At 41.2% G+C, this 121896-nt stretch overlaps 4 protein-coding genes across 14 annotated transcripts; 2 read left to right on the plus strand and 2 right to left on the minus strand.

The window, feature by feature from the left end:
- Positions 1-4881: 4881 nt before the first annotated feature.
- Positions 4882-39081, plus strand: LOC139554035 (serine/threonine-protein phosphatase 2B catalytic subunit gamma isoform-like). Of its 3 annotated transcripts, XM_071366977.1 has the most exons (14): positions 4882-5321; positions 5417-5487; positions 13965-14162; positions 14237-14361; positions 14653-14764; positions 15012-15157; positions 15340-15557; positions 15824-15918; positions 16034-16159; positions 16271-16348; positions 16829-16913; positions 17111-17208; positions 36687-36713; positions 37919-39081. In XM_071366977.1, exons 2-14 carry the CDS (start codon positions 5427-5429, stop codon positions 38083-38085), a joined length of 1536 nt encoding a protein of 511 aa, XP_071223078.1. In that variant the 5' UTR covers positions 4882-5321; positions 5417-5426; the 3' UTR covers positions 38086-39081. The 3 variants fall into 3 exon arrangements, with proteins under 3 accessions (XP_071223078.1, XP_071223088.1, XP_071223104.1); XM_071366987.1 differs by having other exon boundaries at positions 4882-5487; positions 37928-39081; XM_071367003.1 differs by lacking the exon at positions 36687-36713 and having other exon boundaries at positions 4882-5487.
- Positions 39082-40731: 1650 nt separating this feature from the next.
- LOC139554311 (dematin-like) lies at positions 40732-90194 on the minus strand. Of its 4 annotated transcripts, none has more exons than XR_011670825.1 (17): positions 90057-90162; positions 88220-88434; positions 62964-63009; positions 60834-60908; positions 60512-60583; positions 60263-60343; positions 60125-60169; positions 59848-59944; positions 59679-59723; positions 59411-59545; positions 55555-55658; positions 55260-55374; positions 55138-55178; positions 55006-55051; positions 45386-45451; positions 45217-45297; positions 43488-43619 (listed from the first exon to the last, which is right to left on the minus strand). XR_011670825.1 is itself a non-coding variant. In XM_071367191.1 (16 exons), the coding sequence occupies exons 2-16, from the start codon at positions 62970-62972 to the stop codon at positions 43506-43508; spliced, it is 1137 nt and encodes a 378-aa protein (XP_071223292.1). In that variant the 5' UTR covers positions 62973-63009; positions 90057-90194; the 3' UTR covers positions 40732-43505. The 4 variants fall into 4 exon arrangements, 1 of the variants encoding a protein (XP_071223292.1); XR_011670839.1 differs by lacking the exon at positions 88220-88434 and adding an exon at positions 84098-84250 and having other exon boundaries at positions 90057-90151; XM_071367191.1 differs by lacking the exon at positions 88220-88434 and having other exon boundaries at positions 40732-43619; positions 54995-55051; positions 90057-90194.
- An 87-nt stretch (positions 90195-90281) lies between these two features.
- Positions 90282-94915, plus strand: LOC139554458 (protein PBDC1-like). The gene is made up of 6 exons (XM_071367303.1): positions 90282-90451; positions 91975-92040; positions 92156-92215; positions 92333-92473; positions 92585-92696; positions 92838-94915. Exons 1-6 carry the CDS (start codon positions 90422-90424, stop codon positions 92927-92929), a joined length of 501 nt encoding a protein of 166 aa, XP_071223404.1. The 5' UTR covers positions 90282-90421; the 3' UTR covers positions 92930-94915.
- Positions 94916-95025: 110 nt separating this feature from the next.
- On the minus strand, positions 95026-120889 carry LOC139553756 (exportin-7-like). Of its 6 annotated transcripts, none has more exons than XM_071366439.1 (30): positions 120716-120889; positions 118045-118191; positions 117582-117675; positions 117402-117483; positions 117199-117283; positions 116992-117060; positions 116751-116855; positions 116482-116647; positions 115480-115553; positions 115269-115388; positions 114974-115120; positions 114591-114763; positions 114325-114518; positions 114094-114199; positions 109184-109319; positions 107320-107393; positions 107158-107238; positions 106985-107048; positions 106753-106861; positions 106175-106370; positions 105840-105947; positions 103521-103586; positions 103068-103150; positions 102728-102942; positions 102449-102587; positions 97720-97784; positions 97536-97628; positions 97296-97400; positions 96989-97116; positions 95026-96896 (listed from the first exon to the last, which is right to left on the minus strand). In XM_071366439.1, exons 1-30 carry the CDS (start codon positions 120764-120766, stop codon positions 96803-96805), a joined length of 3369 nt encoding a protein of 1122 aa, XP_071222540.1. In that variant the 5' UTR covers positions 120767-120889; the 3' UTR covers positions 95026-96802. The 6 variants fall into 6 exon arrangements, with proteins under 6 accessions (XP_071222540.1, XP_071222625.1, XP_071222709.1 ...); XM_071366524.1 differs by having other exon boundaries at positions 116992-117057; positions 120716-120888; XM_071366608.1 differs by having other exon boundaries at positions 97302-97400; positions 120716-120885.
- Positions 120890-121896: the final 1007 nt, after the last annotated feature.

Here is a 121896-nt window from a genome sequence, read left to right on the forward strand (position 1 = left end):
GGGACTGCCCCAGCAGAGCTCCTGATTGACACGTGTACTATGGTGCATTGAGTTGGTTGGAAGCTCTCCAGTGCGCTGACAATAAACAATGATTCATTTAAGATTGACTTTGAGTGTCCCTGTGTAAAAATTTCCACGACATCATTTACATTTAAGTCATTTAGCAGACGCTCTTATCCAGAGCGACTTACAAATTGGAAAGTTCATACATATTCATCCTGGTCCCCCCGTGGGGAATGAACCCACAACCCTGGCGTTGCAAGCGCCATGCTCTACCAACTGAGCCACACTTGTCCATTCACCATATGAATGGCACACATACACAATACATGTCTCAATTGTCTCAAGGCTTAAGAATCCTTCATTAACCTGTCTCCTCCCCTTCATCTACACTGATTGAAGTGGATTTAACAAGTAACATTAATATATAAAGGATCATAGCTTTCACCTGGATTCAGCTAGTCACATGCGCCAAAAACAACATGTGTACACCTTACAGTGAAATGCTTACTTACGAGCCCCTAACCAACAATGCAGTTTAAAACATTTATTAAAAAATACATATAATAAATAAAAGTAACAAGTAATTAAAGAGCAGCAGTAAAATAACAATAGCAAGACTATATACAGGGGATACCGGTACAGAGTCAATGTGCAGGGGCACCGGTTAGTTGAGGTAATATGTACATTTGGGTAGAGTTATTAAAGTGACTATGCATAGATGATAACAACTGAGAGTAGCAGCGGTGTAAAAGAGGGGGAGCCATTTGGTTAGGTGTTCAGGAGTCTTATGGCTTGTGGGTAAAAGCTGTTTAGATGCCTCTTGGACCTAGACTTGGCGCTCCGGTACCACTTGCCGTGCGGTAGCAGAGAGAACAGTCTATGACTAGGGTGGCTGGAGTCTTTGACAATTTTTAGGGCATTCCTCTGACCTAGAGGTCCTGGATGGCAGGGAACTTGGCCCCAGTGATGTACTGGGCTGGTTCTGAGGACCCATGCCAAATCTTTTCAGTCTCCTGAAAGGGAATAGGTTTTGTTGTTCCCTCTTCATGACTGTCTTGGTGTGTTTGAACCATGTTAGTTTGTTGATGATGTGGACACCACGGAACTCACCGAGGAAGCTCTCAACCTGCTACACTGCAGCCACGTCAATGAGAATGGGAGCGTTCACGGTCCTCTTTTTCCTGTAGTCCACAATCATCTCCTTTGTCTTGAACATGTTGAGGGAGAGGTTGTTGTCCTGCCACCACACGGCCAGGTCTCTGACCTCCTCCCTGTAGGCAGTCAAGTCGTTGTCAATGATCAGGCCTACCACTGCTGTGTCATTGTTGGAGTCATGCCTGGCCATGCAGTCAATCAGGAAGATAGAATAATGGTCAGATTTGCCAAATGGAGGGCGAGGGAGAGCTTTGTATGCGCCTCTGTGTGTGGAGTACAGGTGGTCCAGAGTTTTTTTCCCTCTGGTTGCACATAGAAATTTGGTCAAACGGATTTAAGTTTCCCTGCATTAAAGTCCCAGGCTACTAGGAGCGCCACCTCTGGGTGAGCGTTTTCTTGTTTGCTTATGGTGGAATACAGCTCATTCAATGCTGTCTTAGTGCCAGCCTCTGACTGTGGTGGTATGTAAACAGCTGAAAACTTTCTAGGTAGATAATGAGGTCTACAGCTTATCATGACATACTCTACCTCAGGCGAGCGATAGCTCGAGACTTCCTTATATTATCGTGCACCAGCTGTTATTTACATAGCCCGCCGCCCCTTGTCTTACCAGACATGGCTTTTCTATCCTGCCGGTACAGCATATAACCAGCCAGCTGTATGTTGATAGTGTCGTCTTTCAGCCACATCTCTGTTAAGCATAAGATGTTACAGTTTTGAATGTCCCGTTGGTAGTGCAATCTTGCGCGTAGGTCATCTATTTTATTCTCCAAAGATTGCACGTTTGCTAGCAGAATGGAAGGCAGTGGGGGTTTATTCGATCGCCTACGAATTCTCAGAAGGCAGCCCACCCTTTGGCCCCTTTTTCTCCACCTCCTCTTCACGCAAATCACAGGGATCTGGGCCTGTTCCCGAGAAAGCAGTATATCTTTCGCGTTGGGCTCGTCAGACTCCTTAAAGGAAAAAACGATTCTGCCAGTCGGTGGTGAGTAATCGCAGTCCTGATGTCCAGAAGTTATTTTCGTCATAAGAGACTGCAGCGGCAACATTATGTACAAAATAAGTAAAGAAATAAGTTACAAAAAACGCAAATAAACGAACAAAAACACAGTTGGTTGGGGACACGTAAAACGTCTGCCTTCTTCTCTGGCACCATTATCAGACCTTCATGGTCAAATTGCTGCAAAGAAACCACTACCCAAGGACACCAATAATAATAATAAGAGACTTGCTTGGGCCAAGAAACACGAGCGATGGACATTAGACCGGTGAAATATATCCTTTGGTCTGATGAGTCCAAATGTGCAATTTTTGGATCCAACCGCCGTTTCTTTGTGAGATGCAGATTAGATGAACGGATGTTCTCCTTCAAGACTGTTGGAAAAGCATTCATCATAAATCTGGTTGAGAGAATGCCAAGAATGTGCAAAGCTGTCATCAAGGCGAAGGGTGTCTACTTTGAAGAATCTAAAATCTAAAATATTTTTTGATTTGTTTAACACTTTTTTTGGTTACTCTATTATTCCATATGTATTATTTCATAGTTTTGATGTCTTCACTATTATTCTACAATGTAGAAAATAGTAAAAATAAAGAAAAACCCTTGAATGAGTAGGTGTGTCCAAACTTTTGACTGGTACTGTATATATATTTGTTAAACTGACACCGAAGAGCAGTTTTTGCATGGGTCAGGTACACTACATGGTCAAAAGTATTTGGACACCTGCTCGTCAAACATCTCATTCCAAAATCATGGGCAATAATATGGAGTTGGTCCCCCCTTTGCTGCTGTAACAGTCTCCACTCTTATGTGAAGGCTTTCCACTAGATGTTGGAACATTGCTGAGGGGATTTGCTTCCATTCAGCTACAAGAGCATTATTGAGGTTGGGCACTGATGTTGGGCGATTAGGCCTGGCACGTAGTTGGTGTTCCAATTTATACTAAAGTTGTTCGATGGGGTTGAGGTCAGGGCTCTGTGCAGGCCAGTCACGTTCTTCCACACCAATCTCGACAAACCATTTTTATATGGAACTCGCTTTGTGCACAGGGGCATTGTCATGCTGGAACAGGAAAGGGCCTTCCCCAAACTGTTTCCATAAAGTTGGAAGCACGGAATTGACTAGAATGTTATTGTATGTTGTAGTGTTAAGATTTCCCTTCACTTGATCTAAGGGGCTTAGCCCGAACCATGAAAATCAGCCCCAGACCATTATTCCTCCTCCACCAAACTTTAAAGTTGGCACTATGCATTCGGGCAGGTAGCGTTCTGCTGGCATCCGCCAAACCCAGATTAGTCCATCGGACTGCCAGATCACTCCAGAGAATGCGTTTCCACTTCTCCAGAGTCCAATGGTGGCGAGCTTTACACCCCTCCAGTCAACTCTTGGCATTGCACATGGTGATCTTAGGCTTGTGTGCAGTTGCTTGGCCATGGAAACCCATTTAATGAATCTCCCGATGAACAGCTATTATGTTGATGTTGCTTCCAGATGCAGTTTCGATCTTGGTAGTGAGTGTTGCAACCGAGGACAGACTATTTTTACGCGTTACGTGGCAGCCCCGTTCTGTGAGCTTGTGTGGCCTACTACTTTGCGGTTGAGTCGTTGTTGCTCCTAGACCTTTCCACTTCACAATTATAGCACTTACAGCTGACCAGGGCAGCTCTAGCAGGGCAGACATTTGACAAACTGACTTGCTGGAAAGGTGGCAGCAAATGTCACCCGATCCCTCCCACATCCCACAGATACAGGACAGACACCACCGATTCGTTGAAAGTCACAGAGCTCTTCAGTTCGGGCCATTCTACTGTCAGTGTTTGTCTATGGAGATTGCATGGCTGTGTGCTCGGTTTTATACACCTGTCAGCAATAGGTGTGGCTGAAATAGCCGAAACCACTCATTTGAAGTGGTGTCCACATACTTTTGGCAATGTACATTTCACTGTTACTGTATATTTCATTAGTGGCTATTGACATCTAGTGTTCGAAAAGTATATTGACTAAAAGACAAACTGTTCTGGGAGGAAGTGTCTGTGAATGAGAACATAAGAAAACAGGCGGGGAAGGTTGCACAGCAGGTTAGATATGTAGGTACGGTATATCCAAATACACATGTAGTCCTGAAGATCGCATTTACCCCTATACATAAAAACTAGTGCATACATACCTTGTTGAGACCTTCTTGCACTTTGTGCTGTTGTCTGTGCCCAATAATGTTGGTACCATGTTTTGTGCTGCTTCCGTGTTGTGCTGCTGCCATGTTATGTTGATACCATGTTGTTGTCATGTTGTGTTGCTACCATGCTGTGTTGTCATGTGTTGCTGCCATGTTATGTTGTTGTCTTAGGTCTCTCTTTATGTAGTGTTGTGGTGTCTTTCTTGTTGTGATGTGTGTTTTGTCCTATATTTTTATTTTTAATCCCAGCCCCCGTCCCCGCAGGAGGCCTTTTGCCTTTTAGTAGGTCGTCATTGTAAATAAGAATGTGTTCTTAACTGACATGCCTAGTTAAATAAAGGTTCAATAAAACAATTCAAAAATACCATCAGATCAAAATGTTCAAACAGGCACCAAGGATCTTGACCTCAAGGAAACAGTATATTTGTTGCTATTGAAATAAAATGTGTGTGTGTTTCTGTGGACAGGTGTGTCCCACAGGTGTGTCGGGGCATGACAATAATACTACACTACCCACAACACCATGCGTTTCACAGACACAGCCATGTTGTAGGAAATCCGTTTGTGGTGGATTGCTACAGTAATCCTACAGCAGTCTGGACGATATATTTGATCACGACTAAAACCCAAACCTAGAGGCCTGGATCAGATTAGGTACAGCCAAGAAGAAACAGATGAAATTAAGACATGAATTGAGCTGCGGTGTGTAAACCTGAGAAAACAGTGAGATCGGTTTGAAACGTTTTCCTGGACCGGAGCAGTCTGTTCATCTGACAGATAATTTGACAGCAGTTGGTTTACTAGCTACCTCAGGCTCGACAAGGCAGGAAGAAAGCTTTCATTTAGTGGTTAAAGTGATCCCCCTCACCCCCTCCCTCCCCAAATCTAGCTAGCTAAATTACGTTCCTGCCCAGTTGATCTGCACTTCCCTAGTCTGCTAACCCCCTGCCGGAGAGGACGGCTGCGGATCCAGAGGTGCTGTTGGAGGTAGCTAGCTAGCACGGCTAGTTCATTTCACTAGCTAGCCTGCTAGCTACGCCTTGGAATTCACACTATTAGCTAACTGTTTCCTCCTGGGGCAGATACGCCGAGATGTCGGTGATGAAAGACCAAACACCAACCAAACTGTCCACCACCGATCGGCCCATTAAAGGTAGCTATGCAATCATATCTCTATTAATTCAGCAAGTGGTTGCAGGAAGTTAGCTAGCAGCTAATTCGCGATGAAAACAGCTAGCTAGCGATCAAGCTAACTAGCTTGGTTGGCTGTAGATGCACCAATACGGACAAGATGCTTCGTGCCAACTAACGTTAGCTAGCTACTTAGATCGTTCAGGTGCTCATCGTATTTGGCTTGCTTGGAACAAGTGGAATGGTTTGTTAATTTACAAGCTAGCTTCCCTAGTTAGGTTGCTAGTCTGCAGCACTCGGGTGACACGTCGTGAGAGAATAAAGTATAATAGCAAGCTAATAAATACTTTACCTCAAATAACTTAGATTTTGCCATCAATCTTGTTGTAACAAACTAGCTAGATAGTCAGATGTTTTTGAGACTCCTACCTAGATTATATTTTTAGTTTTATCTGACTGTCACACTGACTGAACTGAAATAAGCATGTGTGTGTTCTCAAGTGTCTTGTCTGTCTGTTTGATGTGTGTCTGGCTCAGTAGACCAGTGAGGTGGGAAAGAGAGTGTGTGTGTGTCAGTGGAGGCTGCTGAGGGGAGGACGGCTCATAATAATGTCTGGAAGGGAACAAATGTAATGGCATCAAACACATGGAAACCATATGTTTAATGTATTTGATACCATTCTACCAATTCCGCTCCAGCCATTACCACGAGCCTGTCCTCCCCATGATGCCATCAACCTCTTTTGATGTGTGTGTGTGTGCAATGGTGGGTTATACGACAGCATACACACACACCCAGGGCTCCTGCGGCATATGCTGGAATGACTGTCAGTGGATTGAGTGGCATGGAGCAGGTCTTTTGATTTACAACCTGGGTGGCCTATTGGGTTGTGGGGGGTATTGCTACCAACTTGCAACATTTGCTTTCTAAATATCAGATTCTATTTGAAATTTGTAAGGACTTGTACAGTGTGTAAATGGCAAGCCTAACAGTGCATAGCTACTGCTCTGTCTACACTGTAGCAGGTATTTATGAATGGTAGCAGGTAGGCTTACTGTATGTTGCCTGATCTAACTGTAACCCTGATCTATCTTATGAAAACAACAACAGGACTGAGGGTAAGGCCTTACGCTCCACAGGGAGTGAAGAGGACCAAGTAGGATTGAGGAGCTCCAAGAACTGTGATGACCTTGTTCTTTATGACAATGTCCTTTGTTGTGGACCCAACGTGTGTGTGAGTGTGTGACAGGCTCAGTGGCGTAGTGAGGGTTAGGAGCATTAAGCTGCTGAGGTCATCAAACCTGCCTCTCTGATGCCGCCAGGTTAACCATCCTACAGACAGCACTGGGCTAAACACACACACACACTCACTCATACATAGGCCTACAGCTTGACTCTATGACCACTGACCTCCCTGGCTGCGACTGTGACCAAGATAGTCCCCTCGCTGTGGCTGCGACTGTGACCAAGATACTCCCCTCGCTGTGGCTGCGACTGTGACCAAGATACTCCCCTCGCTGTGGCTGCGACTGTGACCAAGATACTCCCCTCGCTGTGGCTGCGACTGTGACCAAGATACTCCCCTCGCTGTGGCTGCGACTGTGACCAAGATACTCCCCTCGCTGTGGCTGCGACTGTGACCAAGATACTCCCCTCGCTGTGGCTGCGACTGTGACCAAGATACTCCCCTCTCTGTGGCTGCGACTGTGACCAAGATACTCCCCTCGCTGTGGCTGCGACTGACCAAGATACTCCCCTCTCTGTGGCTGCGACTGACCAAGATACTCCCCTCGCTGTGGCTGTCACTGACCAAGATACTCCCCTCGCTGTGGCTGCGACTGTGACCAAGATACTCCCCTCGCTGTGGCTGTCACTGACCAAGATACTCCCCTCGCTGTGGCTGTCACTGACCAAGATACTCCCCTCGCTGTGGCTGTCACTGACCAAGATACTCCCCTCGCTGTGGCTGCGACTGTGACCAAGATACTCCCCTCGCTGTGGCTGTCACTGACCAAGATACTCCCCTCGCTGTGGCTGTCACTGACCAAGATACTCCCCTCGCTGTGGCTGCGACTGTGACCAAGATACTCCCCTCGCTGTGGCTGTCACTGACCAAGATACTCCCCTCGCTGTGGCTGTCACTGACCAAGATACTCCCCTCGCTGTGGCTGTCACTGACCAAGATACTCCCCTTTCCCTCCCTCCTCCGCTCAGATCGGTCACCCTCCATTCTTGTCTCAACTCCCTGACATTTAGATTTAGTTGCATCTTATTCATTTAAATCTGTTTATTGTATGTGTTACTGTAATTCAGCTTTTAGCTGCCATAGTAAACATGAAATGGGGAAAAAAACATTTAATGACACACACGTCAATTGTGTAACAAGTCAAATTAGGTTCATCTGCTGACATTACCGGTAGACATCACCGGCATTTAGTATTTTATTGGGATCCCCATCAGATGCTGTCAAAGCAGCCGCTACTCTTCCTGGGGTCCGAATAAAACAATGGTCTACATCAGACAAGACATTGTGCACTGTACAAATTTACACTGCTCCACCATTACACATTTACAATATAATATGTAAAACATTACAACAATACAATATTAGTGTGTGTGTCCACAGTCGGGGTTGTCTTTGTGTGTGTGTGTGGAATTTTACTGCTAACTTGAGTTACTTGATGTGGAATAGAGTTGTATGTAGTACTGTGCGTTTCCCTGCCTCTGTTCTGGACTTGGGGATTATGAAGAGAACCCTGGTGACATGTCTTGTGGGGTATGTAGGGTGTCTGAGCTGTGTGTTAGCTTTGTGTTAGCTGTTTGAACAGACAGTTCGGTGCTTTTAACACGTCAATACCTGTCACAAAGACAAGTAGTAATGCAGTCGATCTCTCTACTTTGAGTCAGGAGAGTTTGACTGCATGTTCTTGATATTAGCCCTCCGTGTACATTTAAGGGCCAGCTGTGCTGCTCTGTTCTGGGCCAACTGTACATTCAATAGATCTAGCGTGCCTGTGCTTGTTTAATTTTGTATAGGCCTGTTGCACCAAATGTTGTTCTGCCAACTCTTGAAGAGAAATGAGTCCGTGTGGAAGCCTGCCTAGGCAGATTTAAACCACTAGAAGATTCACACATATTCCCACCAATTGTTTTGTTTGTAATTAACGCTAACCAGTTAGTTAGGCCTACTGGTCACAAAAACAACTTATTTCTATCCCATTCCCTACATCAAATTAGAATAGGCCAAAATGTAATCTTATTACTTTCAACCATTTAACAAACTGCTTTTTAGGCCAATCAGGTTTATTAAAAGAGACTCCTTCTCTGTATACCCAAACAGTGGCAGCATGGAGGTGATGATAACTTGGTATTACAATAGAATCCATTAATTTTGGCAGAACACATCTCTCATGGTAATATTGTTGATTAGTTACACGCCGTTGTTTGTCAAAAGAAAGCAACCTATGCCTTTAGAGATGGGATCCGCAGTATGGGGGAACAGTGCCACTGGCCGCCCCCACCACCATTGTTATTGTTGCCAGCTGAGGAGTGTCGCAACATTTCTTCCCCCAGTAAATATTGTGTGCTTCAATCGCACATGCAATGATGTCCGAGGAGGAAACACAGTGTTGGTTGTTTGCAATAACTTCTTTGTTGTAATGTGGCAGATTCACCATTAAGGATTAAAGAGTTACAGTTCATAAAAGGAAATCAGTCATTTGAAATCAATTCATTAGGCCCTAATCTATGGGTTTCACATGAACGGGAATTCAGATATGCATCGGTTGGTCACAGATACCTTCCAAAAATGTGTGCACAACATTTGAGATGGAACATTTTTGGGATCTTTTATTTCAGCTCATGAAACATGGGACCAACACTTTACATGTTGCGTTTATATTTTTGTTAAGTGTAATTTGCTGCGATCAATAATCAGTTTTTGTCAGAGGCGTGTGTGTTGTCAGTGCTCTGTGAGGGTTGACGTTTTGACCTTTTGGCTTAGTTACCGATGGTAACCTGATCAGGCCAGCCAGCTGCATCGCTCTGCCTGTGTAATGATACTGTCTTCATACATGTATGGATATGGGCCCTTTTTTTGCCCTGGGCCCGATCGTATACTGGAGCTCTGCTCTGGGCCCGATCGTATACAGGAGCTCTTCCCTGGGCCCTAGCGTATACAGGAGCTCTGCCCTAGGCCCGATCGTATACAGGAGCTCTGACCTGGGCCCTAGTGTATACAGGAGCTCTGCCCTAGGCCCGATCGTATACAGGAGCTCTGACCTGGGCCCTAGTGTATACAGGAGCTCTGCCCTAGGCCCGATCGTATACAGGAGCTCTTCCCTGGGCCCTAGCGTATACAGGAGCTCTGCCCTAGGCCCGATCGTATACAGGAGCTCTGACCTGGGCCCTAGTGTATACAGGAGCTCTTCCCTGGGCCCTAGCGTATACAGGAGCTCTGCCCTAGGCCTGATCGTATACAGGAGCTCTGCCCTGGGCCCTAGCGTATACAGGAGCTCTGCCCTGGGCCCTAGCGTATACAGGAGCTCTTCCCTGGGCCCGATCGTATACAGGAGCTCTGCCCTGGGCCCGATCGTATACAGGAGCTCTTCCCTGGGCCCTAGCGTATACAGGAGCTCTGCCCTGGGCCCTAGCGTATACAGGAGCTCTGCCCTGGGCCCTAGCGTATACAGGAGCTCTGCCCTGGGCCCTAGCGTATACAGGAGCTCTGACCTGGGCCCTAGCGTATACAGGAGCTCTGACCTGGGCCCTAGCGTATACAGGAGCTCTGCCCTGGGCCCTAGCGTATACAGGAGCTCTGCCCTGGGCCCTAGCGTATACAGGAGCTCTGCCCTGGGCCCTAGCGTATACAGGAGCTCTGCCCGGGATTAGTGTGTGTAGTATGTATGTGGCGTATGGGTTAGATAAGATGAACCTTTAGTGTGACATGATTGGCTCAGTCTGTCTGTGTGACCTGCTTGTGTGTTGAAATGTTACACTAACTGGGCAGAGGGTTGGATAGAGGTAGAGAGATGGAGGGAAGAAATACACTATATATACAAAAGTATGTGGACACCCCTTCAAATTAGTGGATTTGGCTAATTCAGCCACACCCGTTGCTGACAGGTGTATAAAATCAAGCACACCGCCATGCAATCTCCATAGACAAACATTGGCAGTAGAATGGCCTTACTGAAGAGCTCTGTGACATTCAATGTGGCACCCTCATAGGATGCCACCTTTCCAACAAGTCAGTTAGTAAAATTTCTGCCCTGCTAGAGCTGCCCCGGGTCAACTGTAAATGCTGTTATTGAGAAGTGGACACATCTAGGAGCAACAACGGCTCAGCCACGAAGTGCTAGGCCACAGAATGGGACCGCCGAGTGCTGAAGCGCATAAAAATCGTCTCCTTGGTTGCAATACTCAATACCGGGTTCCAAACTGCCTCTGGAAGCAACATCAGCACATGAACTGTTCGTTGGGAGCTTCATGAAATGGGTTTCCATGGCCAAGCAGCCACACGCAAGCCTAAGATCACCATGCACAATGCCAAGTGTCGGCTGGAGTGATGTAAAGCTCGCCGCCATTGGACTCTGGAGCAGTGGAAACGCATTCTCTGGAGTGATGAATCACGCTTCACCATCTGGCAGTCCAACAGACTAATCTGGGTTTGGCAGATGCCAGTAGAACACTACCTGCCCGAATGCATAGTGCCAGCTGTAAAGTTTGGTGGTGGAGGAGGAATAATGGTCTGGGGCTGTTTTTCATGGTTCGGGCTAGGCCCTTTAGTTCCAGTGAAGGGAAATTTTAACACTACAGCATACAATGATATTCTAGACAATTCTGTGCTTCCAACTTTATGGCAACAGTTTGGGGAAGGCCCTTTCCTGTTCCAGCATGACAATGCCCCCGTGCACTAAGCAAGGTCCATACAAAAATGGTTTGTCAAGATCGGTGTGGAAGAATTTGACTGGTCTGTACAGATCCCTGGCCTCAACCCCATTGAACACCTTTGGGATGAATCAGGTCAACACTCACAAGGCAGCGTGCCCCGACGGTATTCCAGGGCTCGTTCTCAGAGCATGCGCAGAACAGCTTGCAGGCATATTCACGATCATTTTCAACCTCTCCTTGTCCCAGTCTGTAATCCCCACGTTTTATGGTGACCACAACCTTCCCTGTCCCCAAGAACTCTAAGGCTTCAGGCCACAATGACTACCGCCCTGTAGAGCTCACTTCTGTAATCATGAAGTACTTTGAGAGGCTGGTTATGGCACACATTAACTCCACCACTCCAATTTGCATAGCTCCCCAACAGATCCATAGACAACGCAATCTCAATTGCTCTCCATGTAGTTTTAAGAGGAATACCCAATGTGAGAATGCTGTTCAGTGACTACAGCTCAGCATTCAACACCATTGTCCCCTCCAAGCTCGTCACCAAGCATAGGACTCTGAGTCTGAACACCTCCCTTTGCAACTGGATCCTGGACTTCCTGACCCTTAACACAGTGGCCCCACAGGGTTGTGTGCTTAGTCCCCTCCTGTACTCCCTGTTCACCCACAACTGTGTGGCCACGCATGACTCCAACACAATTATCAAGTTCGCTGACAACACAACGGTGGTGATCACCAGTGACGATGAGTCATCCAACGGGGAGGAGGTCAGTGGCCTGGCAGTGTGCTGCCGGAGCAACAACCTCTCCCTCAACGTCAGCAAGACCAAGGAGCTGATCGTGGACTACAGGAAACGGGGGGGTGAGCACGCCCCCATCCACATCGACGGGGCGGCAGTGGAGCAGGTAGACAGCTTCAAGTTCCTCAATGTCCAAATCACTAAAGACTTCAAATGATCCAAACACACACGCACAGTTGTGAAAAAGGCGCCGCATTGCCCCTTCCCCCTCAGGAGGTTGAAAAAATGTGGCATGGGCCCTCAAATCTTCAAAAGGTTCTACAGCTGTACCATTCAGAGCATCTTGACTGGCTGTATCACTGCTTGCTATGGCAATAGCACCGCCCTCGATCGCATGGAGCTACAGAGGGTTGTGCGGACATCCCAGTACATCACTGCCATCCAGGACCTCTATATCAGGCGGTGTGAAAAGAAGCCCCGAAAAATCGTCAGACTCCAACCACCCAAGCCATAGACTATTTTCTCTTCTGCCGCATGGCAAGAGGTACCGGTGCATCAAGTCTTACACCAACAGGCTCTTGAACAGCTTCTATCCCCAAACAATACGACTGATAAATAGCTAACAAAATAGCTACATGGACTATCTGAGTTTACCTTGTAACTTTATTGACCTTTTATTTCAACCTTTGCACTCTCTCTATGCACACTCACAGGGCCCTATACACACATACTGTTACTCCAACACACACACACTCATATGCAAGCTACTGCTACTCTGTTTATCTTAGATCCTGTTGCCTAGCTCCCTTACCCCTATACATGTCTACCTCCATCACTCCTGCACATGGAAATATGGTATTGGATCTGACATTTAAAAAATATATATTTCCTGTGTATAGTATGCTTACATACTTTGTGTATTTCATATTTCTTATTCTTATTTCACGTGTATTTTCTAGTAATACATTGTTATTGATTATTGCATTGTTAGGTTTTAAGTTTGCAAGAAAATAATTTCACTTTACTTGTGCATGTGACATTAAAACTGGAAACTTGAATTGGAACGCTGACTGCGAGCCAGCCCTAATCCCCCAACATCAGTGCCCGACCTCATTAATGCTCTTGTGGCTGAATGGAAGCAAGTCCCTGCAGCAATGTTCCAACATCTAGTGGAAAGCCTTCCCAGAAAGTGGATGCTTTTATAGCAGCAAAAGGGGGAACAACTCCATATTAATGCCCATGATTTTGAAATTAGATGTTCGACGAGCAGGTGTCCGCATACTTTTGGAAATATAGTGTATTTTAGCTATTTTCAGAGGCAATTATGGATGCAATACCTGGCACCACCCCGACGCTAACATAAAATAGTGGGTTCTGATGAATGAATGAATGGTAGACTATTCATGTGACTAGGACTTAATATAGCCCAGAGGGAGGGAGACCGATACAAATAAAAAATTGCCAGTCAAATCTGATCTTCCTGATTCCTGCCAGTCCTCTTGCAAATATGACGCTGTATTTTTACCCAGTCACTCAGCCATGCAACACACACACACTGTCTATCTCTAGACTAGAGCCACCACATTTTAATGTGGAAGGATTGGCACCCTGAGACCTCCAGAGGGTGTGTCCAGGGGTTCAATAGATACATTAGAGGGTGTGTCCTGGGTTTTAATGAACCAGTAGAGCTGCTAGAGGGTGTGTCCTGGGTTTTAATGAACCAATAGAGCTGCTAGAGGGTGTGTCCTGGGTTTTAATGAACCAATAGAGATGCTAGAGGGTGTGTCCTGGTGTTTGATAGATTCATTAGTTAATTAGTGTTGGTAGTGTATATTCTTTATAATAATGTTGTATTGCGTTGTAGCGGTGCCCTACCCCCCTGGCTCCAAGCTGACGGTAAAGGACCTGTATGTAGACGGGAAGCCCAGTGTTGAGGTGCTCAAGACCCATCTTGTTAAGGAGGGCCGTCTGGAGGAGGAAGCAGCTCTTCGCATCATCACTGATGGAGCCAACATCCTGCGACAAGAGAAATGCATGCTGGAGGTGGAAGCACCTATAACAGGTAACCTCTGACCTGTTACTAACCCCAAACATTCTCCGCCAGACGGACCTCTAACTCGTGTGTGTGTGTTGCAGTGTGTGGGGATGTCCATGGCCAGTTCTTTGACCTGATGAAGCTGTTTGAGGTGGGCGGCTCGCCCAGCAGCACCCGCTACCTATTCCTGGGGGACTATGTTGATCGAGGATACTTCAGCATCGAGGTCAGTGTGTTTCTACATCTGCTGTTTCATCTAACATTTAGAGCCGTGGCCTGTAACCCAGTCTTGAGTTGCAGGGCTTAGGAGCACATCTTTAAATAGTCAGCTGCACAGTACCCAGTTGTCGTCGAACCCCACCCCACACACAATTGTGTTTTGTGTCCCTCTTAGATTCTGATTAAGCCAGTGTATTCTAATGATATCATTACATATCTATTGGCCTTCATCCTAGCTGTCGTGATCGTAGCTAGTGTTAGCAACATGAGATGGAACTCCCTCTCTCTTTCTCTTCAGTGTGTGTTGTTCCTGTGGACTCTGAAGATCAACCACCCCACCACTCTGTTCCTACTCAGAGGAAACCATGAGTGCCGGCATCTCACAGAGTACTTCACCTTTAAACAGGAGTGTGAGTGGTCCTGTGTATTTAGTGTGTGTGCCTGTGTGTGGGTGGGTGCAGGTTTCTGTGCCTGTGTGTGTTTGGGTGCAGGTTTCTGTGCCTGTGTGTGGGTGGGTGCAGGTTTCTGTGCCTGTGTGTGTTTGGGTGCAGGTTTCTGTGCCTGTGTGTGGGTGGGTGCGTGTCTGTGGGTTTCTGTGCCTGTCTGTGTGTGTGTGTGTCTTATAGTAATAATAATGTCCTCTCTGTTGTGTTCTAGGTAAGATAAAGTACTCTGAGCGTGTGTATGATGCGTGTATGGAGGCGTTTGACTGCCTTCCCCTGGCTGCGCTCCTCAACCAGCAGTTCCTGTGTGTCCACGGAGGCCTGAGCCCCGAAATCACCTGCCTGGACGACATACGCAAGGTATGACACCTGACCTCTAACCCCTGACCTGCTTTGGATTAACTCTCTAACTCTATTTTAATCGTTTTAACTGGTTAAGCTGACAATGTTATTAACAATGTTTTGACTGGTATAAGGAGCATCCGGCGTTATTTAACTGTTTAACCCTGTAGATTAACTGTGTTTAACTCTGTGTTGACCAGCTGGACCGGTTTAAGGAGCCCCCTGCGTTCGGACCCATGTGTGACCTGCTGTGGTCGGACCCTGGAGAAGACTATGGCTCTGAGAAGACCCAGGAACACTTTGCTCATAACTCTGTTCGAGGCTGCTCCTACTTCTACAGTTACCCAGCAGTATGTGACTTTCTGATGAACAATAATCTGCTGTCAGTAATACGAGCACATGAAGCCCAGGACGCTGGGTGAGTATTATATTAAGTCATTAATAATAATAATAATAGAAGTAGTAGTATGATACTGTTTTAAGAGCACATGAAGCCCAGGACGCTGGGTGAGTATTATATTAAGTCATTAATAATAATAATAATAGAAGTAGTAGTATGATACTGTTTTAAGAGCACATGAAGCCCAGGACGCTGGGTGAGTATTATATTAAGTCATTAATAATAATAATAATAATAGAAGTAGTAGTATGATACTGTTTTGTGATATAAACTGTGTATTTCAGGTATAGAATGTACAGGAAAAGCCAGACGACGGGTTTTCCTTCTCTGATCACGATATTCTCTGCTCCGAATTACCTGGACGTGTACAACAACAAAGGTAAACAAACACAAAGGTTACCCAAATTTAAAACCATGACAATAGGTTAGAAACCATGACAACAAGGTAGAAACCATGGCAACACAGGGTAGATCATGTGTGTGTGTTCTTGTAGCGGCGGTGCTGAAGTATGAGAACAACGTGATGAACATCAGGCAGTTCAACTGCTCCCCCCACCCCTACTGGCTGCCCAACTTCATGGACGTCTTCACCTGGTCTCTGCCCTTCGTAGGAGAGAAGGGTGAGTGTATATGTGTGTGTTATAACGGTGTGTATAGTAACTTTGGGCTTCTTGTTACCTTTGCAAAACCGACCTCTGTGTGAGATAATGTGTGTGTGTATGTTGCTACAGTGACAGAGATGCTGGTTAACGTGCTCAACATCTGCTCTGACGACGAGCTTATGTCTGAAGGAGACGACACCTGCGAGGGTAAGACACAGACTTAACTCTTTCATATTGACTTTCCATGTATGAAAATGATGATATAGTAGCAACGTGTTTCTTCAAAGAGGAAATGAAACCTTTAAGGAAGTGAAGTTGTTTTTGACTGAAGTGCAGTGTAGCAAAAATAGACGTGAAGAGAGGTGATAGAGTTCACACCCCTAACGGATCCAACAACAGATATTTATCAACGCCTCTATTGTTGCCACATGGCAGCTGAGTATCAGCTGAGCTGTGTGTGGGCGCGTTCAACATTGCAGCAGATTTTAAAGTCGACTGACTGATCTAAAAATCAATTTACCCATGATACGTCACGGTTTTGGTTGCTCTCGAACACGGACGGTGTGTGTAATGTTTCACAAGTCCCTTACCTCCCCCTTCTTCCTCCCTCTCTCCTACCTTCTTTCTCTCTATCCTCCTTCCCTCTCTCCCTCTACCGTTCTCTCTTGCTCGTTCTCTCCCTCTCAGCTGGAACTTCTGCTGTGAGGAAGGAGGTAATCAGGAATAAGATCCGAGCAATCGGGAAGATGGCCCGTGTCTTTTCTGTGCTCAGGTACAGTACATGCGTGTTTGACTCTCTGTTTTCATTGATTAGATGTAATCAACCTCTGTAAAGGTATTGATGAGAGAATCTGTATGCAGGTCTTATCTGGACTTGGTTATGTTCAGCTTCCAGTCCAATCTTTGTATGGTGCCCCGCTTGAAACAACCATGCTGTTGACTCTGGAAACTGAATGTGTGTGTTGACAGAGAGGAGAATGAGAGTGTGTTACAGCTGAAGGGGCTGACCCCCACTGGGGCCTTGCCTGTGGGAGTTCTGTCTGGAGGACGGCAGACCCTGGAGAGCGGTACGTATGCACACCTGCACACACACACTCTCACCTGAACTACTATGGCATCATGAGAGAATTGTTTTATCCTTTGCCTGCACTCAAACCCACCAACAGACTTAACCCTCCTTACACCTCCCTCTCTCGGGCTCCCTGACTCTCACACTCCCTGACTCTCTCTGCCTCACTCACGCACTCACTCACTCACACACACTAAATCTCTATCTCACTCACCTATCCCTAATCCACATTCTCTAAACTGCAGAATTCTCTTTAAACCTTGATCAATCTCTTAAACCCAGAACATTCCCCTTTCTACACTAATCACAGTCATGTGTAACTCCTGTGTCACGTTTGAGAGGGAAGTGGGCTGGGGAGGTTGGGGGTGGGGGGTGGGGTTGAATGATCTTATGACTGACTGAATTGATGACAACTCACTGACTATAGATGTTTAACAGTCTGAATAAATTGATATCTCACTGACTATAGATGTTTAACATTCTGAATAAATTGATATCTCACTGACTATAGATGTTTAACATTCTGAATAAATTGATATCTCACTGACTATAGATGTTTAACATTCTGAATAAATTGATAACAACTCACTGACTATAGATGTTTAACACTGAATAAATTGATGACAACTCACTGACTATAGATGTTTAACATTCTGAATAAATTGATGACAACTCACTGACTATAGATGTTTAACATTCTGAATAAATTGATGACAACTCACTGACTATAGATGTTTAACATTCTGAATAAATTGATGACAACTCACTGACTATAGATGTTTAACATTCTGAATAAATTGATATCTCACTGACTATAGATGTTTAACATTCTGAATAAATTGATGACAACTCACTGACTATAGATGTTTAACATTCTGAATAAATTGATATCTCACTGACTATAGATGTTTAACATTCTGAATAAATTGATATCTCACTGACTATAGATGTTTAACATTCTGAATGAATTGATGACAACTCACTGACTATAGATGTTTAACATTCTGAATAAATTGATGACAACTCACTGACTATAGATGTTTAACATTCTGAATAAATTGATATCTCACTGACTATAGATGTTTAACATTCTGAATAAATTGATATCTCACTGACTATAGATGTTTAACATTCTGAATGAATTGATGACAACTCACTGACTATAGATGTTTAACATTCTGAATAAATTGATATCTCACTGACTATAGATGTTTAACATTCTGAATAAATTGATATCTCACTGACTATAGATGTTTAACATTCTGAATAAATTGATAACAACTCACTGACTATAGATGTTTAACATTCTGAATAAATTGATATCTCACTGACTATAGATGTTTAACATTCTGAATAAATTGATATCTCACTGACTATAGATGTTTAACACTGAATAAATTGATATCTCACTGACTATAGATGTTTAACATTCTGAATAAATTGATGACAACTCACTGACTATAGATGTTTAACATTCTGAATAAATTTATATCTCACTGACTATAGATGTTTAACATTCTGAATAAATTGATGACAACTCACTGACTATAGATGTTTAACATTCTGAATAAATTGATGACAACTCACTGACTATAGATGTTTAACACTGAATAAATTGATAACAACTCACTGACTATAGATGTTTAACAGTCTGAATAAATTGATATCTCACTGACTATAGATGTTTAACATTCTGAATAAATTGATATCTCACTGACTATAGATGTTTAACATTCTGAATAAATTGATAACAACTCACTGACTATAGATGTTTAACATTCTGAATAAATTGATAACTCACTGACTATAGATGTTTAACATTCTGAATAAATTGATAACTCACTGACTATAGATGTTTAACATTCTGAATAAATTGATGACAACTCACTGACTATAGATGTTTAACATTCTGAATAAATTGATGACAACTCACTGACTATAGATGTTTAACATTCTGAATAAATTGATGACAACTCACTGACTATAGATGTTTAACATTCTGAATAAATTGATAACAACTCACTGACTATAGATGTTTAACATTCTGAATAAATTGATAACTCACTGACTATAGATGTTTAACATTCTGAATAAATTGATAACTCACTGACTATAGATGTTTAACATTCTGAATAAATTGATAACAACTCACTGACTATAGATGTTTAACATTCTGAATAAATTGATGACAACTCACTGACTATAGATGTTTAACATTCTGAATAAATTGATAACTCACTGACTATAGATGTTTAACATTCTGAATAAATTGATAACAACTCACTGACTATAGATGTTTAACATTCTGAAGAAATTGATGACAACTCACTGACTATAGATGTTTAACATTCTGAATAAATTGATGACAACTCACTGACTATAGATGTTTAACATTCTGAATAAATTGATGACAACTCACTGACTATAGATGTTTAACATTCTGAATAAATTGATGACAACTCACTGACTATAGATGTTTAACATTCTGAATAAATTGATAACAACTCACTGACTATAGATGTTTAACATTCTGAATAAATTGATAACAACTCACTGACTATAGATGTTTAACATTCTGAATAAATTGATAACAACTCACTGACTATAGATGTTTAACATTCTGAATAAATTGATGACAACTCACTGACTATAGATGTTTAACATTCTGAATAAATTGATAACTCACTGACTATAGATGTTTAACATTCTGAATAAATTGATAACAACTCACTGACTATAGATGTTTAACATTCTGAATAAATTGATGACAACTCACTGACTATAGATGTTTAACATTCTGAATAAATTGATGACAACTCACTGACTATAGATGTTTAACATTCTGAATAAATTGATAACTCACTGACTATAGATGTTTAACATTCTGAATAAATTGATAACAACTCACTGACTATAGATGTTTAACATTCTGAATAAATTGATGACAACTCACTGACTATAGATGTTTAACATTCTGAATAAATTGATGACAACTCACTGACTATAGATGTTTAACATTCTGAATAAATTGATAACAACTCACTGACTATAGATGTTTAACATTCTGAATAAATTGATAACAACTCACTGACTATAGATGTTTAACATTCTGAATAAATTGATAACAACTCACTGACTATAGATGTTTAACATTCTGAATAAATTGATGACAACTCACTGACTATAGATGTTTAACATTCTGAATAAATTGATAACAACTCACTGACTATAGATGTTTAACATTCTGAATAAATTAATGACAACTCACTGACTATAGATGTTTAACATTCTGAATAAATTGATGACAACTCACTGACTATAGATGTTTAACACTGAATAAATTGATGACAACTCACTGACTATAGATGTTTAACATTCTGAATAAATTGATATCTCACTGACTATAGATGTTTAACATTCTGAATAAATTGATAACAACTCACTGACTATAGATGTTTAACATTCTGAATAAATTGATGACAACTCACTGACTATAGATGTTTAACATTCTGAATAAATTGATAACAACTCACTGACTATAGATGTTTAACATTCTGAATAAATTAATGACAACTCACTGACTATAGATGTTTAACATTCTGAATAAATTGATATCTCACTGACTATAGATGTTTAACATTCTGAATGAATTGATGACAACTCACTGACTATAGATGTTTAACATTCTGAATAAATTGATATCTCACTGACTATAGATGTTTAACATTCTGAATAAATTGATATCTCACTGACTATAGATGTTTAACACTGAATAAATTGATGACAACTCACTGACTATAGATGTTTAACATTCTGAATAAATTGATGACAACTCACTGACTATAGATGTTTAACATTCTGAATAAATTGATAACAACTCACTGACTATAGATGTTTAACACTGAATAAATTGATGACAACTCACTGACTATAGATGTTTAACATTCTGAATAAATTGATGACAACTCACTGACTATAGATGTTTAACATTCTGAATAAATTGATGACAACTCACTGACTATAGATGTTTAACATTCTGAATAAATTGATGACAACTCACTGACTATAGATGTTTAACATTCTGAATAAATTGATAACTCACTGACTATAGATGTTTAACATTCTGAATAAATTGATAACAACTCACTGACTATAGATGTTTAACATTCTGAATAAATTGATGACAACTCACTGACTATAGATGTTTAACATTCTGAATAAATTGATGACAACTCACTGACTATAGATGTTTAACATTCTGAATAAATTGATGACAACTCACTGACTATAGATGTTTAACATTCTGAATAAATTGATAACTCACTGACTATAGATGTTTAACATTCTGAATAAATTGATAACAACTCACTGACTATAGATGTTTAACATTCTGAATAAATTGATGACAACTCACTGACTATAGATGTTTAACATTCTGAATAAATTGATAACTCACTGACTATAGATGTTTAACATTCTGAATAAATTGATAACAACTCACTGACTATAGATGTTTAACATTCTGAATAAATTGATGACAACTCACTGACTATAGATGTTTAACATTCTGAATAAATTGATGACAACTCACTGACTATAGATGTTTAACATTCTGAATAAATTGATAACTCACTGACTATAGATGTTTAACATTCTGAATAAATTGATAACAACTCACTGACTATAGATGTTTAACATTCTGAATAAATTGATGACAACTCACTGACTATAGATGTTTAACATTCTGAATAAATTGATGACAACTCACTGACTATAGATGTTTAACATTCTGAATAAATTGATAACAACTCACTGACTATAGATGTTTAACATTCTGAATAAATTGATAACAACTCACTGACTATAGATGTTTAACATTCTGAATAAATTGATGACAACTCACTGACTATAGATGTTTAACACTGAATAAATTGATGACAACTCACTGACTATAGATGTTTAACATTCTGAATAAATTGATGACAACTCACTGACTATAGATGTTTAACATTCTGAATAAATTGATGACAACTCACTGACTATAGATGTTTAACATTCTGAATAAATTGATGACAACTCACTGACTATAGATGTTTAACATTCTGAATAAATTGATATCTCACTGACTATAGATGTTTAACATTCTGAATAAATTGATAACAACTCACTGACTATAGATGTTTAACATTCTGAATAAATTGATGACAACTCACTGACTATAGATGTTTAACATTCTGAATAAATTGATAACAACTCACTGACTATAGATGTTTAACATTCTGAATAAATTGATAACAACTCACTGACTATAGATGTTTAACATTCTGAATAAATTGATGACAACTCACTGACTATAGATGTTTAACACTGAATAAATTGATGACAACTCACTGACTATAGATGTTTAACATTCTGAATAAATTGATGACAACTCACTGACTATAGATGTTTAACATTCTGAATAAATTGATGACAACTCACTGACTATAGATGTTTAACATTCTGAATAAATTGATGACAACTCACTGACTATAGATGTTTAACATTCTGAATAAATTGATGACAACTCACTGACTATAGATGTTTAACATTCTGAATAAATTGATATCTCACTGACTATAGATGTTTAACATTCTGAATAAATTTATATCTCACTGACTATAGATGTTTAACATTCTGAATAAATTTATATCTCACTGACTATAGATGTTTAACATTCTGAATAAATTTATATCTCACTGACTATAGATGTTTAACATTCTGAATAAATTTATATCTCACTGACTATAGATGTTTAACATTCTGAATAAATTTATATCTCACTGACTATAGATGTTTAACATTCTGAATAAATTGATGACAACTCACTGACTATAGATGTTTAACATTCTGAATAAATTGATAACAACTCACTGACTATAGATGTTTAACATTCTGAATAAATTGATATCTCACTGACTATAGATGTTTAACATTCTGAATAAATTGATATCTCACTGACTATAGATGTTTAACATTCTGAATAAATTGATGACAACTCACTGACTATAGATGTTTAACACTGAATAAATTGATAACAACTCACTGACTATAGATGTTTAACATTCTGAATAAATTGATGACAACTCACTGACTATAGATGTTTAACATTCTGAATAAATTGATATCTCACTGACTATAGATGTTTAACATTCTGAATAAATTGATGACAACTCACTGACTATAGATGTTTAACATTCTGAATAAATTGATAACAACTCACTGACTATAGATGTTTAACATTCTGAATAAATTGATATCTCACTGACTATAGATGTTTAACATTCTGAATAAATTGATGACAACTCACTGACTATAGATGTTTAACACTGAATAAATTTATATCTCACTGACTATAGATGTTTAACATTCTGAATAAATTGATGACAACTCACTGATTAAAGATGTTTAACATTCTGAATAAATTGATAACTCACTGACTATAGATGTTTAACATTCTGAATAAATTGATGACAACTCACTGACTATAGATGTTTAACACTGAATAAATTTATATCTCACTGACTATAGATGTTTAACATTCTGAATAAATTGATGACAACTCACTGACTATAGATGTTTAACATTCTGAATAAATTGATAACAACTCACTGACTATAGATGTTTAACATTCTGAATAAATTGATGACAACTCACTGACTATAGATGTTTAACACTGAATAAATTTATATCTCACTGACTATAGATGTTTAACATTCTGAATAAATTGATGACAACTCACTGACTATAGATGTTTAACACTGAATAAATTTATATCTCACTGACTATAGATGTTTAACATTCTGAATAAATTGATGACAACTCACTGACTAGATGTTTAACACTGAATAAATTTATATCTCACTGACTATAGATGTTTAACATTCTGAATAAATTGATAACAACTCACTGACTATAGATGTTTAACATTCTGAATAAATTGATGACAACTCACTGACTATAGATGTTTAACATTCTGAATAAATTGATATCTCACTGACTATAGATGTTTAACATTCTGAATAAATTGATGACAACTCACTGACTATAGATGTTTAACATTCTGAATAAATTGATAACAACTCACTGACTATAGATGTTTAACACTGAATAAATTGATAACAACTCACTGACTATAGATGTTTAACATTCTGAATAAATTGATGACAACTCACTGACTATAGATGTTTAACACTGAATAAATTGATAACAACTCACTGACTATAGATGTTTAACATTCTGAATAAATTGATGACAACTCACTGACTATAGATGTTTAACACTGAATAAATTGATAACAACTCACTGACTATAGATGTTTAACATTCTGAATAAATTGATGACAACTCACTGACTATAGATGTTTAACACTGAATAAATTGATAACAACTCACTGACTATAGATGTTTAACACTGAATAAATTGATAACAACTCACTGACTATAGATGTTTAACATTCTGAATAAATTGATGACAACTCACTGACTATAGATGTTTAACATTCTGAATAAATTGATATCTCACTGACTATAGATGTTTAACATTCTGAATAAATTGATGACAACTCACTGACTATAGATGTTTAACATTCTGAATAAATTGATAACAACTCACTGACTATAGATGTTTAACATTCTGAATAAATTGATATCTCACTGACTATAGATGTTTAACATTCTGAATAAATTGATATCTCACTGACTATAGATGTTTAACATTCTGAATAAATTGATGACAACTCACTGACTATAGATGTTTAACATTCTGAATAAATTGATGACAACTCACTGACTATAGATGTTTAACACTGAATAAATTGATAACAACTCACTGACTATAGATGTTTAACATTCTGAATAAATTGATGACAACTCACTGACTATAGATGTTTAACATTCTGAATAAATTGATATCTCACTGACTATAGATGTTTAACATTCTGAATAAATTGATGACAACTCACTGACTATAGATGTTTAACATTCTGAATAAATTGATGACAACTCACTGACTATAGATGTTTAACACTGAATAAATTTATATCTCACTGACTATAGATGTTTAACATTCTGAATAAATTGATGACAACTCACTGATTAAAGATGTTTAACATTCTGAATAAATTGATATCTCACTGACTATAGATGTTTAACATTCTGAATAAATTGATGACAACTCACTGACTATAGATGTTTAACACTGAATAAATTTATATCTCACTGACTATAGATGTTTAACATTCTGAATAAATTGATGACAACTCACTGACTATAGATGTTTAACATTCTGAATAAATTGATAACAACTCACTGACTATAGATGTTTAACATTCTGAATAAATTGATGACAACTCACTGACTATAGATGTTTAACACTGAATAAATTTATATCTCACTGACTATAGATGTTTAACATTCTGAATAAATTGATGACAACTCACTGACTATAGATGTTTAACACTGAATAAATTTATATCTCACTGACTATAGATGTTTAACATTCTGAATAAATTGATGACAACTCACTGACTAGATGTTTAACACTGAATAAATTTATATCTCACTGACTATAGATGTTTAACATTCTGAATAAATTGATAACAACTCACTGACTATAGATGTTTAACATTCTGAATAAATTGATGACAACTCACTGACTATAGATGTTTAACATTCTGAATAAATTGATATCTCACTGACTATAGATGTTTAACATTCTGAATAAATTGATGACAACTCACTGACTATAGATGTTTAACATTCTGAATAAATTGATAACAACTCACTGACTATAGATGTTTAACACTGAATAAATTGATAACAACTCACTGACTATAGATGTTTAACATTCTGAATAAATTGATGACAACTCACTGACTATAGATGTTTAACACTGAATAAATTGATAACAACTCACTGACTATAGATGTTTAACATTCTGAATAAATTGATGACAACTCACTGACTATAGATGTTTAACACTGAATAAATTGATAACAACTCACTGACTATAGATGTTTAACATTCTGAATAAATTGATGACAACTCACTGACTATAGATGTTTAACACTGAATAAATTGATAACAACTCACTGACTATAGATGTTTAACACTGAATAAATTGATAACAACTCACTGACTATAGATGTTTAACATTCTGAATAAATTGATGACAACTCACTGACTATAGATGTTTAACATTCTGAATAAATTGATATCTCACTGACTATAGATGTTTAACATTCTGAATAAATTGATGACAACTCACTGACTATAGATGTTTAACATTCTGAATAAATTGATAACAACTCACTGACTATAGATGTTTAACATTCTGAATAAATTGATATCTCACTGACTATAGATGTTTAACATTCTGAATAAATTGATATCTCACTGACTATAGATGTTTAACATTCTGAATAAATTGATATCTCACTGACTATAGATGTTTAACATTCTGAATAAATTGATGACAACTCACTGACTATAGATGTTTAACATTCTGAATAAATTGATAACAACTCACTGACTATAGATGTTTAACACTGAATAAATTGATATCTCACTGACTATAGATGTTTAACACTGAATAAATTGATATCTCACTGACTATAGATGTCATCAATTTATTCAGAATGTTAAACATCTATAGTCAGTGAGTTGTTATCAATTTATTCAGAATGTTAAACATCTATAGTCAGTGAGTTGTCATCAATTTATTCAGAATGTTAAACAACTCACTGACTATAGATGTTTAACATTCTGAATAAATTTATATCTCACTGACTATAGATGTTTAACATTCTGAATAAATTGATGACAACTCACTGACTATAGATGTTTAACATTCTGAATAAATTGATGACAACTCACTGACTATAGATGTTTAACATTCTGAATAAATTGATATCTCAATGACTATAGATGTTTAACACTGAATAAATTGATATCTCACTGACTATAGATGTTTAACATTCTGAATAAATTGATGACAACTCACTGACTATAGATGTTTAACATTCTGAATAAATTTATATCTCACTGACTATAGATGTTTAACATTCTGAATAAATTGATGACAACTCACTGACTATAGATGTTTAACATTCTGAATAAATTGATGACAACTCACTGACTATAGATGTTTAACATTCTGAATAAATTGATGACAACTCACTGACTATAGATGTTTAACATTCTGAATAAATTGATGACAACTCACTGACTATAGATGTTTAACATTCTGAATAAATTGATATCTCACTGACTATAGATGTTTAACATTCTGAATAAATTGATAACAACTCACTGACTATAGATGTTTAACATTCTGAATAAATTGATGACAACTCACTGACTATAGATGTTTAACATTCTGAATAAATTTATATCTCACTGACTATAGATGTTTAACATTCTGAATAAATTGATGACAACTCACTGACTATAGATGTTTAACATTCTGAATAAATTGATAACAACTCACTGACTATAGATGTTTAACATTCTGAATAAATTAATGACAACTCACTGACTATAGATGTTTAACATTCTGAATAAATTGATGACAACTCACTGACTATAGATGTTTAACATTCTGAATAAATTGATGACAACTCACTGACTATAGATGTTTAACATTCTGAATAAATTGATATCTCACTGACTATAGATGTTTAACATTCTGAATAAATTGATGACAACTCACTGACTATAGATGTTTAACATTCTGAATAAATTGATATCTCACTGACTATAGATGTCATCAATTTATTCAGAATGTTAAACATCTATAGTCAGTGAGTTGTTATCAATTTATTCAGAATGTTAAACATCTATAGTCAGTGAGTTGTCATCAATTTATTCAGAATGTTAAACATCTATAGTCAGTGAGATATCAATTTATTCAGAATGTTAAACATCTATAGTCAGTGAGATATCAAATTATTCAGAATGTTAAACATCTATAGTCAGTGAGATATCAATTTATTCAGAATGTTAAACATCTATAGTCAGTGAGTTGTTATCAATTTATTCAGAATGTTAAACATCTATAGTCAGTGAGTTGTCATCAATTTATTCAGAATGTTAAACATCTATAGTCAGTGAGATATCAATTTATTCAGAATGTTAAACATCTATAGTCAGTGAGTTGTCATCAATTTATTCAGAATGTTAAACATCTATAGTCAGTGAGTTGTTATCAATTTATTCAGTGTTAAACATCTATAGTCAGTGAGTTGTCATCAATTTATTCAGAATGTTAAACATCTATAGTCAGTGAGTTGTCATCAATTCATTCAGAATGTTAAACATCTATAGTCAGTGAGATATCAATTTATTCAGAATGTTAAACATCTATAGTCAGTGAGTTGTCATCAATTTATTCAGAATGTTAAACATCTATAGTCAGTGAGATATCAATTTATTCAGAATGTTAAACATCTATAGTCAGTGAGTTGTCATCAATTTATTCAGAATGTTAAACATCTATAGTCAGTGAGTTGTCATCAATTTATTCAGAATGTTAAACATCTATAGTCAGTGAGTTGTCATCAATTTATTCAGAATGTTAAACATCTATAGTCAGTGAGTTGTCATCAATTTATTCAGAATGTTAAACATCTAGTCAGTGAGATATCAATTTATTCAGAATGTTAAACATCTATAGTCAGTGAGATATCAATTTATTCAGAATGTTAAACATCTATAGTCAGTGAGATATCAATTTATTCAGACTGTTAAACATCTATAGTCAGTGAGTTGTCATCAATTTATTCAGTGTTAAACATCTATAGTCAGTGAGTTGTCATCAATTTATTCAGAATGTTAAACATCTAGTCAGTGAGTTGTCATTAATTTATTCAGAATGTTAAACATCTATAGTCAGTGAGTTGTTATCAATTTATTCAGAATGTTAAACATCTATAGTCAGTGAGATATCAATTTATTCAGAATGTTAAACATCTATAGTCAGTGAGTTGTCATCAATTTATTCAGAATGTTAAACATCTATAGTCAGTGAGTTGTCATTAATTTATTCAGAATGTTAAACATCTATAGTCAGTGAGTTGTTATCAATTTATTCAGAATGTTAAACATCTATAGTCAGTGAGATATCAATTTATTCAGAATGTTAAACATCTATAGTCAGTGAGTTGTTATCAATTTATTCAGAATGTTAAACATCTATAGTCAGTGAGTTGTCATCAATTTATTCAGAATGTTAAACATCTATAGTCAGTGAGATATCAATTCATTCAGAATGTTAAACATCTATAGTCAGTGAGTTGTCATCAATTTATTCAGAATGTTAAACATCTATAGTCAGTGAGTTGTTATCAATTTATTCAGTGTTAAACATCTATAGTCAGTGAGTTGTCATCAATTTATTCAGAATGTTAAACATCTATAGTCAGTGAGTTGTTATCAATTTATTCAGAATGTTAAACATCTATAGTCAGTGAGTTGTCATCAATTTATTCAGAATGTTAAACATCTATAGTCAGTGAGATATCAATTTATTCAGAATGTTAAACATCTATAGTCAGTGAGTTGTCATCAATTTATTCAGAATGTTAAACATCTATAGTCAGTGAGTTGTCATCAATTTATTCAGAATGTTAAACATCTATAGTCAGTGAGATATCAATTTATTCAGAATGTTAAACATCTATAGTCAGTGAGTTGTCATCAATTTATTCAGAATGTTAAACATCTATAGTCAGTGAGTTGTTATCAATTTATTCAGTGTTAAACATCTATAGTCAGTGAGTTGTCATCAATTTATTCAGAATGTTAAACATCTATAGTCAGTGAGTTGTTATCAATTTATTCAGTGTTAAACATCTATAGTCAGTGAGTTGTCATCAATTTATTCAGAATGTTAAACATCTATAGTCAGTGAGTTGTCATCAATTCATTCAGAATGTTAAACATCTATAGTCAGTGAGATATCAATTTATTCAGAATGTTAAACATCTATAGTCAGTGAGTTGTCATCAATTTATTCAGAATGTTAAACATCTATAGTCAGTGAGATATCAATTTATTCAGAATGTTAAACATCTATAGTCAGTGAGTTGTCATCAATTTATTCAGAATGTTAAACATCTATAGTCAGTGAGTTGTCATCAATTTATTCAGAATGTTAAACATCTATAGTCAGTGAGTTGTCATCAATTTATTCAGAATGTTAAACATCTATAGTCAGTGAGTTGTCATCAATTTATTCAGAATGTTAAACATCTAGTCAGTGAGATATCAATTTATTCAGAATGTTAAACATCTATAGTCAGTGAGATATCAATTTATTCAGAATGTTAAACATCTATAGTCAGTGAGATATCAATTTATTCAGACTGTTAAACATCTATAGTCAGTGAGTTGTCATCAATTTATTCAGTGTTAAACATCTATAGTCAGTGAGTTGTCATCAATTTATTCAGAATGTTAAACAACTCACTGACTATAGATGTTTAACATTCTGAATAAATTGATGACAACTCACTGACTATAGATGTTTAACATTCTGAATAAATTGATGACAACTCACTGACTATAGATGTTTAACACTGAATAAATTGATGACAACTCACTGACTATAGATGTTTAACAGTCTGAATAAATTGATGACAACTCACTGACTATAGATGTTTAACATTCTGAATAAATTGATATCTCACTGACTATAGATGTTTAACATTCTGAATAAATTGATATCTCACTGACTAGATGTTTAACATTCTGAATAAATTGATGACAACTCACTGACTATAGATGTTTAACATTCTGAATAAATTGATGACAACTCACTGACTATAGATGTTTAACATTCTGAATAAATTGATGACAACTCACTGACTATAGATGTTTAACATTCTGAATAAATTGATATCTCACTGACTATAGATGTTTAACATTCTGAATAAATTGATATCTCACTGACTATAGATGTTTAACATTCTGAATGAATTGATGACAACTCACTGACTATAGATGTTTAACATTCTGAATAAATTGATATCTCACTGACTATAGATGTTTAACATTCTGAATAAATTGATATCTCACTGACTATAGATGTTTAACACTGAATAAATTGATATCTCACTGACTATAGATGTTTAACATTCTGAATAAATTGATGACAACTCACTGACTATAGATGTTTAACATTCTGAATAAATTTATATCTCACTGACTATAGATGTTTAACATTCTGAATAAATTGATGACAACTCACTGACTATAGATGTTTAACATTCTGAATAAATTGATGACAACTCACTGACTATAGATGTTTAACATTCTGAATAAATTGATAACTCACTGACTATAGATGTTTAACATTCTGAATAAATTGATAACAACTCACTGACTATAGATGTTTAACATTCTGAATAAATTGATGACAACTCACTGACTATAGATGTTTAACATTCTGAATAAATTGATGACAACTCACTGACTATAGATGTTTAACATTCTGAATAAATTGATGACAACTCACTGACTATAGATGTTTAACATTCTGAATAAATTGATAACTCACTGACTATAGATGTTTAACATTCTGAATAAATTGATAACAACTCACTGACTATAGATGTTTAACATTCTGAATAAATTGATGACAACTCACTGACTATAGATGTTTAACATTCTGAATAAATTGATAACTCACTGACTATAGATGTTTAACATTCTGAATAAATTGATAACAACTCACTGACTATAGATGTTTAACATTCTGAATAAATTGATGACAACTCACTGACTATAGATGTTTAACATTCTGAATAAATTGATGACAACTCACTGACTATAGATGTTTAACATTCTGAATAAATTGATAACTCACTGACTATAGATGTTTAACATTCTGAATAAATTGATAACAACTCACTGACTATAGATGTTTAACATTCTGAATAAATTGATGACAACTCACTGACTATAGATGTTTAACATTCTGAATAAATTGATGACAACTCACTGACTATAGATGTTTAACATTCTGAATAAATTGATAACAACTCACTGACTATAGATGTTTAACATTCTGAATAAATTGATAACAACTCACTGACTATAGATGTTTAACATTCTGAATAAATTGATGACAACTCACTGACTATAGATGTTTAACATTCTGAATAAATTGATAACAACTCACTGACTATAGATGTTTAACATTCTGAATAAATTGATGACAACTCACTGACTATAGATGTTTAACATTCTGAATAAATTGATAACAACTCACTGACTATAGATGTTTAACATTCTGAATAAATTAATGACAACTCACTGACTATAGATGTTTAACATTCTGAATAAATTGATGACAACTCACTGACTATAGATGTTTAACATTCTGAATAAATTGATATCTCACTGACTATAGATGTTTAACATTCTGAATAAATTGATAACAACTCACTGACTATAGATGTTTAACATTCTGAATAATTTAATGACAACTCACTGACTAGATGTTTAACATTCTGAATAAATTGATGACAACTCACTGACTATAGATGTTTAACACTGAATAAATTGATGACAACTCACTGACTATAGATGTTTAACATTCTGAATAAATTGATGACAACTCACTGACTATAGATGTTTAACATTCTGAATAAATTGATAACAACTCACTGACTATAGATGTTTAACATTCTGAATAAATTGATAACTCACTGACTATAGATGTTTAACATTCTGAATAAATTGATGACAACTCACTGACTATAGATGTTTAACATTCTGAATAAATTGATGACAACTCACTGACTATAGATGTTTAACATTCTGAATAAATTGATGACAACTCACTGACTATAGATGTTTAACATTCTGAATAAATTGATATCTCACTGACTATAGATGTTTAACATTCTGAATAAATTGATAACAACTCACTGACTATAGATGTTTAACATTCTGAATAAATTGATGACAACTCACTGACTATAGATGTTTAACATTCTGAATAAATTGATAACAACTCACTGACTATAGATGTTTAACATTCTGAATAAATTGATAACAACTCACTGACTATAGATGTTTAACATTCTGAATAAATTGATGACAACTCACTGACTATAGATGTTTAACATTCTGAATAAATTGATGACAACTCACTGACTAGATGTTTAACATTCTGAATAAATTGATGACAACTCACTGACTATAGATGTTTAACATTCTGAATAAATTGATGACAACTCACTGACTATAGATGTTTAACATTCTGAATAAATTGATAACAACTCACTGACTATAGATGTTTAACATTCTGAATAAATTGATGACAACTCACTGACTATAGATGTTTAACATTCTGAATAAATTGATAACAACTCACTGACTATAGATGTTTAACATTCTGAATAAATTGATGACAACTCACTGACTATAGATGTTTAACACTGAATAAATTGATGACAACTCACTGACTATAGATGTTTAACATTCTGAATAAATTGATGACAACTCACTGACTATAGATGTTTAACATTCTGAATAAATTGATAACAACTCACTGACTATAGATGTTTAACATTCTGAATAAATTGATGACAACTCACTGACTATAGATGTTTAACATTCTGAATAAATTGATGACAACTCACTGATTAAAGATGTTTAACATTCTGAATAAATTGATATCTCACTGACTATAGATGTTTAACATTCTGAATAAATTGATATCTCACTGACTATAGATGTTTAACATTCTGAATAAATTGATGACAACTCACTGACTATAGATGTTTAACATTCTGAATAAATTGATATCTCACTGACTATAGATGTTTAACATTCTGAATAAATTGATATCTCACTGACTATAGATGTTTAACATTCTGAATAAATTGATGACAACTCACTGACTATAGATGTTTAACACTGAATAAATTTATATCTCACTGACTATAGATGTTTAACATTCTGAATAAATTTATATCTCACTGACTATAGATGTTTAACATTCTGAATAAATTTATATCTCACTGACTATAGATGTTTAACATTCTGAATAAATTTATATCTCACTGACTATAGATGTTTAACATTCTGAATAAATTTATATCTCACTGACTATAGATGTTTAACATTCTGAATAAATTAATGACAACTCACTGACTATAGATGTTTAACATTCTGAATAAATTGATGACAACTCACTGACTATAGATGTTTAACATTCTGAATAAATTGATGACAACTCACTGACTATAGATGTTTAACATTCTGAATAAATTGATGACAACTCACTGACTATAGATGTTTAACATTCTGAATAAATTGATGACAACTCACTGACTAGATGTTTAACATTCTGAATAAATTGATAACAACTCACTGACTATAGATGTTTAACATTCTGAATAAATTTATATCTCACTGACTATAGATGTTTAACATTCTGAATAAATTGATATCTCACTGACTATAGATGTTTAACATTCTGAATAAATTGATGACAACTCACTGATTAAAGATGTTTAACATTCTGAATAAATTGATGACAACTCACTGACTATAGATGTTTAACATTCTGAATAAATTGATGACAACTCACTGACTATAGATGTTTAACATTCTGAATAAATTGATGACAACTCACTGACTATAGATGTTTAACATTCTGAATAAATTGATGACAACTCACTGACTATAGATGTTTAACATTCTGAATAAATTGATGACAACTCACTGACTATAGATGTTTAACATTCTGAATAAATTGATGACAACTCACTGACTATAGATGTTTAACATTCTGAATAAATTGATATCTCACTGACTATAGATGTTTAACATTCTGAATAAATTGATGACAACTCACTGACTATAGATGTTTAACATTCTGAATAAATTGATATCTCACTGACTATAGATGTTTAACATTCTGAATAAATTGATGACAACTCACTGACTATAGATGTTTAACATTCTGAATAAATTGATGACAACTCACTGACTATAGATGTTTAACATTCTGAATAAATTGATGACAACTCACTGACTATAGATGTTTAACATTCTGAATAAATTGATGACAACTCACTGACTATAGATGTTTAACATTCTGAATAAATTGATATCTCACTGACTATAGATGTTTAACATTCTGAATAAATTGATGACAACTCACTGACTATAGATGTTTAACATTCTGAATAAATTGATATCTCACTGACTAGATGTTTAACATTCTGAATAAATTGATATCTCACTGACTATAGATGTTTAACATTCTGAATAAATTGATAACAACTCACTGACTATAGATGTTTAACATTCTGAATAAATTGATGACAACTCACTGACTATAGATGTTTAACATTCTGAATAAATTGATGACAACTCACTGACTATAGATGTTTAACATTCTGAATAAATTGATGACAACTCACTGATTAAAGATGTTTAACATTCTGAATAAATTGATGACAACTCACTGACTATAGATGTTTAACATTCTGAATAAATTGATAACAACTCACTGACTATAGATGTTTAACATTCTGAATAAATTGATGACAACTCACTGATTAAAGATGTTTAACATTCTGAATAAATTGATAACAACTCACTGACTATAGATGTTTAACATTCTGAATAAATTGATGACAACTCACTGATTAAAGATGTTTAACATTCTGAATAAATTGATGACAACTCACTGACTATAGATGTTTAACATTCTGAATAAATTGATAACAACTCACTGACTATAGATGTTTAACATTCTGAATAAATTGATGACAACTCACTGACTATAGATGTTTAACATTCTGAATAAATTGATAACAACTCACTGACTATAGATGTTTAACATTCTGAATAAATTGATAACAACTCACTGACTATAGATGTTTAACATTCTGAATAAATTGATGACAACTCACTGACTATAGATGTTTAACATTCTGAATAAATTGATAACAACTCACTGACTATAGATGTTTAACATTCTGAATAAATTGATGACAACTCACTGACTATAGATGTTTAACATTCTGAATAAATTGATGACAACTCACTGACTATAGATGTTTAACATTCTGAATAAATTGATAACAACTCACTGACTATAGATGTTTAACATTCTGAATAAATTGATAACAACTCACTGACTATAGATGTTTAACATTCTGAATAAATTGATAACAACTCACTGACTATAGATGTTTAACATTCTGAATAAATTGATAACAACTCACTGACTATAGATGTTTAACATTCTGAATAAATTGATAACAACTCACTGACTATAGATGTTTAACATTCTGAATAAATTGATAACAACTCACTGACTATAGATGTTTAACTCACTGATCTGGGTCTGTTGGTAATGTTAACTCTCTCTCTGTATGTTTTGGGCATGGCTCTACTACTCACGCTTACACAGCTACCGTACAGGCAGAAGAGGCACGAGGTACGCAAGTCATTTCTCATCTCTCTCTCCTCCCTCCCCAAAGTTTGAGTGTATTATTGTTGTTTATATACATACAGTGATCCCTCGCCACTTCGCGGTTCACTTATCGCGGATTCGCTATTTCGCGGATTTTCATAATGCATTTTTTATTTTTTTTTGATGCATTGTGCTCTGCATTCTGATTCGCTAAAAACTCACTCCCGCTTCTTGTATCAAAACATGCTACGAATTGTGCTATCATTTTGTCGTCTCGTGCAGTTATGTGTACGTACATAAAACAGCTTGGCAAATTTACATTAAGTTGGCCAGGAAGGAAGGAAGGACTAACGCTTGGTCGCTTAGCAACCATGGTGCGAATGGCCACTGAACTTAAGCGAGTAGCTGAGGAATGGGACCCTTTGATGAGCCGTTCATTACAGTTCTCCAACGTAATCGATGGTGGCATGTCGGTGTACAAGGATCTTTTTGCAAAGAAGAAAAAAGAGCGACAACAGCTGCCTATCACTATGCTCTTCTCCCGAACAAACACACCTGCACCGCGGGCTTCAGAAGAAGAGAACACTGCAGAGCGCAGTCAGGATGCAGCGGCCCAGTCTGAAGAGCAGTGAAACGGCCTACACGTGAGTCACTGTATTTGTATACATGTAATAGTTGCTAATTGTAAAAAAAAAAAGAAGTTTTCTATTTCGCGGATTTCACTTATCGCGGGTCATTTTCGGAACGTAACCCCCGCGATAAACGAGGGATTACTGTATTACTAAGTTAAGAGGAGTTTTGTGGCCATACCATGAGGTATTAAAGCATCAGACTATTTATGCCATTTACCAAATAGTCTGAGACTTCGCTCCACTCCCTCTCTCTCTCTCCTCCACCTGGTCTCAATCTCCTTCTCTCTGTTGTTTGTTTGCCCATGCTGCCTTGATGTTTTTGAAGTAAGTGTCTTACCTCTAACTACCAAAACCTTCTAACAACCAAACCCCTCAAGTCTACAATGTCAGACTACACTTTATATATTACACTAAACATGACCATATTAGACTATACTTCTATTACCCCTACCAACCACTACCTAGTACCTACTAGACTGTAGATTAGATCCTACATCTTCCTCTTCACCTCCATACCTCCCTTACTAAGCATCAGACCAAACCACCTGTATTGTGCTGTATTCCTGCACTGATGCTAAACTCTACATCTCTCTCCAGCCATCCAAGGGTTCAACCCGCAGCATAAGATCCAGTCCTTTGAGGAGGCCCGAGGTCTGGACAGGGTCAATGAGCGGATGCCCCCTCGCCAAGATGCTCCTCCCCCTCCCAACAACCTCCCAGCCAGTGGCCCACCTAACAAGAACGGGACCAACACACAGGCCTAGGCATCTGGCCCACCTACCTCTGTATCCCTCCCGCTCTCCGTATCCCTCCCTCCCGCTCTCCGTATCCCTCCCTCCCTCCCGCTCTCCGTATCCCTCCCTCCCTCCCGCTCTCCGTATCCCTCCCTCCCTCCCGCTCTCCGTATCCCTCCCTCCCGCTCTCCCTCTGTATCCCTCCTGCTCTCCGTATCCCTCCCTCCCTCCCTCTGTATCCCTCCCTCCCGCTCTCCCTCCCTCTCCGTACCCCTCCGTCCCTATCCTACTCCCTCTGTGTCCCCCTCTTTTCCTGCTCTCTTTTCTACCGCTCTCCTCTTCTCCCTCCCTCTGCTCTCCGGTCTTGTGCCTCTTCTCCCTTTCTCTCTCCCTCTCTGAGGGGCAGTAGGATGGGTCTTTGTTACTTGGCCTCCAGAGAATCAGTCCTAGCATCATGTTTATTTATTTCATCATCTAGAATGAATCTAATGTCATTGGAGTTTAACAGTGGATCTGAACAAATGACACATGATTAAATCTACATTGTACATTTCTATAAATGATACATGACGATTCAATCTACAATGTACATTTCTTTATTGACTGTCCCTAGGCTGGGGCATCACTGCCGTATTAAATAAAAGGCAAATCCATTTTGTAATTTTGAGTTGATAATAGTCAGACCACCTTTTTACCTATTACCTGTTTGTGTGCTTGGCAAAGGAAGACCTACGCTGCAACTCATATAAAGGTCTTTGCCTAGGTACTTTATATCTTAGTAATGTTATCTAATATATAAAGTACCTATGCTATGGTGCCTAAGATATATAGTATATAATGTACCTAGGCTATGGTGCCTAAGGTATATAAAGTACCTAGGCTATGGTGCCTAAGAAATATAGTATATAAAGTACCTAGGCTATGGTGCCTAAGATATATAAAGTACCTTCGCTGTGTCTGTGTCCCACCCAAAAAGAGCAAGCAAGAGCACTTGAATAAAAAAAGAGAAATCCGTTTGAACCACAATTGCATTAAATCCATCCTTTCTAATGCCAACGACAGTGTGACAAGAGTATTGACATTTATATTATATGTACATTATAAATGTTCCCGTCTCTCAATGTGATTGACTGTTTTTGTTTTTACGAAAAATAGAATTAGGCATCATACCTAGATCAGCGAGGGATGTGGGAGGGAGAGGGATGGGAGAGATTTGTTTTCTCTCTCTGAAGACATCAGTCTGTTACCAGTGGGGAAGTAGAAGCTAGATGGTGTGTGTGTTTGAGAGTGTGTGTGTTTGAGAGTGTGTGTGTTTGAGAGTGTGTGTGTTTGAGAGTGTGTGTTTGAGAGTGTGTGTGTTTGAGAGTGTGTGGAAGATGGTGGTAGTTGGATGATGACTAAGGGAAGGCTGTTTGGAGTGTGTGTGTTTGAAAGTGTGTGGAAGATGGTGGTAGTTGGATGATGACTAAGGGAAGGCTGTTTGGAGTGTGTGTGTTTGAGAGTGTGTGGAAGATGGTGGTAGTTGGATGATGACTAAGGGAAGGCTGTTTGGAGTGTGTGTGTTTGAGAGTGTGTGGAAGATGGTGGTAGTTGGATGATGACTAAGGGAAGGCTGTTTGGAGTGTGTGTGTTTGAGAGTGTGTGGAAGATGGTGGTAGTTGGATGATGACTAAGGGAAGGCTGTTTGGAGTGTGTGTGTTTGAGAGTGTGTGGAAGATGGTGGTAGTTGGATGATGACTAAGGGAAGGCTGTTTGGAGTGTGTGTGTTTGAGAGTGTGTGGAAGATGGTGGTAGTTGGATGATGACTAAGGGAAGGCTGTTTGGAGTGTGTGTGTTTGCATGGGTGGCGGTATTAAGGGGTGGAGGTATTGATGGATGGGGGTGGAGGTATTGATGGTGGATGGGGGTGGAGGTATTGAGGGATGGGGTGGAGGTATTGAAGGTGGATGGGGGTGGAGGTATTGATGGTGGATGGGGGTGGAGGTATTGATGGTGGATGGGGGTGGAGGTATTGAGGTATGGGGGTGGAGGTATTGATGGTGGATGGGGGTGGAGGTATTGAGGGATGGGGGTGGAGGTGGAGGTATTGATGGTGGATGGGGGTGGAGGTATTGATGGTGGATGGGGGTGGAGGTATTGAGGTATGGGGGTGGAGGTATTGATGGTGGATGGGGGTGGAGGTATTGAGGTATGGGGGTGGAGGTATTGATGGTGGATGGGGGTGGAGGTATTGATGGTGGATGGGGGTGGAGGTATTGAGGTATGGGGGTGGAGGTATTGATGGTGGATGGGGGTGGAGGTATTGATGGTGGATGGGGGTGGAGGTATTGAGGGATGGGGGTGGATGGGGGTGGAGGTATTGAGGGTCAATAGAGAATGGGGTTGACGCGTATGTGAGCGGCGATGGGGTCTCGTCTTGTTTCTGACTTCTGTTCCAGCTCCTCAACATATCTCACAGAATGTACAGAGATCGTTTAATCAAGGTTTTTCTTAATAGCTGAATTTCAAAACTTTTTTTTGTCAAGTATTTGTACTGCGAGGCCTCTGATTTATGTAGCTGTATCCATTCAATAAAAAAATGAAAAGAAACACCTTGTAGAATTTGTTGAATGACAAAGGACAGTGTTTTCTATACAGCTAGATTTGTTGTAGTATGCAAAATGTAATTAAAACAAATAAAATACAACACTTATTTTATTCATTTTGCAAATTCAGCATATACACTAGGGATTACGGGTCTTGTTCTGGGTGGGATTTGGAATGTTAATAATTTCTGGTGTTCTTGACGCCAGGAATGTCCTACTGGTCTCAGAACCTTTTCTACGATCTTAGAGCCTGTTTCTGATTTGAGAAGAACCACGAAAATAAAAAAATAACGCTGTTCTGTTTTGAAGGACTAAGAGAGAATACTTTTCAAATGAATACAATAACAATAATCATATTTGTCAACCTCAGTCATGGGTTCACACCAGGAAATATATTAACGTGAATAAAAAGCTGTACTAATACACAACAACATTTCTATAAAACATGAACCATGGTCGATCAATCATGTAAAAACAAATTACAGTGATAATGTGAAGTTTGAACATACAGTGCTTTCGGAAAGTATTCAGACCACTCGACTTTCTCCACATTTTGTTACTTTACAGCCTTATTCAAAAAAAATAAAGGTTTTTCCCTCAATCTACACACAATACCCCATAACGACAAAGCAAAAACAGGTTTTTAGAAATGTTGCCAATTTATTAAAAATAAAAACACCTTATTTACACAAGTATTCAGACCATTTGCTATGAGACCCAAAATTGAGCTTAGGTGCATCCTGTTTCCATTGATCATACTTGAGATGTTTCTACAACTTTATTGGAGTTCACCTGTGGTAAATTCAATTGATTGGACATGATTTGGAAAGGCACACACCTGTCTATATAAGGTCCCACAGTTGACAGTGCATGTCAGAGCAAAAACCAAGCAATGAGGTTGAAGGAATTGTCCGTAGAGCTCCGAGACAGGATTGTGTTGAGGCACAGATCTGGGGAAGAGCACCAAAACATATCTGCAGCATTAAACACAGTGGCCTCCATCATTCTTAAATGGAATAAGTTTGGAACCACCACGACTCTTCCTAGAGCTGGCCGTCCGGGAAAAACTGAGCAATCAGAGGAAATGGCCTTGGTCAGGGAGGTGACCAAGAACCCGATGGTCACTCTGATAGAGCTCCAGAGTTCCTCTGTGGAAATGGGAGAATCTTCCAAAAGGACAACCATCTCTGCAGCACTCCACCAATCAGGCCTTTATGGTAGAGTAACCAGACGGAAGCCACTCCTAAGTAAAAGCAACATGACAGCCCACTTGGAGTTTGCCAAAAGGCACCTAAAGGACTCTGACCATGAGAAACAAGATTCTCTGGTCTGATGAAACCAATTATTTGGCCTCAATGCCAAGTAACACGTCTGAAGGAAACCAGGAACTACTCATCTCCTGGCCAATACCATCCCTACAGTGAAGCATGGTGGTGGCAGCATCATGCTGTGGGGATGTTTTTCAGCGGGAGGAACTGGGAGACTAGTCAAGATCAAGAGAAAGATGAACAGAGCAAAGTACAGAGAGATCCTTGATGAAAACTTGCTCCAGAGTGCTCAGAGCCTCAGACTGGGGCGAAGGTCCACCTTCCAACAGGACCCTAAGCACACAGCCAAGACAATGCAGGAGTGGCTTCGGGACAAGTCTCTGAATGTCCTTGAGTGGCCCAGCCAGAGCCTGGACTTGAACCCGATTGAACATCTCTGGAGAGACCTGAAAATAGCTGTGCAGCGACACCCCCCATTCAACCTGACAAGAGCTTGAGAGGACCTGCAGAGAAGAATGGGAGAAACTCCCCAAATACAGGTGTGCCAAGCTTGTTGTGTCCTACCCAAGAAGACAATCACTGCCAAAGGTGCTTCAACAAAACACTGAGTAAAGTGTCTGAAAACTTATGTAAACATGATGTTTGTTTTTTAAAATCCATTTAAGAATAAGGCTGTAACGTAACAATGTGGAAAAAAGAGAAGGTCTGAATACTTACCGAATGCACTGTAGATTTACTATGAAAATGATAATATTTTCACATTTCTAGGTGTATTAAAAGCAGTGATAATTATTGTGTGGCCAGATAGTGTGTGTACAGTATGTACATCTGTGTGTGTGTATGTGGTGCGGAGGCAGTAGATACTAGGAGATTCTCAATGCTTATGATCAGATCAGTTAGGATTAGGGGTAAGACTTGGGTCAGGCTTGTCTCTGTACTGATGCTCTATATCAAAGCCAGTGAGACTAGGGCCCAGATTCAATCAGATCCAGCATTAACCAGCGACAGCAGACACTCGCATAGCTGATGTTTTGGAGGTGTAACTAAGTTGGAGCTGTTAAAACATGATCAGCTGCTCTTGATCATTGTCACGCAGCCGCACCCATCCCACTCGCGTTAGAAGTTCAGAATGTAGGCCATATAGAAATAATGACGCTCAAATTGAAAATCACTAAACTAAATGATGATGGTTTCTATCATCCAAATGTAGGTATAGATTACATCTCACATTCCAGTCTTCCAACTTGTAAACAAGGCTACATGGGATTTCTCTTAATGCAACTCTGTGCAACCAATGGTAATGTCCGCTTTAGGTAGAATACCAGGAGGTGCTTGTGGATTTGACAGCTCTAGTGCAGTTCTACCTCTGACACCGCCAAAACAACCGCTATGCAGATGTCGGCAAAAGCGGATCTGATTGAATAGAGCCCTAGAGGATATAACGGAACATACAGGTAGAATATGGCTACAGTGATATAGGACTAGTTAGGATGTGACGTATATATGGTTAGTTAGGGTGTGATAGTGTTGTGTTGTGTATTCTTTGTTAGGCAGTGGAGCGGTTCCTGTTTCCTGTGATGGATAAGGTCACTTTCTGCTAGAAAAGTTGAACATTCTTTTTCAAATGATTTCGTTTCCATAGTGACAGACGGTCAAACTCGGCGATGGGCATTCCGAACAGACGCTCAAAGTCCTCAGGAGACAGGTGTCTCTGAGGAGAAAGACACACACGCTTAGTAACACACATACATTAACACAGATACACACATACAGTTGAAGTCGGAAGTTTACATACACCTTAGCCAAATACATGTAAACTCAGTTTTTCAAAATTCCTGACATTTTATCCGAGTAAAAATTCACTATCTTAGGTCAGTTAGGATCACCACATTATTTTAAGAATGTGAAATGTCAGAATAATAGTAGAGATAATGATTTATTTCAGCTTTCATTTCTTTCATCACATTCCCAGTGGGTCAGAAGTTTACATACATTCAATTAGTATTTGGTAGCATTGCCTTAAATTGTTTGACTTGGGTCAAACGTTGCAGGTACCCTTCCACAAGCTTCCCACAATAAGTTGGGTGAATTTTGGCCCATTCCTCCTGACAGAGCTGGTGTAACCGAGTCAGGTCTGTAGGCCTCCTTGCTCGTACACTCTTTTTCAGTTCTGCCCACATAATTTGAGGTCAAGGCTTTGTGATGGCCACTCCAATACCTTGACTTGTTGTCCTTAAGCCATTTTGCCACAACTTTGGGAGTATGCATGGGTCATTGTCCATTTGGAAGACCCATTTGCGACCAAGCTTTAACTTCCTGACTGATGTCTTGAGATGTTGCTTCAATATATCCACATAATTTTCCTACCTCATGATGCCATCTATTTTGTGTAGTGCACCAGTCCCTCCTGCAGCAAAGAACCCCCACAACATGATGCTGCCAACCCCGTGCTTCACGGTTGGGATGGTGTTCTTCGGCTTGCAAGCCTCCCCCTTTTTCCTCCAAACATAACGATGGTCATTATGGCCAAACAGTTCTATTTTTGTTTCATCAGACCAGAGGACATTTCTCCAAAAAGTACGATCTTTGTCCCCATGTGCAGTTGCAAACCGTAGTCTGGCTTTTATATGGCGTTTTTGGAGCAGTGGCTTCTTCCTTGCTGGTTGCTAGCCCTTTCAGGTTATGTCGATATAGGACTCGTTTTACTGTGGATATAGATACTTTTGTACTGGTTTCCTCCAGCATCTTCACAAGGTCCTTTGCTGTTGTTCGGCGATTGATTTGCACTTTTCGCACCAAAGTACGTTCATCTCTAGGAGACAGAACACGTCTCCTTCCTGAGCGGTATGACGGCTGTGTGGTCCCATGGTGTTTGTACTTGCGTACTATTGTATGTACAGATGAACGTGGTACCTTGAAATACAATCCACAGGTACACCTCCAATTGACTCAAATTATGTCAATAAGCCTATCAGAAGCTTGACATCATTTTCTGGAATTTTCCAATTTTCCTGTTTAAAGGCACAGTCAACTTAGTGTATGTAAACTTCTGACCCACTGGAATTGTGATACAGTGAATTATAAGTTAAATCATCTGTCTGTAAACAATTGTTGGAAAAATGACTTGTGTCATGCACAAAGTAGATGTCCTAACCCACTTGCCAAAATTATAGTTTGTTAACAAGAAATTTATGGTGGTTGAAAAACGAGTTTTAATGACTCCAACCTAAGTGTATGTAAACTTCCGACTTCATCTGTACATTTGAGTAATAACACACATATGACATCATATGTACACGCACACACACCTCCAGTCTGGTACGGTCCACGCCTGGCGGCAGCTTGCAGCGCCCTCTGTGGGTGACTATGAGCATTTCATATGGGTAGATCTGAGGAGAAAACACAGTTCTGGCTGGGTCTTTATATATATTTTTGCCTGTGTGCATGAATGCGTGGTGCATATTCACCAGTGCTCACCTTCTGTTCCAGCATACTTGGCAGTGAGTTTCCTCTGTCCATCCTTTCCCGCGGTGCCTCTCCATTCTAGACACACACACACACACACGCCGTTTGTGTAATCAAAATGCCTTGGAGGTAGATAGATATGACTTGAGCAGAGGGAAGAGTCGGTATGAAAATAAGGCCGGGATTCAACCTGACCACGCTTGTAGACAACACAGCTTTTTAAAAGGCAATGTTATCGCTTTCGTGGAGATCGCATGTCAAGGCTACAGATGTCGGCTCAGTTAGATATTAACGCAGATCTGGTGCTGATCAGAATAAATCCTGGCATAAGAACACCCTTACCTGTTCAGCTGCACAACACAACAGGGAGAGACAAGAGAAAAGAAGATAATTAAATAGTTATATTCAACATATAAAAGGCTGTAGATATACACTTTAATATACACTCAGTGGCCAGTTTATTAGGTACACCACCCCGTTCACGAAAATAGTTTGCTCCTACAGACAGTGAGTCACATGGCTGTAGCTTGCTATATAAAGCAGGCATACAGGCATTGGGGCAAATAACGGCACAGTACACAACTCGTCATTCCTTGTCACAGATGGGCTATTGCAGCTGACGACCACACCAGGTTTTGCTCCTATAAGCTAAAAACAAGAAGAAGCGTCTCCAGTGGGCACACGATCACCTTCACTGGACAATTAAGGAGTGGAAAAACATGCTGATGGCAGAGTCAGGATTTGGCGTAAGCAACGTGAGTCCATGGCCCCATCCTGCCTGGTGTCAACAGTACAGGCTGGTGGCGGTGGTGTAATGGTGTGGGGAATGTTTTCCTGGCACACGTTAGGTCCCTTGCTACCAACTGAGCATAATTTGAATGCCACACCTTGTAGAATACATTCCCCAAAGAATGTTGGTTGTTCTGGAGGCAACTGGCCACTCTGTGTATATACAGAACCAGTCAAAAGTTGGCACACCAACTCATTCTAGGGTTTTTCTTTATTTAGACTATTTTCTACCAAAAAGCGCTATGATGAAACTGGCTCTCATGAGGACCGCCTCAAGAAAGGAAGACCCAGAGTTACCTCTGCTACAGAGGATACGTTCATTAGAGTTAACTCCAAATAAATGCTTCACAGAGTTCAAGTAACAGACACATCTCAACATCAACTGTTCAGAGGTGACTGCGTGAATCAGGCCTTCGTGGTCGAATTGCTGCAAATAAATCACAACTAAAGGACACCAATAAAAAGAAGACTCTTGCTTGGGCAAAGAAACACGAGCAATGGACATTAGACAGGTGGAAATCTAGTAGTTGAACAGATGATCTCAGCATGTGTGGTTGCCACCGTGAAGAATGGAGGAGGTGGTGTGATGGTGTGGGGGTGCTTTGCTGGTGACACTGTCGTGATTTATTTAGAAATCAAGGCACACTTAACCAGCATGGCTACTATAGCATTCTGCAGCGATACACCATTCCATCTAGTTTGCGTTTAGTTTGCGTCTACCATTTGTTTTTCAACAGGACAATGACCCAAAACACATCTCCAGGCTGTGTAAGGGCTATTTGACCAAGAAGGAGAGTGATGGAGTGCTGCATCAGATGACCTGGCCTCCACAATCCCCCGACCTCAACCTAATTGAGATGGTTTGGGATGGGTTGGACCGCAGAAAAGCAGCCAACAAGTGCTCAGCATATATGGAAAGTCCTTCAAGACTGTTGGAAAAGCATTCCTCATGAAGCTGGTTGAGAGAATGCCAAGAGTGTGCAAAGCTGTCATCAAGGCAAAGGGTGGCTTCTTTGAAGAATCTCAAAAATAAAATATATTTTTATTTGTTTAACAAATTTTTTGGTTACTACATGATTCCTTTTGTGTTATTTCATAGTTTTGATGTCTTCACTATTATTCTACAATGTAGAAAATAGTAAAGATAAAGAAAACACTTGAATGCGTAGGTGTGTCCAAACTTTCGACTGGTACTGTATATATGCAGTGCATTCAGAAAATATTCAGAACCCTTGACTTTTCCCACATTTTGTTACGTTACAGCCTTATTCTAAAATGTATTAAATAGTCCCCCCCCTTATGAATCTACAGTCGTAGCCAAAAGTTTTGAGACACAAATATACATTTTCACAAAGTCTGCTGCCTCAGTGTCTTTAGATATTTTTGTCAGATGTTACTATGGAATACTGAAGTATAATTACAAGCATGTCAAAGGCTTTTATTGACAATTTTTATTTTATTTTTTATTTCACCTTTATTTAACCAGGTAGACAAGTTGAGAACAAGTTCTCATTTACAATTGCGACCTGGCCAAGATAAAGCAAAGCAGTTCGACACATACAACAACACAGAGTTACCACATAGAGTAAAACAAACATACAGTCAATAATACAGTTGAAAAAAAATAAGTATATACAATGTGAGCAAATGAGGTGAGAGAAAAAAAAAAAAAAAAAGCAGGAAGAAAGTGGCGAATCGCATCTCTGCATGTCTGGCAGACATATCAGTGTGGATGACGGATCACCACCTCAAGCTGAACCTTGGCAAGACGGAGCTGCTCTTCCTCCCGGGGAAGGACTGCCCGTTCCATGATCTCGCCATCACGGTTGACAACTCCATTGTGTCCTCCTCCCAGTGTGCTAAGAACCTTGGCGTGATCCTGGACAACACCCTGTCGTTCTCAACTAACATCAAGGCGGTGACCCGTTCCTGTAGGTTCATGCTCTACAACATTCGCAGAGTACGACCCTGCCTCACACAGGAAGCGGCGCAGGTCCTAATCCAGGCACTTGTCATCTCCCGTCTGGATTACTGCAACTCGCTGTTGGCTGGGCTCCCTGCCTGTGCCATTAAACCCCTACAACTCATCCAGAACGCCGCAGCCCGTCTGGTGTTCAACCTTCCCAAGTTCTCTCACGTCACCCCGCTCCTCCGCTCTCTCCACTGGCTTCCAGTTGAAGCTCGCATCCGCTACAAGACCATGGTGCTTGCCTACGGAGCTGTGAGGGGAACGGCACCTCCGTACCTTCAGGCTCTGATCAGGCCCTACACCCAAACAAGGGCACTGCGTTCATCCACCTCTGGCCTGCTCGCCTCCCTACCTCTGAGGAAGTACAGTTCCCGCTCAGCCCAGTCAAAACTGTTCGCTGCTCTGGCACCCCAATGGTGGAACAAACTCCCTCACGACGCCAGGTCAGCGGAGTCAATCACCACCTTCCGGAGACACCTGAAACCCCACCTCTTTAAGGAATACCTAGGATAGGATAAAGTAATCCTTCTAACCCCCCCCCCCCCTTAAAAGAGTTAGATGCACTATTGTAAAGTGGTTGTTCCACTGGATATCATAAGGTGAATGCACCAATTTGTAAGTCGCTCTGGATAAGAGCGTCTGCTAAATGACTTAAATGTAAATGTAATAAGGGAGGTAAAGGCAAAAAAAAGGCCATGGTGGCGAAGTAAATACAATATAGCAAGTAAAACACTGGAATGGTAGATTTGCAGTGGAAGAATGTGCAAAATAAAGATAGAAATAATGGGGTGAGCTGCTCTGACAGCTGGTGCTTAAAGCTAGTGAGGGAGATAAGTGTTTCCAGTTTCAGAGATTTTTGTAGTTCATTCCAGCCAGAACTGGAAGGAGAGGCAGCCAAAGGAAGAATTGGTTTTGGGGGTGACCAGAGAGATATACCTGCTGGAGCGCGTGCTACAGGTGGGTGCTGCTATGGTGACCAGCGAGCTGAGATAAGGGGGGACTTTACCTAGCAGGGTTTTGTAGATGACCTGGAGCCAGTGGGTTTGGCGACGAGTATGAAGCGAGGGCCAGCCAATGAGAGCGTACAGGTCGCAGTGGTGGGTAGTATATGGGGCTTTGGTGACAAAACGGATGGCACTGTGATAGACTGCATCCAATTTATTGAGTAGGGTATTGGAGGCTATTTTGTAAATGACATCGCCGAAGTCGAGGATCGGTAGGATGGTCAGTTTTACAAGGGTATGTTTGGCAGCATGAGTGAAGGATGCTTTGTTGCGAAATAGAAAGCCAATTCTAGATTTTACTGTGGATTGGAGATGTTTGATGTGAGTCTGGAAGGAGAGTTTACAGTCTAACCAGACACCTAGGTATTTGTAGTTGTCCACATATTCTAACATGCTGACCAGACCGGACACATCGCCATGTTATTCAATTATTGCACCCACACTGCTTGCGCGCGCCAACAAGCGTCTGCGACACCAAGGGCACGTGGATACCTGCTTCTATAAACCAATGAGGAGATGGGAGAGGCAGGACTTGCAGCGCGATCTGCGTCAGAAATAGGAACGACATCTATTTTAGCCCTTGGTGTCGCAGACGCTCGTTGGCGCGCGCAAGCAGTGTGGGTGCAATAATTGAATAACATGGGTTTCTAAATGTATTTTGCGATGCTCGCGCACGCGACGTGTCCGGTCTGGTCAGCATGTAAAATAGATGTCGTTCCTATTTCTGACGCAGATCGCGCTGCAAGTCCTGCCTCTCCCATCTCCTCATTGGTTATACCCACGTGGGTGATAGAAAGACAAACTGTTTTGCCGGTAGTCGTGGTAATACAATGAAAGTTTAGATGCGATCACCATATAATTTAAACGATGAAAAAGCCTGGAAGGAGGAGAGATGACTAGAAACGATTCGGTTGGCCGTTTTATGTGTGGATTAATTGTCGGAGGAGAGATCCTTGTGCATTTCAGGTAAAATAACAAGTCCATGTTTATATCCCAGGACAAATTAGCTAGCAACAGCAAGCTAGCTAAATAGGACAAATTAACGTTAGCTAGCAAGTGCAAGCTAACTAGCTAAATTACCATACATGTTTAATGCTTTTCGACCTGTCCCCAAATTAATGTCATTGGTTCAGAGTTTGTTTTGATATATTAACCTGCGTGTCGTGATCGCGTTTGGTGTCGGGGGGCAAAATAAATGTATGCACGATAGCGCACGCACGCAGCCGGTTTGGGCAAGGTGTAAGTCAGAACCGTCCAGAGTAGTGATGTTGGACGGGCGGGCAGGTGCAGGTGCAGGCAGCGATCAGTTGAAGAGCATGCATTTAGCTTTACTTGTATTTAAGAGCAATTGGAGGCCACGGAAGGACAGTTGTATGGCATTGAAGCTCGTCTGGAGGGTTGTTAACACAGTGTCCAAAGAAGGGCCAGAAGTATACAGAATGGTGTCGTCTGCGTAGAGGTGGATCAGAGACTCACCAGCAGCAAGAGCGACATCATTGATGTATACAGAGAAGAGAGTCGGTCCAAAAATTGAACCCTGTGGCACCACCATAGAGACTGCCAGAGGCCCGGACAACAGGCCCTCCGATTTGACACACTGAACTCTATCAGAGAAGTAGTTGGCGAACCAGGCGAGGCAATCATTTGAGAAACCAAGGCTATCGAGTCTGCCGATGAGGATGTGGTGATTGACAGGTCAATGAATGCACAGTATTGTTTCTTATCGATGGCGGTTAAGATATCGTTTAGGACCTTGAGCGTGGCTGAGGTGCACCCATGACCAGCTCTGAAACCAGATTGCATAGCGGAGAAGGTATGGTGGGTTTCGAAATGGTCGGTAATCTGTTTGTTGACTTGGCTTTCGAAGACCTTAGAAAGGCAGGGTAGGATAGCTATAGGTCTGTAGCAATTACATGAATGAATTACATGTCATCGCAATGAAAAGCAATTACATGTCATGAATTACATGACAATTACATGAAGTTGATGCAGAGTGTCAATATTTGCAGTGTTGACCCTTCTTTTTCAAGACCTCTGCAATCCGCCCTGGCATGCTGTCAATTAACTTCTGGGCCACATCCTGACTGATGGCAGCCCATTCTTGCATAATCATGTTTGTCAGAATTTGTGGGTTTTTGTTTGTCCATCCGCCTCTTGAGGATTGACCACAAGTTCTCAATGGGATTAAGGTCTGGGGAGTTTCCTGGCCATGGACCCAAAATATCTATGTTTTGTTCTCCGAGCCACTTAGTTATCACTTTTGCCTCATGGCAAGGTGCGCCATCATGCTGGAAAAGGCATTGTTCGTCACCAAACTGTTCCTGGAAGGTTGGGAGAAGTTGCTCTTGGAGGATGTGTTGGTACCATTCTTTATTCATGGCTGTGTTCTTAGGCAAAATTGTGAGTGAGCCCACTCCCTTGGCTGAGAAGCAACCCCACACATGAATGGTCTCAGGATGCTTTACTGTTGGCATGACACAGGACTGATGGTAGCGGTCACCTTGTCTTCTCCCCGGACAAGCTTTTTTCCTGATGCCCTGAACAATCGGAAAGGGGATTCATCAGAGAAAATGACTTAACCCCAGTCCCCAGCAGTCCAATCCCTGTACCTTTTGCAGAATATCAGTCTGTCCCTGATGTTTTTCCTGGAGAGAAGTGGCTTCTTTGCTGCTCTTCTTGACACCAGGCCATCCTCCAAAAGTCTTCGCCTCACTGTGCGTGCAGATGCACTCACACCTGCCTGCTGCCATTCCTGAGCAAGCTCTGTACTGGTGGTGCCCCGATCCCGCAGCTGAATCAACTTTAGGAGATGGTCCTGGCACTTGCTGGACTTTCTTGAGCGCCCTGAAGCCTTCTTCACAACAATTGAACCGCTCTCCTTGAAGTTCTTGATGATCCGATAAATGGTTGATTTAGGTGCAATCTTACTGGCAGCAATATCCTTGCCTGTGAAGCCCTTTTTGTGCAAAGCAATGATGACGGCACGTGTTTCCTTGCAGGTAACCATGGTTGACAGAGGAAGAACAATGATTCCAAGCACCACCCTCCTTTTGAAGATTCCAGTCTGTTATTCGAACTCAATCAGCATGACAGAGTGATCGTCAGCCTTGTCCTCGTCAACACTCACACCTGTGTTAACGAGAGAATCACTGACATGATGTCAGCTGGTCCTTTTGTGGCAGGGCTGAAATGCAGTGGAAATGTTTTTGGGGGATTCAGTTCATTTGCATGGCAGAGGGACTTTGCAATTAATTGCAATTCATCTGATCACTCTTCATAACATTCTGGAGTATATGCAAATTGCCATCATACAAACTGAGGCAGCAGACTTTGTGAAAATGTATATTTGTGTCATTCTCAAAACTTTTGGCCACGACTGTACACACAATACCCTATAATGACCAAGCAAAAATAGGTTTAGAATTTTTTTCACATTCATAATTTTTACATTATTACATTTACAAGTTACATTTGTGTAAGTATTCAGAACCTTTTTTCCCCCCTTTATTTAACTAGGCAAGTCAGTTAAGAACAAATTCTTATTTTCAATGATGGCCTAGGAACAGTGGGTTAACTGCCTTGTTCAGGGGCAGAACGACAGATGTTTACCTTGTCAGCTCGGGGATTTGATCTTGCAACCTTTCGTTTACTAGTCCAATGCTCTAACCACTAGGCTACCTGCCGCCCCTTTACTCAGTACTTTGTTGAAGCACCTCAGCGATTACAGCCTCGAGTCGTCTTGGGTATGACGCTACACATTTTGACAGCTCCAACTTAGTTACACCTCCAAAACATCAGCTATGCAAGTGTCTGCTGTCGCTGGTTAATGCTGGATCTGATTGAATCTGGGCCCTAGTCTCACTGGCTTTGATATAGAGCATCAGTACAGAGACAAGCCTGACCCAAGTCTTACCCCTAATCCTAACCGATCTGATCATAAGCATTGAGAATCTCCTAGTATCTACTGCCTCCGCACCACATACACACACACAGATGTACATACTGTACACACACTATCTGGCCACACAATAATTATCACTGCTTTTAATACACCTAGAAATGTGAAAATATTATCATTTTCATAGTAAATCTACAGTGCATTCGGTAAGTATTCAGACCTTCTCTTTTTTCCACATTGTTACGTTACAGCCTTATTCTTAAATGGATTTAAAAAAACAAACATCATGTTTACATAAGTTTTCAGACACTTTACTCAGTGTTTTGTTGAAGCACCTTTGGCAGTGATTGTCTTCTTGGGTAGGACACAACAAGCTTGGCACACCTGTATTTGGGGAGTTTCTCCCATTCTTCTCTGCAGGTCCTCTCAAGCTCTTGTCAGGTTGAATGGGGGGTGTCGCTGCACAGCTATTTTCAGGTCTCTCCAGAGATGTTCAATCGGGTTCAAGTCCAGGCTCTGGCTGGGCCACTCCCGAAGCCACTCCTGCATTGTCTTGGCTGTGTGCTTAGGGTCATGGTCCTGTTGGAAGGTGAACCGTCGCCCCATTCTGAGGTCCTGAACACTCTGGAGCAGGTTTTTATCAAGGATATCTCTGTACTTTGTTCTGTTCATCTTTCCCTTGATCCTGACTAGTCTCCCAGTCCCGCCGCTGAAAAATATCCCCACAGCATGATGCTGCCACCACCACGCTTAACCGTAGGGATGGTGCCAGGTTTCCTAAAGACGTGACACTTGGTATTCAGGCCATAGAGTTCAAACCTTGATTTCATCAGACCAGATAATCTTGTTTCTTTTGGGTGACTTTTGGCAAACTCCAAGCGGGCTGTCATGTGCCTTTTACTGAGAAGTGGCTTCAGTCTGGCTACTCTAGCATAAAGGCCCGATTGTTGGAGTGCTGCAGAGATGGTTGTCCTTCTGGAAGGTTCCACCATCTCCACAGAGGAACTCTGGAGCTCTGTCATTGACCATTAGAGTTCTTCGTTACCTCCCTGACCAAGGCCCTTCTCCCCCAATTGCTCAGTTTGGCCGAGCGGCCAACTCTAGGAAAAGTCTTGGTGTTTCCAAACATCTTCCATTTAAGAATGATGGAGGCCACTGTGTTCTTAGGGAGCTTCAATGCTGCAGAAATGTTTTGGTACCCTTCCCCAGATCTATGCCTCGACACAATCCTGTCTCGGATTTCTACGGACAATTCCTTCGACCTCATGGCTTGGGGTTTGGTCTGACATGCACTTTCAACTGTGGGACCTTATATAGACAGGTGTGTGACTTTCCAAATCATGTCCAATCAATTGAATTTACCACAGGTGTACTCCAATCAAGTTGTAGAAACATCAAGGATGACCAATAGAAACAGGATGCACCTGAGCTCAATTTCGAGTCTCATAGCAGAGGGTCTGAATACTTACATAAATAAGACATGAGGTTTTATATTTTTTCATAAATTAGCAACATTTTCTAAAAACTTGTTTTCACTTTGTCATTATGGAATATTGTGTGTAGATTGATGAGGAAAATGTTTTATTTAATACATTTTAGAATAAGGCTGTAACGTAACAAAATGTGGAAAAAGTCAAGGGGTCTGAATACTTTCCGAATGCACTGCATGTGCATTTTGTTGTTTTTGTTTGTTCAAAATGAATTAAATATATATTTTCCCCCATCTACACACAATACCCCATAATGACACATTTTGTGAATCAATCAATAATTATCATTTATAAAATTCTTCATGCTCTGTCAAGTTGGTTGTTGATCATTGCTAGACAGCCATTTTCAAGTCTGGGGTACAGAGATGAGTCTGGGGTACAGAGATGAGATAGACATTATAGGGTAATTTGGTGAAACTGATTGTGTGGGTCCTACTTCACTACTACAACTGTTTTTGTAATACATGATACCTGTAGCCTACCTGTTTTGCCCTGATTTCCCTCTGTAGTGAACTCTGCAGGCTGCATCTGCACAGAGGTAACACATATAAATCATCACGCACACACACACATACACACTTACTGCAACACATGCAAACACACTGTACACTCACCCTGGTCAGACCTGAGCTGGAGGACAACTTCAAGGAGAAACCTGAAGACATCAGAGCAACCAATCAAAATCAGGTTCTAGCACACACACACACACAGACACACACAATGGACTGTAACTTACTTGTGTGCATGTGTGTTCTGTCTGGCAGTGACTGCGTCTTCCTGCGGTCAAGTAGAGCCTTCTCCTGCTCCTCCTTCTCCTCCTTCAGGATCAGCATGCCCAGGTTAGACTTGATCTGGCACACACGCCACACACACACAAACACACCCATGCACACAGACACACCATCAATCGATAAATATTGATTAGTGAAGACGGTAAAACTTCCTATGATAATATACTGTATATACTGAATAAGCATTATAAAAGCACTTATGTAATACATTACGAAGAAGGAATCCATGTCAAGAGTTACCTTGTGGAGCTCCTGCTCCTGTAGTGTCTTGGCGTCATCAGTCAGGACTTCAAACTCATCCTTCCCCTCTTCCTCTTCCTCCTTCCTCTTCCTCCACTCGATCTCTGTGGCAACAACAGGTCAGACCACACACTACCACTACCTATCCAATCACGTGTGTGTGTTTGGTTTTTCTATCCTTGTCCCCACAAGTCAAGGAAAAAGGCTATTTGAGGCTTAAGGCTACTTACTACAAGCTTCACTCCGTTCATGTGCGTGGAGTGGGAATTTTGGAACAGCAGACATCTTCTGGTGTCATGATATCCTCACCAGTCCCACTCCCATTCATAAGGGGGCGATAGCAAAGTTTTTTATTTCTGTCATTTCATTTTGTGAAGTGTTGCCGCCTTCCCTTGCTAGTAGTAGCTAGCGGACAGCCTAGCTATACCCTGATGAAGACAGCTTGTCTGTCGAAACCTTGGTTATTAAATGATTGCATCTGAGCTCCTAGAGTGTGTGGCTCTCCTTTAATTTTTCAAGTGTTCTACTCCGCTAGCCAGCACCTCGCCTAAATAGGTGTGCGTTTTTTCCGCCTCTAGATTAGCCTGGCTAAAAACACAGCAAGCTAGCTGGGACACTCTTTTCACGCCACTTCAATAAAAATTTTCGTAGCAGGTTAGGAGAGCATTTTTGCTAACCCTAACCCTTTTCCTAACCTTAACCTCAGTCTCCTAACCTGCTACGTTAATTCTACTAACCTTCTCCGTAAGTTCTCCTAACCTGCTACGAAAAAGTAACTTCAGTTTCGAAGTAGCGTGAAATGAGTGTTTAACCATGCTAGCTAGCTTCATGTGAAATAAATCAGATTTATAATAAAAAAATATGCCCTGGCAAATATACTTATACAGTGCCTTCGGAAAGTATTCAGACCCCTTGACCTTTTCCACATTTTGTTACATTACAGCCTTATTCTAAAATGTATTACAGTTTTTCCCCCTCATCAATCTACACACAATACCCCATAATGACAAAGCAAAAACAGTTTTTTAGAAATGTTTGCAAATTTATACCGGTGTAACCTAAAACATTATCCCAGTTTGATATGCTGCTTGTGTATTCATTCTGATATCAGCAAAAAATAGAAAAGCATGTTTCGGTCACAGAGAAAAAAAGCACATGGCTAGCTAGCTGGCTACAACAGGTTCTACCATTTCACACTAGCCTGGAATCACTGGTTATTTCTTGTATACAAAATACCTTTTGGGGTGGATTTTTATTGTTTGAACAGTCGCTGAGATTACTACTACACTGATGAATAGCCTATGAATACTATTTTGATGAATAGCCTATAGATCAGATCAAGGAACCAAGCGACAACACTGCCACAACGGCTGCGGAAGGAATGATAAGGTGTCTCTCAATTTTCAGGTAGTACAAAAGTACATTGCATGCCGGAGCGTATTACAAGGCTGCGTCCCTTTTGTGACGAAAAACGACATTGCAACACTCCATACCGTCCTTCTCCGTAGTGTGTGAATTTACCTCTAGGGGTTAGGTTTAGGTTTACAATTAGGGTTAGAATTAGGGTTAGGAGTTAAGACAATTTATGAATATATATTCATTTATGGACATTTACTTTGTATTTATTATGGATCCCAGTTTGCTGCTGCCAAGGCATCTGCTACTCTTCCTGTGGTCCGGGCAAAATTAAAAGCAGTTATACAATTTTAAAAACATTACAATACAAGTGTGTGCCCTCAGGCCTCTACTCCACTACCACATATCTACAACACAAAATCCATGTGTACGTGTGTGTATTGTGCGTATGTTATCGCGTGTGTGTGTGTGTGTATGTATGTGTCTGTGCCTATGTTTGTGTTGCTTCACAGTCCCCGCTATTCCATAACATGCATTTTTATAACATTTTTAAAATCTGATTCTACTGTTACCTGATGTGGAATAGAGTTCCATGTAGTCGTGGCTCTATGTAATACTGTGCACCTCCCATAGTCTGTTCTGGACTTGGGGACCGTGAAGAGACCTCTGGTGGCATGTCTTGTGGGGTATACATGGGTGTCTGAGCTGTGTGCTAGTCGTTTAAACAGACAGCTCGGTGCTTTCAACATGTCAATACCTTTTACAAATACAAGTAGTGATTAAGTCAATCTCTTCACCACTTTGAGCAAGTAGAGATTGACATGCATATTACTAATGTTAGCTCTCTGTGTACATCCAAGGGCCAGCCATGCTGCCCTGTTCGGAGCCAATTGCAATTTTCCTAAGTCCCTCTTTGTGGCACCTGACCACACGACTGAACAGTAGTCCAGGTGCGACAAAACTAGGGCCTGTAGGGCCTGTAGGACCTGCCTTGTTGATAGTGCTTTTAAGAAGGTAGAGCAGCGCTTTATTATGGACAGCCTTCTCTCCATCTTAGCTAATGTTGTATCAATATGTTTTGACCATGACAGTTTAGGAACAATGTATGATGGTTGTTCCAAGAAATAAGCTTGTATGGACATGACTTTTTAACATACAGTAGATTGCTTTCACGTCTCTGACATTCACTCACAGCTATATAGGAAAAACAATGTGCAGAAAGAGGTCATCTAAATGACCCGGAAGCCTGCTTCTTCCTAGGCATGAAAATATCATAGGCCTACTACAAACTGTAAAGTTCATGGCATATATTATTAGCCATGCAGGCCAATTGGGTTAAATATATATATTTAATTTTGTATTTATTTTTTATTCCACCTTTATTTAACCAGGTAGGCAAGTTGAGAACAAGTTCTCATTTACAATTGCGACCTGGCCAAGATAAAGCACAGCAGTTCAAAACATACAACAACACAGAGTTACACATGGAATAAACAAACATACAGTCAATAATACAGTAGAAAAAAGAAAAATCTATATACAGTGAGTGCAAATGAGGTAAGATAAGGGAGGTAAGGCAATAAATAGGCCATGGTGGCGAAGTAATTACAATATAGCAATTAAACACTGGAATGGTAGATGTGCAGAAGATGAATGTGCAAGTAGAGATACTGGGGTGCAAAGGAGCAAGATAAATAAATAAATACAGTATGGGGATGAGGTAGTTGGATGGGCTGTTTACAGATGGGCTATGTACAGGTGCAGTGATCGGTGAGCTGCTCTAACAGCTGGTGCTTAAAGCTAGTGAGGAAGATATGAGTCTCCAGCTTCAGTGATTTTTGCAGTTCGTGCCCATACTCTCATTACTGGGGTCAGACAAAATCTGCAGGAAAACTTTCTAATCACTACCTTCAAAGCATTAAATGCAATACACAACTTTTATCAACAGGTTTTGCAGCATTACTTGGTTTGAATTAATCACACAGGTATTACTCAGGGATAACACATACCCCACCACACCTGACAGATCTGTGATGGTGAGGAGCGTCATAGGATGTGTCTCTATTGGAGACTATGCATTGAGGGCAGAATCTTGAAAACTGTGTGAGAAACGACTGAGTATAAATCTTCAATTTACATCAGGGGTGGTAAACTCATTCCATAGGGTTAGGTGTTTTGGGTTAGGTATAGGTTAAGGGTTAGAAGTTAGGAAAAATATGATTTTGAATGGGAATCAATTGTCTGGTCCCCACAAGGATAATAAAACAAACATCTTACCCATAGCAGAGGGTAGATAAGATCAGACGTTGTCGGCATGTTTCAAAAGTGTTGCATAAAGATTTGTTGGCATTTTATTGCTTTGAAATGTATAGGAATGAAGGATGTAGGTAATGTTGTCTGTCTGGTGTAGAAGGATTGTTCTACTCAGTTATATCACCATCACCAGCTGGGTGTTCTGTGTGCAAGGAGTTTTGAATATTAGTTTTATTTGGGATCTTACCCATAGCAGCCAGTGAGGGAGGACAGGGCCAGTACTCTGTCTCTATCTTTGAGGGCAGGTTGGGGTCTGGTTTCTGAGCTGCTGGGAACTTAGACGACTGGATAATGCTGCCCATCACCTTCTGCTTGCTGACCTCTACAGACAGGGAGAGAAAGAATTACACACACACACGCTCTTATACACACACACGGAGACACAAACACACATAAAGGCTTACAATCTCAAAGCCAAACACACACACACACACACACACACAAATATACAGTACCCTGTTTAAAATTAGGCAGCTTCATGTAGATGTTGGCACCATTATCTGAAATAAAACACAGAATTAGAAAAGTGTGTGTGTGTGTGTGTGTGTGTTGGTGCACGTGTGTGTGTGTGTGTGTGTGTGTGTGTGTGTGTGTGTGTGTGTGTGTGTGTGTGTGTGTGTGTACCTGGCCTGTGGAAATGCTGCTGTAGGGGAATGGATGTCTTCCGGAGCTGCATTGTGGAGCCTCCTGGAGACCCTCCATCCTCCCTACACATCTTCAGCTAAGAGAGAGAATAGAGAGAGGAGAGAGAAATATATGGAGAGAAAGGGAGAGAGTTAGTGCTGCTGGGTAACTGGATGAAGAGAAACACCTACACAGCGCAACATAGAGAAATAAAGGGAAAAGGGAGGGGGAGACAGGGGAGATCAGGAAAGGAGAGAGGTCTGAAGAAATGTCTTACCTCAGGAGAGGGAGGAGGAGAGATGGAGGGAGGAGAAAGGGATCTCTGGAGATGGAAGAGGAGAACACAGTCACATCACACTTCTCTTCCTAAACAGCCTTTACGAGTTACTTACTGTAACATGAATTGTGTGTGTACCTCTCTACGGGACGTATGCACTGCGTCTAGTGGTGAGTAGGTGAGGTGAGGTTGGTAGGTCATGAGATCTGGTCTCTCCACCTGCAGAATAGCACAGTCAGTGGTGAATCACAAGCACGCACGCACGCACCACACACACACACACACACACACACACACACACACACACACACACACACACACACACACACACACACACACACACACACACACACACACACACACACACACACACACACACACACACACCTGAAGAATACTTTTGTCTCTGGGCAGAGCAGCCATATCCGTGTACTCCATCACCTCATCATTCACACGGGCCTGGAGGGACAGAGAGAAAGAGTGTGTTGGTGTAGTGTGTGTATGTATGTGAATGTGTGTCACAGGAGGTTGGAGGCACCTTAATTGGGGAGAATGGGCTCATGGTAATGGCTGGACCGGAATAAGTGGAATGGTATCAAATACAACAAACCTTGTGTTTGATGCCATTCCACTTGCTCCGTTCCAGCCATTATTGTGAGCCGTCCTCCCCTCAGCAGCCTCCACTGGTGTGTGTGTGTGTGCATTTTACCTTGATGCTGGGTGAGCCAGGAGCACTTGGACCTCGCAAGGAGGACATTCTGCCCGTGGCTGGCCATCCCTCTACCTACACACACACACACACGTCATAGTCACACTTAACCCTAACCCCTCCATCCACAGAGGAAGACGTACAGTACCTTCTGAAAGTATTCATGCCCTTTGACTTATTCCACATTTTGTTGTTACAGCCTGAATTCAAAATGGAGTACATTTAAAAAAAAAAATTCTACACACAATACCCCATAATGACAACGTCAACAAAATATTTGAAGACATTTTGTGAGTCAACAAGTTACAATCACCTTTGACAGTGATTACAGATGTGAGTCTTTCTGGGTAAGTCTCTAAGAGTTTTCCACACCTGGATTGTACAATATTTGCACATTATTCTTTAGAAAATTCTTCAAGCTCTATCAAGTTGGTTGTTGATCATTGCTAAACAACCATTTTCAAATCTTGCCATAGATTTTCAAGCTGATTTAAGTCAAAGATCATTTGTTGTATTACTTGTGAGGCACAGGTGAGTGAGCATAATAATGAGCTTTTCATTTTTTTATTGGACTGATGGCCTGCATCTGATGGTCAGTCTGGGGGGAGCAGCGGTGAGGCTGCCTCTCACCAGACTCACCATCCCTCCGGTCTCCCTCCCTTCACTGAGAAAAGGGGACACGGTCTTCCAGCTGATGGCAAAAAAAGTCACACTGCATTATTTCTGCCTCATGTTGTTACTCCTATGACCAGAGAAAGTGAAATATTCCTCAATATTAAAAAGACACAAGTCGCTAATAATAACAACGCAAGCTTATGGGAACACTTTACTGTCCTCGTTCATTACAGCTGCAGTACTGGTTGTAGCATGAGTGGAAGTAGGGAGAACATGCATTTTATGACTTCTAAAGGTGTTGAACAAAGTGTTGTTAATGATGAATGATGATAACAACTTAAACATGAACTTACTCATAAAAACAGCAGCTCTTTGCTATATTCGTTGAGTCTCTCTCTAGTCATGGTTTTAAAAGTTTAGAAATCTCACAGTATCAACCTTGGTGTGCATTCAAGGTTTCTTTTTACGGTCTATGGCTTTAGGAAACTGTGCAGATATGGTGATCTGAGCTATCTGATTGGCCAGCGGTAGGCTTGTAGGTGCACTTGATTTTCTCTCTAGGATTTTGCATGTGCTTAGCTCCATTACGTTTATTTTTTATTCTGAAAAACTCCCAGTCCTTAATGATTACAAGCATACCCATAACATGATGCAGCTACCACCATGCTTGAAAATATGGAGGGTGGTACCCAGTATTTTTTGCTGTATTACTTTAGTGCCTTGTTGCAAACAGGATGCATGTTTTGGAATATTTTTATTCTGTACAAGCTTTCTTCTTTTCACTCTGTCAATTGGGTTAGTATTGTGGAGTAACGACAATGTTGTTGATCCATCCTCAGTTTTCTCCTATCACAGCCATTAAAATCTGTTTTCAAGTCAATATTGGCCTTCCTCTCCGGCAGCTGAGTTAGGAAGGACGCCTGTATCTTTGTAGTGACTGGGTGTATTGATACACCACCCAAAGTGTAATTAATAACTTCACCATGCTTAAAGGGATATTCACTGTCTGCTTTTTAAAATGTTTACCCATCTACCAATAGGTGCTCTCATTTGCGAGGCATTTGAAAACCTCCCTGGTCTTTGTGGTTGAATGTGTGTTTGATATTCACTGCTCGACTGAGGGACCTTACAGATAACTGTATGTGTGTGGTACAGCGATGAGGTAGTCATTCAAAAATCATGATAAACACTATTATTGCACACAGAGTGAGTCCATGCAACTTATTATGTTATTCTCACATGTTTACTCCTGAATGTATTTAGACTTGCCATAAAAAAGTGGTTGGATACTTATTGACTCAAGACATTTCAGCTTTTCATTATTAATTAACTTGTAAAAAAAAAATAAAAAAAAATAAACATAATTCCACTGACATTATGGGGTATTGTGTGTAGGCCAGTGACACAAAATCTCAATTTCATCCATTTTAATTTCAGGCTGTAACACAACAACATGTGGAAAAAGTCAAGGGGTGTGAATACTTTATGAAGGCCCTGTATGTTTGTGTGTCTTACCTTCTGCATGATGGTGGAAATCCTTCCTGTGGCTTAAACCAGATGGCTTTGAGAGAGAAGAGTGGGAGAGAGAGGGGGGGGGGGAGCAGGGATGAGAGGAAGAACAACTCAGAAGTAGAACAGTGATGTAGATAAGGTTCATAAAGCCCGTCTTTCTGACGGAGGATATTGTTGCCACTGTAAACTGTGTCCACATGCTCCTCACAACATCACACTCACACTAACCAACTCACAATAACCACGTTTCCATCCACAGTTTTTATGAGAGTAAAGTCACAGATTAAAAAGAAATCAAGACAGCTGTGATGTAAACTTTTTTATAAATGCCGAAAGATAATTTGTTCGTTCAACACGGTGGGATTTTTTTGTGTCTGTAAAATTAATTATGCGAGAAATGGCGGTGGAAATGACTTTAAGCACAAACATTGATATAAAAACCATCATATCGAAGTAAACTTGGAGTTACGCAATGATATGGTGTGTGGTCCTCCCACTACAACTCAGGAAACCATGCAGTTTATGAGGCTACAAATGAAATAACTTATGAACTTCACAGGGTGGTGAAAGTGCCCGGTGAACATGATGCTCCTTTCCAATAAATATTGAGGGTTTTATTCTGGAGACATGATGATCGATGCTTGACTGCTGTTTGACAAATACAAATATTCTCACTCTCATCCATAATAATCTTATTATGTAGACCTGCCTACCCACACTGTATCTGTGAGCTGTTGGCTAGAGCACCCGTGCCAAGAACAGATAAGGCACATTTGCTATTTAACGCAACAGCTTTTGTGACAAAACTACCAGTATAGTTGAAAATGTGATGGAAACACATTGAACTTCAGATTTTTATTCGATACATGAAAACTTAAGCGATAAAGAAAATGTTGTGTGCACTACGTCATCACGCACTGATTTGTATCTGCAACAAGTCAGTTTGGTGGAAACACCACTGGTGGGAAAATGCGCATATTTTCTTTGTGGATTAAAAAATATATGAAAATTTGTAGCCAATCGGATGGAAACCGAGCTCGTGTCACACAGCACAAAAACACTGCCTTCAGGGCCTCCCAAGTGGCGCAGTGGTCTAAGGCACTGCATCACTACAGACCCGGGTTCGATCCCAGGCTGTGTCGCAGCCGGCCGTGACCGGGAGACCCATGAGGCAGCGCAAAATTGGACCAGCATCATCTGGGTTAGGGGAGGGTTTGGCTGGCTGGGATGTCTTTGTCCCATCGCGCACTAGCGACTCCTTGTGTCGGGCAGGGCACAGTGCACACCGACTTTGGTTGCCAGCTGTACGGTGTTTCCTCTGACACATTGGTGCGGCTGGCTTCCGGGTTAAGCGAGCAGTGTGTCAAGAAGCAGTGCGGTTTGGCGATGGTTGTGTTTCGGAGGACGCATGGCTCTCGACCTTCGACCTCTCCCGAGTCCATGCGGGTGTTGCAGCGATGGGACAAGACTAACTACCAGGAGTCTTGTCCCGTGTGGCTCAGTTGGTAGAGCATGGCGCTTGCAACGCCAGGGTTGTGGGTTCATTCCCCACGGGGGGACCAGGATGAATATGTATGAACTTTCCAATTTGTAAGTCGCTCTGGATAAGAGCGTCTGCTAAATGACTTAAAATGTTAAAATGTAAATACCAATTGGATATCGGGAGAAAAGGGGGTAAAAAAAAAAGTTAAAAAAATAATAATATAAAAACACTGCCTTCAATAGTCACCCTACATTGTGTGTGAATGCACAGAACTCCCTTCTATCTTATATAGCGCAAGTGAACAGCAAACCTGGTTTCAAAAAACAAATAAAGAATGTGAGTGCCATGCTTGTCGTGGTTAGAAGAAGAGGAGGACCAATGCGCAGTGTGGTAAGTGTCCATATTGTTTTAATACGAAATAATGAACACTGAACAAAAACAATAAAACGACCACTCCTGTACGGTGAAACAAAACACAGAACAGAAAATAATCACCCACAAAACACAATGAAAAACAGGCTACCTAAATATGGCTCCCAATCAGAGACAACGACTGACACCTGCCTCTGATTGAGAACCATACTAGGCCCAACACATAGAAATCTACCAACAGAACAAAACATAGAAAAACAACATAGAATGCCCACCCCAACTCACGCCCTGACCAAACTAAAATAAAGACATAACAAAGGAACTAAGGTCAGAACGTGACAGCTTATCTTTAATGTCTTTTTCGTTATGTGTCGGACCACACTAAGACTAGCTGTCGCTATTTGCGTCGGCTAATGGGGATCCTAATAAATCAAATCACAACGTGATGAAAAGAAAGATAATCTTTAAACAAGTGAGAGTTAAGACTATCATTAGAGTTTTAAAGAAAGAGAGAAAGGGAGAGAGAATAGAGGAGGGTTAAGTCCCCATGAAGCCAGAGGGCTCCCTCACTTCCTTCTTCTTCCTTCTCCCTCCTCCCTCTTCTTCCTTCTCCCTCCCCCTTTCTTCCTCTCCCCCACCCTCTTTTTCCTCTCCCCTCTCCCTCCTCCACCCTCTTCCTCTCTCTCTCCCTATTCTTCCTCCCCTCCTCTCCTCCCCCTCTTCTTCCTCCCCCGCCTCCCTCTTCTTCCTCCCCCCTCTCTCTCCCCCTCCTCCCCCTTCCTCTCTCTCTTCCTCCTTCCCCCTCCTCCCTTTCTTCCTCTCCCCTCTCCCCTCTCCCTCTTCTAACTCTCCCTCCTCCCCCTTCACTTCCTCCCCTCCTCCCTCTACCCCTCCTCCTCTCCCCCCTCACCCTTCTTCCTCTCCCCACTTCCTCTCCTTCCTCCCCCCTCTCTCTCCCCCTCCTCCCCCTTCCTCTCTCTCTTCCTCCTTCCCCCTCCTCCCTTTCTTCCTCTCCCCTCTCCCCTCTCCCTCTTCTAACTCTCCCTCCTCCCCCTTCACTTCCTCCCCTCCTCCCTCTACCCCTCCTCCTCTCCCCCCTCACCCTTCTTCCTCTCCCCACTTCCTCTCTTCCTCTCCCCTCCTCCCTCTCTCTCCCTTTCTCCCTCTTCTTCCTCTCCCCTTCTCCCTCTCTCCCCCTTCCTCTCTCTCTCCTCTTCCTTCCTCTCCCTCTCCCTCCCTTCCTTCCTTTCTCTCCCTTCTCCCCCTCCCTCCCTCCCTCCCTCCCCCTCCCCTCCTTTCTCTCCCTCCTCCCCCTCCCTCACTCTTCTTCCTCTCCGCTCCCCCTTCCTCCCTCTTCTTCCTCTCCCCTCCTCCCTCTCTCTCTCCTCTTCCTTCCTGTCTCTCTCCCTCCCTTCCTCTCCCTCCTCCCCCCTCTCCACTTCTCCCTCTTCTTCCTCTCCCCTCCTCCCTTTTCTTCCTCTCCCCTCCTCCTTCTTCCCCTCCTCCCTCTCCCCCTTCTTCCACTCCCTCATCCCTCTTCTTCCTCTTCCCCTGCCTCTCTTCCTCTCCCCTTCCTCCGCCCCCCCCTCCTTCCCCCCTCCCTCTTCTTCCTCTCCCCTCTCCCCCTCCCTCTCCCCCTCCCTCTCCCTTCTCCCTCTTCTTCCCCCTCCCTCCCTCTTTTTCCTCCCCCCTCCCTCTCTCCGCCCTCCCACCTCCTTCTCTCCCCCTTCCTCTCCCTCCCTTCCTCTCCATCCCCCCTCCCTCTTCCTCCTCTCCCCCTTCCCTCTCTTCCCTCTTCTTCCTCCCCCTTCTCCCTCCACTCTTCTTCCTCTCCCCGCGCCATCTTCCTCTCCCCTCCTCTCTCTTCTTCCTCATCCCCCTCCCTCTTCCTCTCCCTCCCCCTCTCTCTCTCCTCCCTTTCTTCCCTCTTCCTCCCTCCCTCTTCTTCCTCTCCTCTTCCTCTCCCTCCCCATCTCCCTGGCTAGGTTGCTTCTCCCCACCTTCTCCCTAAAGTGCACTCGTTTGCCAGATTTCGTACACCAGTCCATTCCATAATGATTCAGTATCCCTCCCAGGCGCTGACCTCCCTCCCCTGTCTTGCCTCCTCCCCATCTCTTTTTCTCTCTAACTGAATTGTTTATCAGTCCAGCCAGTCAGGCTGACGCCCAGCCAGCCATCACCACGGTTACAGTCCCCCCACTAGGGAACATCCCCTCGGAGAGGCCTTCTCTCTTTCTCTGTGTCCATCTTTCGCACCCAGTCCCTCCTTTCGCCTTTCTAAGACACACACACATTTTTGTAATTGACATTTTCCAGAGCGACTAACATTTGTGCATTCATCTTAAGATCGCTACACACACACACACACACATACACACACACACACACCGACACACACACACACAAGCACACACACACAGTTACAGTGTATAACCAGCAGTGTGTGGCAGCTCTGAGCTCTCTGCCAGCAGTGTGAGTAGATTCATATTGATCTACTGGGATCTGTTTCTCTGAAAGTAGTTCCTGGGTGAGGCGATCTATCGGGAGCAGACAGGCCACATTTAAGTAAAATATAGATGGGGTCTAGTCTAGAGGGTAATAGAAGGCTAATAGCTTCACCTTGCTTATACCTATAGAAATCTGTTCAAATGTTATTTGTCACATGCACAAGTACAGTGAAATGCTTAACTAGCAAGCCCTAACTAACAGTGCAGTATTCAATATGAAAATAATTATAACTAATAAGAAAATAAAGAAAAATTTAAAAACACAAGAAATTAGAAATAATAGAGGAAGCTATATACAGGATTAATTTACAGTGTGCAGAAATACTGGAGTATTTGAGGTAGATATGTACATGTAGGCTGGGATTTGGAGAAAGTGACTGGTAGCAGGATAGATAATAATAATAATAGTAAACAGTATGGTCAGCATAAGTGGTGGTTAGAGTGTATGGTGGTTAGTGTGTGTGTGTGTGATGGTGGTGGTGTGTGTGTGGTGGTGAGTGAGTGTGTGTGTGGTGGTGAGTGTGTGCGTGCGTGGTGGTGAGTGTGTGTGTGGTGGTGAGTGTGTGTGTGTGTGGTGGTGAGTGTGTGTGTGTGGTGGTGAGTGTGTGGTGGTGGTGGTGAGTGTGTGTGTGTGTGGTGGTGGTGGTGTGTGTGTGTGTGTGTATGGTGGTGAGTGTATGGTGGTGAGTGTGTGTGTGTGTGTGTGTGTGTGTGTGTGTGTGTGTGTGTGTGTGTGTGTGTGTGTGTGTGTGTGTGTGTGTGTGTGTGTGTGTGTGTGTGTGTGTGCGTGCGTTTATGGTGGTGAGTATGTGTGTGTGTGTGTGTGTGCGTGTATGGTGGTGAGTGTATGTGGTGGTTAGTGTGTATGGTGGTTAGTGTGTGTGTGTGGTGGTTAGTGTGTGTATGGTGGTGTGTGTATGGTGGTGAGTGTGCATGGTGGTGTGTGTGTGTGTGTGTGTGTGTGTGTGTGTGTGTGTGTGTGTGTGTGTGTGTGTGTGTGTGTGTGTGTGTGTGTGTGTGTGTGTGTGTGTGTGTGTGTGTGTGTGTGTGCGTGTATGGTGGTGAGTGTGTGTGTGCGTGTATGGTGGTGAGTGTGTGTGTGCGTGCGTGTATGGTGGTGAGTTTGTGTGTGTGTGTGTGTGTATGTATGGTGGTTAGTGTGTGTGGTGGTTAGTGTGTGTAGGTGGTGGTTATTGTGTGTGTGTATGGTGGTTAGTGTGTGTAGGTGGTGGTTAGTGTGTGTGTGTATGGTGGTTAGTGTGTGTGGTGGTTAGTGTGTGTAGGTGGTGGTTATTGTGTGTGTGTATGGTGGTTAGTGTGTGTAGGTGGTGGTTAGTGTGTGTGTGTGTGGTGGTTAGTGTGTGGGTGTGGTGGTTAGTGTGTATATGGTGGTTGGTGTGTGTATGGTGGTGTGTGTGTGTGTGTATGGTGGTGTGTGTGTACGGTGGTGTGTGTGTGTATGGTGGTGGTTAGTGTGTGGGTGTGGTGGTTAGTGTGTGGGTGTGGTGGTTAGTGTGTATATGGTGGTTGGTGTGTGTATGGTGGTGGTTAGTGTGTGGCGGTGGCGGTGTTGTTGGTGTGTGTGTGTGTGTGTGTGTGTGTGTGTGTGTGTGTGTGTGTGTGTGTGTGTGTGTGTGTGTGTGTGTGTGTGTGTGTGTGTGTGTGTGTGTGTGTGTGTGTGTGTGTGTGTGTGTGGACCCTGGACTTTTTCACATTTTGATACTGTTGGATTCAGGATAAACTTTGAACATTGAGATATTAAATAAATTATAGATCAGAAGCATAGAATATAAGGAGTGAAAGAGACTGGGTTTTATGTCAGAAGTTAATGGTTTTCTGTAGAACGACAGATGGCTTTGGAATGTGTTGGTTGGACGGGAGCGGATGGACATCTGTGGATTAGGCGAAGGAGGGGTTGAGGTCAGGAGGTCAGGTCAGATCCCCTGAAGGGAGTAATAAGGGTTTATTACCTTATTACCCTCTTCCTGTGGAACCATAAGATGTAAGGATTGGAGAGAAGGAGGAGTGTCCCAAGTGGGGTATACATACTTGTGATGGTGAGTTTTTGTCTGAATACAGCTGTGTCGACCCTTTGGGAAGACTTAAACTTGGTTAAGCTTCTCTAGTGTCCGTGAGTTATTTACTCTGAAAAATAAGAACCTAACAGTTGGCGTTGTCGGCAGGATTCACCACGATTTGTAGTCAAACCAAAGAGTCCAGATCAGTGGAGCAGAGCTGGCAACAAACAAGGTAGGCTAGTTCCTATATCTGTACACTCACTTTGACATCTTGGGGAGATGAGAATCGTAGGCTGAACATTATAGGATATGGACCTGGAGAGCCTGAGTTTAATTCAGTTGGCCCATTGTATAACGACCGGTTGTAGCTTTATGGTAAATGGTAAATCCCGGAAGGTAAACTTGTACAGGCTGGTACCTGTAGGGTAAGTCCTCGGGGGTAAATTCTGGTTGGGATAGTTCATGTGACTACTATAAGAATAGGGTGAGTCCCGGAAGGTAAGCCCGTGCAGGCTGGAACCTGCGAAGGGTAAGTCCTAGGGGGTAAATTCTGGGTGGGATTGGTTCCCTGCTAAAACTGTGACGAGAGGACAAAAGGCCCAGTTGCAGTGGCCGTGAGAGCGCAGGGTGTGAGTGTGTGGAAAAGGTTAGTTTTGTGCCCTGTTGGGGTGGTGAACCATGGCAGATTATGTGGAAATAGGAAGACAAGTGTGAATAATTTTGGTGATGTGTGTTATCAATAATAGGGATATTGGAGGAAATAAGTAATCTGTATTCTCCAGTAATACATTTGCAGACGCTGTGGTATCGGTTCTAAATACAAGGTATTAAGTGCCGTGACCAATTAATTATTATCCGGGGAAGTGTGTAGTGCTATCTTAAAAAATAGTTAATAGAAGTTGTGTATTATAGACTAAAAAATAGAGCTAGCAGATTTTTTAAAAGCAATGGAGGCGCTGAAAGAAGCGCACGAGCATTCCACCAATTCGGCAGGAATATGAAAAAGAAAATGCAAATTAGATCACATTTTCCTGCTGACGGAGAATTCAAATCGAATAAAGAATTCAGGGAGGCAATTATGACTTGGCATAAAGACATAAAACCAGAATCAAAAGCTCAATATACCAGCGTTTTGCTCAAATTGGACAAGATTCTATCAACAAAAAATGCATCACGATAAACCCGGAATGAGTACCAGTACACTACGACAGAAAGACCTGGAACGGGAGTGTATTGATAGAATTTGTACTTCTGTTTTGATGGCAGGTTTGAACCCTGTGATCAAAACGGTAATTGCGAGGGTGGTAGATTTAATTCAAGACAATGTTTTGAGAGTGGAATATAACTCCACTCACCTCACAGACGTGCGAGGGGTTAGTAGGGCCATAGAGAAATCCCTACCTATAGTTTCAATGGCCAAGGTAAGACAAAGAAACGTAGCAAAAACACATCAAAGCGTAAGGAGATAGTTCCCTGTTTTAGATGTGGGACTATCAGGCATTGGAAGAATGAGTGTAAGGTGATACTGGAACCTACTGCATTCGAAGGAAATGCCGCTATACAAGAAATTGCATCTTTTTCAAAAGAGCAACAACTAATCGTTTTGAGATTAGCAAGAATGGAACTTTCACCTAGGGGTGTACAGTCTCTGTTCGATCGATAAGTGGTTCATAGAGATTACAGTTTCTGTGAAGGAAGATGTATGAGATCACGTTTTACCTAACCTAGGCCAGGGATTAAATATTGCGGATTCCTTGCAATGAGAAATTGGCTAAATTTGCCACAGGAAATCGTATTGTGGGTTGAAGAATCTAGGCGAAATGCCAGGGGAATGGATTCTAAAGGTAACACATTTAAATTAGATGGCCAAACACTCCACGCAAATTCAGAAAGCCTTTTCTTTATATCATGAGACATTTTATGTGGTATATTTTTAAATAGATTTACGCTTTTTGTCATCTTATTCTGGAATAGAATTCTAGAATGGTCAAAAGGGTGGAGGGGTCACGAGGAATTTGTATAGGGGTTACCAAACCTAAAATTAACTTTTAATTTTTTTATGTGGTGTGGTGGTTATGGAGAATCACGGGGTAAGGAGACCAGTGTTAGACTCGGTGGAGAGATAATGTTGCCGTGTCTATGAGTAGTACATGCTAAATAAAGGACAGTGGATTTACAAATAACAGGTTTGGTTAATAATTAATACTTTTGGATTGCTGATTAAAATGATGCATAGTGAATGCTAACGGAATGTACACTCTTTTCCAAAAGAGGGGGTTTCATTATTTTGCGTGGGAAGGTCCCTGGAGATTGAGGGGGGAGAACAGTTAGTGATATTCGGCAGTTTGAGGTATTAGCGTATCTGGATCTGGCCATAAATGAGTTCCAGATAATAAGTGAGGCCTGTTCATGTGTGTTCTGGACCTACGGTTCAACAACAAGCACACACCATTTACTGGTATTGAATGTGCGTTAGTGGTGTGTTGATACTGTGGGATTTATTGGATGGGGTCTTTTCAATTCAGTTAAATTGGGAATGCAGAAGGATGGACATGTTTTGAAAGGTATTTAAATGGTTTCTGAAGGACAGGGAAAGAAAAGGGAGAGGAAACATTTTAATGGTGTCGAATGCACTGTATCCTAGAATTTCTCGTGAGGAAAGATCAACCTCACTAGAAATTATCGGAACAGGGGGATTAAAATATAAAATGTATGCGAAACACCATTCTCTACCCAAATTGTACCATTACTTTAGGAGATTATTATTATTTCCGTAGGGAGTTATAAAAAGTTGTAATTCTAAGTTGATTAGTTATTCGAAATTGTTAATTTTTGATTTAACATGTTTTTGAATCACGTGTTCAAAAGGGGAAAATGACCAGTTCCCTGAGGTCCTGGTCTTTGTGTACTTATACTGTGTTCAGTCTGCATATAGAAAGGAAAATATATGTTAATGAGGGATGACAATTACTTCAAATGGATTGTGATATACCGTTGAAGTCGGAAGTTTACATACACTTAGGTTGGAGTCATTAAAACTCGATTTTCAACCACTCCACACATTTCTTGTTAATTTCTTGTGAATAGGGGGGCGCTGTTTACAATTTGGAAAAAATTGTGCTCAAATTAAACGGCCTCGTACTCTGTTCTAGATCATACAATATCCATATTAGTATTACTATTGGATAGAAAACACTCTGAAGTTTCTAAAACTATTTGAATTATATCTGTGAGTAAAACAGAACTCATTTGGCAGCAAACTTCCATACAGGAAGTGAAAAATCTGAAAACGAGGCTCTGTGTCAGGGCCTGCCTATTCAACTGGCTTTTATTTATGGATCTGTATGCACTTCATACGCCTTCCACTAGATGTCAACAGGCAGTAGAAGGTTGAATGGGGTGCGCGAGGGAACTCCACATTGTCTTCTGAAAAGCGTTCGGTATACACGGCGAATTGCTCCGGCTCTGATTTTATTTGATACATATGAGAAAAACATCATAAAGTAGGATTTTTCAACCGAGTTTGACCAGTTTATTCAACGTTTATCGGGACTTTTGGAATTTTTCGTTCTTTGCGCCAAGAGATGATGGACACGTGCGCTCCACAATGCTAGCCAAAGTTGCTAATTCGACAGAAGAAATGGACATTCTAAAACCAAACAACGATTTATTCTGGAAATAGGACTCCTTGCACTACATTCTGATGGAAGATCAAGAAAGGTAAGAGAATATTTATGATGTTATTTCGTATTTTTGTGGTAAATGTTGGCTCCAACAAGGCGGAGAATATGTGAGTGCTGTCTCACAATACTGCATGCTGTATGTTCTACTAAAGTTATTTTTTAAACGGGGGGACCCACGGGGGGACCAGGATGAATATGTATGAACTTTCCAATTTGTAAGTCGCTCTGGATAAGAGCGTCTGCTAAATGATTTAAATGTAAATGTAAATGTTAAAATCTAACACAGCGGTTGCATTAAGAACCAGTGTATCTTTCATTTGCTGTACAACATGTATTTTTACTCATCATAGTAAAGTTTATGATGAGTTCTTTGATTAGATTAGGTGACTGTCCAAAATATCTCCGGAGATTTTGGTGAATTGTTGCTACATATTCACAATGTATAACCACGATTTGCAGCTCTAAATATGCACATTTTCGAACAAAACATAAATGTATTGTATAACATGATGTTATAAGACTGTCATCTGATGAAGTTGTCCAAAGGTTAGTGATTAATTTTATCTCTATTTGTCGGTTTTGTGAAAGCTATCTTTACGGTGAATAAATGGCGTTGTGTGTTTGGCTATTGTGGTGAGCTAATAGAAATATATATTGTGTTTTCGCTGTAAAACACTTAAAAAATCTGAAATATTGGCTGGATTCACAAGATGTTTATCCTTCATTTGCTGTACACCATGTATTTTTCATAAATGTTTTATGATGAGTATTTATGTATTTCACGTTGCTCTCTGTAATTATTCTGGCTGCTTTGGTGCTATTTGTGATGGTGGCTGCAATGTAAAACTACGATTTATACCTCAAATATGCACATTTTCGAACAAAACATGAATGTATTGTATAACATGATGTTATAAGACTGTCATCTGATGAAGTTGTTCAAGGTTAGTGATTAATTGTATCTCTATTTCTGGGTTTTGTGAAAGCTACCTATGCGGTGGAAACATGGTGAAAACATGCCGTTGTGTGTTTGGCTATTGTGGTTAGCTAATATAAATACATATTGTGTTTTCGCTGTAAAACATTTTAAAAATTGGAAATGATGGCTGGATTCACAAGATGTTTATCTTTCATTTGCTGTATTGGACTTGTGATTTCATGAAATTATATTATATGATATCCCTGTCCCGTTAGGCTAGGCTATGCTAGTCAGCTTTTTTGATGAGGAGGATCCCGGATCCGGGAGAGAGAAGCGGTAGAGGTTTTTAACAAACTATAGTTTTGGCAAGTCGGTTAAGACATCTACTTTGTGCATGACAAGTCATTTTTCCAACAATTGTTTACAGACAGATTATTTCACTTATAATTCACTGTATCACAATTCCAGTGGGTCAGAAGTTTACATACACTAAGTTGACTGAGCCTTCAAACAGCTTGGAAAATTCCTGAAAATTATGTCATGCATTTAGAAGCTTCTGATAGGCTAATTGACATAATTTGAGTCAATTGGAGGTGTACCTGTGGATGTATTTCAAGGCCTACCGTCAAACTCAGTGCCTCTTTACTTGACATCATGGGAAATCCAAAGAAATCAGCCAAGATCTCAGAAAAAAAAATCCAAACACCTGAAGGTACCACGTTCATCTGTACAAAAAATAGTACGCAAGTATAAACACCATCATACCACTCAGGAAGGAGACGTGTTCTGTCTTCTAGAGATGAACGTACTTTGGTGCGAAAAGTGCAAATCATTCCCAGAACAACAGCAAAGGACCTTGTGAAGATGCTGGAGGAAACAGGTACAAAAGTATCTATGATATCCACAGTAAAACGAGTCCTATATTGACATAACCTGAAAGGCCGCTCAGCAAGGAAGAAGCCACTGCTCCAAAACCACCATAAAAAAGCCAGACTACGGTTTGCAACTGCACATGGGGACAAAGATCGTGCTTTTTGGAGAAATGTCCACTGGTCTGATGAAAGAAAAATAGAACTGTTTAGCCATAATGGCCATCGTTATGTTCGGAGGAAAAAGGGGGAGGCTTGCAAGCCGAAGACCACCATCCAACCGTGAAGCACGGGGGTGGCAGCATCATGTTGTGGGGGTGCTTTGCTGCAGGAGGGACTGGTGCACTTCACAAAATAGATGGCATCATGAGGGATGAAAATTATGTGGATATATTGAAGCAACATCTCAAGACATCAGTCAGGAAGTTAAAGCTTGGTCGCAAATGGGTCTTCCAAATAAACAATGACCCCAAGCATACTTACAAAGTTGTGGCAAAATGGCTTAAGGACAACAAAGTCAAGGTATTGGAGTGGCCATCACAAAGCCCTGACCTCAATTCTATAGAACATTTGTGGGCAGAACTGAAAAAGTGTGTGCGAGCAAACCGGACTCAGTTACACCAGCTCTGTCAGGAGGAATGGGCCAAAATTCACCCAACTTATTGTGGGAAGCTTGTGGAAGGCTACCCGAAACATTTGACCCAAGTTAAACAATTTAAAGGCAATGCTACCAAATACATATTGAGTGTATGTAAACTTCTGACCCACTGGGAATGTGATGAAAGAAATGAAAGCTGAAATAAATAATTCTCTCTACTATTATTCTGACAATTCACTTTCTTAAAATAATGTGGTGATCCTAACTGACCTAAGACAGGGGATTTTTACTTGGATAAAATGTCAGGAATTGTGAAAAACTGAGTTTACATGTATTTGGCTAAGGTGTATGTAAACTTCCGACTTCAACTGTATGTTTTGATCATTTCCTTAAAATCTCCCAGTGCCACACCCTGATCTGTTTCACCTGTCCTTGTCTCCGCCCCCTCCAGGTGTCACCTATCTTCCCCATTATCCCCTGGGTATTTATACCTGTGTTTTCTGTCTGTCTGTGCCAGTTCGTCTTGTTTGCCAAGTCAACCAGCGTTTTTCTCGTCCTCCTGGTTTTGACCCTTGCCTGTCCTGACACTCAGCCCGCCTGCCTGACCACTCTGCCTGCCCCTGACCTCGAGCCTGCCTGCCGCCCTGTACCGTTTTGGACTCTGCCCTGGCTATGAACTCTTGCCTGTCCCCGACCTGCCTTTTGTCTATCCCTTGGATTATAATTGAGGAATACACCACATCAGTCACTGGCTTTATCAATAAGTGCATCGAGGACGTCGTCCCCACAGTGACTGTACTTACAGTGGGGAGAACAAGTATTTGATACACTGCCGATTTTGCCGGTTTTCCTACTTACAAAGCATGTAGAGGTCTGTAATTTTTATCATAGGTACACTTCAATTGTGAGAGACGGAATCTAAAACAAAAATACAGAAAATCACATTGTATGATTTTTAAGTAATTAATTTGCATTTTATAGCATAATATTGCACAAAATCAGCAGTGTATCAAATACTTGTTCTCCCCACTGTACATACCCCAACCAGAAGCCATGGATTACAGGCAACATTCGCACTGAGCTAAAGGGTAGAGCTTCCGCTTTCAAGGTGCGGGACTCAAACCCGGAAGTGTCAGGTTTTGGCCAAGACTGTTCGGGTTTTGGTCACTAGATGTCCCCATTGCACCTTTTTTGTACCTTTTGTTTTTCTTGCTCTAATTATTGTTTGCACCTGTAGGTCATTCCCTTGTTAGTATTTAAACCCTGTGTGTTCCTCAGTTCCTGGCTCAGTGTTTGTAAGTTAGCACCCAGCCCCAGCCCAAGCCTTGTTTTATACAGATATTTCTCTTGTTGGATTTTCCAGAGGTTCTCTGGTTTAGTTCTTGTGTATTATTTGAGTAGTCTTTTGAGGTTTGTTTTTCCCTGCTGTTTTTTACCACTTTGTGGAGTTTCTTTTGTATTTTGGAGGATTTCCATTTTGTGCCTCTTGGCTTTATTTTTGGACATTGTGGATTTAGTTTCTTTGCCTGAAGATTTTGTTCTTTAATTAAACCACCATCTCTAGTACTGCTGTGTCTGCCTCATCTTCTGGGTTCTGACGATTATTAGTGACTGTTTCTCGCACCGGGTCCTGACAGGAAGCTTAAAAGAAATCCCGCTATGCCCTGCGACGAACCATCAAACAGGGAAAGCGTCAATACAGGGCTAAGATTGAATCATACTACACCGGCTCCGACGCTCGTCGGATATGGCAGGGCTTGCAAACTATTACAGACTACAAAGGAAAGCACAGCCGCGAGCTGTCCAGTGACACAAGCCTACCAGATGAGCTTAATCACTTCTATGCTCGCTTCGAGGCAAGCAACACTGAGGCATGCATGAGAGTATCAGCTGTTCCGGACGACTGTGTGATCACGCTCTCCGTAGCCGATGTGAGTAAGACCTTTAAACAGGTCAACATACACAAGGCTGCGGGGCCAGACGGATTACCAGGACGTGTGCTCCGGGCATGTGCTGACCAACTGGCAGGTGTCTTCACTGACATTTTCAACATGTCCCTGATTGAGTCTGTAATACCAACATGTTTCAAGTAGACCACCATAGTCCCTGTGCCCAAGAACACAAAGGCAACCTGCGTAAATGACTACAGACCCGTAGCACTCATGTCCGTAGCCATGAAGTGCTTTGAAAGGCTGGGCATGGCTCACATCAACACCATTATCCCAGAAACCCTAGACCCACTCCAATTTGCATACCGCCCAAACAGATCCACAGATGATGCAATCTCTATTGCACTCCACACTGCCCTTTCCCACCTGGACAAAAGGAACACCTATGTGAGAATGCTATTCATTGACTACAGCTCAGCGTTCAACACCATAGTACCTTCAAAGCTCATCACTAAGCTAAGGAACCTGGGACTAAACACCTCCCTCTGCAACTGGATCCTGGACTTCCTGCCGGGCCGCCCCCAGGTGGTGAGGGTAGGTAGCAACACATCTGCCACGCTGATCCTCAACACTGGAGCTCCTCAGGGGTGCGTGCTCAGTTCCCTCCTGTACTCCCTGTTCACCCTCGACTGCATGGCCAGGCACGACTCCAACACCATCATTAAGTTTGCAGACGACACAACAGTGGTAGGCCTGATCACCGACAACGACGAGACAGCCTATAGGGAGTAGGTCAGAGACCTGGCCGGGTGGTGCCAGAATAACAACCTATCCCTCAACGTAACCAAGACTGAGGACATGATTGTGGACTACAGGAAAAGGAGCACCGAGCACGCCCCCATTCTCATCGACGGGGCTGTAGTGGAGCAGGTTGAGAGCTTCAAGTTCCTTGGTGTCCACATCAACAACAAACTAGAATGGTCCAAACACACCAAGACAGTCGTGAAGAGGGCACGACAAAGCCTATTCCCCCTCAGGAAACTAAAAAGATTTGGCATGAGTCCTGAGATCCTCAAAAGGTTCTACAGCTGCAACATCGAGAGCATCCTGACCGGTTGCATCACTGCCCGGTACGGCAATTGCTCGGCTTCCGACCGCAAGGCACTTCAGAGGGTAGTGCGTACGGCCCAGTACATCAAAGCTCCCTGCCATCCAGGACCTCTACACCAGGCGGTGTCAGAGGAAGGCCCTAAAAATTGTCAAAGACCCCAGCCACCCCAGTCATAAACTGTTCTTTCTACTACCGCATGGCAAGCGGTACCGGAGTGCCAAGTCTAGGACAAAAAGGCTTCTCAACAGTTTTTATCCCCAAGCCATAAGACTCCTGAACAGGTAACCAAATGGTTACCCAGACTATTTGCATTGTGTGCCCCCCCCAACCCCTCTTTTACACTGCTGCTACTCTCTGTTTATCATATATGCAAAGTCACTTTAACTATACATTCATGTACATACTACCTGAATTGGCCCGACCAACCAGTGCTCCCGCACAGTGGCTAACCGGGCTATCTGCATTTTGTACCACCACCCGCCAACCCCTCTTTTTACACTACTGCTACTCTCTGTTCATCATATATGCATAGTCACTTTAACCATACCTACATGTACATACTACCTCAATAAGCCTGACTAACCGGTGTCTGTTTATAGCCTTGCTACTGTTATTTTCAAATGTATTTTTACTGTCGTGTTATTTATTTACTCACACACACACACCTTTTTTTCACACTATTGGTTAGAGCCTGTAAGGTCTACACCTGTTGTATTCGGCGCACGTGACAAATAAACTTTGATTTGATTTGATTAATAACTACCAGAGCTCAAACCATCTGCCTCCTGTGTCTGCATCTGGGTCTTGCCTTGTGTCGTTATACCCATATGTCTTCTTTCCAAATATACCAAGTTTTTGCATGTAAGAATCATGTAATTACACATGAATAGCAGTTACTTTTGCGTATGTCTATTTAGGCAGAGATCTACATTTTGCCACGACAGTGCCCTAGTCAGACTCAAGTCCCCAACTCTGCTCACAGAGAAATTTCCATTAAAATAGTATAATTTTCTGCACTACCACCAAAACAACCCTCTCTCTCAATTCAATGGGCTTTATTGGCATGGGAAACATGTTACCATTGACAAAGGAAGTGAAATAAATAATAATCTCACAAAAGTTCCAAAGGAATAGAGACATGTCATTATGGCTATATATAGGTTGTATTTACAATGGTGTTTGTTCTTCAGTGGTTGCCCTTTTCTTGTTGCAACAGGTCACAAATATTGCTGCTGTGATTGCACACTGTGGTATTTCACCCAATAGATATGGGAGTTTATCAAAATTGGGTTTGTTTTAAAATTCTTTGTGGGTCTGTGTAATCTGAGGGAAATATGTGTCTCTCATATGGTCATACATCTGGCAGGCGGTTAGGAGGTGCAGATCAGTTTCCACCTCATTTTGTGGGCAGTGTGCATATAGCCTGTCTTCTCGAGAGCCAGGTCTGCCTACTGCAGCCTCTCTCAATAGCAAAGCTATGCTCACTCAGTCTGTAGTCAAAGCTTCCTTCATTTTGGGTCTGCCATTGTGTACTCTCTCTTTAGGGCCAAATAGCATTCTAGTTTGTTCAGTTTTTCTGTTAATTCTTTCCAATGTGTCAAGTAATTATCTTTTTTATTGTCTCATGATTTGTTTGGGTCTAATTGTATTGCTGTCCTGGGGCTCTGTGGGGTCTGTTTGTGTTTGTGAACAGAGTCACAGGACCAGCTTGCTTTTGGGACTCTTGTCCAGGTTAATCTCGCTGTAGGTGATGGCTTTGTTCTGGAAGGTTTGGGAATCGCTTCCTTTTAGGTGTTTGTAGAATTTAACAGCTCTTTTCTGGATTATGATAATTAGCAGGTATCGGACTAATTCTGCTCTTCATGCAATTTTTTGGTGTTTTACGTTGTACACAGAATATATTTTTGCATAATTCTGCATGAGGTCTCAATTTGGTGTTTGTCCCTTTTAGTTAATTCATGGTTGGTGAGCATACCCCAGACCTCACAACCATAAAGGGCAATGGGTTCAATAACTGATTCTGATAACTGAAGTATTTTTAGCCAGATCCTAATTGGTATGTCAAATTGTATGTTCCTTTTGATGGCATAGATGACAGAATCTGTGCAAAAGATCTAGGTGCTGCAGTAGACATTTGACTTCAGATTCTAGTAGGGTGAGGCTAGGTCCTGCAGACCGTTCTAGTGCCCTCGCCACTTCGTTGATATACATGTTGAAGAGGGTGGGACTCAAGCTGCATCCCTGTCTCACCCCACAGCCCGGTGGAAAGAAATTTGTTTTTTGCCAATTTTAACCGCACACTTAATGTTTGTGCACATGGATTTTATAATGTGATACGTTTTTCACCAAACACAGCTTTAAATCAATTTGTATAGCAAACCCTCATGCCAAACTGAGTCAAAAGCTTTTTTGAAATCAACAAAGCATGAGAAGACTGCCTTTGTTTTGATTTGTTTCTTTGTCAATTAGGGTGTTGTCGTGGAAATTTCCTGTATTACTCAATGAAGAGAGAGAGAGAGCCAACCACACACAAGTCAGAGTTAAATTATATATTATACACAATACCCCATAACGTCACTTCCTCTTGAATTTGCAGACGTGTTGCTGTGCGTTTTGTTGCTGTGCGTTTTGTTGCCAACTTTACTTTGCTAGCTTTGCTTTGCTAGCTGACAACTTTACGTTTTTTTTTTATTTTTAATTACCGTTTATATATTTAGTTTTTCCATCACAACTTTTTTCCCTCATTCAACTTTTTCACTCCGGACGCTTTATCTGGACATGGTTCGTCAGCACCTTCAACAGCCGAAGCTAAGTAGTAACATTAACATGATGTCTTCTAATTGCATTCGCTGTACTCATAATATACAGGAGAATGATCGCCTTACGGCGAGGATAGCTGTGCTGCAAGCCCAGCTTCAGACGCAATCGTTAGGCAAGGGTAATTTCAGTGTAGGAAAGGAAGAAACAGCGTCTGTGCCACCAGTAAGTACAGATAGTAACGTTAGTATAAATCCCCCCGCACTGTCCCCGCAGCCGGACAATTTTCTCATGGCTTCTGGAGGGAAATGCTGTTGGAATGCTCAACCGGTGTCGCTCATTCAGCCGACAGAAACTTTCAACCGGTTTTCTCCATTGAGTAGCGAGTAGGCCGAGTCTTCTCTTGTCTCTACTCCTCCCGTTACGGGGTCTGAGACGCCGAAGGCTCCCACCATTAGCTCTGACAAATTGAAAACCCTAGTCATTGGCGACTCCATTACCCGCAGTATTAGACTTAAAACGAATCACCCAGCGATCATACACTGTTTACCAGGGGGCAGGGCTACCGACGTTAAGGCTAATCTGAAGATGGTGCTGGCTAAAGCTAAAACTGGTGAGTGTAGAGAGTATAGAGATATTGTTATCCACGTCGGCACCAACGATGTTAGGATGAAACAGTCAGAGGTCACCAAGCACAACATAGCTTCAGCCTGTAAATCAGCTAGAAAGATGTGTCGGCATCGAGTAATTGTCTCTGGCCCCCTCCCAGTTAGGGGGAGTGACGAGCTCTACAGCAGAGTCTCACAACTCAATCGCTGGTTGAAAACTGTTTTCTGCCCCTCCCAAAAGATAGAATTTGTAGATAATTGGCCCTCTTTCTGGGACTCACCCACAAACAGGACCAAGCCTGACCTGCTGAGGAGTGACAGACTCCATCCTAGCTGGAGGGGTGCTCTCATCTTATCTACTAACATAGATAGGGCTCTAACTCCTCTAGCTCCACAATGAAATAGGGTGCAGGCCAGGCAGCAGGCTGTTAGCCAACCTGCCAGCTTAGTGGAGTCTGCCAATAGCACAGTCAGTGTAGTCAGCTCAGCCATCCCCATTGAGACTGTGTCTGTGCCTCGACCTAGGTTGGGCAAAACTAAACATGGCGGTGTTCGCCTTAGCAATCTCACTAGGATAAAGACCTCCTCCATTCCTGCCATTATTGAAAGAGATCGTGATACCTCACATCTCAAAATAGGGTTACTTAATGTTAGATCCCTCACTTCAAAGGCAGTTATAGTCAATGAACTAATCACTGATCATAATCTTGATGTGATTGGCCTGACTGAAACATGGCTTAAGCCTGATGAATTTACTGTGTTAAATGAGGCCTCACCTCCTGGTTACACTAGTGACCATATCCCCCGTGCATCCCGCAAAGGCGGAGGTGTTGCTAACATTTACGATAGCAAATTTCAATTTACAAAAAAAAAAATGACGTTTTCGTCTTTTGAGCTTCTAGTCATGAAATCTATGCAGCCTACTCAATCACTTTTTATAGCTACTGTTTATAGGCCTCCTGGGCCATATACAGCGTTCCTCTCTGAGTTCCCTGAATTCCTATCAGACCTTGTAGTCATAGCAGATCATATTTACATTTTTGGTGATTTTAATATTCATATGGAGAAGTCCACAGACCCACTCCAAAAGTCTTTCGGAGCCATCATCGACTCAGTGGGTTTTGTCCAACATGTCTCTGGACCTACTCACTGCCACAGTCATACTCTGGACCTAGTTTTGTCCCATGGAATAAATGTTGTAGATCTTAATGTTTTTCCTCATAATCCTGGACTGTCGGACCACCATTTTATTACGTTTGCAATCGCAACAAATAATCTGCTCAGACCCCAACCAAGGAGCATCAAAAGTCGTGCTATAAATTCTCAGACAACACAAAAATTCCTTGACGCCCTTCCAGACTCCTTCTGCCTACCCAAGGACGTCAGAGGACAAAAATCAGTTAACCACCTAACTGAGGAACTCAATTTAACCTTGAGCAATACCCTAGATGCAGTTGCACCCCTAAAAACGAAAAACATTTGTCATTAGAAACTAGCTCCCTGGTATACAGAAAATACCCGAGCTTTGAAGCAAGCTTCCAGAAAATTGGAACGGAAATGGCGCCACACCAAACTGGAAGTCTTCCGACTAGCTTGGAAAGACAGTACCGTGCAGTACCGAAGAGCCCTCACTGCTGCTCGATCATCCTACTTTTCCAACTTAATTGAGGAAAATAAGAACAATCCAAAATTTATTTTTGATACTGTTGCAAAGCTAACTAAAAAGCAGCATTCCCCAAGAGAGGATGGCTTTCACTTCAGCAGTAATAAATTCATGAACTTCTTTGAGGAAAAAATCATGATCATTAGAAAGCAAATTACAGACTCCTCTTTAAATCTGCATATTCCTCCAGGGCTTAGCTGTCCTGGATCTGCACAGCTCTGCCAGGGCCTGGGATCGGGAGAGACACTTAAGTGTTTTAGTACTATATCTCTTGACACAATGATGAAAATAATCATGGCCTCTAAACCTTCAAGCTGCATACTGGATCCTATTCCTACTAAACTACTGAAAGAGCTGCTTCCTGTGCTTGGCCCTCCTATGTTGAACATAATAAACGGCTCTCTATCCACCGGATGTGTACCAAACTCACTAAAAGTGGCAGTAATAAAGCCTCTCTTGAAAAAGCCAAACCTTGACCCGGAAAATATAAAAAACTATCGGCCTATATCGAATCTTCCATTCCTCTCAAAAAAATTTGAAAAAGCTGTTGCGCAGCAACTCACTGCCTTCCTGAAGACAAACAATGTATACGAAATGCTTCAGTCTGGTTTTAGACCCCATCATAGCACTGAGACTGCACTTGTGAAGGTGGTAAATGACCTTTTAATGGCGTCAGACCAAGGCTCTGCATCTGTCCTCGTGCTCCTAGACCTTAGTGCTGCCTTTGACACCATCGATCACCACATTCTTTTGGAGAGACTGGAAACCCAAATTGGTCTACACGGACAAGTTCTGGCCTGGTTTAGATCTTACCTGTCGGAAGGATATCAGTTTGTCTCTGTGAATGGTTTGTCCTCTGACAAATCAACTGTACATTTCGGTGTTCCACAAGGTTCCGTTTTAGGACCACTATTGTTTTCACTATATATTTTACCTCTTGGGGATGTTATTCGAAAACATAATGTTAACTTTCACTGCTATGCGGATGACACACAGCTGTACATTTCAATGAAACATGGTGAAGCCCCAAAATTGCCCTCGCTAGAAGCCTGTGTTTCAGACATAAGGAAGTGGATGGCTGCAAACTTTCTACTTTTAAACTCGGACAAAACAGAGAAGCTTGTTCTAGGTCCCAAGAAACAAAGAGATCTTCTGTTAAATCTGACAATTAATCTTGATGGTTGTAAAGTCGTCTCAAATAAAACTGTGAAGGACCTCGGCGTTACTCTTGACCCTGATCTCTCTTTTGACGAACATATCAAGACTGTTTCAAGGACAGCTTTTTTCCATCTACGTAACATTGCAAAAATCAGAAATTTTCTGTCCAAAAATGATGCAGAAAAATGTATCCATGCATTTGTTACTTCTAGGTTAGACTACTGCAATGTTCTACTTTCCGGCTACCCGGATAAAGCACTAAATAAACTTCAGTTAGTGCTAAATACGGCTGCTAGAATCCTGACTAGAACCAAGAAATTTGATCATATTACTCCAGTGCTAGCTTCCCTACACTGGCTTCCTGTTAAGGCAAGGGCTGATTTCAAGGTTTTACTGTTAACCTATAAAGCGTTACATGGGCTTGCTCCTACCTATCTTTCCGAGTTGGTCCTGCCGTACATACCTATACGTACGCTACGGTCACAAGACGCAGGCCTCCTAATTGTCCCTAGAATTTCTAAGCAAACAGCGGGAGGCAGGGCTTTCTCCTATAGAGCTCCATTTTTATGGAACGGTCTGCCTACCCATGTGAGAGACGCAGACTCGTCTCAACCTTTAAGTCTTTACTGAAGACTTATCTCTTCAGTAGGTCATATGATTGAGTGTAGTCTGGCCCAGGAGTGTGAAGGTGAACGGAAAGGCTCTGGAGCAACGAACCGCCCTTGCTGTCTCTGCCTGGCCGGTTCCCCTCTCTCCACTGGGATTCTCTGCCTCTAACCCTATTACAGGGGCTGAGTCACTGGCTTACTGGTGCTCTTTCATGCCGTCCCTGGGAGGGGTGCGTCACTTGAGTGGGTTGAGTTACTGACGTGATCTTCCTGTCTGGGTTGGCGCCCCCCCCTTGGTTTGTGCTGTGGTGGAGATCTTTGTGGGCTATACTCGGCCTTGTCTCAGGATTGTAAGTTGGTGGTTGAAGATATCCCTCTAGTGGTGTGGGGGCTGTGCTTTGGCAAAGTGGGTGGGGTTATATCCTTCCTGTTTGGCCCTGTCCGGGGGTTTCTTCTGATGGGGCCACAGTGTCTCCTGACCCCTCCTGTCTCAGCCTCCAGTATTTATGCTGCAGTAGTTTATGTGTCGGGGGGATAGGGTCAGTTGGTTATACCTGGAGTACTTCTCCTATCTTATCCAGTGTCCTGTGTGAATTTAAGTATGCTCTCTCTAATTCTCTCGTTCTCTCTTTCTTTCTCTCTCTCGGAGAACCTGAGCCCTAGGACCATACGTCACGGCAAACCGGGCATGATGACTCCTTGCTGTCCCCAGTCCGCCTGGCCTTGCTGCTATTCCAGTTTCAGCTGTTCTGCCTGCGGTTATGGAACCCCTACCTGTCCCAGACCTGCTGTTTTCAACTCTTAATGATCGGCTATGAAAAGCCAACTGATATTTATTCCTGATTATTATTTGACCATGCTTGTCATTTATGAACATTTTGAAAATCTTGGCTCTCTCTAATTCTCTCCTTCTCTCTTTCTTTCTCTCTCTCGGAGGACCTGAGCCCTAGGACCATACGTCACGGCAAACCGGGCATGATGACTCCTTGCTGTCCCCAGTCCGCCTGGCCTTGCTGCTATTCCAGTTTCAGCTGTTCTGCCTGCGGTTATGGAACCCCTACCTGTCCCAGAACTGCTGTTTTCAACTCTTAATGATCGGCTATGAAAAGCCAACTGATATTTATTCCTGATTATTATTTGACCATGCTTGTCATTTATGAACATTTTGAAAATCTTGGCTCTCTCTAATTCTCTCTTTCTTTCTCTCTCTCGGAGGACCTGAGCCCTAGGACCATACGTCAGGACTACCGGGCATGATGACTCCTTGCTGTCCCCAGTCCACCTGGCCTTGCTGCTATTCCAGTTTCAACTGTTCTGCCTGCGGTTATGGAACCGCCACCTGTCCCAGACCTGCTATTTTCAACTCTTAATGATCGGCTATGAAAAGCCAACTGAAAATTATTCATGATTATTATTTGACCATGCTTGTCACTTATGAATATTTTGAACATCTTGGCATAGTTCTGTTATAATCTCCACCCGGCACAGCCAGAAGAGGACTGGCCACCCCTCATAGCCTGGTTCCTCTCTAGGTTTCTTCCTAGGTTTTGGCCTTTCTAGGGAGTTTTTCCTAGCCACCGGGCTTCTACACCTGCATTGCTTGCTGTTTGGGGTTTTAGGCTGGGTTTCTGTACAGCACTTCGAGATATTAGCTGATGTACGAAGGGCTATATAAAATAAACTTGATTGATTGATTGATATTCCATTTTTAATATATATACAAGCTTCACCAAAGCCCTTTTTTGACTCTCAGATCAATTCAGTGTCTATCAATGAATTCTCTGAGAGTCCTTACAAAACAATTCTTAGTTTCATTTATAGCCAAGATACACCCCTCTCAACTTACAAAGAATCCTTTACCCGAAAGAAGAGTATCCTATCGCTAGACAGCATCAGCTATAAATCATCGTTCAGTTTGATCTCCCAAGACCAGGTTTAAATCTCATGCTTGATACTTCACTGTCTACCAAAACATTACCTCATCCAATGGCATATATCAATTGTCATTTCTAGATACTCCCAAACCTGGACAAACTCAAAATCAGACAGTGAGCCCCTTAGGTCAAATACTAGGTCAAGATAAGGGCAACCTCAGAGGGGACATACAATGGTTCCAAACACGGCCAAACTCCCCCTATGAGAAAAGTAGGGAGTGACTGGCGTACAGACATCGTATGAGATAACTAACTGGTTCCCCAATTAATAACTCCATCCCATGGTTTAGGAATAGTTACAAACAACGTTCCCATAAGAAACCAACGTTCCACTCTGTCCTCCTCCCCTTCTAATATTCTACTTAGCACCACATGGTTTAACAGATACATTGACATATGAAGACAAGCCTGACCTCTCCCCTCTCTGGCCCCAAGTTACCAATCCCTAGCTCAGAAGATTCTAATGACAAGTATCTCACAAGCATATGATGAAAATAACATCTTATCTATCTATGTTACTTAGCTAAATCTGATTCTGCCACGACAGTGTGCAAGGTGAATACATGGTCTTTTGTACAGGAATTTGGTAAAAAGCCAATTTGACATTTGCTCAATACATTGTTTCACTGAGGAAATGTATGAGTCTGCTGTTAATGATAATGCAGAGGATTTTCCCAAGGTTGCTTTTGACGCATATCCCACGGCAGTTAATGCGGTCTCTCTCTCTTTCTCTATTTTGTTCAACCTAATCCAGTGATTGACATGAATTCTGTTAGGGTTGACAATTAGACTATAATTGCTATATTTTACTGTAAAAATAGGACTCCAGAGAGATGAATTACATACATCTTTATGTTCACTAATTTCATAGGCTAATTCATTTGGAGTTCAACACATGAGTGGAAACTTAAAACACATCAACTAGATCGTTAACCTTAAATATAATACCCACTGCTAGTAGCCATCCAACAGTAAATTGAATGTCCTAAAAAAACTTAAATATACTTTAGATTCTTCAAAGTAGCCACCCTTTGCCTTGATGACAGCTTTGCACACTCTTGGCTTCTCTCAACCAGCTTCACCTGGAATTATTTTCCAACAGTCTTGAAGGAGTTCCCACATATGCTGAGCACTTGTTGGCTGCTTTTCCTTCACTCTGCGGTCCAACTCATTCCAAACCATCTCAATTGGGGTGAAGTCGGGTGATTGTGAAGGCCAGGTCATCTGATGCAGCACTCCATCACTCTCCTTGGTCAAATAGCCCTTACACAGCCTGGAGGTGTGTTGGGTCATTGTCCTGTTGAAAAACAAATGATAGTCCCACTAAGCACAAACCAGGTGGGATGGAGTACTGCTGCAGAATTCTGTGGTAGCCATGCTGGTTAAGTGTGCCTTGAATTCTAAATAAATCCCTGACAATTTCACCAGAAAAGCACCCCCAGACCTTCACACCTCCACGCTTCACAATGGGAACCACACATGCGGAGATCATCCCCTCACCTACTCTGCGTCTCACAAAGACACGGCGGTTGGAACCAAAAATCTCAAATTTGGACTCATCAGGACAAAGGACAGATTTCCACCAGTCTGTCCATTGCTTTCGTTTCTTGGCGCAAGCAAGTCTCTTCTTATTATTGGTGTCCTTTAGTAGTGGTTTCTTTGCAGCAATTTGACCATGAAGGCCTGATGCACGCAGTCTCGTCATAACAGTTGATGTTGAGATGTGTCTGTTATTTGAACTCTGTGAAGCATTTATTTGGGCTGCAATTTCTGAGGCTGGTAACTCTAATGAACTTAGCCTCTGCAGCAGATGTAACTCTGGGTCTTTCCTTTACTGTGGCGGTCCTCATGAGAGCCAGTTTCATCATAGCGCTTTTTGGTTTTTGCGACTGCACTTGATGAAACTTTCAAAGTTCTTGAAATGTTCTGCATTGGCTGACCTTTATGTCTTAATTAAAGTAATGATGGACTGTCTTCTCTTATTTGAGCGGTTCTTGCCATAATATGGACTTGGTCTTTTACCAAATAGGGCTATCTTCTGTATACCACCCCTACCTTGTCACAACACAACTGATTGGCTCAAACGCATTAAGGAAAGAAATAGCACAAATTAACTTAAGGCAAACCTGTTAATTGAAATACATTCCAGGTGACTACCTCATGAAGCTGGTTGAGACTGCCAAGAGTGTGCAAAGCTGTCATCAAGGCAAAAAGTGGCTACTTTTAATAATCTCAAGTATATATATTTTGATTTGTTTAACACTTTTTTGGTTACTACATGATTCCATATTTGTTATTTCATAGTTTTGATGGCTTCACTATTATTCTACAATGTAGAATGAGTATTGTATATAAAAAAATATTTGTGTGTGTCAATTTCCCGATCAGCCCACACACCAAAATAATGGTGCAGCCCATCTAGCTTTTGGCAGAATTGCCTGATGGCCTATGCACCCCTGGCTTGTCTGGCTAACGGTTATTGGTGTGGCTTTCATGGAGTCATATTTGCTTTATTGTTATGATAAAACTTTTTTACAATATAGCCTCATAATAGATAAACATCGACGCAACAGATGAACATAGGCTCATATCGGCTATAGACAATTAGTACTACATCACATACTGTATAAGCCTATCATATCCTCCCTGTTCAGTAGGCTTATAATAACCACGTCATGCGGCCTTTCATCGATAAATTCGCACGACGGGGAATGAGAGGCGGTCTAGAAGACAAGATCTTGAATTGTTTACATGAAAGGTGCTGAATAGACCCCATGACAAAAGGATATAGGTTATTATTAACCCTTCCCAGACGACCTTACCACTCAGACCGACCTAGACTACAACAGTCCCTAGTCAAGTGTAATGTCTTTATAAACGTAACTAATAATAAAATGGAATCAAATGATCTAATCTTACCTGCCAATCAATCCGCCGTCATCAACAAAATAACACTCCAGCTAGTGACGCGAACAGATCGAGCATTCCGAAATCCCATCAGCCCCGTTTATGCGCGCTTCTAGATATTGAGGAGACTGGTGGGAGGGTGTGAGTGCGTCCTCTCTTCTCTCTCGTCTCCTCCTCTCTTTTACTCTTCTCTCCCCAGCTCCTTCCCTCTCCTAGCCTATCTGACAACAAGTAGATAAGAAGCAACATGGTGAACAATGGATTACAGAATTTAGCTTTAACCAGTCCCAGATGTCACAGCAGATGTAGGAAAGGAGACAAGGCGTGGGCCCTTTAAGCAGAACGATGTGACGTCATCGGGTCAGGGGTTTACAGCTATGGCGTCGGGAAATGGACTTGCTTCTCTGGTGAGAATCCACACGGTTGAATAACTGTATTTGAATTGAATGTACATGTCATATACCGGTAAATTGTAGCTGTATATGAATTCTAAAGTATATGCTGCATTTTTATTTGTAGTAATGCCTCTTCCTAAACAGGAACAACATTGATTGAATTGAACATGTTTTAATACCATTATTAGACTTCAGCAATAACAGTAATATTGAATTGATAATGCCAGTGACAACATTTCGTCGTATTATTAAGGGTGTGAACTGTGAAGAAGCTTTGGGACACAACATCGGGAGTCTGTATTGGTCAGACTACCTGAGTTGTTAATCGTTCGGGTCCGTGGCGATGGAAAATACCTACCACAATATATAGAGCCCCACAGTGGAGGTGTAATCATACCCATAAAACCTAGTAGTCAAACAGGGAAATGGTTTCAATCGTTTATCCGCCATTCATTTTTCCCATAGGGAATTTTCCAAACACTTACAATAAGGGCTGTGTTTCGTGTAGGCTTACCCTGGCGTGACGTTTTGATAACCATGTAAATCTCTCTCGGACAAGGTGACATATGTACACTGCTCAAAAAAATAAAGGGAACACTTAAACAACACAATGTAACTCCAAGTCAATCACACTTCTGTGAAATCAAACTGTCCACTTAGGAAGCAACACTGATTGACAATAAATGTCACATGCTGTTGTGCAAATGGAATAGACAAAAGGTGGAAATTATAGGCAATTAGCAAGACACCCCCAATAAAGGAGTGGTTCTGCAGGTGGTGACCACAGACCACTTCTCAGTTCCTATGCTTCCTGGCTGATGTTTTGGTCACTTTTGAATGCTGGCGGTGCTTTTACTCTAGTGGTAGCATGAGACGGAGTCTACAACCCACACAAGTGGCTCAGGTAGTGCAGCTCATCCAGGATGGCACATCAATGCGAGCTGTGGCAAGAAGGTTTGCTGTGTCTGTCAGCGTAGTGTCCAGAGCATGGAGGCGCTACCAGGAGACAGGCCAGTACATCAGGAGACGTGGAGGAGGCCGTAGGAGGGCAACAACCCAGCAGCAGGACCGCTACCTCCGCCTTTGTGCAAGGAGGTGCACTGCCAGAGCCCTGCAAAATTACCTCCAGCAGGACCATATGTAAAGTGAAATGTGTCCCTCGCTATCAAATAAATGTCTGAAACAAACTTTTATTCCTGTTAGACAGCGGGCTGCCATTAAACCACACACTTGGTGTAGTTCAGAAAAAAAGTTGGATTCAGACCTTTATTTAATATTGAGGGTCACATTTCACTTTACGTCTGGTAAATCGAGTTCCTAGAGATTATATGCTTTCGTTGACAGGAAATAATTTTTTTGTGTAGCCGGCTATATTTTGGTAGGGTTATTTTCCATTGCCACCCACCAGAACAATTCACAACTCAGGGACTCCAACCAATACAGACTCCTGTGTTGTGTCCCAAAGCTAGTGTAAAGGAGCAATTGTAATACTGTAATTATAATGTTAGTGATTCTGTTATATCATGTTATTTCAGGGCGTGGAGGGAGCTACAGCAGCCGCACAGGCTCTGTCTCTACCAGCTGAGGCTTATGGGAACGATGTGAGTTGCCAACACACGGTCTATTAAGGTTTTCCATCCTCTGACACACTCAACACAGTATAATTGTAGTGTCAGTTAGCTAACCTGTGTGTGTGTGTGTGTGCATGTGTCTTAGCCTCAACTGGAAGTGATGTGGGCGATGAAGGCTTACAATCACGCAGAGATCTACTTCAATGTGAGTATCTCTTACTCACAAGTACCTGCACCAGTTGGAGCATATTATCAATACTAGCAGCCACATTGCACTGATCTAGTCCTCTCCCCTCTAGCTAATAATGTGTGTGTACTGTAGCTGATCTCGTCGATAGACCCCAGTAATCTGAAGTTGACCAAGGTGGATGACCGGATCTATACATCCTTCAAAGAATCTTTCTCAGACCTCAACATTAAGAACTTGGACCCAGACATGCTCAAAACGGCAGAGGCCAAAGAGGTAGAGGACAATGTGTGTTACAGTAGTCAGAGATACAAAGAGGGACAGAGGAAGAGTGGGTGGGTGTGTGTGTGAGAGAAACTAACCTCATCTCTGTATTGGCATCAATAGAAGTGGCGTCCATTCTGTAACCAGTTTGACGGAGTGGTGGAGGACTTTAACTACGGGACTCTGCTACGACTTGACTGTGTGAAGGACTACACAGAGGAAAACACCATATTTGGTATTGTCAGTCACTATTACACAAGAAATGTTGTCACTAATTAGGGGCATAAGTGTGTGGGCCTTCTGTCTTTTTTAATGAATATTCACCAGGATTGTTTGTTATCATGTGCATTTAACAATGACCTTATTGTCCCTGCAGCCACCAGGATCCAGTTCTTTGCCATCGAGATCGCTAGGAACAGAGAAGGATTCAACACCCCTGTTTTCCAGGCTAAAAAGCAGCCGCCTTAAACCCATAGCCTATAACCCAACCTGCTATAACCTCTAACCCAGTAACAGAGAAAGTTGTCAGTCCTGTGTACCAGGTAAACACCCTTCATAAACCCTACCACCACCACCTCTAACAAAGAGAAAGTTTTAACAACCCTGGTTACTAGTGTAAACATTCCCAATGCTTGACATACCACCATCTCCTTACAAACTTTTCCTGTGGTCACCCACCTTGTTGACAACATAGATGGTCTACTGGAAACTAGACCAGGGGCACGTTCAACAGGGGTATATTCTTTGCGTCTTGCAACAGAAAACATTTAAGAACCAAAACTAAACCAGGAGGGACCTACCTGAATTTTTACAATAGAAACTCGTTTTCCGTTTGGAATAAATGGTTTGTTGCAAAACGTTTTGTAACAATCTATGTAATACACCCCAGGGCACCTTAAGATAAATATGTACAACAAACAATTCACAGTATTTCTATCTGCAACATTTGCTTACTGAACATGGCCCAGAAGTCCCCCCCACCCCCCTCTCCACACACACATGCCTGCATCCCACAAGTGTGTGTGTGTGTACTGATGTCTAAACTGAGCATCGTAGCTATATGTAATTAGCTTTCCTCTTATTTGTGCCAAGCACTTCTGGGATTGCGTATGTCCTTGTACAAAGTTGTAAGTGTCTTTCAAATGGCACCATATTCTCTATAGTGAACCACTTATGACCAGAGTTCTGGCTAGCAGTTGTGCACTAAATAAGAAATAGGGTGTTCTTTCAGATTTACCCAGTGTACCCGACTGCATTTGGTTTCTGGCCTCGTCATGTGTTTTATATATACACACACACACACAGTTGAAGTCGGAAGTTTACATACACCTTAGCCAAATACATTTAAACTCAGTTTTTCACAATTCCTGACATTTAATCCTAGTAAAAATTCCCTGTCTTAGGTCAGTTAGGATCACCACTTTATTTTAAGAATGTGAAATGTCAGAATAATAGTAGAGAAAGTCATTTTCAGCTTTTATTTTTCATCACATTCCCAGTGGGTCAGAAGTTTACATACACTCAATTAGTATTTGGTAGCATTGCCTTTAAATTGTTTAACTTGGGTCAAAAGTTCCAGGTAGCCTTCCACAAGCTTCCCACAATAAGTTGGGTGAGTTTTGGCCCATTCCTCCTGACAGAGCTGGTGTAACTGAGTCAGGTTTGTAGGCCTCCTTGTTCACACACGCTTTTTCAGTTCTGCCCACAAATTGTCTATAGGATTGAGGTCAGGGCTTTGTGATGGCCACTCCAATACCTTGACTCTGTTGTCCTTAAGCCATTTTGCCACAACTTTGTAAGTATGCTTGGGGTCATTGTCCATTTGGAAGACCCATTTGCGACCAAGCTTTAACTTCCTGACTGATGTCTTGAGATGTTGCTTCAATATATCCACATAATTTTCCTACCTCATGATGCCATCTATTTTGTGAAGTGCACCAGTTCCTCCTGCAGCAAAGCACCCCCACAACATGATGCTGCCACCCGCGTGCTTCACGGTTGGGATGGTGTTCTTCGGCTTGCAAACATCCCCCTTTTTCCTCCAAACATAACAATGGTCATTGTGGCCAAACAGTTGACTCAAATGATGTCAATAAGCCTGTCAGAAGCTTCTAAAGCCATGACATAATTTTCTGGAATTCTCCAAGCTGTTTAAAGGCACAGTCAACTTTGTGTATGTAAACTTCTGATCCACTGGAATTGGGATTCAGTGAATTATAAGTGAAATAATCTGTCTGTAATCAATTGTTGGAATAATGACTTGTGTCATGCACAAAGTAGATGTCCTAACTGACTTGCCAAAACTATAGTTTATTAACAAGAAATTTGTGGAGAGGTTGAAAAACGAGTTTTAATGACTCCAACCTAAGTGTATGTAAACTTCCGACTTCAACTGTATATATATATATTATTTTTTTTATACCTGAATCTGAATAAATGGATGTCAAAAATCAACCTGTAGCCTGTGTTTCAGATAAATCCTTAAGACAATTACCTTGCTAGTCTTCACCACACACTAAAGACATGACCCATGTTGTGCAGTGAAACACAGTGACAGCACGATATACAAATCAAATAACGTTTATTTGCAGTCACAATGCCGACACTATAATATGTAGCAGACATCCACACAACTCAAACTACCGATCCAACACACACTCACATCAGAGAACCAAGGTACCGATCCAACACACACACACACACACACACACACACACTTTAGGGAACCAAAACAATAAACCAGGAAGTCAAATCAACATTGTTAGAGATGAGCTAGTCGTCACAAACAGTTAGCAGCAACACCTGTAGAGTAGCACAAGTTGCTAATGAACCCACATCTCCTCTTTAATACACAGTTCTGTCTTTTTCTTACCACCCATTTCCCTGTAATACACAGCTCTCTGTTCTACCAAAGGTTGCATTCTTCTTTAGATTCTCAATTAGAAATAAACTATCCTTCAGGGAGCTCGGAAACGAACGTTCTAGAATATCCTGGAAGGTTCTGTCTGGAGCGCACTGCTCCTTTACAGCGCCACGAGCACACACACACTCTCTGAGAGTCACACATACTCCAGAGATAGACTGCAGCCACGCTACTTTCTGTTATCAGATCTGTGACCCCTACACACTAGCTAGCATGCTGAGACACTTCACGCTCCCCTAACCCAACCGACTCCCCTGAGGTTAGTGTCAGCTCCAACCAGCCTACCAGAGGGTAAAGTGGAGCATGACCTTAACCCAAACCTACTCCCATAACCCTGCCCCACACCCAACCAATTCTATTGGAACAAGCAATTATTTTCTAGGCAAAATGTCTAGGGGCTAAAGTTGGTGTCTAGTGGCTAAAGGTGGTGTCTAGGGGCTTTGGACAGTGCATAGAGGCTAAAGGTGGTGTCTAGAGGCTAAAGGTGGTGTCTAGAGGCTAAAGGTGGTGTCTAGGGGCTTTGGCCAGTGCATAGAGGCTAAAGGTGGTGTCTAGGGGCTAAAGGTGGTGTCTAGGGGCTAAAGGTGGTGTCTAGGGGCTAAAGGTGGTGTCTGGGGGCTAAAGGTGGTGTCTGGGGGCTAAAGGTGGTGTCTAGGGGCTTTGGACAGTGCATAGAGGCTAAAGGTGGTGTCTAGAGGCTAAAGGTGGTGTCTAGGGGCTAAAGGTGGTGTCTAGGGGCAGTGCCTAGGGAGTAACAGTGGTGGGTATGTACATCACTCAAATCAGAGGGCCAGAGGAAAATTTGCAAAATGGACAGTTTCTCACTCTCTTTGTCTCTACCCCTTCACAGCTCTAGTGCTCTCTACTTTCTCGCTCCTCTCATCCCCTGTAGAAAGTTTTTCCCCCACACACAGACAGACAGGTGCACTGACTCACTACACTGTAAAAAGTTCAATCACACGTTTCTCATTTTGTGTTTTAAATTCAATCAATATAAACATTGTTCAAAATGTTATGAAAAAAAATGTACACTTGATTTGTTGTGTTTCTATACAAGGCAGGCAGAAGCAGAGAACTACATTTACCGGCTTCTCCCTTTTCACCTTCATCCCCCCACTCATCCTCCCCCGCAGATTCTCTCCCTCCAAAGTGTGTAGAGATATCCTCCCTCCATCCTCATCCCCCTCTCCTCCCAGCGAGTAGCAGGGTGATCTCTACAGACTGGCTTTAAAATAGATCTGTATATTTATATAGGCTTCTATAAAAAGGAGGGTGGAACCACAAGGGAGAGGGGGGAGAGGTGAGAGGAAGAGGGGGTGAAAAGAGGAGTGGAGAGGAAGAGGGGCTGAGAAGAGGAGCGGAGGGGGTTGAGTTTTGGGAAGCTGCTCTGTGTGGAGCAGGTGTGCGTGTGTGGAATGTCAGCTCATCATGTCATTGGTGTTGACTCCATATGAAGAGTTTTTCATGCTGTCGTTCACCTCCCTCCGGAACACCGAGAGGTTCTGGGTGAACCTGCACAGATTAATATACACACAGTTAAAAAACACACAAAGTGAGCACACACACAAAGTGAGCGCACACACAGTCAATGGAATTGTGTGTACCTGTCTCTGTTCTTGGTTAGCAGGTTGCGTTCTATCCCCTCCATCAGGTTCTCAAAGCAGAGATGCATGGCCTGCTGCTTTTCTGGAGGCTGGCTGTTCACAATGCTGTTCCTCAGGTCTGCAAAATACTACACACACACAAAAAAAAAATCTCTGATCGGCAAAATACTGCAGGAATGGAGACACACAGGACGAGGCTGGTGTGTTAGGTTTTTTTCTTTCCTTTTTTGTAGCCAGGATAGTCCACTCAGCAACAATTGCCAGGTCTTCCAGGGAATGGTTGGATAATGGGTGTGTGGTTGTGTACCTGTACCTTCTCGTTGAGCAGGATGAGGCCCAGTAGAGGTCTGGACATGGACCACTGGTTCCTGCAGTCCTCAAAGATGATGATGTTCAACACTGTGGACAGCATCTGTAGGACAAACACACAGAATGATTAGTGAGTGTGTGTGAGTGAGCGAGATCTCGTGTGAGAGTGAGTGAGTGAGTGAGTGAGTGAGAGAGAGAGAGAGAGCGAGATCGGTGTGTGTGTTTGGGGTGTGTGTACCTGTTGGATCATCTCTGGGTGTTGCTGCATGATGTGTAGGAAGCGTTCGTCTGTTGCCATGGCAACAGGCCGTTTCTTAGTGGAGCGAGACAGCTAAACAGAAACAATGCATTAGCATCAATATATGTACATACATGTATAAGGTGATATGAATAGATTACAGATGAACAGAGGGAGAGGTTACCTGTTTGAACAGGTAGGTGGCGATATGGTCCAGACTGGAACAACACCCAGTACACACCATAGTATCTACAACACATGTTAGTCATTTTAAAATAAATTATAAATATAGTTTATTTAATGTCCTATCATGATGGAACAGTCCACAACCCTATACAGCCACCTGAGAGACCCATACACTGAGGAGGTCCTTATCTGTTTTATGGGCCTACTGTAAGTAGCCTATACGCAGCCAAAACAGAAAGATAAATGCAGTCAGAGACCTTCTAGAGCAGCACCGCCCACTCAAGATTCTGAGCCTGCCTGGCAGGATTGGTCCTACAAAGCCAGAGCCCCCTGATGGGTGAGCATAATATACAAGGAATTTCTCAAAGCTGCTAATGAGTACCTTGATGACCTTGTACCTAGCCGGTGGGGATTCCGGTGGGGTGCCCCCACCCAGGTCATCAAGTTAAAAAAATAAAAAAATGTGTTGATAGGGGACAGAATGCAGTCGGACCATCAAATAATTGGCACATACATTACCTAATCAGACAGTTTTTTTTTTACATGGACGATACATTGGAGATAATATAAGACAAGTACTGGAAACAATAGAACACTATGAAATATCTGGGAAACCAGGCCTGGTTTTCATAGCTGACTTTGAAAAGGCTTTTGATAAAGTACAACTGCAGTTTATATATAATTGCCCTGAATATTTCAATTTTGGAGAATCTCTTATAAAATGGGTTAAAGTTATGTATAGTAACCCTAGGTGTAAAATAGTAAATAATGGCTACTTCTCAGAAATTATTAATCTGTCAAGAGAAGTAAAACAACGTTGTCCACTATCGGCACACCTATTTATTATGGCCATTGAAATGTTAGCTACTAAAATCAGATCCAACAATAGTATCAAGGGATTAGAAATCCAGGGCTTAAAAACAAAAGCGTCATTGTATGCCGATGATTCACGTTTTCTTTTAAATCCACAATTTGGATCACTCCACAGCCTAATAGAGGATCAAGATACTTTTCTAACCTCTCTGGATTACAACCAAAGTGTGATAAGTGTACTATATTATGTATTGGTCACAAAAAAATACAACTTTTACATTACTGTGTAGTTTACCAATAAAATGGTCTGATGATGATGTGGACATACTCAGTATACATATCCAAAAGAAAGAAAATATCTCAGTACAATACATTTTAATAGAAAGTTAGCAAAAATAGTTAAGATCTTGCTGCCATGGAAAGGAAAATACCTGTCTATTTGTGGAATACTCACCCTGATTAACTCTTTAGTCATATCACATATTACCTATTTGCGTATGGTTTTGCCTACACCTAGCGACCTGTTTTTTAAATTATATGAGCAAAACATATTACATTTTATTTGGAATGGCAAGCCACACAACATTAAACAGACCTATTTATATAATGAATATGAATTTGGAGGGCAAAAATGACCAAATATTAAAGCATTAAACCTCTCACTAAAAGGTGTCAGTCATACAAAAGTTATACTTAAATTCCAACTGGTTCTCTAGCAGATTAGTAAGAATGTCTCACGCCATGTTCAAGAACGACCTTTTTCCCTTTATTCAGATTACAACCTCTCACTTTCAGTTATTTGAAAATGAAATCTCCAAAATATCACTATAAATATCACTGCAATTTCAGTTTAATCCACCAGAAAAGACAGAACAAATAATACAACACAGTGGTTAAACGTAAAATATACTAATTGATTAAAAAAAAGTATAATCTTTGTAAACTATATCATAAATAGGACTGGTGGAGTTGTCACACATGCAGCTAACAAAAATATATGGAAATGTCTGCTCTACTCAAATTTGCAGCATTACTGCAAAAATGGAAGAGGCAAGTGGAAGGGGAAAAAAGTAAGGAACTTGTCTGTCGGCCCTGCATTAAAGACCAACATTGGTTAAAGAAAATGGTGACGAATAATTTTATTTTTTTAAGTATACCAGTTTCATTTAAGGACAAAAATGAACAGCTGTGCCATATAGATTGAAAAATAGTTAAGAGATTTCGATGTACCGATTACATTGCTTATGAACTGATACGCAAAACAACGCCGGATTAAAACCTAAAATTGTTCTACTTAAAATTATACAAAATTCTTGAAACTAATAGAATGTTATATACAGTACCAGTCAAAGGTCTGGACACACCTACTGATTCAAGGGGTTTTCTTTATTATTACTATTTTCTACATTGTAGAATAATAGAAGACATCAAAACTATGAAATAACACATGGAATCATGTCGTAACCAAAAAGTGTTAAATCTAAATATATTTTATATTTGAGATTCTTCAAAGTAGCCACCCTTTGCCTTGGATGACAGCTATTGTTTAACATGATTATACCCAAAACATACAATTATCTATAAAGGTTCCTCAGTCGAGCAGTAAATTTCAAACAAATTCAACCTAAGCAGAACAATAACCTAAAACACAAGGCCAAATCTACACTGGAGTTGCTTACCAAGATGACATTAAATGTTCCTGAATGGCCTAGTTACAGCTTTGACTTAAATCAGCTTGACAATCTAATGGCAAGGCCTGAAAATGGTTGTCTAGCAATGATCAACCAACTAAAAAGAGATGGAAGAATTTTTAAATAATAAAAATGGGCTAATACTGTACAATCCAGGTGTGCAAAGCTCTTAAGAGACTTACCCAGAAAGACTCACAGCTGTAATCGCTGCCAAATGTGATTCTAACATGTATGGACTCAGGGGGTTGAATCTAATCAAGATATATTAGCGTTTTATCTTTCATAAATTTTTTATAGATGTCAAAGTTGAAGAAAAATTCTAACATGAATGTTGTGTGTAGATCGTTGATGAATAATGACAATTAAATACATTTTAATCTCAATTTGTAACACAAAAGTCAAGGGGTGTGAACATTTTCTGAAGTCACTGTATATATCACCCAGTGCAGTGGTATACTGTATATGTACCATTTCCCGGTGCAGTGTGTGTATGTACAGCTGAAGTCGGAAGTTTACATACACCTTAGCCAAATACATTTCAACTCGGTATTTCACAATTCCTGACATTTTATCCTAGTAAAAATTCCCTGTCTTAGGTCAGTTAGGATCACCACTTTATTTTAAGAATGTGAAATGTCAGAATAATAGTAGAGAGAATGATTTATTTCAGCTTTCATTTCTTTCATCACATTCCCAGTGGGTCAGAAGTTTACATACACTCAATTAGTATTTGGTAGCATTGCCTTTAAATTGTTTAACTTGGGTCAAACGTGTCGGGTAGCCTTCCACAAGCTTCCCACAATAAGTTAGGTGAATTTTGGCCCATTCCTCCTGACAGAGCTGGTGTAACTGAGTCAGGTTTGTAGGCCCCCTTGCTCGCACATGCTTTTTCAGTTCTGCCCACATATTTTCTATGGGATTGAGGTCAGGGCTTTGTGATGGCCACTCCAATACCTTGACTTTGTTGTCCTTAAGCCATTTTGCCACAACTTTGGAAGTATGCTTGAGGTCATTGTCCATTTGGAAGACCCATTTGCGACCAAGCTTTAATTTCCTGACAGATGTCTTGAGATGTTGCATCCACATAATTTTCATCCCTCATGATGCCATCTATTTTGTGAAGTGCACCAGTCCCTCCTGCAGCAAAGCACCCCCACAACATGATGCTGCCACCCCCGTGCTTCACGGTTGGGATGGTGTTCTTCGGCTTGCAAGCTTCCCCCTTTTTCCTCCAAACATAACAATGGTCATTATGACCAAACAGTTCTATTTTTCTTTCATCAGACCAGAGGACATTTTTCCAAAAAGTATGATCTTTGTCCCCATGTGCAGTTGCAAACCGTAGTCTGGCTTTTTTATGGCAGTTTTGGAGCAGTGTCTTCTTCCTTGCTGAGCGGCCTTTCAGGTTATGTCGATATAGGACTCGTTTTACTGAGGATGTAGATACTTTTGTACCTTTTTCCTCCAGCATCTTCACAAGGTCCTTTGCTGTTGTTCTGGGATTGAGTTGCACTTTTCGCACCAAAGTACGTTCATCTCTAAGAGACAGAACTCATCTCCTTCCTGAGCGGTATGACGGCTGTGTGGTCCCATGGTGTTTATACTTGCGTACTATTGTTTGTACAGCTGAACGTGGTACCTTCAGGCATTTGGAAATTGCTCCCAAGGATGAACCAGGTCTTGGCTGATTTCTTTGGATTTTCCCATGATGTCAAGCAAAGACGCACTGAGTTTGAAGGTAGGCCTTGAAATACATCCACAGGTACACCACCAATTGACTCAAGTTATGTCAATTAGACTATCAGAAGCTTCTAAAGCCATGACATCATTTTCAGGAATTTCCCAAGCTGTTTAAAGGCACAGTCAACTTAGTGCATGTAAACTTCTGACCCACTGGAATTGTGACACAGTGAATTATAAGTGAAATAATCTGTCTGTAAACAATTGTTGGAAAAATTACTTGTGTCAAGCACAAAGTAGATGTCCTAACTGACTTGCCAAAACTATAGTTTGTTAACAAGAAATTTGTGGAGTGGTTGAAAAACGAGTTTTAATGACTCCAACCTAAGTGTATGTAAACTCCCGACTTCAACTGTATATACATTACCCAGTGCAGTGGTATTCGGTGAATGTATAATTTCCCGGTGCAGTGTGTGCATGTATAATTTCCCGGTGCAGTGTGTGTATGTATAATTTCCCGGTGCAGTGTATGTATTACATTACCCAGTGCAGTGAGTCCCTCGGAGATAGATGACAGTATGTACATGACGACATGCGGCTCTAGAGAAGCAATGAAGTTCATGTGATCCTGAGTCAACACCTCCAACAGACTGTAGAACGACTGGCTCAACTTGGGATAGTCCTGGAGTGAGGAGGGAGAAAGGGAAGGGGGGAGGGAGAAAGAAGGAGATTAAGTGTGCTGAAACTGCCATCGTCAGATATATTTAGAATGTTCAGGGAAGTACTTCGCTGTGAGGGATGGAGAGGAGTGTGTGTGTGTACCAGCAGGTCGCTGTGTGGTATGGACAGCAGCAGTTTGATGAAGGTCTGTAGCGCGTTGTCCAGTGCGTCATCTCCATAGAGACGGAACACCCCGAAGTTGACATAGTTCCCAGAGAGCACAGCCTTGAGCATGGAGAAACACACACTGACACCCTTCAGCTTCACACTGTACATCTGGTCCTTAGGCACCTCCCCAATGGTCAGGATACGGTTACCTGGAGAAGGGGAGAGAGAGAACCAAGGAAATGAATATATTTAAAAAATGTGTGGCTGACCAACCAATTACATTGCTCCAGTGAGTGCACAGCAACTGTGGCAATAGGACACTTGAGTGTAGTACCATAGGTGGTGATCATCTTGCTGGTTTCTCTGAACAGCAGGATTCCGTTGGGTGATGACACGTCAAATTGTAACCTCTGTGACCTGGAAACACAGACACAGAGTTAAGGATTCATTTTTTCCCTCAAATTTACCAATTTTCCACGCTGAGAAAATTGCAAGCCTTTCCCAGGTATCCCGAGATCCTTCCAACCAGAAATGCTATCTAAAAGCATTGAATACCCGCAAGTGTGAAACGTACATAATTCTATCACTATAAATTGAGAAACACTTGCAGGTATCTAACGGTTTCTTGTTATATTTGTTGTAATTGAATTTACTCAAAGTTCTCTCAAAGTCGTCACACTATTTTGTTTATGTAACCTATAGTTTTAACGTAGGCCTAAGAAAAATGGTTTGCTTGACTAGTAAAATTAGGTTATTATAGCTAGTGAAAATGACAGGGTCGTTTTACCGTTGACTGAAAGATGACACCCAGCTTATTGGCTCTCTCCTCTCCCCTTGCAGAGCACCTGTCTGGCTATCAGGGGAATTTGGAAAGATTATGGCTGTTTTTACTATGAAAACTCACTTATGTGGTGACTGTTTGTTTAGCGCAGCATTGGATATTTTCCCTGTGACAAGCAAGCAAACAGTGTAGAATCCGCACCATGGACAGCTGCCGATCAATTCCATGTGAATCTGACCTTCTAGTCAAGCCAGTGCCCTTGCTTTTGTTAGTTTAACAACTTGGAACAATGTTGCGAATGTCAATTTCCTTGAGCGCTTTTGCAGACACAATGTATTAGGTGTTTTGTTAGCAGTGAGCAGCCGTAGTTTATATTTTGGAGCCTCTGTTGTGCAACACAGCTGAAGTTTGGGAAGTTATTTGAATGAACAAACTGTAGAGGAGAAACCTGTGACGGAAATGACCTACCGTGACTGCGTGGAGAAGTCGTGTGTAGCAGTGTAAGTTAGAAAACGTCTACATGGCTTCTATATTGGGGACTAGCCTAAATAATGCAGGTTTCTAGCATTGCAGATTTTCTGTTTTTGCATTAGTGCGGCATAGAAATGTTATATTATTGTTCGAGATACTTAAAAAATATATACACTGCTCAAAAAAATAAAGGGAACACTAAAATAACACATCCTAGATCTTGAATGAATGAAATATTCTTATTAAATACTTTTTTCTTTACATGGTTGAATGTGCTGACAACAAAATCACACAAAAATTATCAATGGAAATCAAATTTATCAACCCATGGAGGTCTGGATTTGGAGTCACACTCAAAATTAAAGTGGAAAACCACACTACAGGCTGATCCAACTTTGATGTAATGTCCTTAAAACAAGTCAGAATGAGGCTCAGTAGTGTGTGTGGCCTCCACGTGCCTGTATGACCTTCCTACAACGCCTGGGCATGCTCCTGATGAGGTGGCGGATGGTCTCCTGAGGGATCTCCTCCCAGACCTGGACTAAAGCATCCGCCAACTCCTGGACAGTCTGTGGATGGAGCGATACATGATGTCCCAGATGTGCTCAATTGGATTCAGTTCTGGGGAACGGGCGGGCCAGTCCATAGCATCAATGCCTTCCTCTTGCAGGAACTGCTGACACACTCCAGCCACATGAGGTCTAGCATTGTCTTGCATTAGGAGGAACCCAGGGCCAACCGCACCAGCATATGGTCTCACAAGGGGTCTGAGGATCTCTCGGTACCTAATGGCAGTCAGGCTACCTCTGGCGAGCACATGGAGGGCTGTGCGGCCCCCCAAAGAAATGCCACCCCACACCATGACTGACCAACCGCCAAACCGGTCATGCTGGAGGATGTTGCAGGCAGCAGAACGTTCTCCACGGCGTCTCCAGACTCTGTCACGTCTGTCACATGTGCTCAGTGTGAACCTGCTTTCATCTGTGAAGAGCACAGGGAGCCAGTGGCGAATTTGCCAATCTTGGTGTTCTCTGGCAAATGCCAAACGTCCTGCACGGTGTTGGGCTGTAAGCACAACCCCCACCTGTGGACATCGGGCCCTCATACCACCCTCATGGAGTCTGTTTCTGACCGTTTGAGCAGACACATGCACATTTGTGGCCTGCTGGAGGTCATTTTGCAGGGCTCTGGCAGTGCTCCTCCTTGCACAAAGGCGGAGTTAGCGGTCCTGCTGCTGGGTTGTTGCCCTCCTACGGCCTCCTCCACGTCTCCTGATGTACTGGCTTGTCTCCTGGTAGCGCCTCCATGCTCTGGACACTACGCTGACAGACACAGCAAACCTTCTTGCCACAGCTCGCATTGATGTGCCATCCTGGATGAGCTGCACTACCTGAGCCACTTGTGTGGGTTGTAGACTCCGTCTCATGCTAACACTAGAGTGAAAGCACCGCCAGCATTCAAAAGTGACCAAAACATCAGCCAGGAAGCATAGGAACTGAGAAGTGGTCTGTGGTCACCACCTGCAGAACCACTCCTTTATTGGGGGTGTCTTGCTAATTGCCTATAATTTCCACCTTTTGTCTATTCCATTTGCACAACAGCATGTGAAATTTATTGTCAATCAGTGTTGCTTCCTAAGTGGACAGTTTGATTTCACAGAAGTGTGATTGACTTGGAGTTACATTGTGTTGTTTAAGTGTTCCCTTTATTTTTTTGAGCAGTGTATATTATCTTGGTAATCAGGAAGGCACTTGTTCAGGAAATTGGTGTTAATCCCTACAAAAGGGTTAGAAGTCAGGGGTTAGAGGTCGAGGGAGAAGTGTCAGGGTTCTGACTGTATGCATGTTTGTGTACCTGTTGTGGACTAGCTCGGCCATGAGCTTTAGGACAGGAGTGGTGCATGCTGGTACGTGGTACCAGAGCTCTATAGCTCTCTGCAGGATGGGCATGTAGGCTGGGTAGCTGGGGGAGGGGTTAAGAACAACACTGTGCACCAATGAGACTTCAAGTGAAGGACAACACTACTTGCAATTCACAACTCTACAGTGATTTCCTATTCTATGACAGACAGTCATATCTCTTCTACACAATGCATTTATTTCTGAACGTTCTTTAACCTTTCAACCTCCTAAGCAGGCCCCTGGTACGTAAAGATCAGGGGTCAGAGATCAGGGGTCAGTAAAGGATACATCCAGTCGAAGAGCATCATAAAGCTGGTCTTGGCGTTGAAGGCAAAGGCAATACCTCTCAGGTCTCTGACCAGTCCTACCAACGTCCTCTTCGCCTCCTGCTCGTTGAATGTGTTGGTGCTGAACATCTGAGCCACTGCTTCAAACGCCGCCGTTAGGGGAAGCATGAATTGTTCAAACTGGTCCTCATCCTCACCTACACACACAAGATGAAAACAAAGTGAAAGTAGGGCTGGGACGATACCAGTATCACAGCAAGGGAACAACACACAAAGTGGATTTAACTTCTTTAGGAAAACAGCCCTAATGTTGGAAACAAACATTATCTTGTCATCCAGAGTCACATTGATTTATTTTTCCAAGCTATAGCACACAATATTTTACATACAACAGGTTTTTAAAGGACCAACGAGTTTGGTCTGCTTCGTGTTTTCATTTTTGCCATGGAAAAAATATGATACTGGTATCATCACAGCCCTAGGTGAAAGAATGAAAAGTTTGTAATTATCCAAATAAGATCATTACTGATAATCGTGTAAACTGTAGATGTGTGTGTGTGTGTGTGTGTGTGTGTCTACCTAGGTCGACCATCAGCAGGCGTCCCAGTGCGGTGTAGAACGTGGTGCGACACCTCATGTCGCTGAGGTTTGATTGGTTGTTCACGCCCAGGAAGGAGAAGTGCTCGCTCTGACATCATAGGAGAAAGGAAACGGGCATTATGGGAAAAGAACTGGATGAAAAAGCATACATTGAGTTTCAGGCGGTTAGTGTTAGGGGTCAGGGTGAGGGGTCAAAGGTCAGGGTACTTACTGTGTGGTTGTTCAGCATGAACTGAACAGCGCTGAGTTTCACCAACTTCCTCACACTGCTGTACGTACACACACACACACCGTCAAAGAGACAACACAGGAGCTGGAATATAGCAGAATACCAAATACACCCCCCCCCTTTTCTCTCACACGCACACACGCGCAAAAGGATATCCTATGGAGAGGTCATTGAGTAACTGAAGTGTCTTGGAAGTGATTGGTTCACACTGGCCCCAGTACTTCAGATTGGTGATGCTGCAATCACAAATGGTATTAAATCAGTGGTTAGTTCATAGAACCAGCAGTTGTCGTAACACAGGAAGTGTTGAAACTCACATTTTTCCAATGAAGACGCTGAGTACCATGGTCTCATCATTCAGCCCCAGAACCTCTGACAGCCGCCGGTACAGCTGTGACACACACACAGACACACTCCATTAACCATTGGAAGATCCCCTGGAGAGAGAGCAACTACACAGTAGGACAACTATGATATAATCACAAACAGTAACAGCTGCCAGCAGCGTAGCACTAGTCATACATCTCCACAGGGTTAAAGACAAACACACACCAATCAGCTCTGCTCTCATCTCCCCAACATTCCACCAAACCCTGAGCTCTGAGGTAAAGTAGTGTGTGAGGAAGAGAGTGAGTGAGATCAAGAGAGTCTGTGTGATAGTGTTAAGTTGAGCAGAGCTGAGGATGGTTTGCCTTAGTATCGGGGGGTTAGGGTAGCAGGTGTCAGAGGGGTGTGTATCTCCTGCAGGTCTGGGGTGTTCTTTATTCTGACACCTCAGACTCATACGGTCCATCTCACACATACACAACCTGAAATGAGACATTCCAGAACCCTCATCATATTAATTATTCTAGAACTCCTCCCGCCTCCACACCACTTTATATTAATTATTCTAGAACTCCTCCCGCGGCCACCCCACTTTATATTAATTATTCAAGAACTCCTCCCGCCTCCACCCCACTTTATATTAATTATTCTCGAACTCCTCCCGCCTCCAAACCTCCTCATATTAATTATTCTCGAACTCCTCCCACCTCCACCCCACATTAATTATTCTAGTACTCCCCTGCCTCCACCCCACTTCCATGGAGAATTCTCTGGTTAGCCATGATTCCACCTACATTATCCACCATGTTAACAGTAAAACTGACCATGTCACTAAGAAGGGATAGGGGAGGATAACTATAAGACCAAACCGACACGTTGGGGGAGGGCTGCTCTCGATTGTCACCACTTATCTGAGCTGTTCACATTTCGCAGCCTCTGCCCAGCACAAAGAAAACACACTCAGTCAGTCAGCCCAAGGCTGTGTGTCAGCACTAACACACCCACAGACAAAAGAGCTATTAGTTCAAATATAACATATCTCCCACTAGTTACAGGCAGAGAACGGAATGGAGAGAGATGGAGTCAGTCATGAGAGGAAGGAAGAGAGCATAGCTTTGCTATTGAGAAAGGCAGCCATAGGCAGGCCTGGCTCTCAAGAGAAGATAGGCTTTGTGCACACTGCCCACAAAATGAGGTGGAAACTGAGCTGCACTTCCTAACCTCCTGCCAAATGTATGACCATATTAGAGACACATATTTCCCTCAGATTACACAGACCCACAAAGAATTCAGGGGAAAAAAGCAAATTTTGATAAACTCCCATATCCATTGGGTGAAATACCAGTGTGCCATCACATCAGCAAGATTTGTGACCGGTTGCCACAAGAAAAGGGCAACCAGTGAAAAACAAACACCATGGTAAATACAACCTATATTTATGTTTATTTATTTTCTCTTTTGTACTTTAACTATTTGCACATCATTAGAATACTACATAGCATGACATTTGAAATGTCTCTATTCCTTTGGAACTTTTGTGAGTGTAATGTTAACTGTTCATTTTGTATTGTTTATTTAACTTTTGTTTATTATCTATTTCACTTGCTTTGGCAATGTAAACATATGTTTCTCATGCCAATAAAGCCCTTTGAATTGAGATAGTAACAGAGTTAGTCTTGCTAAGCGAGGAATAGAGAGAGAGAAAGAGTGAGAGAGTTAGTCATGCTTAGAGAGGAACGGAGAGAGATAGAGATAGCTGTGGATCTAAACAAGACAGTATGTCATGTGGACTCATCAACATTAAATCATGTTTAAGGTCTGAAACATAACTCTGTGTGTGGTAAAAGTATTTACCTTGGAGGACTTTTGCACCTGGTCTCCGATGTAGATTTTCCTGAACTGTTCAAAGAAGCTGAGCATGGCCAACTCCAACCGCTCATTACCCGCCTGGGCCAGCCGCGAGTCTGTTAGGTTCATCAACTGGAGCACTCTGACACACACACACACACACACACACACCTGTGATTGACTCTTCAGTGCCCCCGAGTGGCGCAGTGGTCTAAGGCACTGCACCTCAATGCTCGAGGCGTCACTACAGACCCTGGTTCGATCCCGGAATGTATCACAACCGGCTGTGATTGGGAGTCCCACAGGGCGGCAGCACAATTGGCCCAGCGTTGCCCGGGTTAGGCCGCCATTGTAAAATAAGAATTTGTTCTTAACCGACTTGCCTAGTTAAATAAATAAAAATTTAAAAGCATCCTGAGACACACACGATTGACTCATCTGCTGCTATATCCTGAGGTACATTTACAATAGGACATGTACACTGAGTGTACAAAACATTAGGAACACCTGCTCTTTCCATGACAGACTGACCAGGTGAAAGCTATGATCCTTTATTGATGTCACTTGTTAAATACACTTCAATCAGTGTAGATTAAAGGGAGAATGATTTTTAAACCTTGAGACATGGACTGTGTATGTGTGCAATTCAGAAAATAATTTAGGCTGTTCTGAGGGTGCAACTCAATATTAGGAAGGTGTTCATAATGTTTTGTGCACTCAATGTATTAGGCTAGTGGCAAGGCCCCAAAAATGTGGCGATTCCCCTACCCGAGGTATAACAAAATATAACCATGTTTTCCATATCTCTAGGGTCTACTATATATGAAATGGATGGTTGTCCAAATATTTTACTAAGAAAGTGGTTAAATTGATAGATATTGTAACACACCCTCTTTTAACTCACAGTGTAGCTATTCTCCAGGTCGTTGCTGTAAATGAGAATGTGTTCTCAGTCAACTTGGGCCACATAACTCAATATTGCAAGTTGCTAAAATGTTGAATACAAGTTGTCAATTGTCTTCCGTACATACGGGGGGGGGGAATCCCACCAACGATTTTGTATCTTTAGCCGGTAGTCTTGCATTTAAGTCAGGGGACCATCACAGATTATCTTTATATTTTGCCTCAAATCCGATATGGCATCCAAAATCCAATATGGCTTCCATTATAACATTTAATGGACATTAACTTCTTTGGGACTGGGGGGCAGTATTGAGTAGCTTGGATAAAAAGGTGCCCAGAGTAAACTGCCTGCTACTCAGGCCTAAAAGCTAGAATATGCATATAGATTGTGTCAATGTAGATTTGGATAGAAAACACTCTGAAGTTTCTAAAACTGTTTGAATGATGTCTGTGAGTATAACAGAACTCACATCCAACCATCCAACCAGGAAGTGGGAAATCTGAGGTTTGTAGTTTTTCAAGTCATTGCCTATCGAATATACAGTGTCTATGGGGTCATATTGCACTTCCCAAGGCTTCCACTAGATGTCAACAGTCTTTAGAACCTTGTTTGATGCTTCTACTGTGAAGGAGGGGGGAATGAGAGCGGTTTGAGTCAGGGTCTGGCAGAGTGAAATGAGCTCAGTCTCGCACACTCCCATGAGAGTTAGCTGCGTTCCATTGCATTTCTACAGACAAAGGAATTCTCCGGTTGAAACATTATTGAAGATTTATGATAAAAACATCCTAAAGATTGATTCTATACTTCGTTTGACATATTTCTACGAACTGTAATATGACTTTTCGTCTGAACTTTCGCCTGGACTTGCCCGCGCCTCCCGAGTTTGGATTTGTGTACTAAATGCGCAAACAAAAAGGAGGTATTTGGGCATAAATGGACTTTATCAAACAAAACAAACATTTATTGTGGAACTGGGATTCCTGGGAGTACATTCTGATGAAAATCATCTAAGGTAAGTGAATATTTATAATGCTATTTCTGACTTCTGTTGACTCCACAACATGGCGGGTATCTGTATGGCTTATTTTTGTGTCTGAGCGCCGTACTCAGATTATTGCATGGTGTGCTTTTTCCGTAAAGTTTTTTTGAAATCTGACACAGCGGTTACATTAAGGAGAAGTGGATCTAAAATTCCATGCATAACACTTGTATCTTTTAGCAATGTTTATTATGAGTATTTCTGTAAATTGATGTGGCTCTCTGGAAAATCACCGGATGTTTTGGAACTACTGAACATAACACGCCAATGTAAACAGAGATTTTTGGATATAAATATGAACTTCATGTTACACAATACATGTATGTTTTGTTCGATGAAGTCCTATGAGTGTCATCTGATGACGATCATCAAAGGTTAGTGATTAATTTTCTCTCTATTTCTGCTTTTTGTGACTCCTCTCTTTGGCTGGAAAAATGGCTGTGTTTTTCTGTGACTAGGTGCTGACCTAACATAATCGTTTGGTGTGCTTTCGTCGTAAAGCCTTTTTGAAATCGGACACTGTGGCTGGATTTACAAGGGTGTAAAATACTTGTATCTTTGAGGAATTTTAATTATTGGATTTCTGTTGTTTTGAATTTGGCGCCCTGCAATTTCACTGGCTGTTGGCGAGGTGGGACGCTACCGTCCCGAATATCCCAGAGAGGATAAAAATCACCTATAAATATTAATTTTGTAAATGAGAGGCATTTTTTCAGAATTGTGTACAACACTTATGCCTGTAATGTCTGTGAAAGGGATGTCAAAAACAGACTTACCTTTAAGGCTTTCCAACGATTAACTGGCCTGTGGGTGGATTTTCTTTATGTTTAATGTGGTAAAAAGCCCTGCAGGTCAGGTCAGAAGATAATTTGGCCAATATTAAGTGTGGGTGGTTGGCATTGATTATGTACTGGGGCATGCCCAGCAGGAGATGGAGAGTGACAGAACCTGTGAGGGTGTCCTCAGGTTACTTAGACGTTAGAGTGTAGCTAGGTCATAGACTATTAATAAGAAGCGTTGGTTGAGGGACATAGCACAGCTCTAAACACATTGACTTTTGAAGTTGATCCCTGAGCTGGTGCACAAAGCATGGTGCACAAAGACCACCATCTCACATTCAATTCCCAGCCACCATAAACGATCACATAAAGTAAGTTACACCATCCTAAGGAGCCTCTTGTTTGCCATAAATGGCTTATGTCCTTAAAGGCATCTTGTGATTACTGCAGTTTCTCAGACCAATGCATGAGTTAAGTTAATGCTTTAAGTAGCCCTATATTTCTGTTATTACGGTCCTCTCCCTCTGTTAGAAGTGCACCTGCGCAGAAATTTTTGTCTCTGTTGTACCGGGCCAGAATGTAATACCGCGCTGATACAAACTGTATAGAGAGAAATAGTCAACGCATCATAATTCCTATAATAACTACAACCTAAAACTTCTTAACTGGGAACATTGAGGACTCATGTTAAAAGGAACCACCAGCTTTCATATGTTCTCATGTTCTGAGCAAGGAACTTAAATGCTTTTTTTACATGGCACATCTTGCATTTTTACTTTCTTCTCCAACACTGCTTTAGCATTATTTAAACCAAATTGAACATGTTAGATTATTTATTTGAAACTAAATAGATTTTATTTATGTATTATATTAAGTTAAAATAAAAGTGTTCATTGTTCCTTCTAGTATTGTTGTAATTGTCATTACTACAAATAAATTAAATGCAAAAACAATTTTTTTTATTTTTTAAAGATTGGCTTATTTTGGTCCTTCAATAATAGGTATCGATACCGGCGTAGAAAAATCATAAGCGGTCGACCTCTAATCAGCATGTGGGTTTGATTACAGGCTTAAAATGGCCAGAAACAAATAACTTTCTTCTGAAACCTGAAAGGCCGCTCAGCAAGGAAGAAGCCACTGCTCCAAAACCGCCATAAAAAAGCCAGACTACGGTTTGCAACTGCACATGGGGACAAAGATCGTACTTTTTGGAGAAATGTCCTCTGGTCTGATGAAACAAAAATAGAACTGTTTGGCCATAATGACCATCGTTATGTTTGGAGGAAAAAGGGGGAGGCTTGCAAGCCGAAGAACACCATCCCAACCGTGAAGCACGGGGGTGGCAGCATCATGTTGTGGGGGTGCTTTGCTGCAGGAGGGACTGGTGCACTTCACAAAATAGATGGCATCATGATGGAGGAAAATTATGTGGATGCAACATCTCAAGACATCAGTCAGGAAGTTAAAGCTTGATCGCAAATGGAGGCATACAAACCTGACTCAGTTACACCAGCTCTGTCAGGAGGAATGGGCCAAAATTCACCCAACTTATTGTGGGAAGCTTGTGGAAGGCTACCCGAAATGTTTGACCCAAGTTAAACAATTTAAAGGCAATTCCAACAAATACTAATTGAGTGTATATAAACTTCTTACCCACTGGGAATGTGATGAAAGAAATGAAAGCTGAAATAAATCGTTCTCTCTACTATTATTCTGACATTTCACATTCTTAAAATGAAGTGGTGATCCTAACTGACCTAAGACTGGGAATTTTTACTTGGATTAAATGTCAGGAATTGTGAAAAACTGAGTTTAAATGTATTTGGCTAAGGTGTATGTAAACTTCTGACTTCAACTGTATATAAATAATGTATTTAATTGAATTTTTTTGCAAACATTTCTAAAAAACTGTTTTCACTTTGTCATTATGGGGTATTGTGTGTAGAATTATCTCATCAATGTAATACATTATAGACTTATTCTAAAATGTAACAAAATGTGGAAAAGTTGAAGGGGTCTGAATACTTTCCAAATGCCCTGTATGGGAGACATTAGAGATATGGAAAAACATGCTTGTGCTTTGTTATACCTAGGGTATGGGTATCTCAAAAACTAAAGCCCTTTTTGAGGATTGGCCACTAGCCTAATAGGTAGTGGTATTGGTTAGGGTGAGGTTACTTGTCTGTGGACGTACCGACAGACTAGTTCTCCATCCATGGCGTCTTGTTCATCTGTAGAGGCGAAGGACACTCTTCCTCCAATGACCGCCCCGATTATATACACCAACCATGTTAACCTCCCTATAGATATAGAAATATAATTATATAAACCAACCACAACAACCTCCCTGGTAACAAAAACATGTGTTGTTAAAAGCTATATTTTGACATACTTCATTGATTGATTGAGAGGGAAAGAGACGTACCCTCCTGGACCGTGATGTCGATGGCACTAGAGTTGGTAGACTGCAGTAGTTCCTGGTAGGTCTGTGCTGATTGGTCGAAGAGCTGGACCAATAGGGCACAGGTCTTCTCGTATTCACAGCGACCAATGGTGGAGAGCTGGTCTAACTGCTGCTGGACTAACCCTGCGTCATCTAGAGGGTCCTCTAACCCATCCCTTCACAGACGTGAAAATGATTTCAACGTTTCATAATTGATCTGTGAGAGTGTGTGTGTCTGTGTGTGTTACCTGAGTATGATGCAGACAGACTCGAGGCGTGAGGTGATGTAGGCCTTGGTGACTTCAGGTGTGTATGTCTCTAGCAGGTGAGGCTCGGTGGCTTTAACATAAGGGACAGACGCTGCCAGGCGCTGCCACAGGCTCAACAGGTAGTGGACAGAGTTAGGGGCAAACTCCCAGTGCTGCAACACACACAATATAAAGGTTATCAGAGAATGGTCATTGTTATCTCAGTAAGGAGAACAAGGTTTTCGGCAGAACGTTAACATCTAACAAGATCATTGAGAGGTATAGAAGGGCAGATTTAAGAAGGACTATTTATGAAATGTCTGTTTACCAAGACACGCACCAATCTGCCTGCAGGGTCTCACACAGACAGACACACATAGTACCTGTAGACTGGTGACAGTGAAGTTGGCTATAAGCCTGATGACTTCTGGGTAGTTTTCTACTTTGACCAGCTCTCCCAGCTGGTAGTTACTTTTCAGTCGCGCCAACAGACGACAAAACTCATGGTAGTTGTTAGGGTCTGAGAGGCTCTAGAACACAAAGACAGCATTGTTAGTTACTTGTAGCATAAAATGTGTTATCATATAAAATATGATTTCATCCAAAATAAGGGGGGACCAAATTTGGAGGAATAACAGAATTTAAGAGTCTTGTAACATGTAATAGTGTGTGTGTTACCTGTGGGTTCTCTAGTATCCTCTTGACTCCATCCACCAGGTGAGAGAGGAACTTGGCTCGCTCTGCGTTGTTGAACAAAGACCTCCTCACTGATGCTATCTGGACTAGACACGACAACACCTACACACACACAGAGCATTAAACACTACACCCATCATGTACTGAAGTGAACATACAAGCCACACACACTCACACACTCCGCTTTACTCACCAACGGGGAGAGGGAGGGAGGAATGGAATGATACAAATCAAAAAAGAGCTGGAGAGTGGAGGAATCCAAAAATGCTGTGAGAGAAAGAGAGAGACAGATTAGGTTAGTACACAGTAATAGGCAGTATTGGGATTAGTTACTTGAAAAAGTAATACATATTTCTAGTTACTTTACAATATTACTTTGTTTGGAAAGTAATGTGTTATACTACTTTGAGTTACTTTCATTTAAAAAAATCTCACCGGTTGTTTGAATGTCGGAGGGAGCAAAGCGAACCGGGTGCGCTCTACCAAAGACAGGCTACTTATTAACTCAGGTTTGATCACTCGATTCTCCTTTCATCTGTGGCGATGCTTTCCTGTGCTAGTCTACAAGTGCTGCACTATCATATGAGCTGCTTAATTAGCCATATGTACTGTAAGCCAAACATCTGTACAGATTTCTTATCTTTTCATTCAAAATCTTTCTCTTGAGCCACCAGTTCTGGTTATAGACCGCACGTACACTGACAGAGATGTATAGAGGGCACACTCGCCACTAGACGGGAAAACCTTCTATAGGCTTTGCTATCCCAGAAACGATAAATGGCAAAGATCAGAGGTGCTCCCTCAATACTTTACTACATTTACTACAAACCTGAAGTTGACCAAGACGCAGGTTACTGTGTTATGTACAAAATTCCAGTGAACTGCTGATATATTGAGGTGGCATGTTGTATATCATAATGTAATCGTGAAACTTACTCCGTTCGCTTGAGAATTAAATGAGGAAACAAGTCGAGATCATTTCATGGAAACACGCAGCCGGTAGAGATATGACTCTGAAAACAACGCTTGCGTTGTTTCCCATTGCAATTGTAATAATATTACCCAATTTGAAAAAGTAACATGTTACTTTACTTCGCTACTCATAAAAGGAATCTTATTACGTAACGCATTACCCCCAACACCAGTAATAGGTGACGCAGTACTGCTATTTTACAGAATTGACAGAATGTGTTACCTGATCTCCAGGAAGTGGGGATCTGAACAGTGCAGAGGTCATCAGAGGACTCGTCTGTAGACGTTCCGATGAAGTCATAGTTCAGACAGTTGTGACTGAGCTTCAGTAGCTGCATCAGTAGACCATGCTGACTCTCATCATTCAGGTTGAGGTTCTTACCCGACGCCTAGACACACACACATTAAGTTCACAAGAACGACTGGAAATGGATGTCAATAGGTATGTCAACACATTAATACAATCCCTCTCACACACACACACACACACACCTGTTTGAGGAGATTGCAAGACAGGGTGAATATGTCAAAGAGGGACGAGTCTCTGAACGATGACGCAATCTTCCTGTGTTTGGTCAGAGGATGGCTGGTATCTGCCTGTACACACAACAACAAACATATATTTAACACACACAACAACACAACCACCGCTTCAGATTAGAGGGGAGACGGGGAAGTAAGAGGAGAGGAGGGAGATGTAGAGGAGAGGAAAGAGGGAGGAGAGGTAGAGTACCTGGTTGATCTCATTGGTCAGTTGGGATAGGATGGTGACTCCTATGATGCAATGTTCTACACTGTCCTGCTGACAGACAGACAAAGAAAGGCAGATTTGATCAGTCCACTACCTACTTCAAGAAAACAAATTATATTGGCTACACACACACACACACACACACACACACACACACACACACACACACACACACACACATGTTTGTACCTGTAGGAAGCGTGTGACGTCTGCGATGACGTTTCTGAAGACATAGTCGTCTTTCTGACAGTCGAACCAGCCAAGCTTGGTAATCCTGAAACACACACACACAAAAACACATAGCTTGATGATCCTGGAGGAGACAAAAACAAGGGAGAGAATCACTCACATGGAGGAGAGAGGGATGGAGAGAGGAGCGGAGAGAGGTTTACCTGGAGTACAGCTGGATCAGAGCCTGGGTAACAAACTCTGCCAACTTCGGCCGCGTCGCCAGATAGTTCAGTACATAGTTCCCTGCATGCGCACACACACACACACACACACACGAGCCTTATGGACTAACTTGTACAGCATGAATATAGACTGGTGGGATGTGTGTGAGTGAGTCTTACGGATATCGATGCGCTGCTCCAAGGGAAGAGGGTTGCTGGTGCGCGAAACCAGTTTAGACAGACAGGTAGCTGCAAGAAGTTGAGAGTAGGAAGACTGGAGAGAGGGGGAGAGAGAGAAAGAGAGGAAGATGGGAATACAAGCATGGACAGAGAGAGACAACACATCAGCTGAGCTAAAATAGCAAGTCATACAGTAAACATTGTCAGTCATTTTTACATTTTAATCATTTAGTTGACGCTCTTATCCAGACCAACTTACGGGAGCAGTTAGGGTTAAGTGCCTTGCTCTAGGGCACATCAAACGATTTTTCACCTAGTCGGCTCAGGGATTCGAACCAGCGACCTTTTGGTTAATAGCCCAAAGCTTTCAACTGCTAGGCTTCCTGCCACCCTTTTTATCAGGTAATATGGTAAATATCAACAGCTTGTTGATATAATGTCAGTGTGTGTGTGTACTACTCACGCTGCCTCTCTCCAGTAGTAGCTGACACTTGCTGAGACAGTCGGGGCTGTTAGTGAACTCCACCAGAGCTTTCTCTGCCTGCAACCTCACCCCCGTCTCTGTTGTCTCGTACAGCTGCTTACACAGGATCTCTAGCTGGGCTAGGCTCTACTCACACACACACAGGAGAGAGAGACCTAAGTGAGTAGAGCACCAAAAAACATCCCTCATCAACAGCCAAGATACAGGTGTAGACAGTTGTATTGGGCTGTGACCAATCAGTACGCCACAACGTTGTAGAGCGTTCAGACAGAAATAAGAAAGACTATATATAGCCTATTTCATAAAATAGACATGCCTCGCTCAATTTTTTTCAAAGAAAAGAAAGTTTACCAAAATAAACATTCAATAGCACCCTATTGAACATGACCCTTGTTAGATAGAAACACAGGGGCTAAACACCAGCCAGACACAGACCGACATAGTGGCTATAGGGCAGTGGAGACTGTATGGAAACCACGTGTTTCATACCATTCCATTGACTCCATTCCAGCCATTATTATGAGCCGTCCTCCCCTCGGCAGCCTCTACAGCTTTAGGGAGTGCTTGGGACCGGAAACCACACAGATAGTTAACTTACCCCAATACACAACACTAACATAATAAGTTTTAACTAACTCACAAACTTAATCCATCCAGCTAACGGACACTAAATCCACCAGTAACAATGCGGCAGACTATTCACCTCAGCTAGCATTAGTAACACCATTGTTGTAAAGAACTACATAACCACTCATGCATGCACACCCCAGCTAGCCTGACCAACATCATATTGTTTAAAGGACAAGTCAGCAGAATCCCGGAGCCAGTCTGATGCTAGCTACTGATATAGTACAGGATGTACTAGTCTAGGGAGGGCGTTGGATGGCACATGGCTAGGGAGAAGAGGACTGCTAGACATAGATAAGAGCTCAATACTCCAACACTGCTGCTGCTGAGCCTGACTCATAGTGTGCCACACACACACCTACTAATATTACTACTACAACAGTCCTGATGCTGTGCAGTACATTTGACTAAGGATTTGGGTGGGCTAGCTAGATCATCATGTCATGCTGATGGTTCCTGAGAACATTGGCAAGAACGAATGTTCTGAGCAGGCCAGCACAGAAATTGTGTGTCTGGAGTCTGTTGTGTGTGTCCCGTGCTGTCCATGATGACTTTGCAATAAGAGACAGTTACGTCACACGGTCAGGCACCCTGACCAGGAAGCGCTGCCTCAGTGCGCGTACATCTGTAGTTATTATTAATAAACTAGATATCCATCTGTCTCTCTCACCACCAGTCTGCTGAGCTAGCGTAAAACATATATATATACTGACACCAAGCATCTCTAAAATAATGTATATAATGCACAGAATTAGCCACCTGGGTGGGGTGAAGACTTCATTTAATCAACACATACATAAAACTGTCTGACTTAGCAAAATAACAATTAGCCAGCTACCTACTCACATCAGCAGACGCCGACACTTTCAGTGCCAAGTTGCTATAAACACAAACAGTAGTTACAGAAAGCTTGAAGCAGATATAGTTACTGTTAATCTATCATCTGCTTGATATGACAGTTAGCTGCAAGTGCTAGCTAGCTAAAAGTAGCTAGCTAATGTCAGTCAGTTGTACAAAAATGTGCACACGTGACAGCCAGCATCCCAGCTAAGCTATCTTACTTTAACACATTGGCTGGAAAGACGAAGTTAACGTTAGTTGTTTGGCAAAGTTAATTGTCAGCTGATTAGCTAGCTAATGGTAGCTATATTCTCAGATAGAATGATACCTAGTTATAAATGTGTTATCCATGCCAGATAACGTTATCTAGTAAACTTGCTAGGTGTGTCCGTTTCGGAGTGGCACATTCTTGTTTTGGTTGCAAAATATGCACGGTGGGGTTTAATAAGTATAATAACGACAACACCGTCCACGAGCCAGGTTCCAAGCTAGCTACATGTCAGCTCACAAAAAAAAACGAAGAGGGTCGCGCGGGAGAATGTCATGTTGCTATACCTGTAAACTAGCAAGAGCTAACCTAGCGTGGTAAATTACAAATAGCGGTGCATTTGAACGGTCTGATCAAGCAAGCAAAGCATAATCAATAATTACATTTGACATTAGACCAGATTTCGTTCAGGACGCGAAGGATGAAGTATGAAAGTTGCTAACCAATGAATTAGTGCTAGCTAGTTAGCTACTGTCAACTAACTGGCTTGCATTTTCCCCATCCTCTCCTAGCTAGCAGATAGGCCGACCCATTGAACATATATGTTAAAGGTGTTCTTTACTTCGTAAAAAAGGAATGAGATAAAACATAATGACAATGTGGATAACTGCTACAATCAATACATTCGCCCAGTAGAAACAGTCCTAGCTAGTTAACAGTTAGCCATGTTTCATAAACACCAATGTTTTGTTTTCGGTCCGCATCTTTAAACGGCGAAAGCTACACGATGACAGGCCACAAGTCAACACTGCAGCTCGCATCCTAGCTACACATATCGCACATAACCTGTACCATGACCGCTTTATGGATGCATTCACTCTCTATATATTAAATAACGCATCGAAATATCTATTACAGCTCATTCAAAGGCTTATTGAGGATTGATATATTACAAAAACATAAAGCTGTGGTTACCTGCACATGATCCGCCATTTTGCTCCATTCATGCTCCTCTCTCACTCCCATTGAACTATCTCACTCCCCCTGACAAAGTGAATGAGCGCAGATTTTCACATTCAGAAAGCATTTACGCTCGCGCAATCGCTGGAAACCCCTTTAGAACCCCGTGCAACTTCACAGAATAAAAAGTGCGTAAAATAAAATACCTCATATAAAGCAAACCCGCTCTTTGTTTACATGGCTATTAAAGGGAAACTGCTTAATTTTGCTAGTTTCTGTTCTGGAATGGGTTTAATAACAGATGATCCATTATATTGACCAGATACTCAAGGGGTCGCTCTAACAATGGAAATAAATGTATTAACAAATGGAAGGCAGTCGGGACCATTCTAGTCATTGAGAGGGCAGATACTCATGTGAACAACCTGCACAACTCCGATATAAAGTGTTTTTTTTAAATCAAAGTTGCCAGGATGTCACGTGTCCTACTTATATCAGTACTAGTACTACAACCTTAGTATTACGAAACTTTTATTCGATCAAATAAGCCACACGTAGCAAACAAGACATGTAATTGTTTGTTGACCAAATTCGACAGTCTCGTTGACCTCCATACAAAAACTCCTCGCTCGGCAAGATAAGATAACTTTAAAAAACGCCACCTGCTGGAGAAGACAGATTTTGGGCACAGTTAACCCTCTCGCTTTGCCTCTTCCTCTGGTTTAATCAAATACAGTAAAACATGTTTACGAATTGTTTATGTTTATGAATGGCACTCCATGCTAAATAGTAGCTAAATAGACTCAGGTGAAGTATTCCAGTCTTATTTGTCTGCTTTGGGGATTGGGGACATAAATATAGTAAATCTTTGTTTCTTTAATAATGCTTTGTTTCACAATCAAGTGGAGCACATTAGCCCACTGAGGGAGCCAACGGAAGTCTTCAGGTCTCAGGCACAGCATGGTTTCAAACTACCTACATTACACTTCACCCCATTTTGACCTCCTTCTTGCAGATATCTTTCCAAGTTACAGCGCCAATGTGACTGACAGAATTCAAACCTGGCTCCAGAAGAGCGCACAAACCCATTAAACCAACGCAATTCCTCAACTGTCAGGTAAAGTTACTCAATCCAGTATTTCCCCTAGGATTTTTTTCACCGGTGGTGGCAAGGGTACTGGGTCATCTTGGCAGAA

The sequence above is a fragment of the Salvelinus alpinus genome, chromosome 1, assembly GCF_045679555.1.
Source record: "Salvelinus alpinus chromosome 1, SLU_Salpinus.1, whole genome shotgun sequence".
NCBI lineage: Eukaryota > Metazoa > Chordata > Actinopteri > Salmoniformes > Salmonidae > Salvelinus > Salvelinus alpinus.

Coding starts and splice junctions, on each gene's coding strand:
- LOC139553756 (XM_071366439.1), bottom strand. CDS start 120,766: ATGGGAGTGAGAGAGGAGCATGAATGGAGCAAAATGGCGGATCATGTG. Junction 115,389..115,479: donor CTCCCTCCCTCTCCCCGTTG/GTGAGTAAAGCG, acceptor GTGTGTGTGTAG/GTGTTGTCGTGTCTAGTCCA. Junction 97,785..102,448: donor CGAGGGACTCACTGCACTGG/GTAATGTAATAC, acceptor CATGTGTTGTAG/ATACTATGGTGTGTACTGGG.
- LOC139554458 (XM_071367303.1), top strand. CDS start 90,422: ATGGCGTCGGGAAATGGACTTGCTTCTCTG. Junction 90,452..91,974: donor GAAATGGACTTGCTTCTCTG/GTGAGAATCCAC, acceptor ATGTTATTTCAG/GGCGTGGAGGGAGCTACAGC. Junction 92,041..92,155: donor CTGAGGCTTATGGGAACGAT/GTGAGTTGCCAA, acceptor CATGTGTCTTAG/CCTCAACTGGAAGTGATGTG.
- LOC139554035 (XM_071366977.1), top strand. CDS start 5,427: ATGTCGGTGATGAAAGACCAAACACCAACCAAACTGTCCACCACCGAT. Junction 15,158..15,339: donor GCCTGGACGACATACGCAAG/GTATGACACCTG, acceptor TGTGTTGACCAG/CTGGACCGGTTTAAGGAGCC. Junction 15,558..15,823: donor CATGAAGCCCAGGACGCTGG/GTGAGTATTATA, acceptor TGTGTATTTCAG/GTATAGAATGTACAGGAAAA.
- LOC139554311 (XM_071367191.1), bottom strand. Junction 59,945..60,124: donor CTCCTCCTCCCTCTCCTGAG/GTAAGACATTTC, acceptor TCTCTCTCTTAG/CTGAAGATGTGTAGGGAGGA. Junction 45,452..54,994: donor GCAAAACAGGTAGGCTACAG/GTATCATGTATT, acceptor GTGTGTGTCTAG/AATGGAGAGGCACCGCGGGA.